Genomic DNA, 144179 nt, shown 5'->3' on the forward strand with positions numbered 1-144179 from the left:
AAATTCACATAGCCCCATAGGGGTAGTGAACGCAGTTTTTTCTTTGTCTGTTTTCTGACTCCTCCTGATGACTGCGAGTCCCAAGTGTTCTAACTATCAGCTTCTTAGATAATTGTATAACTTGTACTCACAAAACCAGACGTCCTCAGATAGTTTTAACTCCACTGGCAATGCAACTGTAGAAAGACCAGGAGAAACGATGCTGATTTCTTCCAAAATCTTGTATTAGTTTACAATGGACAGTAGGTTAAAAGGGGTAATTTGTACAGGGAAGTACACATGCGCCTTGAGCAATTGCTGCTGTAGGCTAAACTGAAGAAGAAGGGGGGAGGAACCTAATACAGAGCTCAACTACAGGAGGGACATAGGGACAATTTTCACACAGTCTAATTCTACCTAGCAACAACAGGGAATTTTGCTGATTAGAGGAAGACCAAAACAAAGAGAAATATGCATTACAGGTTGTTCCCATTCATGGGACAAAACAGTCTGCCTCAGCAACAGGAACCTGCCAGTACCCACTGGTTAAGTCCAGAGTGGAGAAGTACCTAGCTGATTTTAACACTGCTAAAGACTCCTCTATGTGCGTTAAGGGGTATGCATCTTTGTGAGTAATTTTGTTAAGTTGTCTGTAATCTACAAACATACGCATGGTACCATCTTTCTTTTTGACTAACACCAGGGGAGCTGCCCAAGGACTGTAGCTATCCCTGATTACCCCTGCTTGTTTCATTTCTCTTAGCATACCTTTTGTACACTGATAATGAGCTGGAGGTACGGGACGATACCTCTCTTTGATAGCTGGGTGTTATGAATGGGTCACCGAGGAGGAGAGCAGGCCCAGGCTAAGCCACAGAAAACCAGAGAGGTTGGTAACTAAGCGGATTGCAGACCCCTGATCCTATCCACACAACTAGAAGTACCAGTGGAGCGTACCTACGATGATCCTAGACGCCTCGGCACAGCCGGAGAGCTAACTAAGCCTAAAGCAAGAAAGGGGAAATCTAAACTGCCCCAGAGCAGACCCCAAAGGAATAGATAGCCCCCAAACATATATTGTCGGTGAGACAAGATGAAAACACAAACGCAGGCAGGAAAATAGACTGAGCAAATGATGGGGCCCAGACTGACTAGACAGGACAGGAAAGGGAAGACACAGTCTACAATCACGCAAAAAACCCTACCAAAAGTCCAACACGTCTGATGCACAAAAATACTGAAGTCGCACGACTTCGCCCCCTAATATATCAGCACACTGGTATATTCTGAAAGCAGAGCAAAACAAACCAATCTAACAGGGGACAAAACAAACTGGCGCAAGCAGTAACATATGGGCGGTGATTCAGCATAGCCCCAGCCGGAGCTGGCTGATCCGCACAAAACAGAGATAGACAAAACCAGATCAAATGCAAACAGAATAGCAAATGAACCACTTAGCTGAACATGCAGGGACAGAGCTGGAGATATCAGACCTCAGGAGGAACAGGAAGAAAATCACCAGAAGGGAGAGAGGAGTCGGCTGTCTTAAATCCCAATCTGAAACCCCAGATCTCCAATCGTCATCCTCATTATCAGGTGGCAAGCCTCTGTCAATCAGATCAGCTCCATTACCTCCAGTAACCACCAGAGGGAGCCTAGAAAGAGAACTCACAACCCCTCTGTCAATCAGACCAGCTCCACTACCTTCAGTAATAACCAGAGGGAGGCCAGAACGCGAATTCACAACAGGTGGGTGATCTCCAGTGGAGATGTTAAGTTGAAGCCCTTTTACCTGCCCAAAATCCGAGGAATGCTTACTGAAAACCATCTCGTATTCTTGTACCATTCGCTGCACTCCATTTTTCTGATGTACAGGAGTGGAGTCGGTGCCAACATGTATCTTTTGGAACCATTCCTCCATCTGAACAGAAGAGCTATTGCCATCCGTCGCTTCTGACGGATCCAAGGGTTCTACTGCCTGAATATCGTTGTTGCTGACTGTGAATAGTTTGGCTACGGTTGCATAACGGGGCAAGCGAGCTTCCTCCTCTCCACAGTTCAGAACACGTACCGGGACCCTGTCCCTTTTAACATCAACAATTCCCTTGGCCGTCAGCACAGTAGGTCTGCTATCTGAATAGACTGGTTCAAGGAGAGCTTGGTAGTCCCGTCCTCTAATGCCTATGGCTGCTCTGCACCAGATGAGAGTCTCACTCCTAGGGGGAAGCATAATGGAGTGGGGATCACTCACCCTTACACTACCAATCTCTCCACCAGTTAACACCACCTGCTGTTGCTGCACAAGGGCCTTGATATCTTTATTGAGGGCATGCTGTTCTTTGTACGGGGCTGACTCAGCTATGTCTTTCAAAATGGTGATGACTTCACTTAAACAATTTTCAATTACATTTGTGCCCAATGTTATGATAGGTTGACACTGCTCTTTCCACCTCTACCACCATGAGACCTTGAGCTTTAAGCTCCACCTTCCCCACTTTAATGGCAACCTCCTTGTACCCCACCTGTGTCAGAGGTTGACCATTACTTGCTTTTAATGACAAGTTACCATCAGGAAGTTGGGTGAAATCAGCATCAGACCAATATCTCTGGTACAGTGTGTGAGGCATTGTGGTTACCTGTGATCCAGTGTCCATGAGGGTGGTGAAGGGGATACCATAAGTGGATGTCCACCAACATACGTGTTTCTCCAGTTAGTTGGACCAGATTGTCTTACTCCTGGGGGTTGATCCTTGCCCCCAGGGGTGGCTCATTTAAAGGACATTCTCTTTCAATATGATCAACCTTATGGCACCGTGTGCAGATGGGTCTTCCAGAAGAGTCAAATCGGTCTGTTGCTCTACTGCCGGTGTGGGTCAGTCATCGCTGCTGTTGTGGCATCCTCTTTGGCTGTCGCCATGGGAGATCATCCAGGCTTGATGCTAATTGGATCCTCTCTGTGGGGGAACACGTCTGGAGAGTCTTAACAGTTTTACATAGAGCAGCCACATTTTAGTCAGTTCCTGTACTTGCAGTCGTAAATCTGCAGTAGAATCATCAACTGGAATCTGCATATGCTGTACTGCAGGCACCTAGGGTGAGGATACTGCCCCCTGGTGGTAAGTAACGGCTGGATGTTTAACTGGCTTAGTGCAGACATAGGTAGATTCTCTTAAGATACGGATGGATCTGTCCTTAAACTGAACAAAGTCCATGTCAGGGTTCTGCAATGACATCATGCGCAGTTGTGCCTTACTGGAATCAGACAAAAGACCCTCAATGAACTGCTCTTTCAGCATTTTGTTCTCATCTCTTACACTGTCTGGATCAATTTGCTTAATGGCCTGCAGTGCCTCCTGCAGGTTAAGGGCATAGTCTCTAACTGTGTCCTGTGATTTCTGTCTGCAACTGAAAAATCGCATCTTTATTTCTGAAGCAGTACGGGTGTCAAAAGTATCCCTTAATTTAGCAAAAATGCCTTTTACAGTATTTTTATCAGTCGCTGGCCAAGATTAAACTTCTTTCTGAGCAGCGCCACTGAGCTGACTTGTAAGCATACTGACTTTCTGCTCCCCTGACATAGAGTAAATTTCAAGCATGCTGCGCAGCTTCTCCTTGAAGTCACTTAAGGTGTGCAATTCGCCAGTGTACTGTGGCAGCCATGCCACACCCGGCATATAAGGCATGGTGAGAGTCAATATGGGAGCTGCAGCTGCTGCACCCTGAGCATCGCTGGGATTAGACATCTTCCCCTCCTAGTTAACCCTTGCAGGGGTGCGACTCACCACTTCAGTTGCTTCAGGTCGCTGCTCCTGTAGGAATTTAGGCACGCACGGGATCCTGTTTGTGACGCCAAGCTTTGTTTTGCCCGGAGCAGGGTATTCAGGTCGCCGGGCAGCATTAGATTCAAGAGGTCACGGGGGTGGCAGCCGTGCCCAGTGCCTGTGCTCCAGGGACAGTGAAATGGGGGTTGAAAAATATAGTAAAAATAAAAGAAATTTGAAAAAGAGTACGTGACGCCAGTTTGAGTGTTCGCCTGTAGGATAGCCGGTATTGCAGATGATCCCTGAGGGGTAGATGGTGATGGCAGTGAAGATGTTTAACCCCCTCCAATCAGGGCTGACCCCTAGAGATTGTGATGGCACAGAGTAATAAGGCAGGAGACAAGGAAAGTCACTTTATCATTTACTGTAGTTCAGATGCAGTTCAGAGGAGATATTACAACTCTCACCAGGTTTACAGTCTGATCTGCAAGATGGGAGTTATCCTTCTCTCTGCTGACACTCAGTGTAAAATTCCTGCTATTCTATCCTTTCAGGGACCAAGGCTTCCCGGAGTGTGAAACTTCCAGTATAGCCACTACTCACTGTGTTTTCTTCCCTTGGCAAATTGCAGCTTGGATCCTGTGTGAAGCCCCAGTTTCTTCTTGCACAATCCTTCACTGATCCTAGTTTGCTGTAGTCTTCCTGGGGGAAAACACTCTACTGCTGGTTGTATAAACCCACACAGTCTCTCAGCTTACCACCCTGCTCTAAAAGCATGGTTGGCCTAGGGGCTGATTCCCTGATTCTTCTTAGCTTTGCTCCTGGAGGGGGCACATGTTTTGGCTTCCAGGAGCGTTCTCCATTTTCTCTCCACCGTGAAAACAGTACATATTTAACCATTTTGTGGCGGCAAAGACACAGGGCGCCACACTTATTCAGCTATAGCCTGCTGCTGGGAACAAATTGAAGCGGGTTATCTGCTGAAGAGCAGACAAGAAGTATGGGCTCAGTGTATACAACAGACTGGAAGGTGTGACATTTCTCACCTGTGGAAATAAGTTTCTTCCTTTCAAAACCACATTTGGCCAAAAATATCTGACATTAGGGCACTGAAGTCAATTTATGAATATTGTTTTTTTGTGTGAACGGCATAGGTCCTCTAGTTATGGGAGACATATTTTAGGCAAACGTAACACATTTACTTACATCACTGGGCAGCTTGCACATCAGATCCAAATTAATATCGGACAAATGGATAACGATATACTGTATATGCCATATTTCCTATCCATTGAAAGCTAAAATTATGATTGGAAATGCGGCATTAATGTCTCTCGTCTGGAACCTCCAGGTGGGGAGATAGCCTGAAAATTGAGCATCCCATAATTTTTAGTGAACTTAGCCACATTCCATGATAAGCCCCCATTTGAGGTCATCAGGGGGAGGTATATGAGTGTGATTTTTATGTAATAAAAGCAGATTTTGAAATACTGTTGTTTTCAGTCCTGGAAGGCACAGTTCACTATAGTTTATTACCATTTTCCTAAAAGGAGAGCTTCCCTTTGTCAGTATCTGCTCTATTTCCATGACACATGTTTAGTTATTTTCTTTTGTTATCCCTTTTTATGTTATGTTATTGTATATACTGTATGTTTTTGTCCTGTTTTGTAACATCTTTTGTGAATTTTTATAAACACTGCCTACTTTCTGACTAAATACATAAAATGTAATAGATTCATTCATCTTGCTCTATAAACCACATCCCTGAAGCCATGCGCAACCTGTAACGGGTGTACAGGCCATTACAGGTGGCGCATGGGTTCAGGCGATCGCCGATAGCTGTTACTGCGCATGTGCCGGCGGCACCATCTTGGAGGAGGAAAAAAAACTTCTCTAGCAAGATGGTGCCGTCGGCGAATGTGCAGTAGCAACTATCGGATCACCTCTATATAGACCCATAGTTGCTACTGCGCCGGCGCAGCAGGCGCCATTTTCAAATGATTATTTTTAAAATATCAGTATAACCTCAACCAAAATAATTATATGCACATTACACATGTGATTATGCTGCAGTACAGGAGCTATGTGTGTATATATATATATATATATATATATATACACAGTATATATATACTGTATATGTATATATGAATTTCATTATGTTAACTAGGGATCAGTAACCTGTCAGCAGTCTTTGTTATGAATACCTAGTCAGAGCACCACTTGAAGACCCCCCCCCCACATGCCACCCCAGGGCACGGGCATATCATTAACACAAAACTGAGAATAAAGATTAAACAACAACCACAAGACGGATTTCATCTACCAAGGTATCATAGTAATCAGTATAATGGCTCCAACCTGACATTGTCTGTAGGTTACTGTGCACAATCCTGCTGACAGGTTCACTTTAACTGCAGAATCTGAAACTGGACACTATTAGGACTGGTGCTACTATATTGTCACTGATTTGATTAAATGTTTCATAGTTCAGTTTCAATTTGTACATCATTTCTAACATAATCCCTAATTTTACTAAACACAAATATTCTGGTTCTACAAAGCATTTTTAAAAGTTCTTCACATATAAAGCAGTTACATATTGTACATCATTTTTATCTGTTATGGACTCACAGAGTGGTAGATTTCCTAAGCTGCACGGCAGGGTAGACAACACAGACCAAAGGCAATGGCACCATGGGCAGGATGGTACATGGAACAGCAAGGAGTAGGTCAGCAGTGGATGGCAGGCAGACAAGTGGAGTAGGGAACACCAGAAGATGCAGAGCCAGGAGTGCTACACATAGGAACTGAAATATAATATACCAGAGAAACAGGAGTACACGGTGAAAACAAAAGAGATAAATAAATGTAAATATTTATTGTACATACAAAAATACATAAGAAGTATAGCAAAATAATCATAGTGCACCAAGGAACATGCAGGCAAACAAAGGGGCACCCATCTGACAATATAGTCCTAAATTTGTAAGCGCTCCGGTCAAGTGACCCAAAAAGATAAAGCATGTAGACCTATAAAGAAGAAAAGGTATGGCAATGCAGCTTACCAAGGTAAATAGATGTCAGAAAGAGGGCCCCACAGCCAGATGTCCACCCCCGACGCACGTTTCGCAGGCACTGATGCCGCTTTCTCAAGGGGATAGTGAGTGGTGAGGAATAGGACCTTAAAATAGCTCATGTGGTGTGTCACGTGGGGTAGAATGGCCAATGAGAGCGGTTTGTAATGGCGCGTGCGCGGTGTGCGCGTCAGGTCCTCTACATAGCCCGGGCGTCATGCCATCACAAGCACAGACGGGATAAAAATATCCCGGTGTGCATGGAGGCATAGAGACGCCCTGCATCCAGAGCACACAGGCGCACACCACCGCGGACGCGCACATCCGCTTTGGCTCACCCAAAAGGTCACAACGGGTCATGATAATAATGTGCAGCTGCAGCCATAAAGTGCCTAGTGCATATGTAATTTAATGCATCCCCCACAATAATAGTATTAGAATAACAATGATAGGAGGGGGGAGAGGAAAGCAAGAGATTTAAATCATAATATAGAAAAAACAGCTGCAAATAGGTCAAAGTAGATGATGATATAGCCCGCAAAAGAATTTACATGATAAGTGAGAACAAGTAAAAAGAACTGAGAACTGAAGAAGAATGTTCATTCAGGACTTGCAGCAGAGAAAAGTTTGTTATGCTTATAGGAGAGGAAGAATTAATCAGCAAACAAATGGATAGCTGCTGACAACAGTAGTGAACAGGCAAATGAGACAACACATTCTAAAGCTGAAGTGATACAGCACTCCATCCTGAGAAGGAAACCTTTGATTCCCTAGCACATCTATGTGCAATATTCCTCTTCATTACGCAAAGAATCAGTTTATCTGAGATGGGTCAATTGTGACAAAGGTTATGAATAGTGTGGACTGAAATCACTTATCACTTTAGCAATTTTTTGAGTGCCAAGTTTTGTTCATTACTTCTTAAGGGGTGGGATTCTACTTAGGCCCCTTTTTTTCTCTGGAATGTCGTGATTTTTTCTGTTAATACATTCTGATACAGCAGCACTATAGTGTCCATAGATAAGTTCATACTGTATGCTTACAGCAGATGATGGGATAGATGCATGTCTGAGACAGGAAGTAAATGTAAATTGTAGAGTGAAATAACAGCTTGAAGAAGAATGACAGCTGGGAGATCTGGAGAGACAAACTCCAAAGCGTTAAGCAATAGAGCACACAGCTAATAAGACACACGAGTGCCTGAACAGGCCTTAACAGAACAGGCCTTAAAAGATCTTGTGTGATGATGTCATTGGAGTTCGCTCAGCAACTTGTGAAATCCGTCATGGAGCACAAAACAGGCTGGCAGCCATAGGGAAAGAGAGCAGAGCCCAGCCATGGAGCCGAGACAGGTGCATAACATTGTCGTAGTACCTATATGTTACAGCAGGCATGGACATTTAATTTTAGTTTTGTTAACCAACCACATGAGAGACTTTGACTGTTGTGGGGGGGCTGAACCAAACAGTGGAGATAGGACTGCTCCAAGAAGGATATACCGTGACGTTGCGGAGTGGCTTCGTATACATTTTTTGCAAAAAACGTATCAACTAAATACCCTGTTTTTATTATCTTTTACTAGCACTTGCTGCTTATTGTTACATATATTTTACAACAGAGTATTCATGCACGTTTGTCATACGGTGTTTTTTCTGTGTCTCAGTCTTTGGGTGGTGTGAACATTGTCTTACTGACCTGTGCATTTTTGTGCATGTCCCATGTGTTTTTAATTTATTAATTTCTTGCTCATGCAAGCTTTGGGAGATCCCCGCCTCTCTCTTGTGGGACATGTACATAAAGAGCCATTTTGCCCAGCGTGCCCATACTGGGAAGCGCCTTTCTGAATCCTGCTCATGTAGGTATTGTTCACATGATCAGGTTTAAATACATTAAATAGGACTGCTCCGAGAAGGGTATACCGTGACGTGGTGGAGTGGCTTCGTATACATTTTTTGCAAAAAGCGTATCAACTAAATACCCTGTTTTTATTATCATCTTTTACTAACGTTTGCTGCTTACTGTTAGATATATTTTACAACAGAGTATTCATGCACATTTGTCATACCATATTCTTTCTGTGTGTCCACTTACGTAGATATGATGATTTGAAGCAGAAATGCAAACACTTAACGATTATACTATACTAGCTGAAGAGCCTGGCGCTGCCCGGGCACAATAACTAACTATGGTTAGTTATTACAAATTATAATGATTATATCTATATATTTAAAGCTGAGTGTATAGCCTCGCCCACTCTGCATTGCCACATTCACTATAATATCCCACATCATCCCATCAGCCAGAGCTACCGGACTACCACCACAAATATCCCACTCCAAAGGAAAAAAGAGGGGGTCTTCAGCACCAAAATTAGTGAAAAAAGATAAAACTCACATTTATTAGGAAGGTTTTAAAATCATATTAATAAGCCACCATGACAGGCAAGGCTACCTTATCCGTTTCAGACTGATATTACATGTCTCCTTGGTGACCTGTTCATAACAGAATCACCAGCCATACTGTAGACTCTAGGGTACTCTAAAGAAGGAAAGAATTGTTAAAAAAAAGTGTCAGAATTTTTTTTATATATTTTTTCCTCTTTTTCTCTGCAGCTGTAGGAGGATTTTTTTTTCTCTAATGGAGACTAAGCAATTGTCCGATCATGTTGAGTAGCTCGCTGCTGAAGTGCGGGGAATTTCTGCCTATCTCGCTCAATCATCTGCTCTAGAACCAAAGATCACTACTCCTGATGTGTTTTCTGGGGATCGGTCTAAATTTTTGAATTTCAAGAATAATTGTAAACTATTTTTTGCTTTGAAACCTAACTCATTGGGGAGCTCTGTGCAGCAGGTTAAAATTGTCATCTCCCTGCTGCGCGGCGATCCCCAGGATTGGGCTTTTTCTTGCACACCTGGAGATCCTATTCTGGCTAATGTGGATGCATTATTTCAAGCCCTGGGGTTGTTGTATGATGAACCTAATGCTATTGATCAAGCTGAGAAAACCTTATTGGCACTGAACCAAGGTCAGGATTCTGCAGTTATATTGTCAAAAATTCCGAAAGTGGGCGGTCCTTACTAAATGGAATCATGATGCCCTAGCAGCTCTCTTTCGGAAGGGTCTGGCAGAAACTGTAAAAGATGTTATGGTGGGATTTCCTGTCCCCTCTGGTCTTGACGACTCTATGTCATTGGACATTCAAATTGATCGACGTTTGCGTGAACATAAAACTGCACGAGTGGCGGTGCCACTTTTCGACGAACTTCTGAACCCATGCAATGTGATAGGGTTTTGTCTAGGGTGCAACGTCAAGAGTTTAGAACGCGTAATAAGTTGTGTTTTTTTGTGGGGACACCTCTCATACTGTTTCTGTGTGCCCTAAACGAGAAAAGCGTTTTGCTCACGCATTTGCGGTGGGCAGTGTACAGCCTAAGATCCTTTTGGCGGTTACCTTGATTTGCTCCTTGTCTACATTTTCCGCTAAGGCTTTTGTTGATTCAGGAGCAGCTTGGAATCTGATGGATTTTGACATTGCCAAACGTTGTGGTTTTCCCATGGTACCCCTGTGGACTCCTATCCCTGTGAGGGGTAATGATGCTACTCCTTTGGCAGAGAATAAACCCCAGTTTTGGAACCAGGTGATAATGTGGGTCACCCTGGACCACCAAGAGAATTGTAAATTTTTGGTGTTGCACAATTAGCATGATATTATTGTACAGAATTTTCCTTGGTTGCAAACCCATAATCCTGTTTTGGATTGGAAATCTGTGTCTGTGGTGAGTTGGGTTGTCAATGTGCTCTTAGTGACACTCCTGTTTTCTCCACCTCTCCCGAGTCTCATGATATTCCTGACTATTTGAATGGATTTTTCTAATATATTTAGTGAGATTAAGTCTGCGTCTTTGCCACCTCATAGGAGTTATGACTGTGCAATTGAGTTAATGCCCAGTTGTAAATTTCCCAAGGGTTGGCTTTTCAACTTATCGGTACCTGAACATGATGCTATGCGATTTTATATCAAGGATTCCTTGTAGAAGGGTCATATCAGACCATCCTCTTCACCTTTAGGTGCTGGGTTTTTTTGTGGCCAAGAAAGATGGCTCATTAAGGCCATGTATTGACTATCGTTCCCTTAACAAACTCACTGTTAAATATCAGTACCCGTTACCCCTGATTTCTGATTTATTTTCCAGAGTTAAAAGTGCTTGTTTTGGTTTACCAAACTTGACCTCAGGGGGCATATACTGTAATCTTATTCGCATCAAGCACGAGGATGAATAGAAGATGGTGTTTAATACTCCGGAGGGACATTTTGAGTACCTGGTGATGCCTTTTGGGCTCACTAATGCCCCTTCCATCTTCCAATCTTTTATGAACGGTATTTTCCGGGACTTTGGTATAAGTTTCTGACCATTTATCTGGATGATATTTTGATCTTTTCCAGTGATTGGAATTCTCATGTGGAACATGTCTGGACGGTGTTCTGGATTTTGAGGGAAAATACTCTGTATGTTAAGGGATCGAAATGTCTCTTTGGTGTACAGAGGATTTCATTTTTGGGATTCATTTTGTCCCCGTCTGCTGTTGAAATGGACCCAGCCAAGGTACAGGCCATATATGATTGGGTTCAGCCCACTTCTCTGAAGGCTCTCCAGAAGTTTTTAGGTTTTGCTAATTTCTACCGTAAATTTATAAGTAATTTTTCTGGTATTGTTAAACCACTGACGGATTTGACCAAAAAGGGCGCTGATGTGGTGAATTGGTCTCCAGAGGCAGTCTCGGCATTTCAGAAGCTTAAGCAGAGATTCACTTGTGCTCCGGTTCTATGGCAACTTGATGTTTCATTCCCATTTCAGGTGGCGATAGATGCTTCTGAGATTGGTGCAGGATCCTTTTTGTCCCAAAGAGATCCGGTAACCTCTAAGATGAATCCCTGTGCCTTCCTCTCTCGAAAATTTTCCCCATCTGAACGTAACTATGATGTGGGGAATTGGGAATTTTTGGCAATGAAGTGGGCATTTGAAGAGTGGAGACATTGGTTGGAGGGAGCTAGACATCAAGTTGTGGTCCTCACCGACCACAAGAATTTGATTTATCTTGAATCAGCCAAGCGCTTGAATCCTAGACAGGCTAGGTGGGCCTTGTTTTTCACGCGTTTTAATTTTGTGGTTTCCTTTCTTCCGGGCACTAAGAATGTTAAGGCGGACACCCATACTAGGAGTTTCTTTGTGGATTCTCTTGATGTGACCGAGCCTATTACCATTATAAATGAGTGTGTAGTTCTTTCCGCCATCTCACCCGATTTGAGACATGCCCTGGAGGAATTTCCGGAGGACAAACCCGAACGATGCCCTATGGGAAAATTGTATGTCCCTGACCAGTGGAGGAGAAGAGTAATGTCTGAAATTCATTGCTCCGCATTAGCTGGTCATCCCGGTATTTTTGGTACCAGAGATTTGGTGAGTCAGTCTTTTTGGTGGCCTGCCTTATCTCGTGATGTCAGGAATTTTGTGCAGTCTTGTGGGACTTGTTCTCGGTCCAAGTCCTGTTCTCGTCCTAGTGGTTTGTTGATGCCTCTGCTGGTGCCCAGGAGGCCATGGAGCCATATATCAATGGATTTTATTTCTGTCTCTCAGAGAATGACTGTTATCTGGGTGATCTAAGATGGTCCATCTTGTACCACTCCCAAAGTTGCCATATTCTTCTGAGTTGGTGCCCTTGTTTTTTCAACAGGTGGTTTGTTTGCACGGGATTCCTGAGAACATCGTGTCAGACAGAGGAGTCCCGATTTTGGAGAGCTTTTTGTTCCAAACTGGGAATTAAGTTATCTTTCTCCTCTGCATTTCATCCTCAGACCAATGGGTAGACTGAGAGAACAAACCAGACTTTGGAATCCTATTTGAGATGTTTCATATCTGCTGATCAAGATGACTGGGTCTCATTTTTGCCCTTGGCTGAATTTGCGCTAAACAATAGAGCTAGTTCTGCCACTTTGATATCTCCTTTTTTCTGTAACTTTGTGTCTCATCCTCGATTGTCTTTGGGGCAGGTGGAGGCTTCGGCCTTTCCAAGTGTGGATTCTGTGGTAGAGAGAATGCAGCAGATTTGGGACCAAGTAGTCGATAAGTTGTCCCACTCTCAGGAAAAGGCCCAACGGTTTTCCAACTGGCATAGGACCATTGGTCCCTGGTTTAAAGTGGGTGATATGGTTTGGTTGTCTTCAAAAAATACCCCTAATATCCCACATCATCCCGTCAGCCAGAGCCACCGGTGTTATGAACAGTTCACCGAGGAGGATGGCAGGAATAGGCTAGGCCACCAGGAAACCAGAAAGGTTGGTAACTTAGCGGAATGCAGACCCCTAATCCTAACAACACAACTAGCAGTAGCCGTGGAACATACCTATGATGCCCTAGATGCCTAGGCACAGTCGGAGAGCTAACTAAGCCTAAAACAAGAAAGGTGAAATCTAAACTGCCCCGGATTAGACCTCAAAGGAATAGATAGCCCCCAAACATATATTGTCGGTGAGACAAGATGAGACACAAACGCAGGCAGAAAATAGACTGAGCAAATAATGGGGCCCGAACTGAGTAGATAGGATAGGAAAGGAAAGACACTGTCTGCAATCACGCAAAAACCCAACACGACTGATGTACAAAAATACACTGAGGTCTCACGACCTCGCCCCCACTATATCAGCATTCTGGTATGAACTGGCAGCAAAGCAAAAGAGACTAATATAATAGGGGACTGAGCAAACTGACACAAGCTGTAACATATGGAGTGGGGTCCAGCACTGCCCCCAGCAGGGAGCACGCTGAACCACAAAGCAAAGCAGAAAGAGGCAAAACCAAATCAGAGGCAAAGGATTAGCAAATGAACAACTTAGCTGAAAAATGTGGGATCATGCAGGAGACAGCAGACCTCATGTTGCACAGGAAGAACTAATCACCAGTATCAATTGAGGGAAGCCTGCTCACTTAAATACTCCCAATCAGTAACCCCAGATCTCCAATCATCATCATCAGGTGGCAGACCTCTGTCAATCCAGCCAGCTCAACTACCCACAGTAACCACCATAGGGATCCCCGACTCAGAAGTAAGAGAACTCACAATAGTACCCCCCCTTGAGGAGGGGTCACCGAACCCTCATCCACGCCACCAGGCTGATAAGGATGGGCCCGGTGAAAAGCACGAACCAATCTCTCGGCATGAATGTCAGAAGCAGAGACCCAATAATTATCCTCCTGGCCATAACCTTTCCACTTGACCAAGTACTGGAGTCTCCGTCTAGTCAGATGAGAATCCAATATCTTCTCTACCTCATACTCCAAATTACCCTTAAACAATACAGGGTCAGGGGGCGCTGCCATGGGAACTACTTGCTCCACAAACCTTTTCAACAAAGATTTATGAAAAACGTTATGAATCTTAAACGTAACTGGAAGAGCCAAACGGAAAGAAATGCGGTTAAGGATTTCCAAAATCTTATAAGGTCCAATGAACCTTGGCTTGAATTTTGGAGACGCAACCTTCATAGGAATATTTTTTGAAGGCAATCAAACCATATCACCCACCTAAGAGAATTCACAACACTCCGGACTACTACCCCTAATATCCCACATCATCCCCTCAGCGAGAACCGCCGGACTACTCCCTCTAATATCCCACATCATCCCGTCAGCATGGGGTCAGAACCAGAGCACTGAGTGGAATGGCCCTAACATCCATACCAATGATCCATTTAAGAGAGACTGGGGTCAGAACCAGAGCGCTGAGTGGATTTGCGCTGACTTGCATACCAATGATCCTTTTAATAGAATCCTGGGGTCAGATTCAGAGCGCTGAGTGATTAGCCCTAACTTCAATACAGGAAATCCCTTTGAGAGAGCCTGGGGTCAGTACAAGAATGCTGTGTGGATTTGCGCTCACTTCCATACCGGGGATCCCTTTAAGAGAGGCCTGGGGTCAGAAACAAAGCGCTGGATGGATTTGCCCTGACTTTCATACCAATGATCCCTTTAATAGAAGCCTGGGGCAAGAATCATAGCGCTGAGGGATTTGCCCTAACTTCCATACCGGATATCCCTTTAAGAGAGGCCTGGGGCCAGAACCAGAGCGCATAGTGGAATTGACCTAACTTCCATACCAATGATCCCTTTAAGAGACCCTGGGGTCAGAACCACAGAGCGCTGAGGGATTTGCCCTAACTTCCATACTGGATATCCCTTTAAGAGAGGCCTGGGTTCAGAACCAGAGCGCTTAGTGGAATTGACCTAACTTCCATACCAATGATCCCTTTAAGAGACCCTGTGGTCAGAACCGCAGAGCTGAGTGGAATGGTCCTAACTAGAGTTGAGCGACTTTTGGTTTTTTAGGGTCGAGTTTCGTTTCGTGAAACCCGACTTTTCCAAAAGTCGGGTCGAGCAAGATCGTCCGATTACAGGGAAAAGTCGGGGTCGTCCCGAAACACGAAACCCAATGTAAGTCAATGGGGAATAAAAGTCGGCAGTGAGAGGAGGACAGGAAACACACCTACAGTGCCCATTTGAATGCCAAAAGCATCAATTCTTCTTACTTAAGCTTGTCAACCTTAATTAACTTCATAATACAAGTTACGCACTGAAAAATGGGGGTTATTTGGCTAAAGTTGTGGGGGGGGGAGGGCTGGCTGCAGGTTTTCATGTGCCCTGGGCGAAAGAGCGCCCCTTTAACACATACCACAACTCATCATGCTCCGATACGGCAGAGAAATAGCGGTATAGTACAATGAAAAATACCTCACTTTTTACATCTCATGACGAGGCCCATCTATTTCTCCATACAGAATCATTGGTCCCATATAATGTTTGAAACAGTATATGATGAGCTCCACATAATGCTACAGTATATGTTGGTCCCCATGGATGAAGCTCCACTGTCTTATGGGCCCAAATAATGCTCCAAACATAATGGGCCCCATTTCTAATGCTCTAGTGTATAATGGGCCCTGTAAATGCTGCTCCAGTGTCTGATGTCCACCTTTGGAATGTTCCAGTGTATGGTGGGCCCCATCTATCATTCTCCAGAGTATAGTGCTCCCCAAAAATTGCTGTCCCAACATTGAAAACAATCAAATAAGTCTCCTCGCTAGGGAATCCCTGTACTAGTCTAGACTCCTCATCGTCCCCATCTTCCATCTCACTGCACAGTATTTCAACTTTGCAAGTGCTGTGATCCTGGGCAAGCAGGGGGGGCCCACTCGTTGGCGACGGCACTGGCACAGGGCCCCTGATAGTACGGTGGTGTGTCTGATGGCGGGTGGGCCGAACCTGCACTTTCATCTGCAGCTTCCTCTTTGTCACCGTGTAAGATGGAACTGTATATGGGAAGGGTAACCTGAGTTTCATCAGGGTCAGATTCAGGCCGGGTAGCGTGCGAGGGGAATGTAGTGGTCTGGGTCAATGTACCAGCAGATTCATCGAGCAGTGGCTGGGCATCAGTGCACTTGTGTCACCCCCAGGAGTACGGTCGCCACAGTGGCATTACCTTCTTCCTAGGGAGTGTGATGTCATGCTTGGGAGCAACGAAGGATCTCTCTAGCAGGTTAACTGATTGGGCGGCGTTATTCCCACGAGTCATGACCCTCCAAACAGCGTTCATGAAGGCAAAGTGTTTGTTTTACGTGGGCAGTATGGTTGCAAAGCTGAACCTTAAAGGAATGTCCAGAAGGGCACCACCAGGAGTGGAGCCTATGGTTAAATTCGACTCCACCTGGGAAACCTCAACCATGCCAGCTACAGAACAGATGCACACATTGCAAGCTTAATTCCGTTAACGAACGAGACTCCGTCATGCCCCGCGGTCCGAGTCCGGCTTACTAGAGGGACACATGAGGCTCTGGCACATGAGATTGGCCAATAACTGGTGTGTCATGCCCTTACATGTCCATGGCTGCATGTGCGCTACACTGAAAAGGCCAGCGTTTGTCGCTTACAGGTGCAGATAACCCATCGAACAACGTTAGTGATGGGGATCACTGATTACAATTATTACCCGCGAACAATGATTTCCCAGTAAGTGCAGGTCAACCGCAATTCCAGAATTAGGCCTAACCGTCATTCCTGAAAAAATGAAAAACTTACGTGTGCAAACCACAGGTGCTGTAGCTTGCTTAACAGCTCGCCAGCCGTTCTCACGCCCAGTATGGATTACACGTGATTGCACAAAGGTGAGAAAGGGTACCGTATCCCCAGATAACATGTATGGATAGCGTACACATTCAAAATATATGTCTATACATCAGGAGGCAGGCTCAGACGGTGTCAGGCCCAGTATGGATTGCACGTTATTGCACAAAGGTTAGAAAGGGTACCGTATCCCCAGATAACATGTATGGATAGCGTACACATTCAAAATATATGTCTATACATCAGGAGGCAGGCTCAGATGGTGTCAGGCCCAGTATGGATTGCACGTGATTGCACAAAGGTTAGAAAGGGTACCGTATCCCCAGATAACATGTATGGATAGCGTACACATTCAAAATATATGTCTATACATCAGGAGGCAGGCTCAGACGGTGTTAGGCCCAGTATGGATTGCACGTGATTGCACAAAGGTTAGAAAGGGTACCGTATCCCTGGATAACATGTATGGATAGCGTACACATTCAAAATATATGTCTCAGGAGGCAGGCTCAGACGGTGTTAGGCCCAGTATGGATTGCACGTGATTGCACAAAGGTTAGAAAGGGTACCGTATCCCCAGATAACATGCATGGATAGCGTACACATTCAAAATATATGTCTATACATCAGGAGGCAGGCTCAGACGGTGTCAGGCCCAGTATGGATTGCACGTGATTGCACAAAGGTTAGAAAGGGTACCGTATCCCCGGATAACATGTATGGATAGCGTACACATTCAAAATATATGTCTATACATCAGGAGGCAGGCTCAGACAGTGTCAGGCACAGTATGGATTTGACGGCCCAGATTACACAGCGGAGGAGCAGGGAGGGGTAAAGATTGCAAATGCTGGGGCCCTGCCCAAGCAAGGGGGGCCCACTCGTGGGCGTCGGTACTGGCACTGGGCCCCTCAAAGTACAGCGGTGTGTCTGACGGCGGGTGTGCACCACCACCGTCAGAGACACTTGATTGCACTATGAGGGACCCTGTGCCAGTGCCCGCGCCCAAGAGTCGGCCTACCCACCTGTCCAGGGCAACGGCACTCGCACGGTGTCGTGCGCTAGGTGGTGACCCCGGCCATGGGGGGGGAGGCAGCACAGTTAGGGAGTTTTAGAAAGTGGCATATGTTGATGTTGGACATTCAGCTGATGCAAAAGGCGAAATAGGTGAAGTCCCAGGAAGAGGTGGACCAAAGCAAGCCATTTTTCTGTCACCCTATGTGTCATCAGGGGAAGGTGGGACAAAATCCTTGGAAACCCATGCATGGTTCATTTTAATGAAGGTAAGATCATCCACATTTTGGGTTGACAGACGGGTCCTTTTTTCTGTCAGGATTGATCCAGCTGCACTGAAGACTCTTTCCGATAGCACACTTGCAGCTGGGCAAGCGAGCTCCTGTAAGGCATATTGTGCCAATTCAGGCCAGGTGTCCAGTTTAGCGGCCCAATAGTCAAAGGGGAATGACCTGTGTGGGAGAACATCGATATGGGAGGAAAAGTAGTTTGTAACCATAGTTGACAACTGCTGTCTCCTGTCACTTTTCATCGATGCAGTATTACCACTTGCGTGAGCGGTATTTGAAAAATCAGTCCACAACATTGTCATGAAACCCCTGTCTCCAACGCCACTTCTGCTGTGTGCACCACGAACACCTCTGCCAAGCTGCCCCCGGCCCGCACGGCTCGTGTGAGAACCATCACCGCTGCTGTGTGCTGGGAATGCCTCAAGCAACCGATTTACCAGAGTTGCTTGTTTATTAGCCAATATTAGGTCAAGGTTCTCCTGTGGCATGATGTTTTGTAATTTGCCTTTATAGCGTGGATCCAGGATGCTGGCCAACCAGTAGTCGTCATCGTTCATCATTTTGGCAATGCGGGGGTCCCTTTTTGGGATCTGCAAGGCATAATCTGACATGTGGGCCAATGTTCCCGGTGTCAATGATGCACTGCGAGTGCTGGGTGGAGGAGCACTTTCTGGCAAATCCACATCCCTCCAGTCACGCACAAACCCTGTACCAGACCTTGCCACGCCAACATTTTCACTTGCCCCACGAGATGCATCCTCCTCCCCTAAGTAATCATCCCCATCATCATCATCCTCCTCCTCTTCTTCCTCCACCTCGTCCAGGAGAGGTCCCTGAGCAGACAATGGCTGAATGTCATCAAGGATTCCCTCCTCCTCTTCCTCCTCATCAACATTGGCTGCAGACGCCTGCTCCTTAAGGTGCGTCAAAGTTTGCATGAGCAGACGCATAAGTGGGATGCTCATGCTTAGGATGGCGTCGTCTGCGCTTACCAGCCTTGTGCATTCCTCAAAACACTGAAGGACTTTACAGAGGTCTTTCAGCTTCGACCACTGCACACCTGTCAACTCCATGTCTGCTCTCAAAGTGCCTGGCCGTGTATCCTCCCACAAATGCATTATGGCCTGCCTCTGCTCGCACAGCCGCTCCACCATGTGCAGGGTGGAGTTCCACCTTGTTGCAATGTCGATAATGAGGCGGTGGTTGGGAAGGTGGAGCAATCGCTGCAGCTTCTGCATACGAACGGAGTGTACAGGCGACCGGCGGATGTGCGCGCACAGTCTTCGCACCTTCTGGAGCAGGGCTGTTAACTCCGGATAATTTTTGAGGAAGCACTGCACCACCAGGTTCAAGGTGTGAGCCAAGCAAGGTATGTGGCTGAGTTTTGAAAGGGCTATGGCTGCCATAAAATTACGGCCGTTATCACTAACTACCTTGCCTGCCTCAAGATGTACACTGCCCAGCCATGACTCAGTTTGTCGCTTCAAGTACTCGGCCAGCACCTCGGCAGTGTGTCTGTTGCCCAAACACATCATCTGCAACACAGCCTGCTGACGCTTTCCACTAGCTGCTCGATAGGGGGACACATCGTGTGCAACAGTGGCAGCTGCAGATGGAATGCTCGAACGACTGCGCTCTGTGGACGAGCTTTCGCTTCTGGAGGAGGAGGAGGAGGGTCGAACGCCTACAGCCAACTGTTTCCTATACCGTGGGCTAGGCAGCACTGTCCCTCCACCGCTGTCCCCTGTGGACCCTGCATCCACCACATTAACCCAGTGCGCAGTGATGGACACTTAATGGCCCTGGCCATGCCGACTGGACCATGCATCAGTTGTGAGGTGCACCTTTCCGCTCACTGACTGCTTGAGTGCATGGACAATGCGGTCTTTCACATGATGGTGGAGGGCTGGGATGGCTTTGCGAGAGAAGAAGTGGCGACTGGGTAGGTCATAGCGTGGTACTGCATAGGCCATGAGTTCGCGGAAAGCTGTGCTTTCCACCAACCGAAAGGGCATCATCTCAAACGAGATTAGTTTGGCAATGTGGGCGTTCAAACCCAGTGTACGCGGATGAGAGACTGAGTACTTTCTTGACCTACTCATAGTGTCTGGGAGGGTGAGCTGGACTTGAGAGCTGCATATGGTGGAAGTAGTGGTGAACAGGGCGGACTGAGAGAGGGTTGATGATGGTGATGGAGTTGGTGTTCTTTCTGATGGCCTAGAATCAGTGTTTCGTTGATATAACAGTGGGATTCCCTGACTGCTGTGGCCTTGCAACGACACCTCAACATTTGCTGCTGTGCTAACCGGTGGGCTTACAGTGGGGGAAACAATGTAGCATTGCTGACTACCTTCGTTGTGATCAGTTGCACATGTGGCACTTGAGGTTTGGTGTTGTGTCCACGCTTGCAAGTGCATGCTGGTTAAATGTCTAAGCATGCAACTGGTATTCAAATTTTTCAGATTTTTCCCTCGGCTAAAGGTCTTTGCGCACTTCTTACAGATAACCTTGGCCTGATCATGAGGATTTTGTTCAAAAAAGTGCCACACTGCACTCTTCCTACTTTGGCAGACATTTTGCGGCCTAGCACGCTGTGATATTTTGACCCTCTGGACAAGCTGTCCAGCAACTCTTTTGATGTTTGGAACCTGTCTTTGGAGTGCTACGGGCCTGCCAGATAACAGCTGTTGCGATGTCGATGTCTGCTGTGGATGCTCCTCATCTGAGCTATTGGAAGCAGCACCCTCTTCCCCCAATGGATGCCAATCTGGGTCAACAACTGGGTCATCCATCACCTCCTCTTCTATGTCATGTGCACCTTCCTCTGTGTCACCGTGTATGGTGGTATAGTGTGCGGGAAGGGGCACCTGAGTCTCATCAGGGTCAGAATCTGGCTCTGTACACTGCGAGGACAATGTAGTGCTCTGAGTGAATGTACCAGCAGAATCATGCATCAGCGGCTGTGCATCAGTGCACTCCATGTCAGATTCATCTTGGCCTGGGTAATTCACCATTTGACTTGATAATCCAGGCATGGTATGTGAAAACAGCTCCATGGAGTAATCAGTAGTATGGCCTGCGTCATCCTTCAATCATGGTTAGGGTGAAGGACACAAGGAAAGGTGTGGTTCATGAACATGAGCCTCCAATGACGACTCAGTGCTTTTACTTTTTACAACTGAAGAAGAGGAGGCGATAGAGCTGGAGGCTGAGTCAGCAATGTAAGACAAAACTTTTTCCTGATGCTCTGGCTTTAAAAGTGGTTTGCCAACTCCTAGAAAACTAAGCGTTCGAGGCCTTATGTAGCCAGACGATGATGCAGGCTCAACACCTCCTGCATTCGGTCCTATTTTGCTCTTGCCAATATCATCAGATCCACCACCAACACCATCATTACCAGCTGCCAACCCCCGCCCAATTCCACGGCCTCTTCCACCAGCCTTCCTCATTTTTGGTAGAAATGTAGACAAAATCCAACAAACTATATAGTAATGTAAAACAAGGTACAAGGTGTCTATAGGACAGGGGAGATTTTGAATTTCTGCAGACACTTGTGGACACTGGACACTTTTGGATTGTGTGAGGCCCACTGATATCTGAGCGCTATGTCACAGGCTCGATGGCACAGCTGTGACCAAAGTGACTAGAGGATAAGGGAGATTTTGAATCTCTGCACACACTTTTGGACACTGGACACTTTTGGATTGTGTGAGGCCCAATGAATATCTGAGCGCTATGTGACAAGGTCGATGGCACAGCTGTGACCAAAGTGACTAGAGGATAAGGGAGATTTTGAATCTCTGCACACACTTTTGGACACTGGACACTTTTGGATTGTGTGAGGCCCAATGAATATCTGAGCGCTATGTGACAGGCTCGATGGCACAGCTGTGACCAAAGTGACTAGAGGATAAGGGAGATTTTGAATCTCTGCACACACTTTTGGACACTGGACACTTTTGGATTGTGTGAGGCCCAATGAATATCTGAGCGCTATGTCAGGCTCGATGGCACAGCTGTGACCAAAGTGACTAGAGGATAAGGGAGATTTTGAATCTCTGCACACACTTTTGGACACTGGACACTTTTGGATTGTGTGAGGCCCAATGAATATCTGAGCGCTATGTGACAGGCTCGATGGCACAGCTGTGACCAAAGTGACTAGAGGATAAGGGAGATTTTGAATCTCTGCACACACTTTTGGACACTGGACACTTTTGGATTGTGTGAGGCCCAATGAATATCTGAGCGCTATGTGACAGGCTCGATGGCACAGCTGTGACCAAAGTGACTAGAGGATAAGGGAGATTTTGAATCTATGCACACACTTTTGGACACTGGACACTTTTGGATTGTGTGAGGCCCACTGATATCTGAGCGCTATGTCACAGGCTCGATGGCACAGCTGTGACCAAAGTGACTAGAGGATAAGGGAGATTTTGAATCTCTGCACACACTTTTGGACACTGGACACTTTTGGATTGTGTGAGGCCCAATGAATATCTGAGCGCTATGTGACAGGCTCGATGGCACAGCTGTGACCAAAGTGACTAGAGGATAAGGGAGATTTTGAATCTCTGCACACACTTTTGGACACTGGACACTTTTGGTTTGTGTGAGGCCCAATGAATATCTGAGCGCTATGTGACAGGCTCGATGGCACAGCTGTGACCAAAGTGACTAGAGGATAAGGGAGATTTTGAATCTCTGCACACACTTTTGGACACTGGACACTTTTGGATTGTGTGAGGCCCACTGATATCTGAGCGCTATGTCACAGGCTCGATGGCACAGCTGTGACAAAAGTGACTAGAGGATAAGGGAGATTGGATTGCTTTTAAAAAAGCAGTTTGCGGAGCAGTGGGTAAACAGCAATGCAGGAATGTCAGAAAGCCTTAGAAGGCAGCCCAACAACCAACACCACTGATACACCACTATATAGCCTCCCCTTGCACTGCACACACAGTGACTGGTGTGTTGTGCAGGCCAAATCGCTAGCAGCAGAAGCAGTTTTTTTGTCTTCTTCCCTGCCTAACGCTCTCCCTACAGAATCAGCAACCTCTCCCTATATTGAGATCGGCAGAAGTAAGATGGCGGTCGGCGTGCACGCCCTTTTATACCCCCTGTGACGCCCACCAAAGCAAGCCAATCACTTGCATGCCCTTCTGAAAGATGGTGGTGACCCCTGCCTATGTCATCACGTTGCCCACAGTGTCCGTGGATCCTGATTGGCTGAAAAAGAGCGCAAAACAAACTTTTGAAACGCGACTTTGGCGCGTAAGTCGCCGACCTCGTGGCCGACCTCATCCTAGGGTCGGGTTTCGTTTCATGAAACCCGACTTTGCCAAAAGTCGGCGACTTTTGAATTTTTTCGACCCGTTTCACTCAACGCTAGTCCTAACTACCATACCGGATATCCCTTTAAGAGAGGACTGGGGTCAGAACCAGAGCACTTAGTGGAATTGCCCTAACTTCCATACCAATGATCCCTTTAAGAGACCCTGGGGTCAAAACCAAAGCGCTTTGGTGGATTTGCCCTAACTTCCTTACCGGAGATCCCTTTAAGAGGGAAGATGTGGCTACGGGATGAAAGATGTGTAATGGGTATATGGGCACAGGAGGGGGGGATTCATTTCTGTCATGTGATCTCTGCTCCTTTCTGGGGGGCAGACAGCTTATGTTTCCGGGGATGCTAGATTTCTCCCACCATGTCAGTGTCTGCTAAGGCTACTTTCACACTTCAGGTTTTCGGCGTCAGGCGCGATCCGGCGTCGTGCCGGAACGCCGGATCCGGCAAATGTTTAGTAAAACCGGATGTGACGGATCCGGTTTTCTGCCGGATCCGTCTTTTTCTTGACAGACAAAACCGGATCCGTCTCATCCGGTTCATCCGTTTTTCTATCCGTTTTTTGACGGATTACGCCGGATCCGGTTTTTAAAATTGACCCTTGTGGCCTTCCGAACGGGATTGGCTACTGGAAAACTATATATAGCATGTTCCTACATCCCTTCTTTGACAGGTTGTAGAGGAGAAAGTGCAGGTTGGAGAGAAGAGCAAGTTACTGGCGAAGATGGATGTTGTCATTGGAAATATTTTGAAGAATTTGGCGGATTTTATAGCGGAGGCGAATCGTTTGAGGGTGATTGTTCTGGAGAAGGAGAGAGCAAGACAGCAGCGCATCAGGCATCGTAGACGACGTTTGTGGATCCACCCCATCACAGCCAAGAGAATGACGCGTGGGGTCTATTCTACACTCTGCATGGACCTTCGACGAAACCCGGATAAATTTTTTGGATATGTTAGGATGAAAATGGAGAATTTTGATTACTTGGTGGAGCGCATTGCACACCTCATAAGAAAAGCGGACACCTATTGCCGCTTCTCTGTTTCACCCACAGAGCGTCTGATGGTGACTTTAAGGTAAGCCACATTTATTGGATGTGATCGCATCAGAGCACACTTTCACTGCAATCTTGTTGGTGGTAGTTTGTATCTCCAAGTGTTATAGCTCAGTTTTGGTATGTAATGCTGTGATTTAAAACTAATTTATTGTTTTTTAATTCCCCACAGATTTCTTGCAACTGGAGAATCCCTTTCGTCACTGCATTTCCAGTACAGACTCGGGATTTCCACCATATCTGGAATAGTGAAGTACACATGCCGTGCACTGTGGGACTCCTTAGCTGAAGAGTTTTTACCAGAGCCCACAACAGAGAGGTGGATTGAAATTGCTGACAAGTTTCAACAGATATGTCAGTTTCCCAACTGCTTGGGCGCTGTGGACGGGAAACATATCCGCATTGTAAAGCCAGCTGGATCGGGATCGGAATATTTCAATTACAAGAAATATTTTTCAATTGTCCTCATGGCCATCGCTGACGCGGAATACAAATTTATTGCGGTTGATATTGGGGCCTATGGCCGCTCCAATGACTCTCAAGTTTTCAAACTGTCTGCCATGGGGCGTAAACTGTATGGAAACACCTTCCAGTTCCCACCACCTAGACCGCTGCCGCAAACATCTGGTCCACCTATGCCATTTGTCTGTGTAGGGGATGAAGCCTTCCAGCTGTCAGAACACCTTTTGAAACCGTACTCTAGCAGAGGATTGACAAGACCAAAACGCATTTTTAATTACCGCCTCACAAGAGCAAGAAGAATGGTTGAATGTACCTTTGGTATTCTGACAGCCAAATGGCGGGTCCTATTGACTGCGATCAACCTCAAGACAGAAACTGTGGACGAGGTGATCAAAGCGTGCGTGGTACTCCACAATTTTGTTATCTGCAAGGAACCCATTTCCATTGAGGACACCTCTGAAGAAACCACCTTGCAAGATTACCATGACATTACCACTAGAAGTTCTGTGACGGTTTCAGTAATGAGGGACAATTTTGCACTATACTTTATGTCACCTCAAGGCAGAGTACACTGGCAGGATGACAGAGTGTGAAAGATTTGTGCCCAACAAAACTTGTGTACCTTCTGTACCAACAGTATATACCTTTGCCAACCAAAGTTGGCTATCTTGTCATGGTCTCTATTTTTAGCTTTAGGCCACAGGTGTGTACCTGGTTGTGTTTTATGCAAAGTATTTCACCTTTTAACAAAAGTTGTGTACATTGTTATGAAATCACCAACAATAAACACAACTTTTTAGGTGAAATACTTTGCTTCAAACACAACCAGGAACACAACTGTGGCAAAAAGCTAAAATTTACCCACAGTTATATACCTAGTTTTGAATACCATTTCACCTTTTAAATACCCTGTATTTAACCTTTTTCGCCGCAGAAAGAAATGACAGACAACCAGTGTAAAATAATTGGTGGGGAAGGAACAGTTAGAGGTGAAGGTGTGGAAAAAACTACAGAATGGGTGGACATGTGGGAAGCAGAAGAGGTGGTGGGTGGTGGAGTGGAGGGTTGGGCAGGGACTGTAGGAGCAGATGATGTTGATGGCAAGTTGTATGGGGAAGGAGTTTGGTACGGGGCAGGTTGCTGGAAGTGGGGAGATGTCTGGTACGGGGCAGGTTGCTGGAAGTGGGGAGATGTCTGGTACGGGGCAGGTTGCTGGAAGTGGGGAGATGTCTGGTACGGGGCAGGTTGCTGGAAGTGGGGAGATGTCTGGTACTGGGGAGGTTGCTGGTACTGGGGAGTTTGCAGGTACTGGGGAGGTTGCTGGTACTGGGGAGGTTGCTGGTACTGGGGAGGTTGCTGGTGCTGGGGAGGTTGCTGGTGCTGGGGAGGTGGATGGAGCTGGGGAGGTGGATGGTGCTGGGGAGGTGGATGGTATGTAATAGGAGGGGGAGGATGGAAAGTGGCTGGAGGGGATGTAGATGTAATAGGAGGGGGAGGATGGAAAGTGGCTGGAGGGGGTGTAGATGTAATAGGAGGGGGAGGATGGAAAGTGGCTGGAGGGGGTGCAGGTGGAGGAACTACTGTGGTGGGAGGAGGAGGTTGGGAGGTAACTTGCTGGAGAGCAGCGTGGCATGAATGCATTACATGCATCTGCTGGGCAGGAGAGAGCGTTTCCATGCGCTCCACAACAGACCTGAAAAAGGTGTGGTTTGGCGAAGATCTTGCTTCTGAATGCATGGTTTGCAGAAGTGTCTTCACCTCCAGAATGCTGGAGTTGATCTGCTGATAGTCTGCGGAGATTTGCTCTGACAAGACTTTTAGACAGCTCTGGAAAGATGCATTCAGATGCAAGAACTCTGGCGCATAAGTCTTTTCCTGACCCCTCTGCCGCTGCCGCCCAGTACCCGCAGGTGTACTAGAGGTGGCAGGGGCAGAAGGGTGGGGTAAAGGGAAAGCGATCTCCTCACCAGCAGCTTCATGTAATGTAGGCGGCCACGATGCTCCTGTGCTGGTGGATGGGACAGATGGGTCGAATGTGTGGGAAGGCTGGGAAGGTGCAGATGTACCGGGGCGGTCGAAGTGTCCCTCGGTGCCGGTCTCCTCAGGGATCGCCTCAGAAGGGTCCAATCGTGCAGGCTCCCGAGTGCTGCTCACCGTGTTGTGGAATAAAGAGAAAAAAAAACAATTAAAATAGTGACATGGTATGGCCCTGGCTGAAAAAAAAAAGTTACATCTAAACATTTTTTTGTCACATGTGGTGTGTAATATTTACCTTCTGGTGAGCATTGTCTCCCGGAGGAACGACAGGGCTCGTGCGTACTTGTACTTGCTCCTGCGTCCTCCAGATCCACTCGGGGCCCGCATCTCTTTATTGAACTCCTTCTTGAAACGATCCCTCACAGACCGCCACCGCTTCACAATTCTCTCCCCTGAAACGAGAAAGGACAAAGTGGTTAGTATACAACATCAGTGTTTCCCAAACTCCAGTCCTCATGGTCCCCAGGGGTCATGTTTTCAGGATTTCCAAAGTAAATAGAAATCCTGAACACATGATCCGTGGGGACCACAAGGACTGGAGTTCGGGAAACACTGGTTTAAATCAAGCAACCGGTACTGTATATACTTACGCTCTTTAATCTGGGCCCGAGCTTCGAGGTCCTCCCAGCGGTCCACAAGGAGCGAACAGATTTCCTCCCAGAGTCGTCGGGTAACGATCAGGTCAGCGTGGCGTCGGTCAGCCATATTCCAGAGCGGCTCCCTTTCTCTGACGAGATCGATGAGGCAGTCCACATCAATCCCTCCATCCTCACCGTCAGAGTCGGGAGCACGCTGTGAAGGCTGTTAAAGAAAAAGACAAAAATAACATAATTAGCCTCCACAAAAGAAATGAAATAAAAAGTGCAAAAAAAACAAAGCAAAAATATTTATACTTACACACTGGTGACCGCCGCGTTGCTGTCGCCGACGACCCTGGGAGGCACTGCGAGGACCTCTTGGCCAAGCACCAGATTGGGAAGACTAGAGAAGAAAACAAAAAATGTTATATCTTTGGATGTAGGCATTTGTTTGCTGTGTGTGGTCTGCAGAACATTGTTTTCTATGTGTTGTGTGTAGTGTGATGTTGTGTTTCTGCGTTTGATGCAAAAAACTTACCAATTGTGAGCCCACTCCAAGTGTCTGTCCACCCCTTCCTTCTTCTTCTGGGAGCTCCTCTTCATCTTGTGATTCCTGTTTTGAAATAAAAGGCAATGAATACACATATATTACAGAGATGATGGATTTTGGAAATAAAAACTTACCGTCAAACGCTGACGATGCGAGGGAGGGCTTCCAGAAGATGTGCTGTCTTCCTCATGGCCAGACTCCATGGCTGTGGGTGGTGTTTCTGCTGCTGCCATTGCTGCTGCTGCTGCTGCTGCATCTATTGGGCGGCTGTTGAATAAAGAGAAACAAAGGGCCAATGAATATCTTGATATTCCATAGCCCTAGTTTGGAGGAATGGGGGATTTGATAATTACCGTCTCTCATCTGCTGCTGGACTCCCCTCCCGTTGTTCAGCATGCTGCTCCATTTGGGGTGGTGCTGATGGTGCTGCTGCTGCAGATGTCTGCTGCCTTCTCCGGCTCCTGGTTCTTGGCTTGGGTGGCATGTTGGGTGTGGCTGAGGGTCCCATTGTCTTGCTTTTATATATGTCCTGTGGGCAGAGCTACTGAGCATGCTCAGACCAAAGAAACCGGATCCGGCGCATTGCGGCGCTCATAGGCTTTCATTGTATGAAAAAGCCGGACACGCCGGATCCGGCGTGTCCGGCTTTTTCGACGGATACAAAAAACGTTACAGTCACCGTTTTTTCCAGACGCCGGATCGCGTCACATTGCCGGATCCGGCGAAAATCGGATGAAACGCATGGCCATCCGGCTCGATCCGACTCTAATGCAAGTCAATGGGGGGGAAACCGGATCCGGCATTGCATTTCGACGGATCCGGTTTTAGTCAAAAGCGCCGGATCGCGCCTGAAGCAGAAAACCTGATGTGTGAAAGAGGCCTAAGGTGTTGTCGAGTGGGAAAACTGTTGCTCATAGCAACCAATCACAGCTCAGCTTCTTTTAAACAGCTCTGGTGAAATTAAAGATGCTTCATGATTGGTTGGTGATACACACACACACATACATACATTCACCTTTATATATAGAGATAAAATATGAGTGGTGTTGATATGGGAACTTTATCCCTATTACTATACCATTATGTCTTTTTTGCTATACAAGCTATAAGCAGGTCTATTTTATGTTTCCCTTTTTTGTGAGGCATCCATGTTTGTTCTACGTTATGAACATTTTTGATATACTTAATAAACTATAAAGTTATGTTTCCATGTGGTGTATTTGCTGCGTATTGCATGCTGCATACAACCGCAGTGTTCAATTCGCAGCATCCAGAGGTTACAGCATAGTGGATGGGATTTTATGAAATCCCATATCCACTATGCATACAAAGACGCAGGTGGCACACCCGCGTATACGCACATGCGGTGCGTCTTTATAGACCGCAGCATGTCTATTTATCTTGCGGAGATGCACAGTCTCCGCAAGATAAATATCACTGTTCTATGTATAGGATGGGGTGATTCCGGATGTGTTAAATGAACACATGCGGAATCGCCGTGCGTACAAAAGGTGGAAGCGCTTTGGGCGGATGATTTTTTAGTGTTTTTTTTGTATTTTTTTTAGTGTTCACTTCTCTTGCCCCAGGTTTTATACATACACATGAATCTGTGCTTTTTGGGTTTACTCAGATTTAGTGCTTAGCCAACACAATAATAAAGCATTTTAATGTTAAATATAAAATTAATTGTCAGGAGAGCTCCAGAATTATCGGACAACACCTCCAATGGATCTATTAGTTCCATTGCTTGGGTCCTGCTTCAACAGTTTCAGTTTTCAGTTGGAAAAAAATATGGACGATAAGGGCAGGGAGCCTGGAAAAATTATTCTCATTAAAATTTTCAAGATATATCATAACAAAACGAAACAGGCTTAGCAAATGGCACTTTTAAGCATTCAATGACAGCTTGGACTGCTGCATGCAATTAGGATAATATATAGCCAATAGAAGACTAAAGGTACATGGATGAGTGGATTAATGGTTTTAGGTGTAGAAGCAAGCGAAAGGTATGGATATCTTTAAGAACAAATCTAGTCACTGGACACATTCCAACTTGAGAATATTTTTTATAAAGAAATGAAATGTAATATCTGGATTGTGCAATCTCACTAAACTATCTTTTTCACTACTTGAACTACATTTCAATGTATTACTTACTGCCCTAATTTAGTAAGTGCTTCTATCTGCTTCCTGGCATTCTTTAATTTAGTGTTTAGACAGATATCAGTTGAATAGCAGAAAATATTCACTCTCAACTATGTGAACTGTAGATTAATATTTTAAATCAAAGACTAATAATATCTCCAGCTTGAAGTCCCATTAAAAATATAGCTTATAGTGAAATGCAGTACTGAATCTTGTTTTTTTTTAGTAGTGATGAGCGAGTGTGTTCGTCACTACTTATTACTTGCTCGAGCATCATTGTGCTTTGAGTGCTCGAGTGGGAGATCGAGTCTCCGCCCTGCATGTTTGACACTTTTTAGACAGCCAATAAACATGTGGGGATTGCCTGCCAGTCACTGTAATGTAGTAGCCATCTTGGTTATGATTGGTTGGCTGCATAGGGTCATCAGGTCTATATAAGGCTAGTTTCACATTAGCGTTTACGGCCGCAGCATCGGGCTGCGCACGGCCACCGCTAAGCCCCGCCCCCTGCTGCGCCTCCGCCGGTATCTCCGCCTACGGGCGCAAGACGCTGCATGCGTCCTGCGTCCCCTATTTTTATCACTGGGGATGCAGGCTGAGTGCAGTATGTGTTTGGTGTCCTTTTGACGGTGTGCCGACCAGCGCCAAACGCAACCTGTTGCAATTTGGTTGCGCTCGGCGCACCGTCAAAAGGACGCATGCGCCGCCAAATGCATACTGCGCACGGCCTGTGTTCCCAGTGATAAAGATAGGGGACGCATGCAGCGTCATGCACCCATAGGCGGAGCTACCGGCGGAGGCGCGGCAGGAGGCGGGGCTTAGCGGCGGCCGTGCGCAGCCCGACGCTGCGGTCGTAAACGCTAATGTGAAACTAGCCTTAGACTTTTGATTAGAGTTGAGCAAAACAGGTCGGCCAAATTCAGAAGTCGCCGACTTTGGCCAAAGTCGGGTTTCGCCGATCGAAACCCGACCATAGCGTGGGGTCAGCCATGAGGTTGCCGACTTGAGCACCAAAGTCGCGTTTCCCACAATGCTTCCAGTGCCTTTTCTCAGCCAATCATCAAGGACGCACACTGTGGGCAACGCGATTACATAGGCAGCAGCCCCCACCATCTTAGAGAAGGGCATTCAAGTGATTGGCTGGCTTTGTGTTGCTTCACAGTGGCTGTAAAAGGCCGTGACCGCCGACTGCCATCTTACTTCTGCCGATCGGCAGGAAAAAAAAAGTGCTTCTGCTGATAGCGATTTTCACTGTACAACATAACAGTTTGTGTGCAGTGACAGGGGAGGATATATTTGTGTGCAGCAGCTCTGTTGGTGATTAGGCTGCCTTATAAGGCTCCCTGATAGCTGCATTGTTGTTTGCACACTGCTGTGCAGAGTGCTTTTTTAAAAGCAAAAATACTTATATTCATTTTCTCTGCATAGTTACCAAGCGTTGATTTTTTCACACTTTTGTGTGCAGCAGCGCTGGTGGTTATTAGGCTGCCTTATAAGGCTACCTGATAGCTGCACTGCTGTATGCACACTGCTGTGCAGACTGCTTTTTTCAAAGCAAAAATACTTTTATTCCTTTTTTCTGCACAGTAGTTACTGAGCGTAAATTTTTGCACACACCGCATAAAGGTGTACGCTCCTCACACATTACCGTGTACCAGCTGGTATCACGGACAAATACATGCTATATGTGTGTGACTCCGTAAAAAAATACACAGAGATTAACATTTTTCCATACATACACCGTATAGAGGTGTCCGATTCTCAAACAGTATCGGATATCTGCTGTTCTTATTACGGTCACATCAACACAGAGTCAGCGTGTATGTGTGACACTCCGTAAATACATATAAGGACATGTCCATTTCTCCATACACCATATTGAGCTGTCCGATTCTCAAACAGTATTGGGATCTCATGTTCTTATTACGGTCACATCTACACAGAGTTAGCGTGTGAGTGTGACACTCTGTAAATACATATATGGACATTGCCATTTCTCCATACACTGTATTGAGCTGTCCAATTCTTAAACAGTATTGTATATCTGCTGTTCTTATTATGGTCACATCTACACAGAGTCAGCGTGTGTGTGAGACACTCCGTAAATACATATACGGACATTTCCATTTCTCCATACACCGTATTGAGCTGTCCGATTCTCAAACAGTATTGGTATCTCGTGTTCTTATTACGGTCACATCTACACAGAGTTAGCGTGTGAGTGTGACACTCTGTAAATACATATACGGACATTTCCATTTCTCAATACACCGTATTGAGCTGTCCGATTCTCAAACAGTATTGTTTATCTGCTGTTCTTATTACGGTCACATCTACACAGACTCAGCGTGTGTGTGTGACACTCCGTAAATACATATACGGACATTTCCATTTCTCCATACACCGTATTGAGCTGTCTGATTCTCAAACAGTATCGGATATTTGGTGTTCTTATTACAGTCACATCTACACAGAGTCAGCATGTGTGTGTGACACTCTGTAAATACATATACGGACCTTGCCATTTCTCAATACACCATATTGAGCTGTCCGATTCTCAAACAGTATTGTATATCTGCTGTTCTTATTACAGTCACATCTACACAGAGTCAGCAAGTGTGTGTGAGACTCCGTAAATACATATACAGACATTTCCATTTCTCCATACACCGTATTGAGCTGTCCGATTCTCAAACAGTATTGTATATCTGCTGTTCTTATTACGGTCACATCTATACAGAGTCAGCGTGTGTGTGTGACACTCGTAAATACATATACGGAGATTGACAGTTTCACCAACAACGTATACAGCTGTACACCACTGATACAGTACTGTATATCTGCTTGTTGGATTATGGTGAAATACATACTGGGTGAGCGTCTGTGACTCACAAAATATAAATGGAGATTTCACTTTTTACATACACCTTACACAGCTGTACGCTCTTCATACAGTACCATTTCTCTGCTGGTATTTTTGGTACATTTTCCCAAACATGAGGAAGTATTGTGGAAGAGGCCGTGGACGTGGGCAGGGGGGCGCAGCTGGTACTGATGGTGGTGGTGGTGCATCGGCTGGTTCTGGCAAAAGCACAATAGCAGCTAAGGCAGGCGGTGTTGAGCCTGCGTCATCGTCTGGCACAAGAAGGCCTTTAAGGTTCCCTTTCTGGCAGTAGGTAAACCGCTTTTAAAGCCGGAGCATCAGGAACAGGTTTTGGCTTACATTGCCGAAACAGCCTCCAGCTCTATTGCCTCCTCTTCTGAAGTTACAAAAACTGCAAGCACAGAGTCGTCAGTTCAGGCTTCTGGTCAGGAACAACACCTTTCCTTGTGTCCTTCACCCACACCAAAAGTGAAGGATGCCGCAGCACACACTTCAGATTACTCCATGGAGCGCTTTTCACATACCATTCCTGGGTTATCAAGTCAAATCCTGAATTCCCCAGTCCAAGATGAATCTGACATGGAGTGCACTGATGCACAGCCACTGCTAGATGATTCTGCTGGTACATTCACCCACAGCACTACACTGCCCTCGCAGTCTACTGAGCCCGAATCAGACCCTGATGAAACTCAGGTGCCCCTTCCCGCATACTATACCACCTTACACGGTGACGCAGAGGAAGGTACAGAGGAAGGTGCAGATGACATTGAAGACGAGGTCATGGATGACCCAGTTGTTGACCCGGATTGGCATCCATTGGGGGAAGAGGGTGCCAGTGACAATAGGTCAGAACAGGAGAAGGATCCGCAGCAGGCATCATCATCGCAGCAGCGGTTATCCGGCAGGCACGTAGCTGTCAAAAAACTCGGTAAGAAAACTAAAAGAGTTGCAGGACAGCTTGGCCAGATGGTCAAATTAGCACAGTATGCAAGCCCTGAAAATTTGTACCATAGTAGGAAGAGTGCAGTCTGGCATTTTTGGAACAAAATCCTACTGATGACGCAAAGGTTATCTGTAAGAAGTGCCGAAGGACCTTTAGCAGAGGGAAAAAAATCTAAGAAATTTGAATACCAGTTGCATGCTTAGACATTTAACCAACATGCACTTGCAAGCGTGGACTGACTACAAAAGCTCAGGTAGCACATGTGCACCTGCTCTGACTGAAGTTAGCCAGCAATGCTCCATCGCTTCCCCCACTGTAAGGCCACCACTAAGCACACCACCATCAAGAAATGTTGAGGTGTCGTCGCTAGGCCAAAGCAGTTGGAATCACAATATTTTCGCGAGGAAACAATGAATCTAGGCCAACACCCTCACCATCACCAACCCCTCCTCAGTCCATCAGGTCCAAAGCTAGTTCCCCCATATGCAGCTCTCAAGTCCAGCTCACCCTACCAGACACTCTCAGTAGGACAAGAAAGTACTCATCCTCTCATCCGCGTACACTGGCTTTGAATGCCTACATTGCCAAACTGATCTCATTAGAGATGATGCCCTTCCGTTTGGTTGAAAGTGAAGTTTTCCGAGAGCTCATGGCCTACGCTGTCCCATGCTATGACCTACCCAGTCGGCATTTCTTTTCTCGAAAAGCCATCCCTGCCCTCCACCAGCATGTGAAAGAATGCATTGTCCATGCACTAAAACAATCAGTGAGTGGAAAGGTGCACCTCACAACATATGCATGAGCCAGTAGGCATGGCCAGGGCCGTTACGTGTCCATCACTGTGCACTGGGTTAATGTGCTGGATGCAGACTCCACAGTGGACAGCGGCGGTGGAACAGTGCTGCCTAGCCCATGATATAGGAAACAGTTGGCTGTAGGCATTCGAGCCTCCTCCTCCTCCTACAGAAGCGAAAGCTCGTCGACAGAGCGCAGTCACACGAGCACTCCATCCACATCTGTCAGTTTTGCACATGAGGTGTCCCACTATCGAACAGTTAGTGGTAAGCAGCAGCCTGTTTTAAAAATGATGTCTTTGGGCCAGAGCAGACACACCGTGGAGATACTGGCCGACTACTTGCATCGACAAACTGAGTCATGGCTGGGCAGTCTACATCTTGAGCCAGGCAAGGTAGTCAGTGATAATGGGCGGAATTTTGTGGCAGCCATAGCCCTTGCAAAACTCACACACATACCTTGCCTGGCTCACACCTTGAACCTGGTGGTGCAGTGCTTCCTAAATAATTATCCGGAGTTAACAGCCCTGCTCCATAAGGTGCGAAGACTGTGCTCACACATCCGTCGCTCCCCCGTACACTCCAGTCGTATGCAGAAGCTGCAGCGATTGCTCCACCTCCCCATGCACTGCCTAATCATAGACGAACAGAGGCAGGCTGTAATGCATTTGTGGGAGGATACACGGGCAGGCAGTTTGAGGGCTGACATGGAGTTGTCGGTTGTGCAGTGGTCAAAGCTGAAAGACCTCTGTAAAGTTCTTCAGTGTTTTGAGGAATGCACGCGGCTGGTAAGCGCAGGCGACGCCATCATAAGCATGAGCATACCACTTATGCGTCTGCTCATGCAACTTTGACGCACATTAAGGATCAGGTGTCTACAGCTGAGGAGCAAAAGAAGGAGGAGGGAAGCCTTGATGACAGTCAGCCATTGTCTGGTTAGGGAATTCTCATGGACGAGGTGGAGGAAGAAGAGGAAGATGAGGAGGAGGATGAGGGGGATGATTATTTTGGGGAGGAGGATGCTTCTCAGGAGGCAAGAGAAAATGTGGGCGTGCCAAGGTCAGGTTCAGGGTTTGTGCGTGACTGGGGGATGTGGATTTGCCAGAAAGTGCTCCTCCACCCACCACTGGCGGTGCAGCATTGACGCCTGGAACATTGGCCCACATGTGTGATTATGCCTTGCGGATCCTAAAAAGGGACCCCCGCATTGCCAAAATGATGAGGGATGACGACTACTGGTTGGCCAGCATCCTCGATCCACGCTATAAAGGCAAATTGCACAACATCATGCCACAGGAGAACCTAGAGCTAATATTTGATAACAAACAAGCAACTCTGGTAAACCGTTTGTTTGAGGCATTCCCAGCACACAGCAGCGGGGCTGGTTCTCCCACGAGCCGTAGTGGGGAAAATGGAAGAGGTGTTTGTGGTGCACACAGCCGCACTGGCGTTGGAGACAGGGGTTTCCTGACCATGTTGTGGTCTGATTTCTCAAGTACCACGCACACGACAGCTAATACAGAATCGACTGAAAGTGACAGGAGACAGCAGTTGTCAACTATGGTTACAAACTACTTCTCCTCGCATATCAAGGTTCTCCGTCACAAGTCATTCCCCTTTGATTATTGGGCCTCTAAACTGGACACATGGCCTGAATTGGCACAATATGCCTCATATGAGCTCGCTTGCCCTGCTGGTAGTGTGCTATCTGAAAGAGTCTTCAGTGCTGCTGGATCAATCCTGACAGAAAAAAGGACCCGTCTGTCTACCCAAAATGTTGATGATGTAACCTTCATTAAAATGAACCATGCATGGGTTTCAAAGGATTTTGTCCCACCTTCCCCTGATAACACATAGGTTGCTAGAAAAAAGGCTTGCTTTTGTCCTCCTCTTCCTCGGACTTCTCCAATTCCTCCATTTGCAGCTGCTGAAAGTCCAGCCTACACATCAACATATGCCATTTTTTAAACCCCCCTAACTGGGCTGCCCCCCCAGGATCTGGCGCAGCCGGGCAAGTGCTGTTGCCCTGAACAGGTGTGTGGCCCCACCCTTGGGCGACGGCACTGGCACAGGGCCTCTCATAGTACAATAAAGTGTTTCTGATAGTGGGGGGGCCCACTCGCCGTCAGACACACTGGCACACTATGAGGGGCCCTGTGCCAGTACCGGTGCCCATGAGTGAGTCCCCCCTGCTTGCTCAGGGACACAGCACTTGCAATACTTACCTCTCCCTGCTCCACCGCTGTGTAGTCTGGCCAGTTAAATCCTTCACAGGGATGGCCACTACAAATTTGGTGTACTGATCAATGATGGTTAAGATGTAGCTATGTCCTGTCCTGCTGGCCTCTACCTTCAGATTACCAATGGCTACCATTTGTAATGGATGTCAACTCACAATCGGATGCAGTGGTGCTTTATGATCACCTTTCACAGTTTTCATAGTCACAGATGTGTGACATTCCTGCCACCATTTTTCAATGTCTCCTCTCATGGCAATCCAATAGAATCCCCTACGGCCTGTGGCTTCTGTGTTTTGCACTCCAAAGTGACCATACAGATCATGATAGGCAGTGAGGACCATGTCTACAGCTCTCCCTGGGATCACAATTTGATGGAGGCGAGTAGCGGTGATGGGATCGACACAACTGCGATACAGCAACCCTTCGCTAATTTACGTTTTTGCTGTATCCACAGTAAAAGTAATTGAAGGTCAGCATCGCCTCTGCGTATTCTCCTGGGAATTTTTCCTGTGATTAGTAATTCAAACATTTCTGAAATCACTCGACTTTCTGTCTGTACTTTTATCCATCAAGCTTCCTGTAGCGGAGAGCCTGGACTGGCTTACTGAGACTGAAATATATATTAAGATTTCAAAGTACCCCAGCACTGTATACTGGTGTACATTTCGAATACATATCCCTTTTTCTCATTTTTATATTCTGGTGTAATCCATACTGAGCCTATGAGAGTTTGTGTCTTACTCTGGCAAAATATAAGGAGATTTAAAATGACACCAACACTGTATGCAGCTGAACGCTTGTAAAACATTACCCTTTTTCAATTTTTTATAATCTTGTCTAATCCATACTGAGCCTGTGATTGTCTTTATCTGAATCCTGAAATATAGATGGAGATTTACAATTACCCCTAGACTGGAAACACCTGGGATCTGCTGATACAGTACCTTTTTCCAACATTTTGTATTACGGTTAAATCCGTACTGACTGATAGATCGACCAAGTAATAGAAGACAGAGATGCCCGTATGAAAGGTTCTGCAGCCCTGAGACCACCTTCCAAAGCCCGGCTGGACTCAAAGAAACCCGCTTCTTCCGCATCCATGGACAATTACCGAAAACGCTACCACTGTGAACAAGATAAAGAATCAGCAATGGAATTCCTAATACCTGCCACCTGAGAAGCCGTCACATGAGCATTAAGCGATAAACAAGTCAAAATTAAATGCCGCAGGACTCGAATCACTGGAGGAGAGGACACCGTCAAGCTGTTAATGGAACACACAACTCCCATGTTGTCACAATTAAAATGGATCCTTCTGTCCCGAAACTCCTCCTTCCATAGGTTCACAGCCACCAGTATAGGCAAAATATCCAACAAAGCAATATTCCTAACAAGGTCCAGCTGAAACTCACTCCTCAGGCCACGCAGCCGCGCATCATAGGCCCCTAAAATATGACCCAAAACACACTCCAGCACACGCATCTGTGAACAACTCATCATTTACAACTGCCTCCTCCATGAGCAAAAAACGTCCATTGTATTGCTCAAAAAAATAGTCCCACAATTCCAAATCAGCCTTATGTTCACTGTAAAGCCGAACAAAATGATGCGGAGCCCACACTCCCGCCGTAGCGCTCGCCAACCGCCGAAAAAAATACTCGACCCATTGTAATAATGCGACAAGCAAAAGTCAAATTCACAAGTAGTGACTGCACCTCTCTCAACGACAATTTCTTCAACCGTCTTTCCCGAGACACCTCATCCCGCAATGCCTTTACCTTATCCGCCGTCAAATGGAACTCACATTTTACCGAATCAATCACGATTCACAAAAACGATAGGCACATACAAGGCCCCTCTGTTTTACCGGGTGCAAGCGGTACAACAAAACGCTCCGCCACCCATTCCATCGCTCTAAGTAACCTCTCCCAACAACCAGAATTAGCCGGCCCGATGCACAAACAATCATCCAGGTAATGAATCAAGGAATCAAAAGCCGATACTTCATGGACAACCCATTAGAGAAAAGAACTGAATGCCTCAAAAAACGCGCAAGACACCGATCAACCCATTGTCAAACACCTATCAACCCAAAAAACACCACCCCAGTAACACACCAACAACTTAACACTATCCGGATGAACAGGGATCAACATAAACGCCGACTCAGTATCCGATTTAGGCAAAAATGCCCCCTTCCAACATTTCCGGACAAACTTTGCCGCCTCATCAAATGACGTATAAATCAAAGAGCACAGCTCCGGGTCAATTCCATCATTCACCCACCTACCACGAGGGAAAGACAGATGATGAATGAGCCTGAACTTATTCTGCTGTTTCTTAGGCACTACACCCAGGGGCGAGACTGCCAAATCCTCAAACGGAGGATCCCTAAACGGCACAGACATCCTTCCCAACTTACCCTCCTTCCACAACTGTTACGACACCACCTCAGCATATTGGTCAGCTGACCTCAGATTGTTAATCACCCGTGGTATCTCAAAAGGAAGGGCGTGAATTTTAAACCCGTCACTGAAAACGGACAACAGTTCCGACTTAACCCCATCCGTAAACTTACTTACATAAGGGACCATCGCGGCCAGTTTCACTGGCGTCTACCCCTTTGGAATTAGCACTCTCTGCTTCTCCTTTCTGCTTCCTAAAGCATCTGGAAGCACCATGCGAGGTTCCTTTGCAATGGGATCAAAGGTGCTTGAATTTGCAACAATCTAGCCCCAAATGTACTCTGGCCATCATTCAATTGGCAGCAGAGACCCTGCTTCTGGCTGACCGATTGCCCCGACTGACCCCCTTGTCCACTGCTTTGTGCATTTGATGAACCCCCCTCCCGGCACCCACAGGAAAAGAATGGCCGAACTTACTCGGCGTCATAACCTTCAACCACAGGCGTATGTCTTTCTTGTCCCACCGAATTGCCAGATGAACCGCCTTCCTATGCCTAAACTGTTTGTCGTAATGGAGCCAAGCCTGAACCCCCTACACCCTATAAGCCTCCCCAATCGAATCCAAACAAAAAAAAAGAACAATTCTCAGGCGCCTTCTCTCCAACCACGCTAGCCAAAATATCGAATGCCTGTAGCCAATTAGCTAATCTGTGTGGAATCAATCGCCATCTCCGTTTTTCCTCCTCTTTTTGGCTATCATCCTTCTTCCCTTTGTCCAAGTTCAACTTTTCCAAAGAAAGCAGTGAAAAAATCGCGACGTATTCGTCCTTCTATATCTTTTCCCGCACCTCCTTCTTACGATGAGCGCCCATGCGCCCTGTCATCTACATGGATCCGACATTCCCTTTCCTTCTCAGTCTGAACCGAAACAGACACAGGGTCAGCTCGGCCAACTGACACCCCGGTAACCGCCCCCGACAAACTGGTCACTCGCTCCTGCGAACCCACCCAAGCGGCTAAATGCTCCGGGGGCGCTCCAAATCCCTCCATCTGTGCCAACAAATCCCGCATGGAAGTCAACATCTCCCCCAGCCCCCCAATCCATGAAGAAACTTTGCCCACAACTCCCTGACCTAACGCCACCAGCCGGCCCCCCAACCCACTCCCGACTGAAGGGGACCTCACTAGAGATGAGGACAGACAAGACATGTAGCCATACTCACCGGGCTGCGATGACGCTGTGACTCCTCCAGCCGCCAATCCCGTATCCTGCTGTGCGTCGACTCCGGAACTTCCCCTCAGACCCTCTGTCCCCGGAGGTCCGCCACCTTGTGAAACAGGCTTTCTCGACGATGATGCCCTCCCGGGGAACTCCGTTCTGGGCTCTTTGCTTCTCTGGCCCCCGTTGAGGCAAGCGGGCTGCACAGCCACTGGGGCTTCCGTCTGCAGACACCCACCCCCTGCAACCCCCACCGACTGCCTGACGGACCATCCATGCTGATCCACCGCCGTTGTTCCGGTTAGAGTGCCCGAGGTACTGGGCATAGCTGACAGCCTCAGGTGACGGGGGCTGCTGCCCAACGACCCCCCCGCTGTGTAACTCCCACCGCCGCCCCTTGAAGAGGAGGCAGACCGCCCAGCTCCATGACGGCCTGCCGTGACATCATTGTTCATCGCCGACCTGGCGAGTGCAGGCCCTGCCTCCCGCTCTGCTCGGGGAGATGGACTTGCAACCGCCATTGGACCCAGCCCAGCTTGTGGATTCCTCCCAGCCCGGGGCCTGCTGCATGCTTACCAGCAGGCACCCGACCCGGAGGGTCCCTGGAAGGGGCTCCGTCACCGGCGCTGGGTCCTGGGATCTGCGTCGGTGGATAAACGATCTGTGGCCCTTGACCGCCACCTCGCACGGGAAGAGACACCAGCAGCCGACCCACTGCTTCCACCGATGATCCCCGCGACCTGCTCCTCGATCCACCCGGCAGGCTGCAACTCCGCTGCAGCGCGTAGCCTCTCCAATCCAGCTGATCTGGACTCCATGCCATCTGGGCATGGGACAGTCTCTGCGGCTCCGTAGCGGGAACTGAGGTAACCACCCCATAAGCCCACTTCAAATACTCCCCCTTATTTCCATACTCCACCCCCCAGGGACAGTTAACACCCTCCCTCCAACCCACTGTCATGTGGGCCTCCACTTACGCCGCTGGGGAGGGGGGGTTTAGCTCGCTCTGGCCCCTGTCTTTAGGGAGACACTTAGGCCTGTAAACAGAAGTTCTTATGTGCTTGTGCTGAACGCAATTGTTGGGTAAAGTTAGTGTGCAGTGACAGGAGAGGATTTTCTTGCGTGCAGCAGCACCGATTATTAGCCTGCCTTATAGCAGTATTGCTGTGCGTACACTGCTGTGCAGACTGCTTTTTACACAGCACTAATACTTTTATTCTTTTTTTCTGCACAGTGAACAAACGTTCATTATTTCCCACACCGTATAGAGCTGTACGCTGCTCACACAGTACCATGTCCTGGCTGGTATCACGGAGAAATAAATGCTGACTATTTGTATGTGACTCCGGAAAAATATTGGGCAATTTACATTTTCACTTATACTATATACACCTGGTATCTGCTGATACAGTACCTTTGTTCTAAATTTTTTACTACGGTATAATCCATAGTGAGTGAGCGTGTGTGGTTTAGTCCTTCAATATATACGTAGATAAAAACTTTACCCTATACTATATACACCTCCTATCTTGTGATACAGTACCTTTGATCGACATTTTGTATTACGGTCAAATCCGTACTGAGTGAGGGTCTGAGGGTGACTACAGAAATATATACGCAGATTTAAATTGTACCCTATAATATATATACACTTGCTATCTGCTTATTCTGTACCTTTTTTCAACATTTCGTGTTATGTTCAAATCCAGACTGAGTGAGCGTGTGAGGGTGACTCCGGAAATAGATCCCGAGATGTAAAATTTGTCTAACACTAGATACAGCTGTATGCTAATGATACAGTACCTTTTTTGCTATTTAGATTCTGGTGTAATCCATACTGAGCCTGTGAATGTCTGTCTGTAACTCCAGAAATATATTTGTAGATTTAAGATTACCCCAACACTGTATACAGCTGTATGCTTGTGATATCTTACCCATTTACTGCTTTTTATATTGTGGTCTAATCCATACTGAGCCAGTGAGAGTGTGTTTCTGACTCTGGATATATATACTGAGATTTACAATAACCCATACAGCTGTACGTTTCTGATCCATTACCCTATTACTGCTTTTTATATTGTGTAATCCATACTGACCCTGAGAGCGTCTGTGTCTGCCTCCTGAAATAAAGACGGAGATTTATAATGTTTAAACAATACTATATCTACCTTGTATCTGTTGATACAGTACCCTTTTTCTACTTTTTATATTCTTGGCTAATGCATACTGGGACTGAGAGTGTCTGTGTCTGCCTCCTGAAATGTCTACGGAGATTTAGAATGTTTACACTATACTATATATACCTTGTATCTGGGGATACTGTACCCTTTTTCTACTTTTTAGATTGTTGTTGAATCCATACTGGCCATGACAGCGTCTGTGTCTGCCTCCTGAAATATATACATAGATTTAGAATGTTGAAACTATACTATATCTGGTGTTAAAATGAAATGCCAAGCAGGGCCGGGGGTTACTCAGTACTGGGCCTTTCAGGCTCTTTAAGGGGGCACTATGTCATGGTGGTGATTAGGACCCAGTCCATGGCCCTGGGTATCCAATAAAGAAGATGACAGTTCAGATGAGGGGGAAATGGTATGATAATTAATTTGGAAAAGGGGGATCGTGACGCCACCCGTGGTTCTCGGCTAGGGTAGCTAACGCTGCAATTCAAATCCTCTGGGACGGTGTTAAAGCAGCCAAGATGATGAAGCTCTCCATGGGCAGAGCTGTATCCCAGGGCAGTTGAGATGGTGTTTGTCAGCCTTTGACGGTGATGGTGAGTGTAGCGTGTGTAGCAGGTGAGTTGTAAAAGACACCAAGGACACAGTTGGGTGCAGTTTCTGAACTTTTCCTCAAAAGTTTTGTGCACAAGATGACCCGCTTGGTACTGTGTCCTCCGAGGGAGGGGTCCAGCAAACTCCAAGGTAGATCAGGAACACCTGTTCAAGACTCATCCTTGTGTATCCTTTCTAGGCCATGTCTCTGCACTGATCTCTCCCTTCCTTCCTGCTGTGCACCTTCGCAAACAGTGTCCCAAGCCGGCAGCCACGGATCACACCAGGCGACGTGGGTCAGGCCCCGGGGTTCTTTATTCCAACGGCTGCCTTTTTGAGTATTGAATGCGGCTGCGACTGAGGCACTTAAAGTTACCTCAGCCTCCGTCTTTCTAGCTGAGCCCTGCATTTCTCCACTACCTTCAGGAGCCACCTTCCCCAACAAGGCCTGGTCCTTCCTTCTCTAGAAACAGGCTTCACAGGTGGCTTATTGCACTTCCTGTGCCCCAAGGACCCCTTCCTTCCAGTCTAGGAGCTTGGACAAGATATCTTCTCTGACCCTCAGCCCTCTGACAGCAATCCTGCTCTTACTCTGTCCTGTCACCGACTGACAACTCTCTAGAAAGATCCATTTACCTCAGACTAGCTCCAACCACCAACTGTCACCTTGCTCTCTCTGATTGGATGCCCACAATCACTCCACTACCTAAGCTCCTCCCACTGAACCTACCTTCCACACTAACCCCCAACACCCTTTCCTAGTCAGTCTGGGATGAGGCCATCCTCCCGCCGGGTACACCCAGAAAGCACTGACTAAGTAGTGTGTATGTTGAGTGCAGAGTTAGGAGTCCTGAGTGGTGATCCCTCCTTACCTGAGGGTGGGATACCACACCTTTGGATGAGGTGCAGTACCTCCGTGGTGACCATACCCTCAGGGGCACCATAGTACCCTTTCTAAACTTTCTATATTGTTGTCGGATCCATACTGGGCCTGAGGGTCTGTGTTTGCCTCATGAAATGTATAAGGAGATTCAGTATGTTTAAACTATACTATATATACCTTGTATCTTGTGATACTGTACCCTTTTGCAAATTTTTATATTATTGTCTAATCCATACTGAGCCTGTGACAATCTGTGTGACTCATGAAATATATACGGAGATTTACAATTATCCCTAGACTGTATAGAGCTGTCCGCTTCTGAAACAGTACCATATATCTGCTGGTATTTTGAGTCCATTTTCACAAAAATTATTAAGTATGGTGGAAGAGGTGGCGGACGTGGGTGTGGAGGGCCAGCTGGTACTGATGGTGTTGGTAGTGCATCTGCTGGTAGTGCCAAAAGCACAATAGCAGCTAAGGCAGGAGGTGTTGAGCCTGCGTCATCGTCTGGCACAAGAAGGCCTTTAAGGATCCCTTTTCTGGGAGTAGGTAAACCACTTTTAAAGCCAGAGCATCAGGAACTGATTTTGCCGTACATTGCCGAAACAGCCTCCAGCTCTATCGCCTCCTCTTCTGAAGTTTAAAAAATGCAAGCACTGAGTAGTTAGTGCAGGCTTCTAGTCAGGAACCACCCCTTTCCTTGTCTCCTTCACCCCCACCAAAAGTGAAGGATGCGGCAGCCCACACTTCAGATTACTCCATGGAGCACTATTCACATGCCATGCCTGTGTTATCAAGTGAAAACCTGAATTCCCCAGTCCAACATGAATCGGAGATGGAGTGCACTGATGCACAGCCACTGCTAGATGATTCTGCTGGTACATTCACCCACAGCACTATATTACCCTCGTACTCTACAGAGCCAGAATGTGACACTGATGAAACTCAGATGCCCCTTCCCGCATACTATACCACCTTACACGGTGACACAGAGGAAGGTGCAGATGAAAGTGCCGGTTCCCTGAGCAGGTGGGGGGCATACTCGTGGGCGACGGCAGTGACACAGGGCCCCTCATAGTATGCAAAAGTGTCTCTGCCGGTGGGAGGGCCCACTCGCCATCAGACATACCGTCGTACTATGAGGGGCCCTGTGCCAGTACCTTCGCCCACGAGTGGGCCCCCCATGCTTGCTCAGGGCCACAGCACCTGCAATACTTACCTCTCCCTGCTCCACTGCCATGACGTCTTCCGCCTTCCCTGACAGTGACATTCAGGTTAGAGAGCGCGATGGCATCACATCTGTATGCCCTCTACCGAAACAGTACAAGTGCAGAGAGCTTGAAAATGGCAATGCTGAGGAGTCCAGAGAAGAGCAGTGCCCAGCGAGGAGAGGCATTTAATTTTTTTAAATGTTGGGAGCATTTTTTGGGGAGCAAAATACACTGGAGAATGATATATGGGGCCCATCATACACAGGAGCATCATCCATTTGGCCCATCATATACTGGAGCATTCCAAATGGGGGACATCAGACACTGGAGCAGCATTTTCAGGGCATATTATACACTGGAGCATTAGAAATGGGGCCCATTATATATGGAGCATTATTTGGGCCCATAACACACTGGAGCATCGTCCATGGGGACCAACATATACTGTAGCATTATGTGGAGCTCATCATATACTGTATGGAACATTATATGGGACCAATTATTCTGTATGGAGATATATATGGGGCTCATTATTCTGTATGGCGCACTAAGTGGTGGCCATAATACTGTATGGAGTAATATACTGTCCGTTTTTTGACCTATTGTATAAATTAAAATAGATATCAGTCATGTCATTTAAGCAGTGAAGTATTTTTCATTGTACTATACCTATATTTCTGTGCCATATCGGAGCATTATGAATTGTGGTATGTGTTAAAAGGGCGCGCTGACACTCTTTGGCCCAGGGCACACGAAAACCTGGCGCCATCCCTACCCCCCGCCACAACTTCAGCCAAATAACCCCCACTCTTCAATGCATAATTATTATTATTACATAAAATTAAGGTTGACAAGCTTAAGTAATAAGAATTGATGTCATTGGCATTGAAATGGGCACTGTAGGTGTGTTTACTGTCCTCCACTCCCTGCCGACTTTGCTTCCCCATTGACTGGCATTGGGTTTCGTGTTTCAGTCAGACCCCGAGTTTTCCCTATAGTCGGCCGATTTCGTTCGACCAGACTTTTAAGAAGTTGGGTTTCATGAACCCGAGTTTCATGAAACCCGACTCGACCCGAAAAAAGGCAAAGTCGCTCATCTCTACTCGTGATGCTATGCTCATTAAATTGTTCCCCGGAAACAGGCAGAGCGCTCAGAGGTGCTGCTTAAAGAGGGACAGAATTGCAGATGTGTATTAGATAGGGATTCAACCACATTTATATTTGTGTTAAGAACAACAACAGTCCTTTTTAGGGCTAAATACAATCAATATTAATACTGCTGTTGGCAGCACTTAGGGAGAGATTGTGCTGTAAGGATAGTGTAGGACAAGATAGGGTGAATTACACGTCCTTTATGCTGCAGCCTGCAACTCATACCAAAACCCCTTTTCAGGGCTAATAATATTCTTTTTGCTCTTGCCAGACTTAGTCAGATCTCAATAGCATCACTATATTGCTCCTGTATTGTAACTAGTCCATCTGAGGTCTGCAAATTTTTCTGCAGTAGTAATACAGCAATTTTTTTTCAGCAATTAAATATTATTCGTCATTTACAGTGCTCCAGTTGTGCATCAAAACAAAACAAAAAAACTTGATTGCTTAGAAATAACATTGCTACATTAATACTGCAGCATTGAAGTCCATCTGAGGTGGGTCAATTTTCCTGAGATTGCAATTCTGTAATTTTTTTCAGTATTTAAATTTTATATGGCATTTATCGTGCTCCAGTTGTGCATAAATAAAAAAACTTGGTTAGGTCAGAAATAGCATCGCTATATTGATACTGCAGTATAAGAAGTCCATCTGAAGAGAGCAAATTTTCCTGCAACAGTAATACTGAAATTTTTTTTCAGCAATGAAATTTTGTACACCATTTATCGTGCTCCAGTTGTGCAATGAAACAAAAATTTAAAAAACTTTGTTGGTTAGAAAGAGCATCACTATATTCATTTCAGAAACAAGAGGGGATTATAGGGAGAAAAATGGGAAGCGCAAGCTTCTAAGTGTAATAGTTAATTATCAAAGGTATATACTCAGTGTGAATACACTCACCTATTTGATGTCTTGAGATACTGCATGTAGATCCCGTCCCTGGATCACTCCATTCCTCTTTCCATTCAGTTTGCTGCAAAGATCTGGGAACTAGTGAGAGCACTGGACAGTGCTTTCATAGGTAGTAACTAGAGTTGAGCGATACCGTCCGATACTTCAAAGTATCGGATCGGAATGGATCGGCCGATCTTAAAAAAAAGTATCGGTATCGCCGATTCCGATACCGGAAGTCCCATTCAAGTCTATGGGACTTCCGGTATCGGAATAAGAAAAATCCTGTTTTTCCCTTGTACAGCCCCTCTGGGGTCTGTACGGGCCTTTCGGGGGGCTGTGCCGGCCTGCCAGGGGGTCTGTGCAGGCTCCGGTGGTCTGTGCCGGCCTGCCGGGGGGCTGTGCCGGCCTGCCAGGGGGGCTGTGCAGGCTCCGGTGGGCTGTGCCGGCCTGCCGGGGGGCTGTGCTGGCCTGCCGGGGGGGCTGTGCAGGCTCCGGGGGGCTGTGCCGGCCTGCCGGGGGGCTGTGCAGGCTTCGGGGGTCTGTGCAGGCATCGTCCGATGGGACTACAAGTCCCATCGGGCGATGCCTGCTACCATGACAGTGATTGACACATTAGCCAATGATGGGACAGTAGTAGTCCCATCATCCGGCTAATGTGTTGAATGTAAAAAAAAAAAAAAATTACATGCTACATACATACAACATGCATACTACATACATGCTACATTCATACTACATACTACATACATGCTACATTCATACTACATATATACTACATGCAACATACATACTACATATATACTACATGCAACATACATACTACATATATACTACATGCATGCAACATGCATACTACATATATACTACATGCATGCAACATGCATACTACATATATACTACATGCATGCAACATGCATACTACATATATACTACATGCTACATACATACTACATATATGCTACATACATACTACATATACACTCACTGGCCACTTTATTAGGTACACCTGTCCAACTGTGTGTTAAGACTTAATTTCTAATCAGCCAATCACATGGCGGCAACTCAGTGCATTTAGGCATGTAGACATGGTCAAGACAATCTCCTGCAGTTCAAACCGAGCATCAGTATGGGGAAGAAAGGTGATTTGAGTGCCTTTGAACGTGGCATGATTGTTGGTGCCAGAAGGGCTGGTCTGAGTATTTCAGAAACTGCTGATCTACTGGGATTTTCACGCACAACCATCTCTAGGGTTTACAGAGAATGGTCCGAAAAAGAAAAAAAATCCAGTGAGCGGCAGTTCTGTGGCCGGAAATGCCTTGTTGATGCCAGAGGTCAGAGGAGAATGGGCAGACTGGTTCGAGCTGATAGAAAGGCAACAGTGACTCAAATTGCCACCCGTTACAACCAAGGTAGGCAGAAGAGCATCTCTGAACGCACAGTGCGTCGAACTTTGAGGCAGATGGGCTACAGCAGCAGAAGACCACACTGGGTACCACTCCTCTCAGCTGAGAACAGGAAACTGAGGCTACAATTTGCACAAGCTCATCGAAATTGGACAGTAGAAGATTGGAAAAACGTTGCCTGGTCTGATGAGTCTCGATTTCTGCTGCGACATTCGGATGGTAGGGTCAGAATTTGGCGTAAACAACATGAAAGCATGGATCCATCCAGCCTTGTATCAACGGTTCAGGCTGGTGGTGGTGGTGTCATGGTGTGGGGAATTTTTTCTTGGCACTCTTTGGGCCCCTTGGTACCAATTGAGCATCGTTGCAACGCCACAGCCTACCTGAGTATTGTTGCTGACCATGTCCATCCCTTTATGACCACAATGTACCCAACATCTGATGGCTACTTTCAGCAGGATAATGCGCCATGTCATAAAGCTCGAATCATCTCAGATTGGTTTCTTGAACATGACAATGAGTTCACTGTACTCAAATGGCCTCCTCAGTCACCAGATCTCAATCCAATAGAGCATCTTTGGGATGTGGTGGAACGGGAGATTCGCATCAGGGATGTGCAGCCGACAAATCTGCGCCAACTGTGTGATGCCATCATGTCAATATGGTCCAAAATCTCTGAGGAATGCTTCCAGCACCTTGTTGAATCTCTGCCACGAAGAATTGAGGCAGTTCTGAAGGCAAAAGGGGGTCCAACCCGTTACTAGCATGGTGTACCTAATAAAGTGGCCAGTGAGTGTATATACTACATACATACTACATACATACTACATACATACTACATATATACTACATGCATGCTACATACATACTACATGCTACATACATACTACATATATACTACATACATACTACATACATACTACATGCATGCTACATACATACTACATGCTACATACATACTACATATATACTACATGCATGCTACATACATACTACATGCTCTGAAGGCAAAAGGGGGTCCAACCCGTTACTAGCATGGTGTACCTAATAAAGTGGCCAGTGAGTGTATACTACATGCATGCTACATACATACTACATACATACTACATATATGCTACATACATACTACATATATACTACATGCATGCTACATACATACTGCATGCTACATACATACTACATGCTACATACATACTACATATATGCTACATACATACTACATATATACTACATGCATGCTACATACATACTGCATGCTACATACATACTACATGCTACATACATACCACATATATACTACATACATACTACATGCATGCTACATGCTACATACATACCACATACATACTACATACATACTACATACATACTACATGCTACATACATACTACATATATACTACATGCATGCTACATACATACTACATGCTACATACATACTACATATATACTACATGCATGCTACATACATACTGCATGCTACATACATACTACATACATACTACATGCTACATACATACCACATATATACTACATACATACTACATACAATACATTCATACAATACATACATAGACATACAGTACATATAACATAGAGTAACATACTTACCAATACTTGTCACATTGTTCCCCGAAGCCATTGGGAAATTCCCACGCAGCAATGGCATAAAGTGAGACTAGGGACTTTTTTTTTTTTTAAGTGGCGGAGGAATACAGTGCGGAAGGATACCTACCTTCCGTCATTGGATTCCTGCAGCCCGTAGAGAACGGCAGCAACAGCTGATGCTGCAGTTCTCTACCCAAGATCGTCGTGGGACACACTCGTGGACTGCTTCGGATCGTGGGTGAGTATTTTTGTGGTTTGTTATGTTAATATTTATTCCATAAAAGACAATGGCTTCGGGGAACAATGTGAAAAGTATTGGTAAGTATGTTACTCTATGTTATATGTACTGTATGTCTATGTATGTATTGTATGAATGTATTGTATGTAGTATGTATGTAGTATATATGTGGTATGTATGTAGCATGTAGTCTGTATGTAGTATGTATGTAGCATGCATGTAGCATGCAGTATGTATGTAGCATGCATGTAGTATATATGTAGTATGTATGTAGCATATATGTAGTATGTATGTAGCATGTAGTATGTATGTAGCATGCAGTATGTATGTAGCATGCATGTAGTATATATGTAGTATGTATGTAGCATATATGTAGTATATATGTAGTATGTATGTAGCATGTAGTATGTATGTAGCATGCATGTAGTATGTATGTAGTATGTATGTAGTATATATGTAGTATGTATGTAGCATGTAGTATGTATGTAGCATGCATGTAGTATATATGTAGTATGTATGTAGCATGTAGTATGTATGTAGCATGCATGTAGTATGTATGTAGTATGTATGTAGTATATATGTAGTATGTATGTAGCATGTAGTATGTATGTAGCATGCATGTAGTATATATGTAGTATGTATGTAGTATGTATGTAGTATGTATGTAGTATATACACTCACTGGCCACTTTATTAGGTACACCATGCTAGTAACGGGTTGGACCCCCTTTTGCCTTCAGAACTGCCTCAATTCTTCGTGGCAGAGATTCAACAAGGTGCTGGAAGCATTCCTCAGAGATTTTGGACCATATTGACATGATGGCATCACACAGTTGGCGCAGATTTGTCGGCTGCACATCCCTGATGCGAATCTCCCGTTCCACCACATCCCAAAGATGCTCTATTGGATTGAGATCTGGTGACTGAGGAGGCCATTTGAGTACAGTGAACTCATTGTCATGTTCAAGAAACCAATCTGAGATGATTCGAGCTTTATGACATGGCGCATTATCCTGCTGAAAGTAGCCATCAGATGTTGGGTACATTGTGGTCATAAAGGGATGGACATGGTCAGCAACAATACTCAGGTAGGCTGTGGCGTTGCAACGATGCTCAATTGGTACCAAGGGGCCCAAAGAGTGCCAAGAAAAAATTCCCCACACCATGACACCACCACCACCAGCCTGAACCGTTGATACAAGGCTGGATGGATCCATGCTTTCATGTTGTTTACGCCAAATTCTGACCCTACCATCCGAATGTCGCAGCAGAAATCGAGACTCATCAGACCAGGCAACGTTTTTCCAATCTTCTACTGTCCAATTTCGATGAGCTTGTGCAAATTGTAGCCTCAGTTTCCTGTTCTCAGCTGAGAGGAGTGGTACCCAGTGTGGTCTTCTGCTGCTGTAGCCCATCTGCCTCAAAGTTCGACGCACTGTGCGTTCAGAGATGCTCTTCTGCCTACCTTGGTTGTAACGGGTGGCAATTTGAGTCACTGTTGCCTTTCTATCAGCTCAAACCAGTCTGCCCATTCTCCTCTGACCTCTGGCATCAACAAGGCATTTCCGGCCACAGAACTGCCGCTCACTGGATTTTTTTTCTTTTTCGGACCATTCTCTGTAAACCCTAGAGATGGTTGTGCGTGAAAATCCCAGTAGATCAGCAGTTTCTGAAATACTCAGACCAGCCCTTCTGGCACCAACAATCATGCCACGTTCAAAGGCACTCAAATCACCTTTCTTCCCCATACTGATGCTCGGTTTGAACTGCAGGAGATTGTCTTGACCATGTCTACATGCCTAAATGCACTGAGTTGCCGCCATGTGATTGGCTGATTAGAAATTAAGTCTTAACACACAGTTGGACAGGTGTACCTAATAAAGTGGCCAGTGAGTGTATGTGTTATGTATGTAGTATGTATGTAGTATGTATGTAGTATATATGTGGTATGTATGTAGTATGTATGTAGTATGTATGTAGCATGTAGTATGCATGTAGCATGCATGTAGTATGTATGTAGTATTTTTTTTTTTTTTTTAACATTTAACACATTAGCCGGATGATGGGACTACTACTGTCCCATCATTGGCTAATGTGTCAATCACTGTCATGGTAGCAGGCATCGCCAGATGGGACTTGTAGTCCCATCGGACGATGCTTGCACAGACCCCCGGACATCAGCACAGCCCCCCGGCAGGCCGGCACAGACCCCCACAGGGTGCACAGACCACCGGCAGGCCGGCACAGCCCCCCGGCAGGCCGGTACAGACCCCCACAGGGTGCACAGACCACCGGCAGGCCGGTACAGACCCCGGGCAGTCCACACAGCCCCCCGGCAGGCCGGCACAGCCCCCCGGCAGGCCGGCAGAGACCCCCGGAAGGCCCGAAATGACGGCGCATCATGATGCGCACACACCGCGCATCATGATGACGTCAGGCTGTCAATCAACTTTGAACTTCCGATTCCGATGCCGACTTCCGATATTGAAAAAATATCGGAAGTCGGTATCGGAATTCCGATACAGCAAGTATCGGCCGATACCCGATACTTGCGGTATCGGAATGCTCAACACTAGTAGTAACACTTGGTGAATGTTTTTTCCAGCAATATGCGCTCCTGAATGATGATGATGGAACTTGATATTTAGATTCAAGGATGATTTTTATTTTTAATTCAAAATAGAATACAACCGGTTTCGACTGCTAAGTGTCATCCTCAGGTATAATGTCAAGAATATAAACGGATCTGTCTGAACACATTTTATAGCAGATCTCCCTGCATGTGGTTTTGGGTGGGGGCTGAAAGGTTTGTTTTTCAGACACACCCAGATACTCAGATATACAGGATTTTGCACTCTGAGGAATCAAACAAAACCCATATACCAAATAAATATTACACAAAAAGTTTCACACATAAATTTTTTTTCATATAAAAAAAACAATTAAAAAGTATATATATAAAAATATTCCAAACTTTTCACACAAATTTTTTTTTTTTTCCCTTTCTCTAAAAACACTATAAATAATATTATGTGTAAAATTTCTTTAAAATGTTATTAAACATACTGAAGTGTGATTTGATACAAAAATATAAAATCCTACAAACATATACATTATAGCAAAATTTAAAACTCTTCCTTAAAACTCTTCCTAATATAAGTATCATATGCCCTCTATAACATCATTTAATCCATCCGGATCTTCCGTCTGGGTACATTATACCAGGATGGATTAAATGATGTTATAGAGGGCATATGATACTTATATTAAAAAAAAAAATTTTTGTGTGAAAAGTTTGGAATATTTTTATATATATACTTTTTAATTGTTTTTTTATATGAAAAAATTTTTTGTGTGAAACTTTTTGTGTAAGGCTGGTTTCACATTTGCGTTTTTTAGCGCTGGAAAAAAACGCTAACCTGCGCATGCATTTTTCCCCTATATTTAACATGGGTGCGCATACCTGCGCGCTGCCATGCGCATGTATGCGATTTTCATGCGCTGCGTTTTTTTGGGGTATGCGTTGGTATTTTCCAGACGCAGCATGTTGCATTTTTTGGCCCTGCAAAAAAGCGCATGCGCACATATGCGCACGTTTTGCGCTAAAAATGGCCATTATAGCCTATGGGTGCGCATATGTGCGCATTGGCATGCTTATGTATGCGTTTTTTTGCACCAGCGTTTTTTTTTTTTAACCATGGAATTTAGGGGTTTGGGTTAGAGTTAGGGTTAGTTAAGGGGGTTTAGGGTTAGGGTTAGGGTCAGGGTCAGGGTCAGGGTTAGGGTCAGGATTAGGGTTAAGTATGGTTTGGTTAAGGGTTAGGGTCAGGGTTAGGGTTAGGGTTAGGATCAGGGTTAGGGTTAGGGTCAGGGTTAGGGTTAAGTATGGTTTTGTTAAGGGTTAGGGTCAGGGTTAGGGTCAGGATTAGGGTTAAGTATGGTTTGGTTAAGGGTTAGGGTCAGGGTTAGGGTTAGGGTTAGGGTTAGGGTCAGGGTTAGGGTTAGGGTCAGGGTTAGGGTTAAGTATGGTTTTGTTAAGGGTTAGGGTCAGGGTTAGGGTTACGGTTAGGGTCAGGGTCAGGGTTAGGGTTAGGGTTAGGGTTAGGGTTAGGGTCAGGGTTAGGGTTAGGGTCAGGGTTAGGGTTAGGGTTAGGGTTAGTTAGGGTTTAGGGTTTGGGTTAGGGTTAAGTATGATTTGGTTAAGGGTTAGGGTCAGGGTTAGGGTTAGGGTTAGGGTCAGGGTTAGGGTTAGGGTTAGGTTCAGGGTTAGGGTTAGTAAAGTCATGGTTTGGGTTAGTGTGAGGGGCCACCCTTATGTTGGAAAAAAACGCAAACGCACTAAAAACGCATACAAACGCATAAAAACGCTGCGTTTTTTTCATGCATGCTCATAAAAATGCTTGAAAAAAACGCAGCAGTTGTATGCTTTTGTATGCGTTTTTTCAATGCGTTTTTTTGCGGAAAAAACGCGCTGCAAAAAAAAGCAAGTGTGAAACTAGCCTAACATTTATTTGGTATATGGGTTTTGTTTGATTCCTCAGAGTGCAAAATCCTGTATATCTGAGTATCTGGGTGTGTCTGAAAAACAGACCTTTCAGCCCCCACCCAAAACCACATGCAGGGAGATCTGCTATAACATGTGTTCAGACAGATCCGTTTATATTCTTGACATTATACCTGAGGATGACTCTTAGCAGTCGAAACCGGTTGTATTCTATTTTGAATTAAAAATAAAAATCATCCTTGAATCTAAATATTAAGTTCCATCATCATCCTTCAGGAGCGCATATTGCTGGGAAAAACATTCACCAAGTATATTCATTTCAGTGTATGAAGTTCATCTGAAATGAGCAAATTTTGCACCAATAATAATACTGCAATTTTTTTCAGTAGTTACATTTTACACAGCATTTATTGTGCTCCATTTGTACATAAAAGCAAAGCAAAAAACTTGGTTGGTTACTGCAGCGTAAGAAGTCGCTTTCTGGCCTCCCTTTGGTTATTACTGTAGGTAGTGGAGCTGGTCAGATCGACAGAGAGGTTGCAAGTTCTCTTTCTGGGCTCCCTCTGGTGGTTACTGGAGGTAATGGAGCTGATCTGATTGACAGAGGCTTGCCACCTGGTAATGATGTTGATTGGAGATCTGGGGTTTCAGATTGGGTTTTAAGACAGCCGACTCCCTCTATCCCTGCTGGTGATTTGCTTCCTGTTCCTCCTGAGGTCTGATTTCTCCAGCTCTGTCCCTGCATGTTCAGCTAAGTGGTTTATTTGCTATTCTGTTTGCATTTGATCTGGTTTTGTCTATCTCTTCTTGGTGCGGGTCAGTCAGCTCCGGCTGGGGCTGTGCTGAATCACCGCCCATATGTTACTGCTTGTGCCAGTTTGTTTTATCCCCTGTTAGATTGGTCTCTTTTTGCTCTGCTTTCAGAATATATCAGAGTGCTGATATAGTGGGGGTGCGAAGTCGTGTGACTTCAATGTTTTTTGCATCAGACGTGTTGGACTTTTTGCAGGGTTTTTTGCGTGATTGCAGACAGTGTCTTTACTTTCCTGTCCTATCTAATCAGTATGGGCCCCATCATTTGCTCAGTCTATTTTTCTGCCTCCGTTTGTGTTTTCATCTTGTCTCACTGACAATATATGTTTGGGGGCTATCTATTCCTTTGGGGTCTGCTCTGGGGCAGTTTCGATGTCCCCTTTCTTGTTTTAGGCTTAGTTAGCTCTCAGGCTGTGCCGAGGCGACTAGGATCATCGTAGGTATGCTCCACGGCTACTGCTAGTTGTGTGGATAAGATCAGGAGTCTGTAATCCGCTTAGGTACCAACCTCTCTGGTTTTCTGTGGCTTAGCCTGGACCTGCTCTCCTCCTCGGTGACCCATTCATAACAGTGGGCCAATTTTCCTATAATAGTAATACTGCAACGTTTTCGCAACAGGGATATATCATACATAATTAAATATGGGCAAGGCGTTTGGTAAGGCACGGGGAAGTGGATGTGATGCTGATGGTGCAGAGGCAGAGGCCATGGGCAAGGTGAAGCTGTGCCTGCTATGGGAGCACATCAAACACACACATCATGTCGATCTAGCTTCCTGTCCCACTTTGCCGAGTTATTTGAGCAGCCGTGATCACAAGAAGGCAATGGTGGGAAAATGCCATTACTGTTCCAAGAGGTGGATGATGAAGAGACACAATTGCCAACAAGTGGTTTTGTTACATCAGCAAGTAAGGAGGAGGACCATCGTGTAGAAGTGGAAGACGACGTGGTGGACGATGAAGTCACTGACCAACCAGGGAAGGTGACATGCAGAGTGAGGACAGCAGGGTACAAGGGGAGGGATCCATAGCACCAAAACAGGCAGAAAAAGGCATTGGGGTAGCTAGAGACACAAGGTGGGCAACTGTTACCCAGAGCATCAACATGGGTGAAGTTGCCAAGCCAAGGGATAGGTGTTCCCGAGTCTGGCGATTTTTTAAAGACAGTCCAGTTAACCCAAAAAATGCCATTTGCAATATCTGCCATGCCAGCAGCAGTAGCAGCACAACTATCAGTATGACCACCAGTATCATGTTCAGACACATGCAAGCAAAGCACCTGACTACTTGGGCCACATGCCAGGGATGAGAAACAGGGTCTGCAGGTGAAACTCAGATGTTGCCAAAAAACTCAAAAAACTTCCAAACACATGACATCATCATATGGGCAGTTCAGAATTGTTTAATGGAGGGGTAATCTTAGTGTATGTAAACTTTTGCAGTAAGTAATAAAAATGCCTTAAAACATTCTCTCATTATTCTGGCATTTGGCAAATATTAATAATTATGGTAATCCCAATTGACCTAAAATGGGAAAGGTTTGTTCTGATTTCATGTCAGATATTGAGAAAAACATGCAAGAGTGTTTTTATATAGTGTATGTAAACTTCTGGTTTCAACTGTATATATACAGTATATGTAGCTTTGTCCTATAACAGGAGGGGATCCCAGACATATTTCTGCACAGAGCCCCAAGCTGCCAGTATCCACCCCTGGTGTACAGGTAATAATGGTGTAAAAAAAAAACCTCATGTAAAACACATGATAAATATGGTGTAAGTCATAATAGTACATTTTTAGGCGCATTTAACTTGATAAACCTCCCTCAAAATATATCACATTAGAACATATGATATGCTATAAAATTCTTATATGTGTGGATTACATCTTTAAAGCTCCATCTATTGGAAAAATGGAGGTCCTATGACGCCTGATTTTCAATAGTTATACGGTACATAACAACTCAACAGGCCTTTAGCTGCCATGACAACCCATTGGTCCCCTGGCGATCTCATCATGGTGGGTGTCTGTGAACAATTACGCTATTTACATGCCAGTGGCAGTGATTGACAGCAGCATTTGATTGGTTAAACTGAAGCTATTCTGGCTGGGCTGATCGCTGTTGTTACTGGCAGATGCTGTCTACGCAATACTACCGACATGTCCCAGCACAGCTCCTGACACTGCTCCATACACACACCTTGACCATGATATATGTACAACAGGGTGTGCAAAGTGGTTAATATTGCTGTATATATGAGGCCTTAAAGAGAAAATGTAAAAACTCTCACCAATAATCTTATCCACAGTTTCATTTTAATTGTCATTGCCTTGGGATGATAATCAGATGACTGCTGAGAAGTGATCATTACAATGCAGTATATCTGGTGAAATAGCTGTTGTTTAAGTGACGTGTCATTCAGTTTGTTTGTGAAGGTTGATATTTTGGATGACAAAGCCATAAATTAAAGGCACTCTGTCAGCACAGAGCGACTGTTCAAACTAAGTATTGCTGCTCAATGCACAAAAGTGTGGCCAAATATTTAAATACACTTTCCCACATGCTTGGTTTACCTCTATCTCCACCCTTCTTTGGCTCTATGAAGCTGTCAATCAAAGAAGAGCAAGGGGAAGGTAGAGATTAAAGGGGTATTCCCATCTCCAAGACCCTATCCCAATATGTAGTTGGTGTATTAATAATAATAACATTAGCAAATACCTACAATTAGAAATGTAGTATAGTTCTTCTGATTCGATGTTGCTTTCCCGATGTGCACGGCATTGCAGTAGCTTAGATATCCATGGTTAATTTATTGTTATATAAGCAATGCATACTAAATAAATGTATTACTATATAAGCAAAGCATACTACATAAATAAATAATTATCATTTATCTTGCATGGTAAAAAGTGATGAGCGAGTGTACTTGTTGCTCGGGTCTCCTCAAGCATGCTTGGGTGGTCTCCGAGTATTTGGAAGTGCTCGGAGATTTAGTTTTCTTCGCCTCAGCTACATGATTTGCGACTGCTAGACAGGCTGAATACATGTGCAGAATGCCTGTTTGTTAGGGAATTCCCACATGTATTCAGGCTGTCTACAAATAGCACAGACAAAAGCTAAATCTCCGAGCATGCCAAAATACTCGGAGGAGACCCAAGCAACAATGATACTCGCCCATCACTAATAAAATATAAAAAATATATCAAATATAGAATTTCCATTTCTCTTCATCAAAAAAAAGTTTAAAAAATCATATATTCAAACTACAGATAATACAGCTTGTAATGCAAAAACAAGCCCTCATGCAGCTCTGTATTAATCCCTTCACCGCAAATTTTTTGCTATAATTTACGTTTGTCTGTGGAAAAACTGGAAATTTGGCAAAAATGTAGCAATTTTCAAAATTTTAATTTTTATGCCATTCAATCAGAGAGTCATGTCACACAAACTAGTTAATAAATAATATTTTCCACATGTCTACTTTACATCAGCACATTTTTGGGAAACATAATTTTTTTGGTAACTATTTATAAGGGTTAAAAATTGACCACCGGATTTTCATTTTTACAAAAAATGTACAAAACTATTTTTTTTAAAAGGTAACTGGCACCTATTTTTTCGACTATCAGCTGCCAGCGCCCCCCCGATGTAACCTGAAAGATAAGAAAAATGAGTTATATTATACAAAAATCATTTGTTTCCAAACATGCACAGCCACCTCATTCCCTCTTCTGCTCCCACCTACTAACACTCTCTCTGCTCCTCCTCAATGCTGGTAATATCTCTCCAAATCCTGGTCTTCCTCCAATCCAAAACATATCACAAATTTCCACAACCTTTCTAACCCTACACCCATTCACCCAGTCACCGCTTCCCCAGTCCCATTAACAAGAGTTCTATGAAACGCTCGCCCTGGAGCAAACTTTGATATATACATGATCTTCTATCACTAGCAAACTTTTTTCCTCTACATCACTGAAACTTGGGTCACCCCATCTGACACAAAGTCTCAAGCTGTACTTTCTAATGGTGGATTTCTTCTTTCTGATATCCCTGCCCCAACAACAAGAATGGTGTAGTTGTTTTTTTCTTGTCATATAACTGCTCCTTTACCCAAATTCCACCACCACCATCCATTACAGTTTCTTCTTTGAGGTGCATTCTGTCCGCATCTGCTCCTCCCCAACCTCCAACTGGCTTTCATTTACCTTTCCCCCAGCACAAGCCTCCACCTTTTTCAACCACTTCACCACCTGGCTATTTAATTTCCTTTCCCCTGACATCGCTACTATCATGGGTGACTTCATCATCCCTATTGACATTTCCTACTCAGCTGTTTCAAAACTTCTAAAACTCGCTTCCTCCTTACTCAATGGTCCTCCACAGCCACTCATAAAGATACCCACACACTGGACCTGCCTCTGTTTCCTATCTAACATACAGTACCTTGCGAAAGTATTGGGCCTCCTGGAACTTTTCAATCTTTTCCCACATATCATGCTTCAACCATAAGTTACCAAATGTAAATTTTTGATGAAGAATCGACAACAAGTGGGACACAGTTGTAAAGTTGAACGAAATTTATTGGTTATTTTGAATTTCTGTTGAAATTCAAAAACTAAAAAGTGGGGCGTGCAATATTATTCAGCCCCTTTAACTTAATACTTTGTTGCGCCACCTTTTGCTGTGATTACAGCTGCAAGTCGCTTGGTGTATGTCTCTCTCAGTTTTGTACATCGAGAGACTGAAATTCTTGCCCATTCTTCCTTGGCAAACAGCTCAAGCTCAGTGAGGTTTGATGGAGATCGTTTGTGAACAGCAGTTTTCAGCTCTTTCCACAGATTCTCGATTGGATTCAGGTCTGGACTTTGACTTGGCCATTCTAACATCTGGATACGTTTATTCTGGAACCATTACATTGTAGATTTTGCTTTATGTTTGGGATCATTGTCTTGTTGGAAGACAAATCTCCGTCCCAGTTTCAGGTCTTTTGCAGACTCCAACAGGTTTTCTTCAAGAATTGTCCTGTATTTGCCTCCTTCATTTTCCCATCAATTTTAGCCATCTTCCCTGTCCCTGCTGAAGAAAAGCAGGCCCAAACCATGATGCTGCCACCACCATGTTTGACAGTGGGGATGGTGTGTTCAGGGTGATGACCTGTTTTGCCTTTACGCCAAACATATCATTTGGCATTGTTGCCAAAAAGTTCAATTTTGGTTTCATCTGACCAGAGCACCTTCTTCCACATGTTTGGTGTGTCTCCCAGGTGGCTTGTTGCAAACATTTTAGCAACACTTTTTATGGATATCTTTGAGAAATGGCTTTCTTCTTGCCACTCTTCCATAAAGGCCAGATTTGTGCAGTGTACGACTGATTGTTGTCCTATGAACAGACTGTCCTACCTCAGCTGTAGATCTCTGCAGTTCATCCAGAGTGATCATGAGCCTCTTGGCTATATCTCTGATCAGTCTTCTCCTTGTTTGAGATGAAAGTTTAGAGGGACGGCCGGGTCTTGGTAGATTTGCAGTGGTATGATACTCCTTCCATTTCAATGTGATCACTTTCACAGTGTTCCTTGGGATGTTTAAAGTTTTTGAAAGCATTTTGCATCCAAATCCAGCTTTAAACTTCTCCACAACAGTATCACGGACCTGCCTGTTGTGTTCCATGGTCTTCATGATGCTCTCTGTGCTTCAAGCAGAACACTGATACTATCACAGAGCAGGTGCATTTATATGGAGACTTGATTACAAACAGGTGGATTATACAGTCATATGTTAAAGTTTGGGCACCCCTATTAATGTTAACCTTTTTTCTTTATAACAATTTTGGTTTTTGCAACAGCTATTTCAGTTTCATATATCTAATAACTGATGGACTCAGTTATATTTCTGGATTCAAATGAGGTTTATAGTACTAACAGAAAATGTGCAATCTGCATTTTAACAAAATTTGACCGGTGGAAAAGAATGGGCACCTCAACATAAAAGTGACATTAATATTTCGTAGATCCTCCTTTTGCAAAAATAACAGCCTCTAGTCGCTTCCTGTAGCTATTAATGAGTTCCTGGATCCTGGATGAAGGTATTTGTGACCATTCCTGTTTACAAAACAATTCCAGTTCAGTTAAGTTTGCTGGTCGCCGAGCATGGACAACCCGCTTCAAATCATCCCACAGATGTTCAATGATATTCAGGTCTGGGGACTGGGATGGCCATTCCAGAACATTGAAATTGTTCCTCTGCATGAATGCCTGAGTAGATTTGGAGCGGTGTTTTGGATCATTGTCTTGCTGAAATATCCATCCCCTGCGTAACTTCAACTTCGTCACTGATTCTTGCACATTATTGTCAAGAATCTGCTGATACTGAGTTGAATCCAAGCGACCCTCAACTTTAACAAGATTCCCGGTGCCGGCATTGGCCACACAGCCCCAAAGCATGATGGAATCTCCACCAAATTTTACTGTGGGTAGCAATTGTTTTTCTTGGAATGCTGTGTTTTTTAGCCTCCATGCATAACGCCTTTTTGTATGACCAAACAACTCAATCTTTGTTTCATCAGTCCACAGGACCTTCTTCCAAAATGTAACTGGCTTGTCCAAATGTGCTTTTGCATACCTCAGGCGACTCTGTTTGTGGCGTGCTTGCAGAAACGGCTTCTTTCGCATCACTCTCCCATACAGCTTCTCCTTGTGCAAAGTGCGCTGTATTGTTGACCGATGCACATAGAATCATAGAATCATAGAATCGTAGAGTTGGAAGGGACCTCCTGGGCCATCTGGTCCAACCTCCTGCTCAAAGCAGGATTCGCTAATTCATCCCAGTCAGATGTCTGTCCAGCCTCTGTTTGAAGACTTCCATTGAAGGAGAACTCACCACTTCTCGTGGCAGCCTGTTCCACTCATTGATCACTCTAACTGTCAAAAAGTTTTTTCTAATATCTAATCTCTGTCTCCTCCCATTCAGTTTCATCCCATTGCTTCTAGTCTTTCCTTGTGCAAATGAGAATAAAGTTGATCCTTCTACAATGTGACAGCCCTTTAGATACTTGTAGACAGCTATTAAGTCTCCTCTAAGTCTTCTCTTTTGCAAACTAAACATTCCCAAATCCTGCAACCTTTCCTCATAAGACAGGGTTTGCAGACCGGTCACCATTCTGGTCGCTCTTTTCTGAACTTGCTCCAGTTTGTTGATGTCTTTTTTAAAATGTGGTGCCCAAAACTGGACACAATATTCCAGATGAGGTCTGACCAAAGAGGAGTAGAGGGAAATAATGACTTCACGTGATCTAGACTGTATGCTTCTGTTAATACATCCTAGAATTGCATTTGCCTTTTTTGCTGCTGCATCACACTGTTGACTCATATTCAGTCTGTGATCTATTAGTATACCCAAGTCTTTTTCACATGTGCTGTCACTTAGCCCTATTCCTCCCATTCTATATATGCTTTTTTCATTTTTATTGCCCAGATGTAGTACTTTGCATTTCTCCCTGTTACAGTGACACCATCTGCAGCAAGATGATGCTGCAGGTCTTTGGAGGTGGTCTGTGGATTGTCCTTGACTGTTCTCACCATTCTTCTTCTCTTCCTTTCTGATATTTTTCTTGGCCTGCCACTTCTGGGCTTAACAAGAACTGTACCTGTGTTCTTCCATTTCCTTACTATGTTCCTCACAGTGGAAACTGACAGGTTAAATCTCTGAGACAACTTTTTGTATCCTTCCCCTGAAAAGCTATGTCGAATAATCTTTGTTTTCAGATCATTTGAGAGTTGTTTTGAGGAGCCCATGATGCCATTCTTCATAGGAGAATCAAATAGGAGAACTACTTGCAAGTGGCCACCTTAAATACCTTTTCTCATGATTTGATACTCCTGGCTATGAAGTTCAAAGCTCAATGAGGTTACAAAACCAATTTAGTGCTTCAGGAAGTCAGTAAAAAGTAGTTAGGAGTGTTCAAATCAAGAAAATGATAAGGGTACCCATACTTTTGCACCGGTCAAATTTTCTTTAAATGCAGATTGCACATTTTCTGTTAGTACAATAAACCTCATTTGAATCCAGAAATATAACTGAGTCCATCAGTTATTAGATACTAGATTATGGCCCGATGCTATCGCATCTGGAGGATGCGATAGCATCACACCTCTTGCCATATTAACCCTCAACACACACACACTCCTCTCACCTTTCACCATCTCCACTCACTCTTTCACTCCACATACGACCCCTTCTCTCACTCAGTCTCTCATACTCACGCCGTCATCGCCGCTGCTCCACGATCCCCGACATCTTCTTCCGCCGGCGCCATCCTGGATCCGACGCCATCTTGAGTATTGTGAAATCCCGCGATAATCAAGATGGCGTCGCCGGAAGAACATGTCGCCGGCGTGGACGACGTCGGGATCCAAAATGGTGTCGGCGAAATCTCGCGAGTTTTCGCCGACGCCATTTTGGATCCCGATGTCGTCCTCGCCGGCGACATGTTCTTGCGGCGACGCCATCTTGAGTATCGCGGGATTTCACTGATCCAAAATAGCGTTGCCGCAGGAAGATGTCGCCGGCGTGGAGGACATCTGGATCCAGGATGGCGCCGGTGGAAGAAGATGTCGGGGATCGTGGATCAGCGGCGATGACGGCGTGACTATGAGAGACGGAGTGAGAGAAAGGGTCGTACAGTGGGGCAAAAAAGTATTTAGTCAGTCAGCAATAGTGCAAGTTCCACCACTTAAAAAGATGAGAGGCGTCTGTAATTTACATCATAGGTAGACCTCAACTATGGGAGACAAACTGAGAAAAAAAAATCCAGAAAATCACAGTCTGTTTTTTTTTCATTTTATTTGCATATTATGGTGGAAAATAAGTATTTGGTCAGAAACAAGCAATCAAGATTTCTGGCTCTCACAGACCTGTAACTTCTTCTTTAAGAGTCTCCTCTTTCCTCCACTCATTACCTGTAGTAATGGCACCTGTTTAAACTTGTTATCAGTATAAAAAGACACCTGTGCACACCCTCAAACAGTCTGACTCCAAACTCCACTATGGTGAAGACCAAAGAGCTGTCAAAGGACACCAGAAACAAAATTGTAGCCCTGCACCAGGCTGGGAAGACTGAATCTGCAATAGCCAACCAGCTTGGAGTGAAGAAATCAACTGTGGGAGCAATAATTAGAAAATGGAAGACATACAAGACCACTGATAATCTCCCTCGATCTGGTGCTCCACGCAAAATCCCACCCCGTGGGGTCAGAATGATCACAAGAACGGTGAGCAAAAATCCCAGAACCACGCGGGGGGACCTAGTGAATGAACTGCAGAGAGCTGGGACCAATGTAACAAGGCCTACCATAAGTAACACACTACGCCACCATGGACTCAGATCCTGCAGTGCCAGACGTGTCCCACTGCTTAAGCCTGTACATGTCCGGGCCCGTCTGAAGTTTGCTAGAGAGCATTTGGATGATCCAGAGGAGTTTTGGGAGAATGTCCTATGGTCTGATGAAACCAAACTGGAACTGTTTGGTAGAAACACAAATTGTCGTGTTTGGAGGAAAAAGAATACTGAGTTGCATCCATCAAACACCATACCTACTGTAAAGCATGGTGGTGGAAACATCATGCTTTGGGGCTGTTTCTCTGCAAAGGGGCCAGGACGACTGATCCGGGTACATGAAAGAATGAATGGGGCCATGTATCGTGAGATTTTGAGTGCAAACCTCCTTCCATCAGCAAGGGCATTGAAGATGAAATGTGGCTGGGTCTTTCAACATGACAATGATCCAAAGCACACCGAAAGGGCAACGAAGGAGTGGCTTCGTAAGAAGCATTTCAAGGTCCTGGAGTGGCCTAGCCAGTCTCCAGATCTCAACCCTATAGAAAACCTTTGGAGGGAGCTGAAAGTCCGTGTTGCCAAGCGAAAAGCCAAAAACATCACTGCTCTAGAGGAGATCTGCATGGAGGAATGGGCCAACATACCAACAACAGTGTGTGGCAACCTTGTGAAGACTTACAGAAAACGTTTGACCTCTGTCATTGCCAACAAAGGATATATCACAAAGTATTGAGATGAAATTTTGTTTCTGACCAAATACTTATTTTCCACCATAATATGCAAATAAAATGAAAAAAAAAACAGACAATGTGATTTTCTGGATTTTTTTTTTCTCAGTTTGTCTCCCATAGTTGAGGTCTACCTATGATGTAAATTACAGACGCCTCTCATCTTTTTAAGTGGTGGAACTTGCACTATTGCTGACTGACTAAATACTTTTTTGCCCCACTGTATGTGGAGTGAAAGAGTGAGTGGACGTGAGTGGAGATGGTGAGAGGAGTGTGTGTGTTGAGGAGGAGTGGTGTGTTGAGGGTTAACATGGTAAGAGGTGTGAGGTGACGTCACCGGTTACCACTGGACGGAAGTTGTTACAACCGGAAGCTGCTTAGGGCATTTATTATTATAGATATGAAACTGAAATAGCTGTTGCAAAAAACAAAATTGTTATAAAGAAAAAAGGTTAACATATGGCTGTATTTATCATCATTAGTCATTTAGGACAACATTAGATCATTCAGAGATCTACAATGAACTTCTGGAGTGAGTTTGCAGCACTGAAAGTAAAGGGACTGAATAATATTGCACGCCCCACTTTTCAGTTTTTGACTTTCCACAAAAATTTAAAATAACCAATAAATTTCGTTCAACTTCACAATTGTGTCCCACTTGCTGTTGATTCTTCACCAAAAACTTACATTTGGTATCTTTATGTTTGAAGCATGATATGTGGGAAAAGGTTGAAAAGTTCCTGGGGGCCGAATACTTTCACAAGGCACTGTATCTAACTCACCCCCCACTGACCACAATCTACTCAAATTCTCTTCTTTCTCCTTTCTAAGAAATCTCAAACGCCTTGATTTACACTCACTTCCTGAGTCCCTTTTCCCTGTGGCAGACATAGGTTCCTTATATGATGCAGGTGCAACTGGCACTTTATATAACACCAAAGTATTTAATCTTCCATGTCCTTCCTGTCTCACAACCCTAAACAGCTATTCAACACTTTCAATTCTCTCCTCTGACCCCCAGCACCTCCTCCCTCATGTCACTGTCACGGATTTACCAAGACAGAGAGGAGCCAGAAGACAGCAGCCTCTGATTTCTCCAACTCCTGCACTGATTAGAAATACTTCACCTTCATAATAAATGGTGTAAATTTGGATTTGGTGGATTTATCTGTGACTGTTGCTAGGTTTTGAGTGTGTGATAATTCCCTTTCTTCTCCTACTTTATTTAACCCCATCCTCCACTCCCCCGTGTTTACCTCTTTTATTTATATGTGTATATTTGCATAATTGGTATTTTCATTAACCCCTGTTCATATTACTTTGTTGTTCTGGTTGGTGTATTATGGTACTCAACTACTCCTCTCTTCTCTGGGTGGGAGAAGGGTACAGACTGAGGTCAGATTCAGGAACTAAGGCAAGGTATGTGGCCCTGGCATCTTCAGCATCAGAAGTAATCTGGGGAACAGAGCAAGCTAGGGTGCCCCTGGTCATGGGAGATCAGACAACAGAGTCATGACATTAGCTCTGACCGAAACTGTTTTTTGATCCAATATAATTTATGAATCCTATCACTGCTCTGACAGGGCAACTGCAGCAGCCAGCCTGGAAGCGGCAGATCTTCGCACTTCGCACGTCATTTTACAGTACCCTAACACTTCAGGTTTGAGGACCGTGACTCCAACACAACCCTTAGTGGAGGCCAAGATCGCTTTGCCTGACAGGTTCTTTGGGGTGTGTGACCAGTTTATTGATTTCATACTTCAGGTTACATCTCTGTTCCTCAGGAACCGAAGAGATATGGGTAAGGATAATAATCTCTCTCCTTTAGGGTGAAACCAAGCATGGGCATTCTCTAACCCATTTGATTTCCACAACGTCAGCTTCAGCATGGAGACTGACCGTCGAACGAGTATTGCCCCGAGTTTCGCATGTGGTCCTCTGAAACCAAGTGGAATGACCCCGCGCTCCATAGCCAGTTCGGTGAAGGGCTCTCAGTAAGGGTGAAGGATGCCTTAGCTCTGTATGAGACTCCAGTTTCACTTGAGGCGGCCATGTCTCTGGTTATCTGGGTGGATCGCCATCTGCGCCAGAGACATAAACACCCCAATGTGCGGGAGGTCCAGAGCCAAGGGAAACCCAGTTTAAGTCATCTGAGGAACCTATGCAGTTGGGTGGGGCAACTTATTCTGGAAAGCAGTCTGTTGTTCGGTGCAAAGGAGGAGTATGTTTTTACTCAGGTAGAAAGGGTAATTTCATGTGCACGAGTTGTTTCCCATCTCCCTGTAAACAGTTGCCAGAAAACTAAGAAGCCCAGGTTGCGGGAAGTTAGCAACCCAGGCGTACATATCTCCTTTGTGGGTAGGACACATTTTTCTCTGCCTGTTGAAGTCCATCTGGGAAAAAAATAAGGTGGTTGTTTCTGCTTTTCTGGAGAGTGGGGCGGGGTTTAATATTATCAACGCTAGGTTCTTCCAGTCCAGGGCCTCAAACCACATACACTGTCCAGACCTATACCCATAATCTCCATCGACTCTGCACCCTTGAGACAGGGGTATTTTACTCAAGTCATCCAAGGGTTACATCTACAGATAGGGACCATCCACTCAGAAGGTCTTGACTGTTATGTGCTTGGGCACCCGGCTTGCAAGTCTGTGCCTAAATACCTGTATGACTTTGGGGATGTGTTTGCAGAGCAGGGGTGCCAAGAACTTCCTCTCCATCACCCTTATTACTGCACCGTTAATCTTGGCCCATATATATATATCGTGGAAAGTTTGGAAAAAGGTCATATCAGACCATCCTCATCTCTTATTGCTGTGGAGTTGAGGAGATCCATTTTCTAGGATATGTTGTATCGTGCACCGGTTTTTGCATAGATCCGGAGAAAGTCCGGGCAGTATTGGATTGCGATTGTCCTGAGGATTTGAATGCATGATAAAGGTATTTAGACTTCGCCAACCACTACCATAAGTTCAAATCAAAAACTTTTCGGTAGTGGCCAAACCTCTGACGGATATGACCATGAAAGAGACACAATTTTCCAAGAGGTCCAGTCCGGCCAGGGAGGCATTCAATACTTTGAAAGAGTATTTTGCCTCTGAGTCGATTCTCATTCAGCCTCACATCACTCAGCCTTTTGTTGTAGAATTTGACGCATCTGAAGTGAGGGTGGGGGCTGTAATGTCACTGGGTACATCTCCTGGTAAATGGCGCCCATGTGTATACTTTTCTAAAAAAACTGTCATCTGCAGAGAGACATTTATGGCATAGGTAACAAGGAACTTGGTGTCATTTTTTGGAGGGGACAGTTCATCCGGTTATGGTAATCACGGATCATAAGAATCTTGTATATCTAAAGTCTGTGAAATGTTTAGCACCTCATCAGGGAAGATGGGCATTGTTCTTCACCAGCTTTAACTTTTTTGCTAAACATAGACCGGAGAACAAGAACATTAAGGTAGATACTTATCTCATTGTTTTCTTGAGGTTGGAGATCATTGTCAGCCAGTTCCTATGCTACAAAAAGGGGTGATTATTGCATCTATGTGCTCTGATCTTGAGAAAGAGGTTATTGAGGCTAAAGGGGATGCCCCTGCTGCCTGTCCATTAGGGAAACTGTTTGTACCTGTGAGTCTCCGTCTGACAGTTCTTAGTGAAAATCATGATTCGGTCTTGGCCGGACATCCCGATAATAAAGCCACCACAGATCTTCTTACTTGGCACTTTTGGTGGTCAGGGTGCATCAGGATGTCCGGGAGTATGTGGCCACCTGCACCTCTCACATTTGCCTTTCTGGGTCTATCCAACTATTGGCGATTCCCAGTAGACCTTGGACTCATTTAGTGGTTAATTTTATCATTGATCTACCCATGTCAGCAGTTAATACTGAAAGTTTGGTGGTGGTGGACAAATTCAGTAAAATGTCACATTTTATTGTGTTACCCACTTTACCTAACACCAATACCTTGGCGAAATTTTCATCAGCGAGATTGCAAAATTACATCGGATCCTTACCAGTATTGTTTCTGACCAGGGGGTACAGTTTATTTCAAAATTTTGTAGGGCGTTTTGCACTTATTTTGGGATCCACCTGTCATTTTCTTAAGCATTTCACCCACAGTCTAATGGGTGAACTGAATGGGTTAATCAGAATCTTGAGACTTACTTTAGGTATTTTGTGTTTGAGAATCAGGAGGATTGGGTTATCTACTTGCCTCTAGTTGAATTCACAGTAAAGAATAGTTGTCATGCATCTACTGGTAAGTCCTCTTTTTTCCTGGTATACAGGTTTCATCCTTCATCCTATACAGATTTCACAGGAGTAGCAATGTAGTTAAAAGGAGCAACATATAGCGTAGTCAGGAATAGCCAAGGAGTTGATACATGGAAGCAGCAGTATAACTGAAGAATGAAGGAGCAGGTGAAAGGAAGCTTGACTGGAGGCTGGGAACTCCATAATCTTGCAAGGAATGGAGTGCCATGCCAGGTTTAAATAGGGTGTTCAATCAGGGTGGAGCCAATAAGGAACAACACAGGTATAAGTATCTGAGTGAGCACAGAATTGTTCAGCGAGCCGAATAGCTCAGAGAGAAGTGCTGCTGCCTGGTGCACAAGAGCTGCTGGGGTCGAATTCTGTTAATGTGGGTACCAGTCTGGCACATTCTGATAAACCTGGTTTTGAAGTTCCATAGGTCCTTCGTGGAAAGTGGGGTACTGTCATGGATTTACCATGACAGAGAGGAGTCAGAAGACCGCAGCATCTGATTTCTCTTACTCCTGCACTGATTAGAAGCACTTCACCTTCATATTAAATGGTGTAAATTTCATTTAGCAATGCAGGAGTTAATCCGTTCAGTTGAGAGCTCCTAGAAACTTTCCTGCTTTAAGGCTCTCAGCTGTGTGCTGTTAGCCACTCCTATCTCCTATATAAACTGGGTACTGGCTAGCATTCAATGTCAGAGTAGCTTATGCTGCATGGCTGGATGTTGTTGGTGGTTATTATTGGAGAAGGCATTTGGTGGATTTATCTGTGAATGTTGCTAAGTTTTGAGTGTGTGATAATTCCTTTTCTTCTCTTACTTTGGTTTAACCACATGCTCTACTCCCCGGTATTCACTTCTGTTGTTCATGTGTGTATATTTGTATGATTGGTATTTTCCTTTATCTCTGTTCGTATTACCTTGCTAGTCTGGTTGGTGTGTTATGGTACACTACTATTCCCCTCTTCCCTGGGTGGGGGAAGGGTACAGACTGAGGGTGCATTCAGGAGCTAAGACATTTTCGTGGCCCAAGCATCTTCACCATCAGAAGTAATCTGGGTAACAGGGCGAGCTAGTGTTCCCCTAGCATTAGGAACAGGGAAGGAGCCCCTGGTCCTGGGACACACAACAACAGAGTTGTGTTACCTCACCCCTCATCTCAGCTGAAGACTTTGACTCTGACTCATTCTTCAAGCAGAGGATTGACAGCATCACTGAAAGATTTAGTCTACAGTCTTCTCAGCCCCTTCTCATAACTACTCAGCCCTCTTCCTCCAAAATTAGCTTCTCCACCATTACAGAAGATAAATGTAGAAGCAAAGTGTCAGTGGGTGCTTTCATCTGCTGGCCTGGCTGTTTTTAGAAAGATTGCAGGGAACAGGGCTCATACCATTGAACACCCACTCTCTCTTCCCATGGGTAGGGCACTACTCAAACAAAACAAGGTGAGGGTATTACAGTGTAGCAAAAATTTATTGAACCACCAACACACAATAGCATACAGAACAATCCCAGCAAATACCCAAGATGGTGCAAGATAGTGAGTCTCACCCTTCAGCTGAATCACCAGGACCAGAGCTTCCATGGCCAACTTCCCCCACCAGTGGCTCCCCACATTTGGCAGGCTCCCACAGAGAGGTGGTAACGACAAGTTTAGGAAGCTAAGCGAGAACATTGAGGTATATGGCCAGGTGACCTGATTGTCCCAACCTGGATTCTTTAAGATGTCTCTGGGCCTTCATTGATGGTCAATGAAGCAGTCCTGTGTTCTTACAGCTAGGGCTAAGCTAACATCCTGTAGAGTCTCTTGGAATAGAGGAAAAAGTCTCTTTATATAGTTCACAACTGGCTTTTAACCAGGGGTCAAGAGGAAGATGTGAATGAGGTTTACTCATATTGTTCAATTAAGTAATGTATTTGCATAGTTTTTCCTCCTCTGTTTTGAATGCCAACAAACTGACTGGCTTGGACAATGTGTAATCAACATATCTTCAAATATCATTGTTCAGTGACCATACATTACTGTTGTGAGCTCATTTTTGGGTTTGCCTCTGACTCCTGGTGAGGGTTATGGAGCTGGCTGTGCTGACAGAGGAGTAGTGAGTTCACTATCTGGACTCCCTCTGTTGGTGAAGGGAGGTAATGAAACTGATCTAAGTGGCATAGACCGGCCACCTGAGGAAGAGGACTGCGATTGGACATCAGGAGTTTCTGATTAGATTTAAGGCAGCCGACTCCCTAGTTTCTTGCTGGTGATTTTTCCTGACTGTGGCTTCTGGTTTCCAGTTTGGTTCTTGCCTACCTAAAGCTAAGTTTTCTCTGCTATTGTTCATATGAGTTTTGACTAGTTTACTTAGTTTTTGTGTTCAGCCAGACCTGGCTGGGATTGGGCTGAATCCCCATTTTGTCTCTGATCAGTTGATCTCTTTTGCTCTGCCTTCAGAATATACCTGAGTGCTGATATAGTGATTTGAAGTCTAGCGACTTCAGGGCCTTTTTCTATCAGACGTGTTGGACATTTTTTTTGGCAGGGTTTTTTGCGTGATTGCAGACAGCAGCTTTTCTTTCCTGTCCTTCCTAGTTAGTGAGGGCCCCATCGTTTGCTCAGCCTATCTTTCTATCTGTGTCTGTATTTTCATCTTGTTTCACCGACAATACATGTTGGGGGCTGTCTATTACTTTGGAGTCTGCTCTGGGGCAGATAAGATTTTCCCTTTCTTTCTTTAGGCTTATTTAGTTCTCCGGCCGTGACGAGGAGTCTAGGACCACCGTAGGCACGCTCCATGGCTTCTGCTAGTTGTTGTGGATAGGATCAGGGGTCTGCAATCCGCTAGTTACCAACCTCTCCGGTTTTCTGGGCTTAGCTTGCTTTTTGTTTTTTCCTCCTCGGTGACTCATTCATAACACATTACTGTTTTGCAAAGATAGCAGGCAATAAACTGTAGGAGATGATATTAGAGGTACAATAAATATTCATCCTACAAGAAGAGTCTTAAAACAACAGTTTGTGATTCTGGGCCTACTGAATTTACATCTGGCATAATTACTGTCCACATCACATCTGACCACCTGTGCACTTGACCCGATTCCATTCCAGCAGGAAGGAGAATCTGTGACCCAGTATATCAATGTGTTGCAGGATGTGAATGTGCATATCGTTAAGCGGGATGATGTGGGGGCCATAGAAGTGGGGCCCCTTGATGTGATACTCAGAGATCAGATTGTGTCGGGTCTCAGGGACGCGCCGCTCAAACAGGCTCTGCGAGAGCATCTGTATACTAGCCCACGTATGACTTTCTTAGAAATAGGGGTGGAGGCACGAGTGAGAGAGCAGGAAAAGGTGGTGGTGGCCCCGGCAGGGATGGTCCAGAGCAATGAGGTACCCACCCCCGCCTGCAGCTGAGACATAGTGGGCGCGGGAGATGCGGAGAGATATTCGGGAAATGAGGGATGTGTGTTCCAGTTTTAAAAGAGTCTCCGCTTCCGCCCAAGATACATCGATAGTGGCCTTCTCCTCAAGAGGTAGGAGTGATTCAGAGTCTCGCATGAACGCCGAACATTACCAGAGAGCGAGACAATCCAATGCAGAATGGAACCTGACTTGCTACAGGTGTGGAAACTCCAGACACTATGCCCGAGGCTGTGCAAGATGAGGTCGGCCCGAACCATGGCAGCCATTAAACTAGTGGGCTCTGTGGCTGGGGGACGCAGTCCGAAGACCGAAAGACTGAGGAGGAGAGACAAAAGTCCTGAAGGTATAATTTCCATGAGCCCTACTGTCTTGGCTGAAGTAAATGGGCGAACTGTTCACTGGATAATCGATACAGGGTTGCAAGTGACCACCATGCCGTAGGTTTATTTCAGAGGACATTTCCCAGAAGTGTTACGGCCAGAGTGCAGGTTGGTAATTAGATTGACGGCAGCTAACCAGTTGCCTGCCCATTCCAGTTGCAGAGGTGGTCTGGTTGGAGATCAGAATGCGCAGAAAGGATGTAGGCTGAAAAGGGGTTGTGTTGGTCATTGTGGATGTCGGCAGTGGGCCCGCAATGACCCTCAGAATGAATGTGCTGAAAGAGATTGGACAACTCTTGATCAGTGAGCCGCAAGAGATGTTTTTGGACCATTGGAGCCCGTGAACCCCTCCCCAGCAAAAGGTGTTCCAGCAATTGATTTGAGCTGCCCAGGCTCAGGAAATCTCAAGTTAAGGGAAAGTCTAGGGAAAGTTTATGGTTACTGCAGCTGCTAAACTCACCCTACCGCCTGGTCAGACGGTGTTCACGCTACCGGTACGAGCTTGTACACCTCTTGAGCTGGTGGAGGTAGAGATAGAGCTGACATCAGTGGACCAGTTACCGCCTGGACTCCTCATAGCCCGAATGCTAGCCACAGTTCATGGCGGTAATATTGTGGTGCATCAATTTAGGAGAAGACAGTCTTACCCTTTCACCTAAGTGTGAAGTGGGAATGCCAGAAAAATTAGTACAACCTGAGGCAGTTGTGCGAGATCCCTGGACCCTAGCAGTCACAATGGCATCAGAACACTCTTCCATCGGGAAGCATGAAGGAGGGTCGTCGGATCCTAGAACAGATGCGGGCTGAGTTGACGGGACCCTGACCTCAGCATTCACCTCAGCAGGTGCTAGAAGTGGAGATGACTTTGGTTGCACTCAGGCCATCACCCATGAGATCCCTATGGGATGTTCTACGCCAGTTTGGGAAAGATACCAACAGATACCTCCGCAGATGTATAAAGAAGTGAAAGAGATGCTAGCCCACATGTTGCAGAGTGGAGTGATACGGGAAAGTCAGAGTCTGTACGCGGCTCCCATTGTCCTAGTTCAAAAAAAGACAGAACCTTGTGTTTCTGCGTTGATTACAGATGACTGAATGGTTGCACGTTGTGAGACTCCTATCCATTGCCTAGGATTGAGGAATCCATATCTGCCTTGGGAAAGGCAAAGTACTTTTCGTCCCTTGATCAGGCCAGCGGTAGAGATGAGCGACTTTGCCTTTTTTAGGGTCGAGTCGGGTTTCATGAAATCCGACTTTCTCAAAAGTCGAGTCAAACGAAATTGGCCGACTATAGGGAAAAGTCGGGAAAAGTCGGGAAACATGAAACCCAATGCAAGTCAATGGGGAGAAAAGTCGGCAGTGAGTGGAGGACTGTAAACACACCTGGCATGAATTTTAACCCTAGAGGCAGCGAAATCTCTCTCTCTTCTCTCTCTCTCTTCCCTCTCTCCCTCTCCCTCTCCCTCTCTCTCTCTCTCTCCCACTCCCACTCCCACTCCAGCTACGCTCCCGCAACCTACGCTCTGCTTCTCTCATTGGCTGAAAAAAGTCACTTTCAAGCATTCGGCGAAACCTGACTTTGGTGCTTGGGTCGCCGACTGCATGGCCGACTTCACACTGTGGTCGGGTTTCGTTTCATGATACCTGACTTTGGCGAAAGTCAGCGACTTTTGAATCTGACCGACCTGTTTCGCTCAACTCTAACCAGCGGGTATTGACAGGTGCCCATGGCTGAATATGACTGACTGAAAACTACATTTATACTGCCCATGGGACTGTTTGAGTTTAGCCGGATGCCGTTTGGCTTGACCAATACTCCAGGGATGTTTCAGCCTCTGATGGAGAGATGAGTGGGAGACTTGAATTTTGAAGCAACGCTTATTTATCTTGATGACATCATCGTCTACACGGCCACTTTTGAAGAGCACCTTCAGCGACTGGAACAAGTGCTAAGTCGGCTGCAGAGCCATGTCCTGAAGGTAAAGCAGCAAAAATGTCATCTCTTTCGCATGCAGATTGAGTATCTGGGGCATGTTGTATCCGGTGAAGGAGTGAGACCTACGTGTGAGAAGATAGCGGCCGTACAAGAATGGCCCACCCCGACAATGGTGAAAGATGTTCGGGCTTCTTGGGGCTTACTGGGTACTACTGAAGATTCAAAAAACTTCACATGCCTTGCCGACCCATTACTAGAACTGCTAAAAGGAGTGCCGGCCGGCTCAAAGAATCTAACTATTCAGTTGGGAAGCAGTCAAGAGGAAGCCTTCAGAGCCTTGAAAATGGCCTTGACAGAAGCCACAATACTCACCTATGCAGATTTTTCACAGCCCTTCATTCTCCACACTGATGGATGCTTACATGGTCTGGGGGCAGTTCCATCACAAATGCAGGGAGGAAAGGAACGAATGATAGCCTGCGCGAATCAGTCTCTTCACGACTCGGGACGGCTCCTGTTGTGAATTCTCTCTCTTGCTTCCCTCTGGTGATTACTGAAGATAGTGGAGCTGGTCAGATTGAGAGTTCTCTTTCTGGGCTCCCTCTGGTGGTTACTGGAGGTAGTGGAGCTGATATGATTGACAGAGGCTTGCCACCTGATAATGAGGAAGACGATTGGAGATCTGGGGTTTCTGATTGGGATTTAAGACAGCTGACTCCCTCTATCCCTGCTGGTGACTTTCTTCCTGTGCCTCCTGAGGTCTGTTGTCTCCTGCTCTTTCCCTGCATGTTCAGCTAAGTGGTTCATTTGCTATTCTGTTTGCATTTTATCTGGTTTTGTTTATCTCTGCTTTGTGCAGGTCAGCTAGCTCTGGCTGGGGTTGTGCTGAATCACCGCCCATATGTTACTGCATGTGCCAGTTTGTTTTGTCCCCTTTTATATTGGTCTCTTTTTGCTTTGCTCTCAGAATATACCAGAGTGCTGATATAGTGGGGGCGAAGTTGTGCGACTTCAGTGTTTTTGTGTATCAGAAGTGATGGACTTTTTGCAGGGTTTTTTGCGTGATTGCAGACAGTGTCTTTCCTTTCCTGTCCTGTCTAGTCAGTGTGGGCCCCATCGTTTGCTCAGTCTATTTTTCTGCCTGCGTTTGTGTTTTCATCTTGTCTCATCGACAATATATGTTTGGGGGCTATCAATTCCTTTGGAGTCTGCTCTGGGGCAGTTTAGACTTCCCCTTTCTTGCTTTGGGCTTAGTTAGCTCTCCCGCTGTGCCGAGACATCTAGGATCATCGTAGGTACGCTCCACGGCTACTGCTAGTTGTGTAGACAGGATCAGAGGTCTGCATCCGCTTAGTTACCAACCTCTCTGGTTTTCTGTGGCTTAGCCTAGGCCTGCTATCCTCCTCAGTGACCCATTCATAACAGGAACTCAGACAATTATAGCTCCTTCAAGTTGGAACTTCTAGCGTTGGTGTTACTTGTCTGGGTCAGAAGTCTTGGTGCGGATGGATAATAATCCTCTGGCCTACCTGGAAAATGTGAAGTTGGGTGCCTTAGAACAACTATGGTTGGCCTCCAAGGAGAAGTGTTGGTACGAAATCGCCTACCGGGCTAGCGCTGAGAACACTCAAGCTGATGCTCTCTCGAGGGTGAGTCATGAGCGACCGGAACGTGACTGAGATGAAGAGCTGGAGGCGGAAAAGATTTCTGGCTTCTGGGACTTTGCCAAATCATTGGTGGTGATGCAGGGACAGATCGGAGAGGCATCTGGAGATCAGGTGCTGGGATGGCCCGGAGACGATTGGGTGCAGCTTCAGAAGATAGATAAGGAAATCGCCCCGCTGCGACAGTGGGTGGCCCTGAAGTGATTTCTCAGCCAGCGAGAGAGAGACTCTCTCTCCAGGAACTCGCTGATTCTGAGGCAGTGGTAGAGACTTCAGTTGGAAGTTGGATTGCAACACAGCTACTATGAGAATTGGGGGTCGCTTGTCAAGTAGTGCTCCCAGAAAAGTTGGTCTGCATAGTGGCTATGGAGGCCCACGAGAGAGGGGCTCACTTCGGTCCGGAGAAGATGTTTCAGTGGTTGCAGAAGCTGGTGTATCACCCACCATTGAGTGCTGCGGTGGAGGCGGCATACCAAAAATGTCAGAGCTGTGATCTAGCCAAACCCCCAGAACAGAGGACCTCGACACAAACCATGATGACTTCTGCCCCCTTGGAGGTATGATGGGGTTCACTCTGTATACCTTGTTGTTCGGGCAAAAGGGGCGAGAGATCACTGAGTTAGAGTTGGACCCTGAGGAGGACTACCTATGGATGAGGGTGTCTTCTTGGGTCTGAGAGCACCAACATCGACTGCAGACCCTCCACCGGCTGCTGCAGACAAAGTTTCAAGAACTCAAGCATCATGAGGCATCACCTATTTGAGGGACAGGTCTGAGACTAGGGGACCGGTTATTGGTCGGGAACAAGTGGCCCCGAGGAAAGTTGGAGAGCTAATGGGAGCGGACTCCGCATCGAGTGACACGAGTCGGTTCTGACGGGCCGGTGTATGAAGGCCAGCCTGAACGGGTAGAAGGAGCGCCTACCAGTGTAGTTCACCATAGCATGTTGCGGCCCTGCCTGTCCAAAGGGCCAGAAAAAGAATCGATGAAATCTGTCAAAGTGCCCACTTCGACGATTCTCGACTTGGACGAAGGATAGATGCTTGCCTCTCCCCAGACCTCAATGATTCACTGATTACCACTCCTGGGGAAGTGAGCACTGAGATGCCAATGCTTAAAGATCCAGGCACGGTGAACTCATCAGATCAAAGTAGCTCCCCACCTCACATCAGTCAACCTGGATTACGCCGATCCGAGTGAACAACGGCTGTAGGGCCCCCACGCTTTATGCACAAGATCAATTCATTTCGCAACGAATCATTCGAGAAGTGGATGAATGTGAATGTCTGGTGAAAGAGCTCTCACCCATGGAATGGCGAGTTAAAGGAGAGTGGGGGTGTAGGGGAGAAGACCGGACTGTGGGTGCTGACAGGGCACTGGGTCTGGAACTGCTGGGGCCGTGCCTCCTGTTGCAAGAAAGAAGTAAATTGAGAATGAAGGAGACCCATGACCTGCAGAGAGGGGGTGTGGTGAGCCAGGACAGGATAAGGGGTTTTGCGTGGGAAGGCAGAAGAGGTTCCCGCCAGAGAAGAGAGAGTGAGGACCTGCGTCACGCCGTGAGTAACAATAGACCACGCGGCAGTGATAAAGGTCTGGTACAGAAAGGACCCTGGAACGTCATCGGGCATGCAGTGGAGTGCACACCGAGCAGGAGATTGCTGTGAAGGACTCTTGGCTGCAGAGCAGGGTAAAGGACTAGGGGCTCAGCGGATCAGACCAGTGACTGCCCGCTGCCGCCAGAAGAGAGAAGACTGATTTGTTTGGCGGGGAAGCCAGAAGACCTCAGCACCGGTGTAAGGCATACAGGAGGCCAGTTTAATGCCCTGCACTACTTGCATATGTTCCTGGTAAAAGTGGTATATTTCATATGTCGTGTAATGTTGATATACTGTGTAATGCATTGTACTTATGTTGATGTGTTGTAAAGATATAGGGAAAGTGTAGGACTTAGACCAGTAGGGGGAGCACAGTAGAATAGGATAGGGATTAGCTAAAACAATAGGATTTGTCTGGTTAGGAAGGGCTAGGAAAAGAGTAGTTGGGGAGCTTCCTGAAGTTAGCCGCGGCTCCTGGATACCCGATGTTTACCTTAGAAACCAGTGTCCAGCGTCGCTGATCACTGGTCTCTCGCTGCCACACGCAGCGATGCGTGCTGGCCAGTGGGAGACCAGCGATCAAAAAATGGCTCAGGCCGATCGAGCATGATCAGCGATACCCGGCAGGGGGGCCGGTCGCTGATCCCCGTCACACACAGCGATCTCGCTGGTGAGATCGCTGTGGCATCACAAAATCAGCGATCTTGCTAGCGAGATCGCTGTGTGTGACGGGGCCTTTAAACCAGTAGGAGGAGCACAGTAGAATAGGATAGGGATTAGCTAGAACAATAGGATTTGTCTGGTTAGGAGGGGCTAGGAAAAGAGTAGTTGGAAGCTACCTGGAATTAGACAGTGTGAGCCAGGAGCAAGGACAGGGGGGAACGTTTAAGAAGAGGAGACCAGCGGTCCAGGGCCTAAGAGCTGACAGTCACACGATTGTGGATGAATATCAGGGCAGGATAAGAATGGTAGCAGCGAACTTCGTGGGAACAACCCTTAAAGCCCGAGGCCTATGGTCTAGTAAGGAATGGAAGATCCATTCTTCGACTTCACCTTCGGAGAGGAAAGTGGGCGGGGATCTCCTGAAGGAGGTTAGTCTTACCAGTCAGGGAGCAGCGCTACCAGCGGATCCGGTGGATATTCCTGGAGGAGTGAGGGACAGTGCAGGGAATGGAATGGTTATATTCTGCAAAGAATCTTGTGCTGTTTTTGTGACTAAACTGGAAAAGCTGAATAAAATAGTTTTGTTGAAGATGAACTTGGACTCTGGCTATCATTGTGTGGTGCTGAGAGAAAAGGAATCCTGGCAGTGTGGAATGGACCCGGACTTACAAGTGAGTGGACTACAATGTTTTAATGTGGCGAAGAGCGAGGGTGTGCCAGTACTGCCACCCTCAGCCACGACTACCTCCCTGGCCTCCATTGCACCGGCCTCAGCAGGCAGCCAGCATCAATTCCGAAAGAAATGACAAGCATCGGACTCACGCTAACGTTAAATAGACTTATATTTAAACTGCCACCTCAAGTTACTCTGTTCTGTTGAAATCCTGAGCATTAATCTGATTTATCCTCTTTTGCTCCCTGGAGACTTCTCCCTGTAACAATTAGTTCAAACATCTGTTTACCCCTGTTAACCCTTGCTCTGTGCCTCTGTGTCACTGCATCCAATTACCTGTGTTACATAGTTTTGAGTACCTTGGGAGGTGCAGTTTTTATAATGGTTTCACTTTTAGGTATTTTCTGTCATATAGGCCCCCCAAAGTCACTTTAAATGTGATGTGGTCAATGAAAAAATGGTTTTGTAAATTTTGTTGCACAAAATAGAAATAGCTGTTCGATTTTAACCCTTATAACATCCTAACAAAAAAATTTGTTTCCAAAATTGTGCTGATGTAAAGTAGACAATGTTATTAGAAACTTTATTTATAAACTATTTTGTGTGACATAACTCTCTGATTTAACCCTTTCGTGACATGCGCCGCACTACTGCTGCTTTGTTGGAAATGTATTCCCGAAAAGAGCAGTACTAGTATGGCGCACCACTCGCGTTGACTTACCCTGAGCGCCGCAGCAATTGGGTGCAGGTGTCAGTTGTATGTGACAGCTGAGAACCGCAGCAACACCTATGATCGGTGCTATCACTGATCGTGGACATTTAACCCCTCTGATGCCGCTGTTAGTAGTGACAATAACATAGAAAAGCATCGTACAGAGAGGGGGCTCCCTGCGCGCTTCCTTCAGGACAATGCCATGCGATCACGTTGTCCTAATGGTCTCCATGTAGACCCCCGACTCCAAGATGGCCGTGGGGTCCTTCGGGGTCCTGCATTTAAGGTGGCTTTTGAGCTCCTGCTGAGAGCAGGAGCTGACATGCCTCCTTCCCTGCCTATCAGATCATGATCTGATGCTCTGCAGTGCAGAGTATCAGATTAGCGATCTGATGTTATATAGCAATATATTACAAAGAGTAAAAAAATTTTTTTTTAAAAAAAATCCCTAAATAAAGAAAAAAAATATTTTTCCAATAAATACATTTATTTATGTAAATTAAAAAAACAATAAAAGTACACATATTTGGTATTGTCGCATCTATAACAACCTGCTCTATAAAACTGTCCCACTAGTTAACCCCTTCAGGGAACACCATAAAAAAATAAAAAATGAGGCAAAAAAAACAATGCTTTATCATCATACCACTGAACAAAAATAAAATGTGATCAAAAAGACGGATGTAAATAAAAATGGTACTGTTGAAAACGTCATCTTGTCTCACAAAAAACAAGATGACATACATCTCCTTCAGCTGAAAAATAAAAAAAAAGTTATAGCTCTCAGAATAAAGTGATGCAAAAATAATTATTTTTTTCTATAAATAGTTTTTATTGTATAAAAGGGACAAAACATAAAAAAAGACATAAATGATGTATAATAAAGCTGCCTTACCAATTTTACCAAATGCGGAATGGTATAAAAAAAAGCAATTCCTGAATTACTGATTTTTATTCATTCTGTCTTCCAAAAATCAGAATGGAAAGCAATCAAAAAATGTCATGTGCCCGAAGATGGTACCAATAAAAACATCAGCTCGTCCCACAAAAAACAAGGCCACATATGACCCTGCGGACCAAAATGTGGAAAAATTATAGCTCTCAAAATGCGGTGATGCAAAAACTAGTTTTCGTAATAAAAAGCGTCTTTTAGTGTGTGACAGCTGTCAAACATAAAAACCCAATAGAAATCTGGTATCGCTGTAATCGTACCGACCAGAAGAATGAAGTTGTCTCATCACTTATACCGCATGAGAAACTGTGTAAAAAAATAACTAAAACCAATTCATCACATGTCGCTGATATTTTCATTCTGCCTCCCAAAGATCGCAGCTAGGCTCGGGACACATTTATCCTACACGATGCGCTGAGTGCTTACACCGGAGTTTCCATGTAAATCTCTGAAACACGTGATTCAGACAGAACCCTCGGAGGAAAATTCACTATAATGAGGCAGATGGAAGCACTGTAGACACCATAGGACCTGTGATCCGGTGGTGTCTGCCTTTTTAGGATTGCATAAAAGTGTTGTCGGCCACAGTTTTGTGCACTTCTGAAAAGAAGGACACCATGGAACAGAGGCCAGATGGAATCCAGAGTAACTCTGCTGCCTCACTATAGTGAATTGATCTATTGGGGTTTCATCTGAATCACGTCACTCAGAGATTTAGATGGAAACCCCAAAGTAAGTGGTCAGCGTAGAGAGCTGGATAACTGTGATCCCAAACATTATGTAAAATGTTCCCAATAAAAGCTTCCACTCAATCCACAAAAAGAGCAAGTCCCCACTCAGATCTGTCATCTGTTAACAGAAATATAGGGGGCTTCCATGTTACTGGTAGCATAACATAAAGGCTCTGAAAAAGTGAAATGGCTCCTCACCCACCAAAATAAATTCAGCAAATTCTTCGCTCCCAAATCCAAAGGGCCCCCCTCTCTTCTGAGCCCCAGTGTGCCTAAACCACATTTAGCGCCCACGTTTGGCATTTCTGTAGTGGTGAGAGCCCACCTAATTTACAGGTGTGTGTCTCCAGAAGCATGGGCATAACGTACTGGCCACTACAACGGCAGTTTGCAATTTTCTGGAAAACAGCCATGGAGTTAAAATCGTCACTACATGGGTAGATAAATTCCCAAAGGGTTATAATTTCCAAAATGGGATCACTTGAGGGGGGATTCTGCTTTTCTAGCTCTTAGGGGCTCTTTAGATGGAATACACAAACTAATCTTGGAAAATCTGCCCTCCAGGAGGCAAATAGCGCTCTGTCCCTCCCGAGTCACTTTGTATGGTAAAGTAGTACTGTACAGCCACATATTGGGTATTTCTGCTTTCAGCATAAATTGTGGGATAAATTCGGGGTCTTTTTTACCCATTTCCCAGTGTGAAAATGTAAAACTTGCTAACATACAATCTTGGTGGTAAAAATGTAAATTATTTTTTCTTCACTGCCAATGGTATAAAAGTTTGTGACACACCTGTGGTGTCAATATAATCACTGCACCCCTAGATGAATTTATTGAGATGTTTAATTGGTAAAATGTGGTCACTTTTGGGGGGTTCTGCTGTTCTGGCACCTCAGGGGCTCTGTCAATGTAACATGGCACCCTCAAACAAATGCAGCAAAATCTGCACTGTAATATGGTGCTTCTTCCCTTCTGAGCTTTGCACTGTGCCTCAAAAGTAGTTTTCAACCACATATGGGGTATCAGTGAACTCAAGAGAAATTGCACAACAAACTTTCAGGTCCATTTTCTTCTTTTGCCCTTGTTAAAATACAAAATTTGTAGCTAATTAGCTAAAAAAGATTTTTGTGCGAAAAATGTGATTTTTTTTATTTTCACGGCTTAATGTTATAAACTTCTGTGAAGCACCTGGGGGTTCAAGGTGCTGAATTCACATCTAGGTAAGGTCCCAAAGAGGTCTAGTTTCCAAAATTTTGCCATTTGTGGGTTTCCAATGTTTAGGCACATCAGGGGCTCTTCAAACGCGACATGGCGTCCGCTAATTATTCCATCAAATTTTGCATTCCAAAAGTCAAATGGTGTTTCTTCCCTTCCAAGCCCTGCCGTGCGCCCAAACAGTAGTATTCTCCCACATATGAGGTATCGGCGTACTCAGCAGAAATTGCACAATAAAATGTATGGGGAAAGTTCTCCTGTTACCCTTATAAAAATGCAAAATATGGAGCTAAAAAAAAGATTTATTTGGGAAAAATGTGATTTTTCTATTTCCACGGCTATACGCTATAAAAGACTGTGAAGCACCTGTGGGTTTTAGGTGCTCAATACACATCTAGATAAGTTCCATAAGGGGTCTAGTTTCTAAAATGGTGTCACTTGTGGGGAGTTTTCACTGCTTAGGCACATCAGAGGGTCTTCAAACACAACATGGCATCCGCTAATTATTCCATCAGATTTTGCATTCCAAAAGTCAAATGGCGCTCCTTCCCTTCCAAGCCCTGCCGTGTGCACAAGCAGTAGATTTCCCCCAGATATGGGGTATCGGCATGGTTGGTCAGGAAAGATTGCACAATAAAATGTATGGTTCATTTTCTCCTGTTATCCTTGTGAAAGTAAAAAAAAAATAGGTCTAATGTAAAATTTTTGAGAAAGAAAAGTAAATGTTTGTTTTTTTCTTCCACATTCCAAAAATTCCTGTGAAGCACCTGAAGAGTTAATAAACTTCTTGAATGTGGTTTTGAGTACCTTGAGGGGTGCAGTTTTTAGAATGGGGTCATTTTGGGATATTTTCTGTCATATAAGCCCATCAAAGTCACTTCAAATGTGTTGTGGTCCTTATAAAAATGGTTTTGCAAATTTTGTTGTAAAAATGAGAACTCACTGGTCAACTTTTCACCTTTATAACTTCCTATTTTGGTTCAAAAATTGTGCTGATGTAAAGTAGACATGTGGGAAATGTTATTTATTAACTATTTTGTGCGATATGACTGGTTTAAAAGCATAAAAATTAAATTTTGAAAATTGTGAAATTTCAATTTTTGCTTTTTCACAATTAAACGCAAGTCATATCAAAGAAATTTTACCATTATCATAAAGTACAATATGTCACGAGAAAACAATATCATAATCACAAAGATCTGTTGAAGCGTTCCAGAGTTATGACCTCATAAAGTGACAGTGGTCATAATTGCGAAAATTGCCCTGATCATGATAGTTAAAACAGGCTTCGGGGCGAAGAGGTTAAGGGCATAAGAGTTGAAAGTTTGAAAATTACAAAATTTTCACATTTTTCGCCAAATTTCCAATATTTTCACACATAAACGCAAGTCATATCGATGAAATTTTACCACTGTCATGAATTAGATTATGTCATGAAAAAACACGCTCAGAATCAGTGGGATTCGTTGAAGCGTTCCAGAGTTATTACCACTTAGGCCGGGATCACACATGTGAGAAACACGGCCAAGTCTCGCAGGTTAATATACGGCACTGCCGCCGGCAGGAGCGGAGCATGCGGCTGCATGTATTGCTATGTGGCCACATGCTCGGATCCGAGTGTCGGCGGCAGTGCCGGGTATTAACATGCAAGACTCGGCCATGTTTCTCACATGTGTGATCCTGGCCTTAAAGTGACACTGGTCAGGATTCAAAAATTTGGCCTGGTCATACAGGTCAAAATTGGCTCCGTCACTGAGGGGTAAAGCAAAGTTTTATTTTCATCCTTTAACCCTCCCACCATAGTCCTAAATTTTCTCACATTCATTGGAAGCATATTTAGCTCTCAAGTGTACATTCTTACACAGTGTCATGAAGCAAGCCGCATTATCTTGATATATTATGCCATATTTCATTAAGTTTTGAAGTGTGTGTTTTGCATACTACATGAAATCTCTATAATTTAAATACTCTGACATATTATATGCAGCTTTTGGTGATTTCTGGTTCAAGGTTATCAAAAGGTCATTAACTTTACCAGTTGCTAAAATGTGGTGCCAATTTAAATATTTATATATGCAAATGAGCAAGTGCATTTTCTCTTTTTTTTAGCTCTCATTTTGCCATTCTGCATCTGTCTCATACGGCTGCTTCTGAAGTGCCTTCCTATAAAATTTAAATGTGAGCTCTCTTTGGAAGACATATACCACACTGACCATCTGCTGCATAGCCATAAAACTTTATTTTGTCTCATCACGAAGATTTCAGATAGCAGTGAACTATAGGATGCTTCAAATTTATATATTAAATATGAAATATGTTAAAATAGAATATATTTATATATTATGATTTTCTTTCTAGTAGAAATTTGAGCATACTAAACTGTGGTCATCACTTACTGGGGAGATGAACTGGACACGTTCTTTATGGATGTGTATTGCTCATTCTAGCATGTCTTTTAAACATGATTTTACTTATAGACTACAAATCAGTATATACAGTGCATTGCGAAAGTATTCGGCCCCTGGAACTTTTCAACCTTTTCCCACATATCATGCTTTAAACATAAAGATACCAAATGTTAATTTTTGGTGAAGAATCAACAACAAGTGGAACATAATTGTGAAGTTGAACAAAATTTATTGGTTATTTTAAATTTTGTGGAAATTCAAAAACTGAAAAGTGGGGCGTGCAATATTATTCAGCCCCTTTACCTTAATACGTTGTTGCGCCACCTTTTGCTGCGATTACAGCTGCAAGTCGCTTGGGGTATGTCTCTATCAGTTTTGTACATCGAGAGACTGAAATTCATGCCCATTCTTCCAGGGCAAAGCTCAGTGAGGTTTGATGGAGATCGTTTGTGTACAGCAGTTTTCAGCTCTTTCCACAGATTCTCGATTGGATTCAGGTCTGGACTTTGACTTGGCCATTCTAACACCTGGATACGTTTATTTGTGAACCATTCCATTGTAGATTTTGCTATATGTTTGGGATCATTGTCTTGTTGGAAGACAAATCTCCGTCCCAGTCTCAGGTCTTTTGCAGACTCCAACAGGTTTTCTTCAAGAATGGTCCTGTATTTGGCTCCATCCATCTTCCCATCAATTTTAACCATCTTCCCTGTCCCTGTTGAAGAAAAGCAGCCCCAAACCATGATGCTGCCCACCACCATGTTTGACAGTGGGGATAGCATGTTCAATGTGATGAGCTGTGTTGCGTTCACGGCAAACATATCATTTGGCATTGTTGCCAAAATGTTTGATTTTTGTTTCATCTGACCAGAGCACCTTCTTCCACATGTTTGGTGTGTCTCCCAGGTGAATATAATATACAGCAATTGGTGAAGTTTTAAAACATAACTTTTACTTTGTTCAATAAAAAATTTGAAAATTGTGTGTCACCAAAAAACATTTAAAATTGTCGATATAATAAGGGTACCTAATAATACAATAAAAATCAGGCCCCAAATCGACACATTTAAGGATATCAATTGTCACCTAAATATCATTGGACCACAAGGCAAACAATAGGGTACAGCGATTCTGGTTCATCATATATACACGCCATAACCCAAAATGCACATACATAGTAAATGCAAGTTATGAAAGCCCATAATACTGGCTATACATGTGTATTAAAAGATGAGAAAAAAATTAGAACAATCTCACCAAAGAATTGGAGGAAGGACGGGAGTCTTCAGGGATCATATAACAACGAACGTCCCTGGAACAGGAGGTTGGGAAGACAATACCCTGTCAATCCTTATGGGGCTAGCAATCATCTATTCCCCAAAACTCCCGCCCTAACAAGGGCAGTCCACATCTAACCCTATATTGCACATGCCCTGCACTTTCCCTAAACGGGTGTCCCAACGCGTTTCGTCTAAGCGAACTCCTCAGGGGACTAGCGTGTCTTAAAGTGCCATAGTGCTAAAGCTGGAGAGACAAATATAGCCTTCTACCCTCAATGCTGTCCACAGGTGGCTTGTTGCAAACTTTAAGGCTGTGTGCCCACGTAGCGATTTTTAAGCGTTTTTGCCGCGATTTTCGGCACGAAAACACTGCAAAAACGTTTAAAAATCGTGTACAGAACGCCCCCCATGCATTCCTATGGCATTCCGCACATGCTGTGCTAATGCTGCGCTTTTTTCCACGGCAGAATCGCATCGCGGAAAAAATCGCAGCATGCTCATTCTTTTGTGCGGAATCGCAAAGAATTGCCTCGATTCCGCACCCATAGGAGTGCATGAGAATCGCTTACTTCCCGCATGTGGCTATGCCCACCATGCGGGAAGTTAAGCATCTCATGTGCGGTTGGTACCCACGGTGTGGAGGAGAGGAGACTGTCCTCCAGGCCCTGGGTACCATACCCCTGTAAAAAAAAGAATAAAAAATAAAAAATCGGGGTATATTTACCTTCCGGCGTCCCGCGCTGCATTCCTGGCCTAAGCGTTCCCAGTAATGCCTTGCGGCAAGGCCCTGTAATGACGTAGTCTCGCGTGACTCTAGCGGTCTCGTGAGATCGCTATAACAACGCGAGACTACGTCATCACAGGTCTCGCAAGGCATTACTGGGAACGCTGAGGCCGGGAATGCAGCGCGAGACGCCGGAAAGTAAATATACCCCGATTTTTTTATTTTTTTTTAGCATTTTAACATCCTATCTTTTACTATTGATGCCGCATAGGCGGCCTCAATAGTAAAAACCTGCTCACACTCGTCAAACACTATGTTTGACGAGTGTGACCAACCTGTCAATCACTTTCCAAGCGATGCTTCAAATCGCTTGGAAAGTGCTTGAATATCGCACGCGAAAATCGCGGCAAAATCGCGATCATAATCGCCGTAAAATCGCAGTGAAATCGCGCGATTTCTGGGAAGGAGTCCGGTTTTTAGTGAGCGTTTTAAAACGCTACGTGGGCACATAGCCTAAATAACACTTTTTAGGGATATCTTTGAGAAATTGCTTTCTTCTTACCGCTCTTCCATAAAGGCCTGATTTGTGCAGTGTACGACTGATTGTTGTCCTATGTTTTCAGGATTTCCATAGTGTTACACATGTGAGAGAATTCCTGATGCCTTGATGATACTTCCATCACCTGTGAAATACTAAGGAAATGCTGAAAACATGACATGTTGGGGTCTGCGAGGACTGGAGTTTGGGAAACACTGATTTAGAGGGACAGCCGGGTCTTGGTAGATTTGCAGTGATATGATACTCCTTCCATTTCAATATGATCGCTTGCACAGTGCTCCTTGGGATGTTTAAAGTTTTGGAAATCATTTTGTATTCAAATCCGGCTTTAAACTTCTTCACAAAAGTATCATGGACCTGTCTGTTGTGTTACTTGGTCTTCATGATGCTCTCTGTGCTTCAAACAGAACCCTGGGACTATCACAGAGCAGGTGCATTTATACAGAGACTTGATTACACACAAGTGGATTATATTTCTCATCATTAGTCATTTAGGACAACATTGGATCATTCACAGATCCACAATGAACTTCTGGAGTGAGTTTGCTGCACTGAAAGTAAAGGGGCCGAATAATATTGCACGCCCCACTTTTCAGTATTTGCATTTCCACAAAAATTTAAAATAACCAATAAATTTCGTTCAACTTCACAATTGTGTCCCACTTGTTGTTGATTCTTCACCAAAAATTTACACTTGGTATCTTTATGTTTGAAGCATGATATGTGGGAAAAGGTTGAAAAGTTCCAGGGAGCCAAATACTTTTGCAATGCACTGTAGGTTAAATTATCTATACATATGCATCTGACATGCTGCATAGTTTCTAGCTGTCTAACAATGAGTAAACTGAAGGATCAGCTATATTTCTTTTCTTTATAGGTAAAAGAATAACGACTATCATTCTTTTGCAGAGAAGAGGATGATACCATCATGGTATTTATTCATGGGCGTATAAGTTCCTTACCAGTAGAGATGAGCAAACATGTTTGGAAAACGTTCACCAATCTGAAATTCAGCACGAATGTTGCACATTTCAGATTACCGAGCATTTTCATCAAAATCAGCACAATTCGGCCCAGCTCATCAAATGATCGTGTTTCCACTAATGCTTTTGTTAGAACATTGGCTCTGATTGTGGTGCTGTATGATGAATGGGGGGGACGTGTTTGATGAGGGAAGGGGTGGAGTGATGTCAGAGTGGCCGCAAATTGTGTTTTTTTTCTATCAACTTAATGTTTGGAGATCCCTTCAGCCAATTAGGACGCAGAAACCATCCACAATGAACACCATACACAAGAATCTCTGTCATTGGCTACCGTAGTCACATGTGTCTCTCCATATAAAAAGTGGACATGGTTTTGCACCATTTTTTTCAGCGTAACAGTGCAGGGAGGGTGCTCCTGCTGATGCAAGTAGTCAAATAGTTCAGATACATAGGATCCTGTGTGAAATCAACCTTCCAGCATTTAAATCATTTATGCTAATAGTGTAGGGCAGCCAGGAGTCCTCATTTCAGAATCTGAATCCTTTTTACTAAGAGTGTGGGCCATACACCAGGTCACATTTCAGAATTGAAATTGTTTGGCTAAAAGTGTATGCCAAACATCAGGCCAAATTTCAGAATATAAATCGTTTGTTGCAATATTGTGGGCCAGACACAAGGCCACATTTCAGAATCAAAATTGTTTGTGTTAACAGTGTGGGCTAGACACAAGGCCACATTTAAAAATAAAAATCTCTTGCACTAATAGTGATTGGCATACGCCAGGCCACATTTCAGAATCTATATCGTCAGTGCTAATAGCATGGTCAGCCAGGTGTCCACATTTCACAATCTAAATCCTTTTTGCTAATAGTGTGGGCCAGACACCAGGCCACATTTCAGAATTTATATCGTCAGTGCTAATAGCATGGTCCAGCCAGGTGTCCACATTTCACAATCTAAATCCTTTCTGCTAATAGTGTGGGCCAGACACCAGGCCACATTTCAGAATCTAATTTTTTTCTGCTAATAGTGTGGGCCAGACACCAGGCCACATTTCAGAATCTACAGCCTTTCAGTTAACAGTGTGGGATATACACCAGGCCACATTTCAGAATCTAAATTGTCTGTGCTAATAGTGTGGTCCAGCCAGGAGTGCACATATCAGAATTTTAATCTTTTCTGCTAATAGTGTGGGCCATACACCAGGCCACATTTCAGAATCTAAATTGTTTGTGCTAATAGTGTGGGCCAGAAACCAGGCCACATTTTAGAATATAAATATTTCTGCTAATAGTGTTTTCCATATACCAGGCCTCTAGTGATGAGTGAACATACTCGCTACTACTCGTTACTCGCCCGAGTATCACGGTACTCGGCGAGCACCAAGCATTTCCATGATCACTTGGCGGGAACTCAGTCTCCGCCCAGCTTTTTTGGCGGACTTTACAGAACCAATCAAGATGATTGTCTGTCAGGCAATGAAACGCAGAAGCCATCTTTGTTGTAGTCGTTCAGTGATTGGCTGGCTGCACAGCATTATCAGGGGTATAAGAGACCGGACGCCACCCTGCTCGGCCCATTCAGCTCCGTATCGAGATATTGTAGGGAGAGCTGCTGCCGATATAGGGTCAGAATTGGGGATTTACTAGTTAGTGTGGGGTCTACCATCCTAAACTACTCAAATCCAGCTAAACCAACAGTACTTCTCAGGACTAATGCAGGAGTATATAGGTTCCAGTGTTAGGTAGGCAGGGTAGTGTACGTCGCTCCATACACATCAGTGCAAGGCATGCAGGCACTGTATGTGTGTATATAGATCATTGCATACATCAATAGGGTCCATTCCCTTCCTGTGTTCAGGTGCTGCTGCTACCTGTAGGATATATTGGCCGTATATAGCTAGCCCCAGGTGTAATTGGAATACAGGCCACACATTTTTTTGGTGTGGTATCTCCGTGCCACCTCATATTTGTGTGTGCTCCAAGTTTGGCCAGTTTCCGGCGTTTTTCTTTTTTTGTCCTGGGTGAAACTGTACTTATATACAGCACTATTTAGCCAAAAAAGAAACAAAAAACACATTTATCATAGTGGTATCTCCATGCCAGCTCATATCTGTGCGTGCTCAAAGTTTGGCCAGTTTACGGCGGTTTTATTTTTCTTGTCCTGGCTGTCATTGTACTTAAATACAGCAGTATTTAGCCCCCCAAAAAGTACAGCCCACACATTTGTCGTAGTGGTATCTCCGTGCAAGCTCATATGTGTGTGCTCAAAGTTTGGCCAGTTTACGGCATTTTTCTTTTTTGTCCTGGGTGAAACTTTACTTATTTACAGCACTATTTAGCAAAAAAAAAAACACTTTTGTCATAGTGGTATCTCCATGCCAGCTCATATATGTGCATGCTCAAAGTTTTGCCAGTTTACGGCAATTTCTTTTTTTGTCCTGGGTGAAACTGTGCTTATGTTCAGCACTATTTAGCCAAAAAAAAAGGAATCCAAAAAACACATTTGTCATAGTGGTATCTCCGTGTAGCTCATATCTGTGCATGCTCAAAGTTTGGCCAGTTCACGGCAGTTTTCTTTTTTTATCCTGGCTGTCACTCTACTTAAATACAGTTTTATTTAGTAAAAAAAAACAAACAGCCCACACATTTGTCCTAGTGGTATCTCCATGCCAGCTAATATCTGTGTGTGCTCAAAGTTTTGCCAGTTTACAGAGGTTTTATTTTTCTTGTCCTGGCTGTCATTGTACTTAAATACAGCAGTATTTAGCCCCCCGAAAAATACAGCCCACACATTTGTCATAGTGGTATCTCCGTGCAAGCTCATATGTGTGCGTGCTCAAAATTTGGCCAGTTTACGGCATTTTTCTTTTTTGTCCTGGGTGAAACTTTATTTATTTACAGCACTATTTAGCCAAAAAAAAAACACATTTGTCGTAGTGGTATCTCCATGCCAGCTCATGTCTGTGTGTGCTCCAAGTTTTGCCAGTTTATGGCGGTTTTATTTTTTTGTCCTGGCTGTCACTGTACTTACATACAGCTATATTTAGCAAAAAATAAAAAAAAAGATCACACATTTTTCTGTGTGTGCTCAATGTTTGGCCAGCTTACGGCGTTTTTCTTTTTTTGTCCTGGGTGAAACTGTACTTATATACAGCAGTAGAGTTGAGCGAAACGGGTCGAAAAAATTCAAAAGTCGCCGACTTTTAGCAAAGTCGGGTTTCATGAAACGAAACCCGACCCTAGGATGAGGTCGGCCACGAGGTCGGCGACTTACGCGCCAAAGTCGTGTTTCAAAAGTTTGTTTTGCGCTCTTTTTCAGCCAATCAGGATCCACGGACACTGTGGGCAACGTGATGACATAGGCAGGGGTCACCACCATCTTTCAGAAGGGCATGCAAGTGATTGGCTTGCTTTGGTGGGCGTCACAGGGGGTATAAAAGGGCGTGCACGCCGACCGCCATCTTACTTCTGCCGATCTCAGTATAGGGAGAGGTTGCTGATTCTGTAGGGAGAGCGTTAGGCAGGGAAGAAGACAAAAAAACTGCTTCTACTGCTAGCGATTTGGCCTGCACAACACACCAGTCACTGTGTGTGCAGTGCAAGGGGAGGCTATATAGTGGTGTATCAGTGGTGTTGGTTGTTGGGCTCCCTTCTAAGGCTTCCTGACATTCCTGCATTGCTGTTTACCCACTGCTCCGCAAACTGCTTTTTTAAAAGCAATCCAATCTCCCTTATCCTCTAGTCACTTTTGTCACAGCTGTGCCATCGAGCCTGTGACATAGCGCTCAGATATCAGTGGGCCTCACACAATCCAAAAGTGTCCAGTGTCCAAAAGAGTGTGCAGAGATTCAAAATCTCCCTTATCCTCCAGTCACTTTGGTCACAGCTGTGCCATCGAGCCTGTCACATAGCGCTCAGATATTCATTGGGCCTCACACAATCCAAAAGTGTCCAGTGTCCAAAAGTGTGTGCAGAGATTCAAAATCTCCCTTATCCTCTAGTCACTTTGGTCACAGCTGTGCCATCGAGCCTGTCACATAGCGCTCAGATATTCATTGGGCCTCACACAATCCAAAAGTGTCCAGTGTCCAAAAGTGTGTGCAGAGATTCAAAATCTCCCTTATCCTCTAGACACTTTGGTCACAGCTGTGCCATCGAGCCTGTCACATAGCGCTCAGATATTCATTGGGCCTCACACAATCCAAAAGTGTCCAGTGTCCAAAAGTGTGTGCAGAGATTCAAAATCTCCCTTATCCTCTAGTCACTTTGGTCACAGTTGTGCCATCGAGCCTGTCACATAGCGCTCTGATATTCATTGGGCCTCACACAATCCAAAAGTGTCCAGTGTCCAAAAATGTTTTCTATAGATTCAAAATCTCCCTTATCCTCTAGTCACTTTGGTCACAGCTGTGCCATCGAGCCTGTCACATAGCGCTCAGATATTCATTGGGCCTCACACAATCCAAAAGTGTCCAGTGTCCAAAAGTGTGTGCAGAGATTCAAAATCTCCCTTATCCTCTAGTCACTTTGGTCACAGCTGTGCCATCGAGCCTGTCACATAGCGCTCAGATATTCATTGGGCCTCACACAATCCAAAAGTGTCCAGTGTCCAAAAGTGTGTGCAGAGATTCAAAATCTCCCTTATCCTCTAGTCACTTTGGTCACAGCTGTGCCATCGAGCCTGTCACATAGCGCTCAGATATCAGTGGGCCTCACACAATCCAAAAGTGTCCAGTGTCCAAAAGTGTGTGCAGAGATTCAAAATCTCCCTTATCCTCTAGTCACTTTGGTCACAGCTGTGCCATCGAGCCTGTCACATAGCGCTCAGATATTCATTGGGCCTCACACAATCCAAAAGTGTCCAGTGTCCAAAAGTGTGTGCAGAGATTCAAAATCTCCCTTATCCTCTAGTCACTTTGGTCACAGCTGTGCCATCGAGCCTGTCACATAGCGCTCAGATATTCATTGGGCCTCACACAATCCAAAAGTGTCCAGTGTCCAAAAGTGTGTGCAGAGATTCAAAATCTCCCTTATCCTCTAGTCACTTTGGTCACAGCTGTGCCATAGAGCCTGTAACATAGCGCTCAGATATCAGTGGGCCTCACACAATCCAAAAGTGTCCAGTGTCCAAAAGTGTGTGCAGAGATTCAAAATCTCCCTTATCCTCTAGTCACTTTGGTCACAGCTGTGCCATCGAGCCTGTCACATAGCGCTCAGATATTCATTGGGCCTCACACAATCCAAAAGTGTCCAGTGTCCAAAAGTGTGTGCAGAGATTCAAAATCTCCCTTATCCTCTAGTCACTTTGGTCACAGCTGTGCCATCGAGCCTGTCACATAGCGCTCAGATATTCATTGGGCCTCACACAATCCAAAAGTGTCCAGTGTCCAAAAGTGTGTGCAGAGATTCAAAATCTCCCTTATCCTCTAGTCACTTTGGTCACAGCTGTGCCATCGAGCCTGTGACATAGCGCTCAGATATCAGTGGGCCTCACACAATCCAAAAGTGTCCAGTGTCCAAAAGTGTGTGCAGAGATTCAAAATCTCCCTTATCCTCTAGTCACTTTGGTCACAGCTGTGCCATCGAGCCTGTCACATAGCGCTCAGATATTCATTGGGCCTCACACAATCCAAAAGTGTCCAGTGTCCAAAAGTGTGTGCAGAGATTCAAAATCTCCCTTATCCTCTAGTCACTTTGGTCACAGCTGTGCCATAGAGCCTGTGACATAGCGCTCAGATATCAGTGGGCCTCACACAATCCAAAAGTGTCCAGTGTCCAAAAGTGTGTGCAGAGATTCAAAATCTCCCTTATCCTCTAGTCACTTTGGTCACAGCTGTGCCATCGAGCCTGTCACATAGCGCTCAGATATTCATTGGGCCTCACACAATCCAAAAGTGTCCAGTGTCCAAAAGTGTGTGCAGAGATTCAAAATCTCCCTTATCCTCTAGTCACTTTGGTCACAGCTGTGCCATCGAGCCTGTGACATAGCGCTCAGATATCAGTGGGCCTCACACAATCCAAAAGTGTCCAGTGTCCAAAAGTGTGTGCAGAGATTCAAAATCTCCCTTATCCTCTAGTCACTTTGGTCACAGCTTTGCCATCGAGCCTGTCACATAGCGCTCAGATATCAGTGGGCCTCACACAATCCAAAAGTGTCCAGTGTCCAAAAGTGTGTGCAGAGATTCAAAATCTCCCTTATCCTCTAGTCACTTTGGTCACAGCTGTGCCATCGAGCCTGTCACATAGCGCTCAGATATTCATTGGGCCTCACACAATCCAAAAGTGTCCAGTGTCCAAAAGTGTGTGCAGAGATTCAAAATCTCCCTTATCCTCTAGTCACTTTGGTCACAGCTGTGCCATCGAGCCTGTGACATAGCGCTCAGATATCAGTGGGCCTCACACAATCCAAAAGTGTCCAGTGTCCAAAAGTGTGTGCAGAGATTCAAAATCTCCCTTATCCTCTAGTCACTTTGGTCACAGCTGTGCCATCGAGCCTGTCACATAGCGCTCAGATATTCATTGGGCCTCACACAATCCAAAAGTGTCCAGTGTCCACAAGTGTCTGCAGAAATTCAAAATCTCCCCTGTCCTATAGACACCTTGTACCTTGTTTTACATTACTATATAGTTTGTTGGATTTTGTCTACATTTCTACCAAAAATGAGGAAGGCTGGTGGAAGAGGCCGTGGAATTGGGCGGGGGTTGGCAGCTGGTAATGATGATGTTGGTGGTGGATCTGATGGTAGTGGCAAGAGCAAAATAGGACCGAATGCAGGAGGTGTTGAGCCTGCGTCATCGTCTGGCTACATATGGCCTCGAACGCTTAGTTTTCTAGGAGTTGGCAAACCGCTTTTAAAGCCAGAGCATCAGGAAAAAGTTTTGTCTTACGTTGCTGACTCAGCCTCCAGCTCTATCGCCTCCTCTTCTTCAGTTGTAAAAAGTAAAAGCACTGAGTCGTCATTGGAGGCTCATGTTCATGAACCACACCTTTCCTTGTGTCCTTCATCCCAACCAAGATTGAAGGATGACGCAGGCCATACTACTGATTACTCCATGGAGCTGTTTTCACATACCATGCCTGGATTATCAAGTCAAATCGTGAATTACCCAGGCCAAGATGAATCTGACATGGAGTGCACTGATGCACAGCCGCTGATGGATGATTCTGCTGGTACATTCACTCAGAGCACTACATTGTCCTCGCAGTGTACAGAGCCAGATTCTGACCCTGATGAGGCCCCTTCCCGCACACTATACCACCATACACGGTGACACAGAGGAAGGTGCACATGACATAGAAGAGGAGGTGATGGATGACCCAGTTGTTGACCCAGATTGGCATCCATTGGGGGAAGAGGGTCCAGAGGGGACAGCGGTGGTGGGACAGTGCTGCCTAGCCCACGGTATAGGAAACAGTTGGCTGTAGGCGTTCGACCCTCCTCCTCCTCCTCCAGAAGCGAAAGCTCGTCCACAGAGCGCAGTCGTACGAGCACTCCATCTGCAGCTGCCACTGTTGCACACGATGTGTCCCCCTATCGAGCAGCTAGTGGAAAGCGTCAGCAGGCTGTGTTGCAGATGATGTGTTTGGGCAACAGACACACCGCCGAGGTGCTGGCCGAGTACTTGAAGCGACAAACTGAGTCATGGCTGGGCAGTGTACATCTTGAGGCAGGCAAGGTAGTTAGTGATAATGGCCGTAATTTTGTGGCAGCCATAGCCCTTTCAAAACTCAGCCACATACCTTGCTTGGCTCACACCTTGAACCTGGTGGTGCAGTGCTTCCTCAAAAATTATCCGGAGTTAACAGCCCTGCTCCAGAAGGTGCGAACACTGTGCGCGCACATCCACCGGTCGCCTGTACACTCCGTTCGTATGCAGAAGCTGCAGCGATTGCTCCACCTTCCCAACAACCGCCTCATTATCGACATTGCAACAAGGTGGAACTCCACCCTGCACATGGTGGAGTGGCTGTGCGAGCAGAGGCAGGCCATAATGCATTTGTGGGAGGATACACGGCCAGGCACTTTGAGAGCAGACATGGAGTTGACAGGTGTGCAGTGGTCGAAGCTGAAAGACCTCTGTAAAGTCCTTCAGTGTTTTGAGGAATGCACACGGCTGGTAAGCGCAGACGACGCCATCCTAAGCATGAGCATCCCACTTATGCGTCTGCTCATGCAAACTTTGATGCACCTTAAGGAGCAGGCGTCTGCAGCCAATGTTGATGAGGAGGAAGAGGAGGAGGGAATCCTTGATGACATTCAGCCATTGTCTGCTCAGGGACCTCTCCTGGACGAGGTGGAGGAAGAAGAGGAGGAGGAGGATGATGATGGGGATGATTACTTAGGGGAGGAGGATGCATCTCGTGGGGCAAGTGAAAATGTTGGTGTGGCAAGGTCTGGTACAGGGTTTGTGCGTGACTGGAGGGATGTGGATTTGCCAGAAAGTGCTCCTCCACCCAGCACTCGCAGTGCATCATTGACACCGGGAACATTGGCCCACATGTCAGATTATGCCTTGCAGATCCTAAAAAGGGACCCCCGCATTGCCAAAATGATGAACGATGACGACTACTGGTTGGCCAGCATCCTGGATCCACGCTATAAAGGCAAATTACAAAACATCATGCCACAGGAGAACCTTGACCTAATATTGGCTAATAAACAAGCAACTCTGGTAAATCGGTTGCTTGAGGCATTCCCAGCACACAGCAGCCGTGATGGTTCTCACACGAGCCGTACGGGCCGGGGGCAGCTTGGCAGAGGTGTTCGTGGTGCACACAGCAGAAGTGGCATTGGAGACAGGGGTTTCATGACAATGTTGTGGACTGATTTTTCAAATACCGCTCACACAACTGGTAATACTGCATCGATGGAAAGTGACAGGAGACAGCAGTTGTCAACTATGGTTACAAACTACTTTTCCTCCCATATCGATGTTCTCCTGCACAGGTCATTCCCCTTTTACTATTGGGCCGCTAAACTGGACACCTGGCCTGAATTGGCCCAATATGCCTTACAGGAGCTCGCTTGCCCAGCTGCAAGTGTGCTATCGGAAAGAGTCTTCAGTGCAGCTGGATCAATCCTGACAGAAAAAAGGACCCGTCTGTCAACCCAAAATGTGGATGATCTAACCTTCATTAAAATGAACCATGCATGGGTTTCCAAGGATTTTGTCCCACCTTGCCTTGATGACACATAGGTTGCCAGAAAAATGGCTTGCTTTGGTCCTCCTCCTATTTCTCGAACTTGACCTATTTCGCCTTTTGCAGCAGCTGAATGTCCCACATCAACATATGCCACTTTGTAAACCGCCCTAACTGGGCTGCCCCCCCCCATGGCCGGGGTCACCACCTAGCGCACGAAACCGTGCGAGTGCCGTTGCCCTGGACAGGTGGGTAGGCTGACTCTTGGGCGCGGGCACTGGCACAGGGTCCCTCATGGTGCAATCAAGTGTCTCTGATGGTGGTGGTGCACACCGGCCGTCAGACACACCGCCGTACTATGAGGGGCCCAGTGCCAGTACTGATGCCCACGAGTGTGCCCCCCTTGCTTGGGCAGGGCCCCAGCATTTGCAATGTTTACCTCTCCCTGCTGCTCCGCTGTGCAGTCTGGGCTGTCAAATCCTTCACTGGCAGTGCCACTACAAATTGATTGAACTGAAAGATGATGGTTAAGATGTAGCAATGCCCTGTCCTGCTGGCCGGGCTCTAGCTAGAGATGATCAATGGCTTCCATTTCTTATGGACGTCGACTCACAATGACATGCAGTGGTGGTTTATCATCAGCTTTCACAGTTTTCCTACTCACAAACGTGTGACATTCCGGCGCACATTTTAAAATGTGCCCTCTCATGCCAATCAAATAGAATCGCCTACGGCCAGTAGCTTCTGTCTTTTGCACTCCAAAGTTACGTGACAGATCATGATAGCCAGTGAGCACCATGTTTACATCGCTCCCTGTGATAAAAATTTGATTGAGATGAGTAACAGTGATGGAATTACGTGCGGGCTTACGCGTGCAACAGATTAAGTGCAACAGGATAAAGTGTTTTGCAGTTAGACAATGCATTGAAGCTGATGTTCCTCTCTTCTCTTCTTCACACGGGTATTTCATTCCATCATCCATGTATGCTGTCTGACAAGTGTGAACTGCATCATATAGTGCCAGATATTTTTATGGTATTTCATTCCATCACTCCTGTGGTGGGTCTTTATTTTTTATCCATTTGGTTTCTGCTTTGAAGTGTAGAAATGTGTTTTTTTTTTTTTCCCTTTCTCAGTTTGATGGCCTTGTCCACCGTTAGTTATTTACCCTGCATAGTAATGCCTGCTCTGGCCTTGTGCTAATTGGTTAATTACTGATTGTGGCCTTTTGGTGGCTGAAGCTAGCAGACATTTCATTTCATATATATTTAGCTCTGGCTGGGATAGCACGCGTGCGGGCTTACGCGTGCAACAGATTAAGTGCAACAGGATAAAGTGTTTTGCAGTTAGACAATGCAGTTGGACAGGGCAGGAGACAGGTAAGGTGCATAAGTTTTTCATGCACGCATGCTTCTTGGTCAGTCGTACTACGTATGCATTGATCATATTAACCTGCTGCTTATTTGTCTTCACTTCTGCTTTTTAACAACTCGCCTGCCCTTTTACACATTCTGTGCACTCTCTGCATATCCACCCCCCCTTTTCCCCTCTCCCATGTTTAACTCTGAGGCTCTATTGACATTTCTTACCCACACCAAACCATCCAAAACCTCCATGCAGCACTCAAAACGTTCATACAAATCATCCCACCACCTGCTTTTTCTGTTTTTTCTCCTTTTAATAGTTGCAGGTGACATCTCCCCCAACCCTGGGCCTCCCTCCACCAGCATACGTTACTCTCCTCCAGCTGCATATAGAAACCCTGCTAATCTTATTAACATTCAGTGCATGCCTTCTCCTCTCACTTTCCAATGTGCTCTCTGGAATGCACGGTCTGTGTGTAACAAACTGACTTACATTCACGATCTTTTTCTCTCTAATTCCCTTAACCTTCTGGCTATTACAGAAACCTGGATCCAGCATTCAGACACCACCGCTGCTGCCGCTCTCTCGTTTGGTGGGCTGAAATTTTCACATACCCCCAGACCTGAGAACAGACAGGGTGGAGGTGTTGGTTTGCTCCTTTCATCACAATGTGCTTTCCAGGTCATCCCCCCGGTTCCATCACTTACATTTCCTTCCTTTGAAGTCCTCGCCGTCAGACTCTTTAAGCCCTTCTCCTTACGAGTGGCGGTCGTTTATCGCCCTCCAGGCTCCTCCCGCCAGTTTCTAGACCACTTCACCACCTGGCTTACTCACTTTCTGTCCTGAGACATCCCCACCCTCATCATGGGAGACTTTAACATCCCCATCAATGATCCGCTCTCCCAGTCTGCCTCTCATCTTCTTTCTCTAACTTCTTCATTCGGCCTCTCACAGTTTACTAATTCTCCTACACATGAGGACGGGAATACTCTGGACCTGGTTTTCTCCCGTCCCGGCTCGCTGCACGACTTTACTAATTCACCTCTCCCGCTCTCGGACCACAACCTTCTTTCCTTCTCTGTCAAGAATTGTCTCCTCACCCGGGACACCCCCACTTACCACACTTATCGGAATACACGTACCATTAATACCCAACAGCTTAGGGACAATCTCCACACATCTTTAGCCCCCATCTCCACCCTCTCCTGTCCAGACATAGCATTGTCACACTTCAATAATACACTGAAGAATGCCCTAGATGAAGCAGCACCTTCTATACGCAGAAAGACCCGACACAGACAAAGGCAGCCCTGGCACACAACGCAAACACGCTCTCTTCAGCGCTGCTCGAGGTGTGCAGAGCGGCAGTGGAGAAAATCTCTCTTAGCAGAAGACTTCATCCACTATAAGTTCATGCTCAAAACCTATAACTCTGCCCTTCATCTGGCCAAACAATCCTACTTCACCACCCTCATCACCTCACTATCCAACAACCCAAGACGACTTTTTGAAACCTTAAACTCCCTCCTGAAACCTAAAGTACAGGCCCCCATCACCAACCTCAGCGGTGAGGATCTGGCCACTTATTTCCTAGAAAAAATCAACCACATCCATCAGGATATCTCAGCCCTATCTCCTCAGTGCCTGGATCCCCTTCCCTGCCGCACCTCAAGCTCACTAGACATCTTTGAGCCTGTTTCAGAAGAAGAAGTTTCCAAGCTCCTCGCTTCTGCTCGGCCTACAACCTGCAACAGTGACCCTATTCCTTCACAGCTCCTGCAGTCTCTCTCACCAGTGGTCACCACTCACCTGACTAAAATATTTAACCTCTCTCTTTCTTCAGGTATATTTCCCTCCTCATTTAAACATGCCATCATAACCCCTTTACTTAAAAAGCCATCCCTGGACCAGAACTGCACTGCTAACTACAGACCTGTCTCTAACCTTCCCTTCATCTCTAAACTCCTGGAACGCTTGGTCCACTCCCGTCTAATCCGCTATCTCTCAGATAACTCTCTTCTCGACCCCTTACAATCTGGTTTCCGCTCTTTACACTCTACTGAAACTGCCCTCACTAAAGTCTCTAATGATTTAATAACAGCTAAATCGAAAGGTCATTGCTCCCTGCTGATTCTCCTGGATCTCTCTGCCGCATTTGACACTGTGGATCACCAGCTCCTCCTCACTATGCTCCGCTCTATAGGCCTCAAGGACACAGCCCTCTCCTGGTTCTCCTCCTACCTCTCTGACGGCTCCTTCACTGTATCTTTTTCCGGCTCCTCTTCCTCTTCTCGTCCCCTTACTATCGGGGTCCCGCAGGGCTCAGTCCTAGGCCCCCTCCTCTTCTCTTTATACACTGCCCCTATTGGACAAACAATCAGCAGATTTGGGTTCCAGTATCATCTCTATGCTGATGACACCCAATTATACACTTCTTCCCCTGACATCACCCCTACCCTAATTCAAAATACCAAGGATTGTCTGTCTGCTGTCTCTAGCATCATGTCCTCCCTCTATCTGAAACTAAATCTCTCTAAAACTGAACTTCTTGTGTTTCTCCCCTCTACTAACCTCACTCTACCTAACATCGAAATAACCCTGGAGGGTTCAACCATAACTCCCAAGCAGCATGCCCGCTGTCTTGGGGTCATATTCGACACTGAACTTTCCTTTACTCCGTACATCCGATCACTCAGTCGCTCTTGTCACCTGCATCTTAAAAACATCTCCAGAATCCGACCTTTTCTCACCTTTGAAACTGCTAAGACTCTTACTGTCGCTCTTATTCATTCTCGTCTGGACTACTGCAACTCTCTTCTGATCGGTCTCCCTCTTACCAAACTTTCTCCTCTCCAATCCATCTTGAATGCGGCAGCCAGGGTCATATTTCTGTCCAGCCGCTTCACCGATGCCTCCATCTTATGCCAGTCATTACACTGGCTACCTATTCGCTACAGGGTCCAGTATAAACTCATCTCTCTCACCCACAAAGCTCTCCACTGTTCTGCACCGCCTTATATCTCCTCTCTCATCTCTGTCTATCGCCCTACACGTGCCCTCCGTTCTACAAATGACCTAAGACTAACATCCCCCGTAATCCGAACCTCACACCTCCGTCTCCAAGACTTCTCTCGTGCTGCTCCAGCTCTCTGGAATGCACTTCCCCAGACGATCAGACTGATACCTAGCCCTGACCTATTCAAGCGCGCTTTGAAAACCCATCTCTTCAAAGAAGCCTATCACATCAACTACTCAGCAAGCTAACTTTGCCCTGTTCCCTCCTTCCAAATATTATTCTGAATCTGCACCCTACTATTCATCTGTCTCCACACCCTTCATGCATATAACTGCACTTGATACTTGTCTATTGCACTTAAACACACGGGCTGATGACCGGATCATGCAGCTTTATATGAAAATCCCTATTATAATTGCCAGACCTGAATTAACAAGCATTTCTCACCTACTGTGTCCCCCCATTTCCTTGTAGATTGTAAGCTTGCGAGCAGGGACCTCACTCCTAATGTCATTGTTTGAATTGTCTTAACTTGTATTGAATTTATTGTCTGTACATGTCCCCGCTTAATTGTAAAGTGCTGCGGAATATGTTGGCGCTATATAAATAAAAATTATTATTATTATTATGGAATCAACGGAAGTGCGATACTGCAAGACTTTATTCACAAAAAAATGTTTTCACTGTCTCAACACACAAATTAATTGAGGGTCAGCATCACCTATGAGAATTGTGACGGAAGTTTTTCCCGTGAATAGTAATTCCTAGATTTCTGCAATCACTAGCCTTTATGTCAGTAATTGTATGCATCTCATTTCCTATTGCGGAGAGGCTGGACTGTATTACTGAGACAGAAATATATATGAAGATTTAAAAATACCACCAAAAGTATATAGTTGTGTACTCCTCAAATGCATTTCCTTTTTTCCACTTTTTAGATTGCTGTGTAATTCATACTGAGAACACAGAGATTTTACATGTTTAAACTATGCTATATATACCTGCTATCCAGTGATAAAGTACCCTTTCTCAACTTTGTACAATCTGGTCAAATCCATACTGGGCCTGAGAACATTTGAGTCTGCCTCCTGATCTATAGACATATATTTTTAATGTGTAAACTAGGCTACATATATACGTGTTATCCGGTGAAACTGTACCCTTTATCATCTTTCTACAATGTTGTTGAATCCATACTGGGCCTGAGAACGGCTGCCGAGCTGTTAAGCAAGCTACAGCACCTGTGGTTTGGACACGTAATTTTTTCAGGAATGACGGTTAGGCCTAACTCCGGAATTGCGGTTGACCTGAAATTACTGGGAAATCATCGTTCGCGGGGAATAATCTGAATCCCAGATCCCCATCACTAACGGAGTTCAGCAGGTTATCTGCACCTGTAAGCGACAAAAGCTGGTCCTTTCAGTGTAGTGTGCATGCAGCCCTGGACATGTACGGGAATGCTAGACCTGTTATTGCTCGATCTCACGTGCCAGAGCCTCGCTTATCCCTCTAGTAAGCTTACCGCGTACTGCGGGGGCATGCCGGAGTCTTGGTTGTTAATGGAATAAAGCTGAGAAATCGCTAGCACAACTACAAACACACATACCACACCACACACAGAATCGACAAAGCTTTCAAAGTGTGCATCTTTTCTTTAGGTGGCATGGTTGTGGTTTCCAATTAAGCCACAGGCTCCACTCCTGGTGGTGCCCTTTTGGACATTCCTTTAAGGTTCAGCTTTGCAATCATACTGCCCCCGGAAACCAAAAACTTTGCCTTCATGGACGCTGTTTGGAGGTTCGTGGGAATAACGCCGCCCGATCAGCAGTCGGCATATGGGTCGCCCTCCCAGGGCTGTGGGGTACTCGGTACCGGGCCGGTGTCAGTGGGATGTGTCACAGCAGCGGTGACCCGGACGGTGGCCCTGGGCGCCCATGTAAATGGCGTGGTATAATGGTTAAGAGTTTATATAGATAGTATGACGCCACCTGTGGTGTTCGGCAACATAGATGTTAGGCCGACGCTGCATGCAGATCCTCTGGGACTGATGGTGTTGTGCAGCAAAGATGGTGAAGCTCCCCACAGGTGGAGCTGGAGTCCCAGGGAAGTGTAGATGTAGTCATGGGGGAAAGGCACAGGCGGTGTAGGTGCTGGTACCCAGATGTAGTGGTGCTGGAATAACTGTAGGACACCAGGGCGTGCAGTTCCAAAGCTTTACTCACAGTCTGCAGGTTACACAGATGCCTGCCTCCGTGCTGTGTCCTCCGGGTCAGGACCTCAGCCAACCTCCGGGACCAAAATGGAAAGCTCCCTTCCAACACTCCGCCAACATGTACCTTCCTGAACGTCTCCTTTCTAGCGCTTGTGGGGGAAGCACTCACAGGACCGTGGTTCACTGAAGCGCCTCCTGTCTAACAGATGTTCCTCAGACTTTACTTGTATGGCAGACAGCTGTAGCCTTTTCCTTCTGGCTCCCACACGTCGATGCTGGGGCCTCCGAGCCTTAGTTGGGTACAGAGCATTTATAGCTGCTACTTCCCCCGGTTTCTGCTGCAGGAACGTCAGTGTCCCTACAAACTCGGAGACCGGAATCGGGACCATGCGCTCCAGCTATGAGTGAGCCTTAACTCTGCTCATCCTCCCGCTCCCCTTCTCACGTCCACACACTTCCCCTTCCCTGCACAGAGTGCCCTAACTTACCTCCTCCCGACCACAGAGAGCAGCTCCTCAGCAGTCAGGTTCAGAGGTCTCCCTGCTAGCCTGGAGTGGGAAATGTGTTGTGTGTTGGTTTCACTGCTAGAGAGATCCTTCGTTGCTCCCAAGCTTGACAACACACTCCCTAGGAGGAAGGTAATGCCACAGTGGTGACCGTACTCTTGGGGACGCCACAAGTGTACTGAGGCCCAGCCACTGCTGGATGATGCTGCTGGTACATTGACCCAGACCACTACATTCCCCTCGCACTCTACACTGCCAGAATCTGACCCAGAGGAAACTCAGGTTCCCCTTCCCACATACTATACCACCTTACACGGTGACAAAGAGGAAGGTGCAGATGAAAGTGCAGGTTCCTTGAGCAGGTGGGGGGGCATACTCATGGGTGATGGCACTGGCACAGGGCACCGCATAGTACGCAAAAGTGTCTCTGCCGGTGGGAGGGCCTAAACAGCCAAGTGCAGTGAGATGGAAGATGGGGACAACAAGGAGTTCAGAGTAGAGCAGGGATTCCCTAGCAAGGAGACTTATGTAATTGTTTTCAATGTTGGGACAGCAATTTTTGGGGAGCACTATACTCTGGTGAATGATATATGGGGCCCACCATACACTGGAGCATTCCAAAGGTGGACATCAGACACTGGAGCAGCATTTACAGGGCCCATTATACACTAGAGCAGTAGAAATGGGGCCCATTAAATATGGAGCATTATTTGGGCCCATAAGACAGTGGAGCTTCATCCATTGGGACCAACATATACTATAGCATTATGTGGAGCTCATCATATACGATTTGAAACATTATATGGGATCAATGATTCGATATGGAGAAATATATGGGCCTCATTACTCTGTATAGCGCACTAAGCGCTGGCCATATTACTGTATGGAGTTATATACTGTCCGTTTTTGGAGGTATTGGAGAATTTAAAATGGATATCAGTCATGAGATGTAAGAAGTGAAGCATTTTTCATTGTACTATACTGCTATTTCTCTGCCGTATTGGAGCATCATGAGTTGTGGTATGTGTTAAAGGGGCGCTCTTTGGCCCTGGGCCCACGAAAACCTGGAGCCAGCCCTACCCCCCCACAACTGTAGCCAAATAACCCCCATTTTTCAGTGCGTAACTAGTATTATGAAGTAAATTAAGGTTGACAAGCTTAAGTAATAAGAATTGATGCTTTTGGCATTCAAATGGGCACTGTAGGTGTGCTTCCTGTCCTCTTCTTACTGCCGACTCGTGTGAGTGGTACTTGAGAAATCAGTCCACAACATTGCCATGAAACCCCTGTCTCCAACGCCACTTCGGCTGTGTGCACCATGAACACCTGTTCCATTTTGGCCACTACGGCTCGTGGGAGAACCAGCACCGCTGCTGTATGCTGGGAATGCTTCAAACAAATGGTTTACCAGAGTTGCTTGTTTGTTAGCCAATATTAGCTCTAGGTTCTCCTGTTGCATGGTGTTCTGTAATTTGCCTTTATAGCGTGGATCGAGGATGCTGGCCAACCAGTAGTCGTCATCCTTCATCATTTTGGCAATGCGGGTTTCCCTTTTTAAGATCCGCAAGGCATAATGACACATGTGGGCCAATGTTCCAGGTGTCAAAGATGCACTGCCAGTGGTGGGTGGAGGAGCACTTTCTGGCAAATCCACATCCCTCCAGTCATGCACAAACCCTGTACCTGACCTTGGCACGCCAACAATTTCTCTTGCCCCCTGAGAAGCATCCTCCTCTCCATAATAATCATTGCCCTCATCCTCCTCCACTTCTTCATCTTCTTCCTCCACTTCGTCCAGGTCAGTTGCCCTCGCTGACAATGGCTGACTGTCATCAAGGCTTCCCTCCTCCTCTTCCTCTGCTGCAGACGCCTGATCCTTAATGTGCTTTAAAGTTTGCATGAGCAGACGCACAAGTGGGATGCTCATGCTTATGATGGCGTCGTTTGCGCTTACTAGCCGTGTGCATTCCTCAAAACACTGAAGGACTTTGCAGAGGTCTTTCAGCTTTGACCACTGTACACCCGACAACTCCATGTCTGCCCTCAAACTGCCTGCCCGTGTATCCTCCCACAAATGCATTACAGCCTGCCTCTGTTTGCACAGCCTCTCAACCAAGTGCATGTCATGGTCACGTGTGTCTGGACGTAGCGAGTACCGCAAGGCAAACCCATATGACACACGTGATCCTGGATACGCCGCCTCCAGTTGGGCGAATTTAAATAATAAAACGTGCAGCTGGATACGCCGCCTCCAACTCGCGAATTTAGATATTACACGTTATACATAAAGTAGTCTGGAAATCCCGCCTCCAGTAAGGCGAATTTAAATAATAAAGGGGAACCTGGGTAACATTAACAATGGTGGGCCCTGCAGTAGAGAATAGAGAAGTGGAGACCTCCTGAACTCCCCTGAGCCAGTGCCCCTGCACTCCTAACGTTCCCTATGCCAGTTCCGCACCGGGCGACGCACAGGAACCTAAAAACCCTAGCTCGCCCTGAACCTAAACCCTCACTAGGGAATTGGTCGGTGCGGAAACTGATCCCACCACTACACTAAACACACATGAGGGAAAATGACAATACAGGGGAAACACCACTTAGCTTTGCTCTGTTGCGTATGCTCCTAGCAACAGAGCCCACCACCTGTGTGCATCTTCTCCTCCACCCGGATCCATCACCATAACTGAATCCCTCACCATAGTGCAGCCTTGGAGCAGAGTCCACCACCAGTTGCAGAAGTCCAGTAACAGAGTCCCAAAGATGAGTTCAGCTCCTGCCCAAAAAGTCAAGCATGCTTGAGTCCAGCTCTCAGCAACCAATTCCCGCATGCTGAGTGCAACTGTCTCCATAGTCGTCACTCCACCAAGCCATGCAAGCACTTCCTGCCAACACCATAACCTTTGACTCCACCACGCCATGCCAGCCCTTCTTGCAGACCACCTAGCTGCCACTCGTCCCCTCTGGCTGGGCTGCGCAGGACTCATGTTCAGCTCCTTCATCACCCAGGCTTCCTAGTGAATGACTAACACACAATATCACCAACAGTGATTAAACATACCTGGCTCCCTTTTATAGAGCCCCACACCTGATTTATAATTACATGCACTAAACCAAAGAAACTAAAGTGCACTACCACTCACCACCACCGGGGCAACTTAGAATGAACGACACCACGTGTAATAATTCTAATGGCCTCCGGGGGCAATCACATCACTTTGGCACCTAGCCAAAGGAAAAAAAGTTCACTTATCCATTTTAACTGTCAGATCCACGCTGGATCATGACAGTGCATGGTGGAGTTCCACCTTGTTGCAACGTCTATGATTAGGCGGTGCTTGGAGAGGTGGAGCGATCGCTGCAGCTTCTGCATGTGACTGGAGTGTACGGGCGAGCGACGCTTGTGCGAGCACAGTCTTCGCACCTTATGGAGCAGGGCTGTTAACTCCGGATAATTATTTAGGAAGCACTGCACCACCAGGTTCAAGGTGTGAGCCAGGCAAGGTATGTGTCTGAGTTTTGCAAGGGCTATGGCTGCCACAAAATTCTGGCCGTTATCACTGACTACCTTGCCTGGCTCAAGATGTAGACTGCCGAGTCATGACTCAGTTTGTCGCTGCAAGAAGTTGGCCAGTACCTCTGCGGTGTGTCTGTTGTTGCCCAAAGACATCATCTTTAAAACAGCCTAATGCTGCTTACCACTAGCTGTTCAATAGTGGGACACCTCGTGTGCAACACTGGCAGCTGCGGATGGAGTGCTCGTGCGACTGCGCTCTGTCGATGAGTTTTCACTTCTGGAGGAGGAGCAGGAGGGTCGAACGCCTGCAGCCAACTGTTTCCTATACCGTGGGCTAGGCAGCACTGTTCCACTGCCGCTGTCCCCTGTGGAGCATGCATCCACCACATTAACCCAGTGCGCAGTGATGGACACGTAACGGCCCTAGTCATGCCTACTGGCCCATGCATCTGCTGTGAGATGCACCTTTCCACTCACTGATTGTTTGAGTGCATGGACAATGCAGGTGGAGGGCAGGGATGGCTTTTTGAGAAAAGAAGTGACGACTGGGTAGGTCATAGAGTGGGACAGCATAGGCCATGAGCTCTCGGAATGCTTCGCTTTCAACCAAATGGAAGGGCATCATCTCTAATGAGATCAGTTTGGCAATGTAGACGTTCAAAGCCAGTGTACGCGGATGGGAGGATGAGTATTTTCTTGTCCTACTCAGAGTGTCTGGTAGGGTGAGCTGGACTTGAGAGCTGCATAGGGGGGAACTAGCGGTGGACCTGACAGACTGAGAGGGGGTTGGTTATGGTGATGGTGGTGGTGGTAATGGCCTAGATTCAGTCTTTCATTGCAAAAACATTGTGATTCCCTGACTGCTTTGGCCTTGCGATGACACCTCAACATTTCTTGCTGGTGGTGTGCTTACCTGTGGGCTTACAGTGGGGGAAGTGATGGAGCGTTGCTGGCTACCTTCAGTCTGAGCAGGTGCACATGTGCTACCTGAGGTTTTGTAGTCCGTCCACACTTGCAAGTGCATGGTGGTTAAATGTCTAAGCATGCAACTGGTATTCAAATTTCGGAGATTTTTCCCTCAGCTAAAGGTCCTTTCGCACTTCTTACAGATAACCTTTGCCTTACCAATAGGATTTTGGACAAAAAAGTGCCACACTGCACTCATCCTACTATGGTATAAATTTTCACGGCTTGGACGCTGTGCTAATTTGACCATCTGGCCAAGCTGTCCTGCAACTCTTTTTTTTTTACCACGTTTTTGGACAGCTACTGGCCTGCCAGATGTCAATGCCTGCTGCGGATCCTTCTCCTCTTCTGAGCTATTGCCAGCGGCACCCTCTTCCCCCAACTGATGCCAATCCGGGTCAACAACTGGGTCATCCATCACCTCCTCTTCAATTTCATCTGCACCTTCCTTTGTGTCACCGTGTAAGGTGGTATAGTATGCGGGATGGGGCACCTGAGTTTCATCAGGGTCTGATTCTGGCTCAGTAGACTGCGAGGGAAATGTAGTGCTTTGGGTCAATGTACCAGCAGAATCATCAAGCAGTGGCTGTGCATCAGTGCACTCTATGTCAGATTCATCTTGGCCTGGGGAATTCAGGATTTGACTTGATAACCCAGGCATGGTATGTGAAAAGAGCTCCATGGAGTAATCTGAAGTGTGGCCTCCCACTTTCTTCACTTTTGGTGTGGGTGAAGGACACAAGGAAAGGTGTTGTTCCTGACCAGAAGCCTGCACTGACAAATCAGTGCTTGCAGTTTTTGAAACTTCAGAAGAGGAGGCAATAGAGCTGGAGGCTGTATCGGCAATGTAAGCCAAAACCTGCTCCTGATGCTCCGGCTTTAAAAGCGGTTTACCTACTCCCAGAAAAGGGAACCTTACAGCCCTTCTTGTGCCAGACAATGCCGCAGGCTCAACACTTCCTGCCTTAGCTGCTATTGTGCTTTTGGCGTAACCAGCAGATGCACCACCACCACCATCAGTACCAGCTGCCCCCCCGACCACGTCCGCAGCCTCTTCCACCATACTTCCTCATGTTTGGGGAAATTGTACGAAAAATACCAGCAGATATATGGTACTGTATGAGGAGCGTAGAGCTGTATAAGGTGTAGGGAAAAATTTAAATCTCCGTATATATTTCCTTATTCACAGACACTCTCTCATTATGTATTTGACCGTAATCCAACCAGCAGATATACGGTACTGTATCAGAAGTGTACAGCTGTATACGTTTTTGGGAAAATGTCAATCTCCGTAATCCAACCAGCAGAAATACGGTACTCTATCAGAAGCGGACAGCTCTATACGGTGTATGTATGGAAAAATGAAAATCTACGTCTATTTTTTTCTGTAGTCACACACAGATGCTGTCTCAGTATGGATTTTACCATAATCTAAACAGCAGATATACAGTACTGTATCAGAAGCGGACAGCTCTATACGGTGTATGTATGGAAAAATGAAAATCTACATCTATTTTTTTACAGAGTCACACACAGTATGTATTTGTCCGTGATACCAGCCGGTACACGGTAGTGTGTGGGGAGCGTACAGCTCTATATGGTGTATGTATGGAAAAATGAAAATCTACGTATATTTTTTTCTGTATTCACATGGGTTGCCCTCCAAGGGCTGTGGGGTACTCGGTACCGGGCCGGTCTCTCACAGGGGAATGTCACAGCAGCGGTGACCCGGTCCGTGGCCCTGGGCGCCCATGTAAAAGGGGTTGAGTGATGAAATCAAGTTTATGAGTGATTCGTGACGCCACCTGTGGTGTTCGGCAAGGGAGGTGTTAAGCCGTCGCTGCAGACAGATCCTCTGGGACAGATGGTGGGGTGCAGCAGTGATGTTATAGCCCTCCACAGGCAGGGCTGTAGTCCCAGGGCAGAGTAGATGAAGAGGATAGGTGTTGAGGAAGAGGGTGCAGTGTCTGGCACAGAGATGTAGCAGTACTGAAGAAGTTGCAGGAAGAAGGCAAGGACACAGCAGAGTGTAGTTTCTTTACCTTTACTTTGTAAGTGCAGTCCAGGGTCCAGATTACAGATGGCACAGGAGATGATTAGCCTGGAAGAAACTTAAGAATCTCTCTATCAGATGGGTTGTGTAGTCTCCTCTCTAGCGCTTACTTGAGGTACATGCAGTACTGTGTTACACTGACGTTCCTCCTTCTTCTTTCCTTTTGGATCTACCTCGTATGGCAGACAGCTGTAGCCTTCTATCTCCTTTGGCTCACATGTCGCTGTGGTGCCTCCGAGTCTTAGATGGGAATAAAGCATTTACAACTTCCTATTCCTCTGGTTTCTGTTGCAGGACCGTCAGTATCCATACAACCTTGGAGACCAGGTTCCAGATCATGCGCTCCAGCTGGGAATGAGCCTAAACTCTCTGCTCAATCTCCCAGCTCCTCTCTCCAAGTCCACACACTTCGCCCTCCTTACAGAACTAACTAATTTCCCCTCCTGGCCCCCAGAGAGAAGCTCTTCCCCTAGTTTTGGTTCAGAGCTCACTTTGCTGGCCTGGAGTGGGAACAGTGTTGTGTGTATTGATTATCTGTCAGAGAGACCCTTCATTGCTTCCAGGCATGACATCACACTTCCTAGGAGGAAGGTAATTCCATTGTGGCAACCATACTCCTGGGGGCGCCACATTCCCCCTTAGTGCAATTCAGCACTCCCGGACTGAAGGAGAACATGTAAACATATAAACAATTAAACAATTATAAATGTACAAGATTTAAGAAAAATGAAAAATACAAAAACCACAGCTCCAAAAATAGTCCTGTGACGATAAGTCCATGCATCAATGTCCATGGTCCAGTCCTGGGCAATGGGTAAACTATATACAAGGGGTTCTTACAGAGTCTCTGTAGGCACAAAACTTGAAATGTTACATCATTACATGTACAGGTTAACATTTACATTATTTGCATAACTTATTTAAATGCGAAACCTGAGGGGTGGTATGCCTTGGGTACTACGGATAGACCTGCGTAACACTGGTGTGGGTAAGCTGGGTAGTAGCCATCTACAGACTCTTAGACTCACCATGGGTATGACAGATTCACCACTGGCAGGGCGAGGATTCTCTGGCTCCACTGCTGGTGTGGCATCTGCTGCCTGAACGTCCTGATTTTCAGAGTTCTCTTGAGTAACTTCTGCTTGCACTACCAGTTGGGGAAAGGTCAAAACTGGCACCACTATGGCATTATTTACTCTAGTCCAACTTGCAGGGAATTCTCCGAGTACAGTGCTGACCTTTTCTTCCTTCTCTATGGGTTGGATATTTTTTTTTGCTCTTCCATTCTTTCCTTTAGCTGGTCAGGGCACAGTTTCAGATGATCCCTCGATACTGCTGATGAGGTTTCTCCTCCATCCTTACTGATAAGGCACACTTTGGTGTTGTCAAAGTTTGATGGTAAGACGGTGTAGGGATCAGCTTCCCATTGGTCATCCAATTTATGCATCCTCCTTTTCCTCTTTAGGACTTGTTCTCCTAGTGACAAGGGAACTGCAGGTGCATGTTGATTGTAGGTCTTTTCCTGTTTTTGTCTTGCCTGAGCTAGACTCTTTTCCACACACTCTTGTACTCTGCGGTACTGTTGCTGCCGTTCTGTATCCCAGTCAGCATCTGGTTACCTCACGTGTAAGGACTCCCATATCCAAATTAATAGGCAACTTGCCCGGCCTCGCTCTCATTATGTAGGCTGAAGTGCAGTTGGTGGAATTCACAGGAATGTGATTGTAGAGGTCTACCAGATCTGACAACTTTTCTGGTCACAGATTCCTCTCTTCCAAAGGCAAGGTCTTCAGTAGGTCGATCACCACCTGATTCATCTTTTCACACATGCCATTGGTCTGTGGATGGTACGGTGTTGTCCTGATCTTCTTGCAACCGTACAAGTTACAGAATTCCTGGAATACTTCTGCCTCAAAGGCTGGACCTTGTTCTGCAAGCACTCGCTCAGGATGTCCGTGTGGTCGACAAAAGTGCTGTTGGAATGCTCTGGCTGCTGTCCTGGCTGTTTGATCGTTGACAGGCACAACTACCAGGAATCTTGAGTAGTGGTCAACGAGAGCATAAATGTAGCCTGAACGGCTTGGAACCAGCTTCACATGGTCCAGGGCTACCAACTCGAGTGGTTGTTTGGTTATTATTGGCTGCAAAGGAGCTCGCTGGCTGTTGCGGTCCTTTCTGCGCAGGTTGCATTGTCCACACTCCCTGCACCAATTTTCAATGGCCTTCCTCATTCCAGCCCAGTAGAATCTCTCCCAGAGCAAGGTCTCCAACTTCTTCCATCCGAAGTGTCCAGCTCCATTGTGATAGGCTTCTAAGACCATTAATGCCTCCCTCTTTGCGACTACCACTTGCCAGACCAACTCATAAGTGCGGGCATTGATACTCCTCCGACACAGCTTTCCTTCATAAATGAACAGCCTGCCTCTTTCCTTCCACAACTGCTGGGTTTCTTCAGGAGCATCCGACTCTGGGCGTGAGTCAGCTTGTGACAGTAACTCATTTACCAGGCGGACTGCGGGGTCGCTATCCTGCGTTTCTGCCCAGTCATGATGAGGCAATGGATTTAGGGTGGCCTCTTTCATGATAGACCGTCTGTTTCTCACTCCTTGGGCACATTGGGCCGCAATTGGCCAGTGGAAGGCAGGTAACTCTATTTCTTCGAGTGCATCAGGGTCTTCTCCTGCAGCTGGCAGATTAGGCATTCTGGACAGTGCATCAGCATTGGCATTCTTGTGCCCTGCTCGGTACTTGATGGTAAATTCATAGTTAGACAGCCGGGCCATCCATCGCTGCTCCCGTGCACCTAGTTTTGCAGTTTCCAAGTGAGTCAACGGGTTGTTATCCATGAAGATGGTAAACTTGACTGAAGCTAGGTAATGCGTGAATCGTTCAGTCAGAGCCCAGACTATGGCGAGGAACTCCAGCTTGAAGGAACTGTAGTTGTCAGGGTTCCTTTCAGTGGGATGAAGCTGCCTGCTGGCGTAGGAGATCACTCTTTACTTGCCATTCTGTACCTGTGACAGTACTGCTCCCAGTCCCACGTTGCTGGCATCAGTATACAACACAAAGGGCTGGTCATAATCTGGGTAGGCCAGAACTTCATCTCCTGTGAGAGCCATCTTCAGTCGAGTGAAGGACCTCTCCAGTTCCTCATTCCATTCGAATGTAGGACTCTGCTTTCTGGTTTTCTTGGGCTCGCCCACCACAAGATTTTGCATGGGGGTGGCTATCTCAGTGAAGCCCTTGATGAACCTTCGGTAGTAGCCTACCAACCCGAGGAATTGACGTACCTCATGGAGGTTGCTGGGCTTCTGCCAGTCCCGGATGACAGAGACTTTGTCACGATCTGGTGCCACACCTTCTGCACTCACTACATGACCGAGGTACTGTACCTTGGGCTTCAGGAGGTGGCATTTGGAAGGCTTCACCTTCAGGCCACAATTGGACAAGGCTTCAAACACCTCAGCCAGGTGCTTCAGATGGTCTTCGTAAGTTTTGGAGAAAACAATGACATCATCCAGGTACAACAAGACTGTCTCGAAGTTCTTGTGTCCCAGACAGCACTCCATCAGCCGTTGGAATGTCCCTGGAGCGATGCAGAGCCCGAATGGCATGTAGTTGAACTCGCAGAGACCCATTGGTGTAATAAATGCTGTTTTCTCCTTGTCTGCCTCTGCCACGGGAACCTGCCAATACCCACTAGTGAAATCCAAGGTGGAAAAATAGTTATCAGTTTTAAGTGCGGCTAATGACTCCTCAATTCTGGGTAATGGGTAGGCATCCTTATGTGTAATGCGGTTAATTTTTCGGTAATCAACACACATTCTCAAGGTACCATCTTTCTTTTTCACAAAAACTATTGGGGCTGCCCAGGGGCTACAACTGTCTCTGATCACCCCACCCTCCTTCATTTCCCGCAACATACTTTTGGCACATTGATATTGTGTTGGGGGTATAGGCCGGTACCTTTCTTTGATGGGTGGATGATCTCCAGTGGGGATATGGTGTTGAACCCCTTTTGCCTTCCCAAAGTCTAGGGGGTGTTTACTGAATACCCGTTCATACTCCTGGGTCACTCTGTAAACCCCATTCTTTTGGTATGAAGGGATGGAGTCAGTTCCCACCTGCAGTTGCTGACACCACTCCTCCAGCTGCTTTACAGAGCCATTGTCCTCCACCTGAGGACTTGGTCGAATGAGACCAAGGGCTCTGCTGCCTGTATGGTGTTGTTACTGACAGTAAGCAGCTTAGCAACTGTCCCATACCGAGGTATTATGGCCTCCTCTTCCCCACAATTCAAGAGGCGTACAGGTACTCTCCCTTTGCGAACATCAACTACCCCTCTGGCTGTCAGGACAGTGGGCTGGCTGTCAGAGTACTCTGGTTCTACCACTGCCTGGTAATCTATTCCTCTGAGGCCTATGGCTGCCCGACACCAAATCAACATTTCACATCTGGGGGTATTGCAATGGGGAAAGAATCACTCACTCTGATGCTGCCACTTTCTCCACCAGAGAGATCTACCTGCTGTCTTTGCATCAGGGCCTTGATCTCCTTCTGTAGGACTCGTTGTTCACTGGAACCAGCAGTCTCAGCCACCTGTTGCAACAAGACAATAACCTCGGAAAGACAGTTTTCAATCACATTGGTACCTAGAGTCATCATTGGGTTACATTCTCGTCGATCAATATCTACAACTATCAGAGCTTGAGACTCTAACTCTACTCTCCCCACTTTAATAGTAATTTCTTTGCATCCTACTTGCGGCAAAGACTGACCATTACTGGCAACTACTGTAAGTTTATCACTTGGGCCATGGGTAAGTTCAGAGTCAGCCCAATACCGCTTGTAAAGGATATACGGCATAGTTGTCACCTGAGAGCCAGTGTCCAGCAAAGCGTTCATGGGGATGCCGTCAATCACCACTGGGAGGATCAGTCATCCTCCAACATACTTGGCTCGCCAGTTCTTTGGGCCTTGTGGTCCTACTCCTGGGGCTTGGCCCTCTGCCCCAGGGGTTGCATGTTTAAATGACAGAATCTTGCGATGTGGCATGCCTTGTGGCAGTGACGACAGATGGGACGTCCGTCCTGGTCATAGCGATCGTTGTTTCTCCCTTGGAGTAGCAGGATCCTCTTCCGTAGCCACGGGACATCCTCTGGACTGGAAGCCAGCTGGATCTTCTCCCTGGAGGACACCTGCAGGGACTGCACAGTTTTAGTAAGTGCAACCATACCTCTGGTCAACTCCTGGACCTGAAGACGCAGCTCTTCAGATGGATCTTTATCCAGAGTCTGTGCATCAGCCTCCACAGGGCTGATAGGGAAAGATGCCGCCTCCTGATGGTGTGTGATCGCTGGGCGCCTAGGGGGTGCTGGACGGCTAGCAGTTGGTTCATGCAGCATCCGAATAGCCCGGTCTTTGAAGTCTGCGAAGTCCAGATCAGGGTTCTGTAGGGCTATGATGCGCAGCTGTGCTCTGTGGGTGCTGTATAAGAGTCCTTCAATAAACTGCTCCTTTAACAGTCTGTCTCCATGTTTCACACTGTCTGGATCAATCTGCTTGATGGCTCACAGCGCCTCTTGCAGGTTAAGAGCATAGTCCCGTATACTGTCCTGCGCTCTCTGCTTACCCCCAAAGAATCTCATCTTGATCTCAGCTGCAGGACGGATGTCAAAGCTGCTTCTTAGCTTGGCCAGAATCTTTGTAACAGTCTCTTTATCAGTGTCCTGCCAGGCTTTTTCTTCCCTCTGTGCTGCACCTGTTAGCTGCCCAATAAGGATGTTCACTTTCTGGCTTTCAGACAGAGGATACACCTCAAACAAACTGCACAGTCTCTCTTTGAATTCACTCAGGGTATGTGACTCCCCTGAATACTGTGGTAGCCAGGCTGCTCCCGGTATGTAGGGCATAGACAGCGGCATTATGGGGACTGCTGCGGTGGGCGCTGCTTCTTGCGGTACCGTGGAGGCAGCGCTGGCTGCTGGATTCAGCAGCGCTATGGGAGCCGCAGCTGCGCCGGGCCCTGCATCTTGTGGCACTGGGGGGTCGGCGGGGGTGTCCAACACCGTGTCTGCGCGTGCCTCGGACATTCTCTTCCCCCCCTAGTTAACGTTGGGCCAGGCCCTGGGTTGTGCTGGCTTACCGGTTGGATGATCGGGGAACGCCGGGGCTGCAGGCCTCTGCTCCTCCCACTTCTCACGCGCTGGCCTCTTCCTGCGTGGCACTTCACTGCTTCACGCTCCTTGGCTGGCTCTGCCCACGACGGCCCCCCTCTTTGGTTTCCCGCCCGCGCCAAGCAGCGGGATAATGGAGGCAATGGTACAAACAGTCTAATGCACACAACACAGTCTCTGGCACACAGGACCCGGGGACACCAGACTCCGTAAATCCTGTTCGTGACGCCAAAATGGGTCGCCCACCCAGGGCTGTGGGGTACTCGGTACCGGGCCAGTCTCTCACAGGGGAATGTCACAGCAGCGGTGACCCGGTCCGTGGCCCTGGGCGCCCATGTAAAAGGGGTTGAGTGATGAAATAAAGTGATTCATGACGCCACCTGTGGTGTTCGGCAAGGGAGGTGTTAAGCCGACGCTGCAGACAGATCCTCTGGGACAGATGGTGGGGTGCAGCGGTGATGTTATAGCCCTCCACAGGCAGGGCTGTAGTCCCAGGGCAGAGTAGATGAAGAGGATAGGTGTTGAGGAAGAGTGTGCAGTGTCTGGCACAGAGATGTAGCAGTGCTGAAGAAGTTGCAGGAAGAAGGCAAGGACACAGCAGAGTGTAGTTTCTTTACCTTTACATTGTAAGTGCAGTCCAGGGTCCAGATTACAGATGGCACAGGAGATGATTAGCCTGGAAGCAACTTAGGAATCTCTCTATCAGATTGGTTGTGTAGTCTCCTCTCTAGCGCTTACTTGAGGTACATGCAGCACTGTGTTACTGACATTCCTCCTTCTTCTTTCCTTTTGGATCTACCTCGTATGACAGACAGCTGTAGCCTTCTATCTCCTTTGGCTCACACGTCGCTGTGGTGCCTCCGAGTCTTAGATGGGAATAGAGCATTTACAGCTTCCTATTCCTCTGGTTTCTGTTGCAGGACCGTCAGTATCCATACAACCTTGGAGACCAGGCTCCAGATCATGCGCTCCAGCTGGGAATGAGCCTCAACTTTCTGCTCAATCTCTCAGCTCCTCTCTCCACGTCCACACACTTCACCCTCCTCACAGAACTAACTAATTTCCCCTCCTGGCCCCCAGAGAGAAGCTCTTCCCCTAGTTTTGGTTCAGAGCTCCCTCTGCTGGCCTGGAGTGGGAACAGTGTTGTGTGTATTGATTATCTGTCAGAGAGACCCTTCATTGCTTCCAGGCATGACATCACACTTCCTAGGAGGAAGGTAATGCCATTGTGGCAACCATACTCCTGGGGGCGCCACACACATACAGACGCTGTCTCAGTATGGATTTTACCATAATCTAAACAGTAGATATACGGTACTGTATCAGAAGTGGACAGCTCTATACGGTGTATGTATGGAAAATTTTAAATCTCCATCTATTTTTTTCCGGAGTCACACACACACGCTATCTCTGTATAGATCTGACTGTAATCCAAACGGCAGATATACGATACTGTTAGAGAAGTGGACAGCTCTATACGGTGTATGGAAAAATGGAAATATCCGTATATGTATTTCCGGAGTCTCACACACACACTGTCTCTGTATAGATTTGACCGTAATCCAAACAGCAAATATACAAAACTGTTTGAGAAGCGGACAGCTCTATACGGTGTATGTATGGAAAAATGTCAATCTCCGTCTATTGTTTTACGGAGTCACACACAGATAACATGTATTTGTCCGTGATACCACGGTAGTGTGTGAGGAGCGTACACCTCTATACGGTGTGTGAAAAAATGAATGCTCAGAAACTGTGCAGAAAAAAATCATAAAAGTAGGAGTGCTTTGAAAAAAGCAGTCTGCACAGCAGAGTGCACACAGCAATGCAGCTATCAGGTAGCCTAATAAGGTAGCCAAATAATCACCAGCGCTGCTGCAGACAAAAAAATCCTCCGCTGTCACTGCACACTAACTGTACAGTGAAAATCGCTATCGGCAGAAGCACAGATCTTTTTTTCTTTCCTGCCTAACACTCTCCCTATTGAGAAACAGCAGCAGCAACCTCTATCTATGCTAACATCGGCAGAAGTAAAATGGCGGTCGGCGGTCAGGGCTTTTATAGCCACTGTGACGCCACACAAAGCAAGCCAATCACTTCAATGCCCTTCTCTATGATGATGGTGGCCGCTGCCCATGTCATCGTGTTGCCCACAGTGTGCTTCCTTGATCATTGGCTGAGAAAAGGCGCTGGAAGCATTATGGGAAACGCGACTTTGGCGCTCTGGTCGGCGACCGCATGGCCGACCTCACGCTATGGTCGGGTTTCAATCGGCGAAACCCGACTTTAGCGAAAGTGGGCGACTTTTGAATTTGAGCCACCCGTTTCGCTCAACTCTAGTTCTTATATATGTAACAAAAAAAGTTAAACCTTGCTGGTTGAAGGACTCTAAGTGCCATATACTGCAAGAGAGGGCTGCTGAGTGGAGAGAGGGCTGCATTTTAGTACACGGCAGCAGATAAGTACATAGTTAAGCACAATATCATAGTTTAACACAAGAGTATAGTTGGGTGTTTTTCTGCTTTTATCTGCACGCTTTATCCCCATTTAATATGTGCTCCATGGAAAATGCCGCCCAGTGTGCATTTTGTGAGATGTAGGCATACTTTGAACAGCCGTTTGAGGGTGACTATAACTTCATTCAATGTCAGCGAGTTACATGTTTGGAAGCCCAGGTATTGGATATAAATGTGCAGCTTGTAACATTCAGAAGCATTGCAAACCTGGAGAGAAATTTAGAGCTCAATGAGCTGCGCTGGCTGGGGCCAGTGATATAGAGGAGGGTGTAGGTGGGGAAGATCAGGACAGAGAAGTACATAGCTGGGTAAATGTTACAAGAAGGGATAGGGGGGAAATTGTTAGGGAGCTCAGTTCTGATCTGCCACAACCTAGTAAATATGCCTGTTTGGCTGACATTAGGAATTCCAGCCCAGGACTGGGATCACTACAGCAGGACGTTGCTCCTTCATTTAGGAAGAAAGGACACAGGAGAATAGCAAAGGCCAACAGATGTTGGTGGTAGGGGATTCTATAATAAGCAGAACAGACAGGGTTATCTGCCTCAGAGACCCTGAATGCCGAACAGTGTGTTGTTTGCCACGAGCTCGGGTTTGGCATATTGCATATCGGATAGACAGATTGCTGGGAGGGAATAGGAAAAACCCAGTGGTCATGGTACACATCGGTGCCAATGACAAAGTTAGAAGAAGGTGGAAGGTCCTTGGAAACGATTACAGGGAACTACTAGTAGAGAAGCTGAAGGCCAGGACCTCCAAGGTGGTGTTTTCAGAAATACTGCAGGTGCCATGAGCATCACTAAAAAGACAGCAGGAGCTTATGGAGATAGATAAGTGTCTTAGAAATTGGTGCAGGAAGGAAGGGTTTGGGTTCATGGAGAAATGGGCTGACTTCTCTGTCGGCTACAAGCTCTATGATAGGGACAGGCTGCACCTCAATGGGAAGGATGCAGCTGTGCTTGGGGAAAATTAAGCAGATGGATAGAGGAGCTTTTAAACTAGAATCTCGGATGAGGGAGGGTAGATGTGCTAAAAAGGGGATAGAGTAGATAAAGAGAGTGAGACAATTGGGGTCATTGAGTATTTAGAGGGGGCTGGGACATGCAAGGAATATAGGAAAGTGAGGATGAGTAATACATGTGCTAATAGTTTTAAATGTCTACTGGCAAATGCAGGAAGTTTTGCAAACAAAATGTATGAACTGGAGACACAGAATACGATGTGGTGGGCATTACGGAGACCTGGCTAGATGAATGCCATGACTTTATGGCAAACATAGAGGGTAAAGCCCCCGTCACACATAGCGATCTTGCTAGCGAGATCGCTGCTGAGTCACAAGTTTTGTGACGCAACAGCGATCTCACCAGCGAGATCGCTGTGTGTGGCACTTACCAGCGACCGGCCCCCCTGCCGGGTATCGTTGATCATCCTGGAACAGACAGGACATTTTTTTGATCGCTGGTCTCCTGCTGGCCAGCACGCATCGCTGCGTGTGACAGGCGGGAGACCAGCGATCAGCTGGTAATCGCAGGGTTTCTAAGCACTGAGCGGCGCTTAGAAACCCGATGTGTACCTTAGTTACCAGCGCGCTGATGCAGGGAGCTGGTAACCAAGGTACACATCGGGTTTCTAAGTGACGCACGTCCCTTAGAAACCTGATGTGTACCTTAGTTACCAGCTCCCTGCATCAGCGCGCTGCTAACTAAAGTACACAGCGACGCCGCGCGCTCGGCGTCGCTGGTGCTGATCGCTGGTGAAGCTGTCTGTTTGACAGCTCACCAGCGATCATGTAGGGACTCACCAGCGATCCTGACAAGTTGATATCGTTGTCGGGATCACTGGTGAGTCACTATGTGTGACGGGGCCCTTACACTACATTTAGAAAGGACAGGAAAGAGAGAAAAGTTGAAGGGGTGTGTATTTTTATTAAATCTAACTTAAGACCAGTGCTCAATGATGACATTGGGGGGAGCTGTGACAATGTAGAGTCAGTGTAGGGAAATGGACCAGGCTAGGGCGGCTTCTTGTGTGACCAGGCTGGAACTACCTGGGATGTCACCATTGTTGCTGGACTTTCTGACCGCAGCAGACCTTTGCACCTGACTATAGAGGGCCAGGTGGACAAGAAAGGGGCTGAGCGTGCGAAAACAGGACTTCTGGTGGGAAAACAGGGTACGTGCAAGAAGAAGGTTGACTCCGTCTCCGCTCTTCCACGTCAACCAGGAGGCCTCTTTGGTGGCTTGTCCTTCCCTGCGCGCCCAACCTGTGCATGGACAGAGCTCAACCCGAGAGCCCTGACACGCTTCTCAGTACTGACCTTGTGTTACACGCTGATTCTGGAGACTCTGCTGTGGCCTCCACCTTGAGACTTTGCGTGACACTTGCTGCGCCATCTACAACCGTTTGTTCAGCATCGTGTTCCAGGATTGGGAGACCATGTCTGGAAAGGCCAGGATACGCCGCTTCGGTAAAGAGACAGTGCTTCAATTTCATCTGGGACCACTTCAGAGACGTTTCGCACCACCTATGCTGCCATCGTGGGATCTTTCAACCTCTTCTGTCTGGGAGCCACAGTTAATTTGCTTTCACTGTCGATTGTTAACGTTGCACCCCCCTACCATTTTACGCCCTCCTATATTTGTATACTTTCATACCTTCCTACTCCCTGCGTGGAGTAGTAACTGTTAAGAGCTCTTTGCATAAAGAACCCATTAACTCTTGCTCTGTCTCCTGCTCGTCACTGCATCTCGCATTCCTGCTAGTACCTTACATTTGGCATAGTCAGCAGGATGCGACTACCTCGCAATGCTGAGGAATCACAAAGAGAAAAGTTGATGATGATTTGAGTGTGGCTGCTGTGCCCTTGGAAAATGGCAAAGAAGATGTGTTTGATGTGCCAGTGATTGCTGAGTTTAGAAAAATTAAAGATGAAGAATTTGTGGATGCTTTTGAAGTATCGGATGTGACTAATAAACTGGACTTGACTTATACCGTGAAAGAGACTGTCATTGTGATGGCAAAGATGGCAGCCGCAAACATGGTGGGAAATGGCACCAAAGAAGATAACAACATGGACCTCTTCCTTCGTGGGTGTTTCAGTACAGTAAAGGTGCCAAAATCCACCTGGCGATATCCTCTAGTCCTCCCCTGGTGGGTGCGGTTGAAGAAAAGAAAGCCTCGCCCTCCCCTAAAGAATTCCAGCAAATGGGTGGAGTTGTCAGAGGCGTCTCCACCTGGGAATGGGTGGGGCCCAGAAGAAAGGCCTGTGAGCAGCGGCACATGACAATATGTACCAGAGGAGGTTGGCGTTCTGGAGGAGGGTGAGCCGGGACGTCTTCTTCAGGAGCCCAGAATATCAGTGGGAGTTGGAGCTTCCTCCTGCGGAGTTGAGGTTGCGATGTCCTCGATCTCTGGAGCACGGATCTCATCGACAGGAACTGCAACGCTGGGAGATGAGATCTTCCCATTGGAAGCCGCACCCGGGATGCCGGGAGTCAGAGACCGAGGGACCAGAAACTGCGACCTCCCCGGAGGAGCCCACGTCGAAAGTGGGAGCTGAGCTTGCACTACATCTTTGGGAGCCAGACCGCGTATCTGCAGCCACGGAGAAGTGCAGCAGTCACGGGACGGGTGAGTACAATATACTGTATCGGGAGGTGGTGAGTACACCTCAGCCTTTGCCCCTGGAACATGGGCTTGTTCCTCAGTCTTGTGTTCTGGAAAGCGGGCCCCTTGTTCTGTCATCTGGCCCCCAGATTGAGGAGACAGGACCCATAGCCAGCAATAGTGCAATGTGGGGCGTCTCTTTTTCTGTATAGGCAGCAAAGAGCCCATTTCTTGCTAAAATCAGTCTCATGCTGCCTCTGCTGCATTGTCACAGCCCATGGATTCTGCAGCAGCAGAGTCCTCTTCAGCCCATAACTGGGCATGGAGCCATGATGAAAAGGAGGCACTGAAAGCGTGCCGTTGCTTTGCCATTACCTTGTTGCTTGAAGTTGTGCATGCTGCACCTTAAAGGAAAAAAATGGGAAACTGTTCTGCTTCCCTGCAGGCAATGGAGCCAAGAGGTGGGAGTAATAAGGACGGATGGATTAAGTGAATGATCACTTCATTTTTTTATTACTTTTCTTTTTGTTGTGCCTGTTGCTCCCCTTCTGCTGGAAAGCAGGAGCTACCTCTCAACTGTGGACTGTAACTGGATGGAGAAGAGGCTTGGTCTCAGCAGAGAGGGACCATGCTGTCTTCAAGGGAAGGAGAGTCCATTCCCTAGGACTACCCACTAATGGATTATGCTGCAAAAATATGTTTTTTTATATACATATATATATTAATGCACGAAATAGGACTATATCTAGTGGACTTCACCTAGTGGACTGTAAGCCAGGATCATGCTCTAATTGCATGGACTGCAGTGCTTTATTTTATGGACTCGGCTCGTGTTGAGCCAAAAATGTTTTAGTTTTACTTCCTATTGCCTCCCTGGAAGGTTTAAGCGGTACTTTGGTCAGGGACGACCAAATTCTAGGGAGAGGGAGAATGTAAGGGGATTGAAGAATGTTACTGCTTTCACTTTCCTTCTCAGGTGGTCCTGGTACCGTATGTTTTAGTGTAATATAAAGTTGATGTATGTTTGATTATATATTGTGGTATTGCTACATGAGTAAATGTATTACCTCCTATAAGTAGTGCTACTGCTACACGATTACGTGTATAACTATTCCCTGTAAAATGCATATATCATATTATGTTCCTTACTGTATAATGTATATTCATATAAATTATAGGGAGAGTGTAGTGCTCGCTTTTGGGCTCTAGATGGGGGGGCATTCTAGTGGGTACAGTTGTAACTTAGGAATTAGTATAAGAGACGGTTAAACATAGGAGGGGCTGCTGTGTAATAAGCCAGAGTGTTAGGTCAAGCGGAACGCACCAAATAATAAAGAAGGTATAAGGTGCGTTCGCAGCCCGGGGTCCACCGTGCAGAGATGTTACTTGCTGCTTGGTAATGGCAGTTACTAATTAGCGGTAACAAACACACGCGGATTAACCTCACCCGGTGTGAAGGAGGCAAACCCTGTTACTTCACAGGGCCGCGATACTGCAGGTTGAACGCTAGTGTATTGGTCATAGAACTCTGCCCCAAGGACACGAGGTCAGAGTCCCTCTAGACCCACTAGCGCTCGGCGCCGCAACTGCAGTGCCAGGCAAAGACTTCACTTAAGGATAAATGCTCAGAGAAGACGCCACTAACCACCCTAAGCTTAGGGTCAAGAAAGTGCGCAATTTACGCTTGGTGCCGCTCTGATGGGCGCTGCAGTAGGCGCTGTAGTATCGTACCTAGTGCTGGATGGCACAGTCTGGCGCTAGTTACTCAATCACCCAATACAACGCTAGGGAGGGGATCTTAATGAGTCATTCACCAGAATCAAGCATACATCCACACATACATGATTATAATGTTATATTGGCGCATGGCCGAGTGGCCATGCAAACTTTTTATAGTTGCAGGCTTCCGGGACCTTCCCTGTAAGTCCAATCAGAGCAGCAACAGGACCTGAGCATGTGACCTCCGACTTCCAATGAGAGGTCGTCCCACGGGCATGCTCAATGGCCCAAAAGAGGGACTTTGTCCCAGGAGCTTCTCGCTGCTGGCTAGTGCAGGTTGCTATAGCTGAACCAGGGATGTCAGCAGCAACCAACCCCACAGCACTAGCTTGAGCAAGACACCGGGATTGACGTCTCTGCTGAGCAGGACTCTCTGTGGTCCGGACTGAATGAGAGACCGCAGAAGGCAAGGCTCAGGATTCCTCCTGTGCAGGGGAAGAAACCCGACACCTAACATTACCCCACTCCTAGGGCCCCCTCCCCCCTGAACCTCGCCATGCTCAAAGGCTGCAACCTATGTTCTCTGTTGTGAGTTCACTTTCTGGCCTACCTCTGGTTACTAGTGAAGGTAGTGGAGCAAGTTATATTGACAGAGGGGTCGTGAGTAGAGTTGAGCGATACCAGCCGATACTTGAAAATATCAGATCGGAATGGATCGGCCGATCTTAAAAAAAGTATCGGTATCGCCGATTCCGATACCGGGAACCAATGCAAGTCAATGGGGCCAAAATATCGGAATTAAAAAAAACCCTTTCTTTCCTTGTAGGTTAATTCTACATGAAAAAAAACAACTAAGAATAATGTAGAATGTATTGTGGGAGGTGGAGGAGACATTAAAGCCATAGAGGTTTAGCCCAATCAAATGGAATAGCAGGAATTAAACTTTTTTTTTTAAGACGTTAGGAGTTACAAAGATATTGACTATGTTAGCCTCATTTATATTTTGCCAGACATGTATGTCTTCTTCTTCTTCTTTCTTCTTTCTTCTTCTTTCTTATTCTTCTTCCTTTTTTTACCTTCTTCTTCTTCTTCTTATTCCTTTTTTTATATTCTTCTTCTTCTTCTTCCTTTTTTTACATTCTTCTACTTCCTTTTTTTACATTCTTCTTCTTATTCCTTTTTTTACATTCTTCTTCTTCTTCCTTTTTTTAAATTCTTCTACTTCCTTTTTTTACATTCTTCTTCTTCTTCCTTTTCTTACATTCTTCATATTCTTCTTATTCAACAATTATTATTCTACATATTCAACTTCTTCATCTTCTTCCTATTCTTCTTCATCATATTCTTGTTTGTGTCAGGCATTCCTGTAGTTGTTATCTAGAAAAGTTAGAAGTTTACACCTTCCGTTCTGCCTGTCACAAAAGATTTACAACAGAATTTGTCCGCGTTCAGTTTGGCCTGCAGCAGCAGGCCTTTTCCAGGGACACCACGAGGAGGAATGGACTCACCGCCATACACTGCTTAGTCTTCTTCTGCTTATAAATAAGATAATTTCATTTGCTCAGAGTATTAGTCTTATGCTTAATGTTCTTCTGCTTTGTTTTTTTATGCTTCTTTGTCTTCTCTCTCTTGTTGTTCTGCATTTTGGTGGTTGTCTTCCTGTTCTTTGTCCTCTTGAACCAGCTGACGGTACTGGCACCCGGAGGGGCAGCAGAAGGAACAAGAGCCAATGGCACTACCGAGGACCAGCTGACGGTGCTGGAACCCGGTTACTAAGCAGGAGGTACCTGTGCTACAAAGCACTACCAAGGACCAGCAGACGTTGCCGGAACTCGGATACCGAGATGGAAGCACCTCGGCCAAAGGCTCTGACGAGAACCAGCTGACGGTGCTGGAACCCGGAGGGGTAGCATAAGCTGCAAGAGCAAATGGAAATAGCGAGGACCAGCTGACAGTGCTGGCACCCGGAGGGGCAGCAGAAGGAATAAGAGTGAATGGCACTACCGAGGACCAGCTGACGGTGCTGGAACCCGGTTACTAAGCAGGAGGTACCTGTGCTACAAAGCACTACCAAGGACCAGCAGACGTTGCCAGAACTCGGATACCGAGATGGAGGCACCTAGGCCAAAGGCTCTGACGAGAACCAGCTGACGGTGCTGGAACCCGGAGGGGTAGCATAAGCTGCAAGAGCAAATGGAAATAGCGAGGACCAGCTGACAGTGCTGGCACCCGGAGGGGCAGCAGAAGGAATAAGAGCCAATGGCACAACCGAGGACCAGCTGACGGTGCTGGAACCCGGTTACTAAGCAGGAGGTACCTGTGCTACAAAGCACTACCAAGGACCAGCAGACGTTGCCGGAACTCGGATACCGAGATGGAGGCACCTAGGCCAAAGGCTCTGACGAGAACCAGCTGACGGTGCTGGAACCCGGAGGGGTAGCATAAGCTGCAAGAGCAAATGGAAATAGCGAGGACCAGCTGACAGTGCTGGCACCCGGAGGGGCAGCAGAAGGAATAAGAGCCAATGGCACAACCGAGGACCAGCTGATGGTGCTGGAACCCGGTTACTAAGCAGGAGGTACCTGTGCTACAAAGCACTACCAAGGACCAGCAGACGTTGCCGGAACTCGGATACCGAGATGGAGGCACCTAGGCCAAAGGCTCTGACGAGAACCAGCTGATGGTGCTGGAACCCGGAGGGGTAGCAGAAGTTACCCCTGAAAAGCAAAGTTGGCATGCCGCAAGCTGGCCGCAGTTACCGAATCACACAGTCCTACAGGGGGTGCTTGTCCTACTGGCACTACGGAACAAGCCTTTCTTACCAGAACCCGCAGTCCACAAAGGAAGCACCTAAACTGCTGGCACCCTAGCCTCGGCTAACCCAACCGCAACACGACATGGCAACTTGGGGTGGCAAACTGACATTGACACTTCCCGGAAACAGCAGGCAGGGCTGGAACCAAGCTGGGCAGGAGGGAGTACCCTTGCCAAAGTCAGTTATGAGCAGCAACTGGCGATGTTGGAGCCCAGGACAAGCACTTAGCAGGCTGAGGCCTGATGTGCTGTCAATTGGGAGGCAGCAGGACAGATTGCCATCAAAACAGCAGGGGAACAGCTGACGTTACTGAACCCCACAAACACAGGAGCTAGTGTTTTACTCTGTGAAGACGGCACTTCCGAGCAACAACTGGCTGTGTTGAAGCCCAGGGACAAGCACGGAGCAGGCTGAGGCTGCATTGAAGAAATTTTAAGATCGGTTGTAGACTTCCACTAATTTTAACCAAGCTCCACTTAGGCCTGTGGCTTCACTGATTTTCGTATTTCCCCTGTCCTCCAACCCCGCCAGTTACAGCTCCGAAGTGGCGTCTGCACAATCCACACTTGTTCCTGTGTTACAGGTGTTCAGTCCGGTCAGTTAATCCCCTGATGTGTGTCCGGCAATGTCGCCTGCTCTGTCCACATTATGGGAATGTGGACAGAGCAGGCGACATTGCCGGACACACATCAGGGGATTAACTGACCGGACTGAACACCTGTAACACAGGAACAAGTGTGGATTGTGCAGACGCCACTTCGGAGCTGTAACTGGCAGGGTTGGAGGACGGGGAAATACGAGAGACAGTGGAGCCACAGGCCTAATTGGAGCACGATTAAAAATCAGTAGTGGTACGACTGTTTAGGCAGCAGGAGACTTTGCCATCCACACAGCAGGGGATCAGCTGACGTTACTGAACCCCACTGAGACACGGGAGCAAGTGTCTCTTTCCGTGTGGACGGCACTTCCGAGCTACAACTGGCTGTGTTGAAGCCCAGGAAATAGGAGGGTGTAGGCAGAGGCCTACTGTATTTGGAATGAGGTGACAGCAGGAGAGACTGCCATCCACACAGCAGGGGATCAGCTGACGTTACTGAACCCCACTGAGACACGGGAGCAAGTATCTCTTTCCGTGTGGACGGCACTTCCGTGCTACAACTGGCTGTGTTGAAGCCCAGGAAATAGGAGGGTGTAGGCAGAGGCCTACTGTATTTGGAATGTGGTGACAGCAGGAGAGACTGCCATCCACACAGCAGGGGATCAGCTGACGTTACTGAACCCCACTGAGACACGGGAGCAAGTGTCTCTTTCCGTGTGGACGGCACTTCCGAGCTACAACTGGCTGTGTTGAAGCCCAGGAAATAGGAGGGTGTAGGCAGAGGCCTACTGTATTTGGAATGAGGTGACAGCAGGAGAGACTGCCATCTCCACAGCAGGGGAACAGCTGGCAGTGCTGAAACCCACTAACACTTGAACGAATGTGTTTGGCTCTGTGGAGATGACACTTCTGAACACCAACTGACGCTGTTGGAGCCCAGGATTAGGCGTGGAGCAGGCTGGGGCCTACTGGATTTTGGCAGGTGTAGGCAGCAGGAGACTTGCCATCTCCACAGCAGGGGAACAGCTGGCAGTGCTGAAACCCACTAACACTCGAACGAATGTGTTTGGCTCTGTGGAGACGACACTTCTGAACACCAACTGACGCTGTTGGAGCCCAGGATTAGGCGTGGAGCAGGCTGGGGCCTACTGGATTTTGGCAGGTGTAGGCAGCAGGAGACTTGCCATCTCCACAGCAGGGGAACAGCTGGCAGTGCTGAAACCCACTAACACTCGAACGAATGTGTTTGGCTCTGTGGAGACGACACTTCTGAACACCAACTGACGCTGTTGGAGCCCAGGATTAGGCGTGGAGCAGGCTGGGGCCTACTGGATTTTGGCAGGTGTAGGCAGCAGGAGACTTGCCATCTCCACAGCAGGGGAACAGCTGGCAGTGCTAAAACCCACTAACACTCGAACGAATGTGTTTGGCTCTGTGGAGACGACACTTCTGAACACCAACTGACGCTGTTGGAGCCCAGGATTAGGCGTGGAGCAGGCTGGGGCCTACTGGATTTTGGCAGGTGTAGGCAGCAGGAGACTTGCCATCTCCACAGCAGGGGAACAGCTGGCAGTGCTGAAACCCACTAACACTCGAACGAATGTGTTTGGCTCTGTGGAGACGACACTTCTGAACACCAACTGACGCTGTTGGAGCCCAGGATTAGGCGAGGAGCAGGCTGGGGCCTGTTGCTTTTGGCAGGTGAAGGCAGCAGGAGACTTGCCATCTCCACAGCAGGGGAACAGCTGGCAGTGCTGAAACCCACTAACACTTGAACGAATGTGTTTGGCTCTGTGGAGATGACACTTCTGAACACCAACTGACGCTGTTGGAGCCCAGGATTAGGCGAGGAGCAGGCTGGGGCCTGTTGCTTTTGGCAGGTGAAGGCAGCAGGAGACTTGCCATCTCCACAGCAGGGGAACAGCTGGCAGTGCTGAAACCCACTAACACTCGAACGAATGTGTTTGGCTCTGTGGAGACGACACTTCTGAACACCAACTGACGCTGTTGGAGCCCAGGATTAGGCGAGGAGCAGGCTGGGGCCTGTTGCTTTTGGCAGGTGAAGGCAGCAGGAGACTTGCCATCTCCACAGCAGGGGAACAGCTGGCAGTGCTGAAACCCACTAACACTCGAACGAATGTGTTTGGCTCTGTGGAGACGACACTTCTGAACACCAACTGACGCTGTTGGAGCCCAGGATTAGGCGAGGAGCAGGCTGGGGCCTGTTGCTTTTGGCAGGTGAAGGCAGCAGGAGACTTGCCATCTCCACAGCAGGGGAACAGCTGGCAGTGCTGAACCCCACTAACACTCGAACGAATGTGTTTGACTCTGTGGAGACGACACTTCTGAACACCAACTGACGCTGTTGGAGCCCAGGATTAGGCGAGGAGCAGGCTGGGGCCTGTTGCTTTTGGCAGCTGAAGGCAGCAGGAGACTTTCCATCTCCACAGCAGGGGAACAGTTGGCAGTGCTGAACCCCACTAACACTTGAACGAATGTGTTTGGCTCTGTGGAGACGACACTTCTGAACACCAACTGACACTGTTGGAGCCCAGGATTACGCATGCCGCATGCAGAGGCCAATGGGCAGCGGTTTTTATGGAGGTTGTTGACTACTACTGATTCTAACCATGCTCCACTTAGGCCTCTGGCTCCACTGTCTCTACTATTTACCCTGGCCTCCAACCCCGCCAGCTACATCTCTGAAGTGGCGTCAGCACAATCTACACTTGTTCCTGTGTTACTGGTGCTCAGTCCCGTCAGTTGATCCCCTGATGTTTGTCCGGCAAGTTCGCCAGCTCTGTCCTCATTCCCACTACTGGTTATGGGAATGTGGACAGAGCAGGAGACCTTGCCGGACACACATCAGGGGATAAACTGATGGGACTGAGCCACAGGAACACAGGAACAAGTGTAGATTGTGCTGACGCCACTTCAGAGATGTAGATGGCGGGGTTGGAGGTCAGGGGAAATAGTAGAGACAGTGGAGCCAGAGACCTAAGTTGGGCACGGTTAAAAATCAGTAGTGGTTTGAATGTTGATGGAGCTGGTGACTTTGCCGTCCACACAGCAGGGGATCAGCTGGCGTTACTGAACCCCACTAACACAGGAGCTAGTGTGTTTCTCTGTGCAGACGACACATCTGAGCGACAACTGGCTGTGTTGAAGCACAGGGATTATAGTTCAGGTGGTAGAAAAATGAACACACCAGCAGACCTGGATACAGTTGCCAACCACTAATTTAGTCTGTAAGAGGAATGGCAAAGTCTTTGGAGATCCAGGCCTTGTTCATTTTCAGAAAAGTCAGCCGGTCAACATTATCGGAAGATAGTCGCGTGCGACGGTCTGTTAGTACACCACCTGCGGCACTAAAGACACGTTCCGATAATACACTGGCAGCAGGGCAAGCCAGCACCTCCAATGCATACTGGCTAAGCTCTGGCCATGTATCTAGCTTAGAGACCCAAAACTTGAAGGGGGAAGAGCCATCTGGGAGTACAGCGACAGGGCAAGACATGTAGTCTGACACCATCTGACGGAAGCGTTGCCTCCTGCTGACTCGAGGCGTCGCTGATGGTGTAGACAATTGTGGTGGACACACAAAACTTTGCCACATTTGGGCCATAGTGGTCTTGCCTTGTGCTGCGGCGCTGCCTCTGCTCCCTCTTTGTGCAGAGTTTCCTCCACTGCCTCGACGCACAGAGCTGCTTTGTAAAGCACTAGCAACAATGCTGTCGGGTGGAATGGAAAACATTATGGACTGCACCAGTGACTCTTCGTACTCCCGCAGTTTACGCTCCAGGTTCAACGTTGGTATGAGCCTTTGTACGCTGTCCCGGTAGCGAGGATCTAGGAGGGTGTACACCCAATAATCAGCCGAGACGAGAATGTGGGCGATGCGGCGATCGTTTCTCAGGCACTGCAGCATGAAATCAACCATGTGCTGCAGACTCCCAACTGCCAAAGAATCGCTGTCCCCTGTTTGAGGCGTGACCTCGGCCTGCTCTGCATCACCCCACCCTCGCTGTACATACTGAGTAGAGGTTTGTGTACCTCCCTCCTCTGAAGAGATGTCTTCCTCCTCCATCGACTCCTCCTCATCCTCCTCACAAAGTGTCCCCTGCCTAGGCCTTTGTGAGGAAACACGTAGCGCAGACTGTCCAGAAGCAGATGGCATTTGGGACTCCTCATCCTCCACCTCTTCCGAAACCTCATCCCTTAGTGCTTGCAGTGTTTGTTGAAGTAGGCAGATAAGGGGGACAGTCATGCTGACTAGTGCATCATCTGCACTCGCCATCTGCGTGGATTCATCGAAGGCACGCAAAACGAGGCAGATGTCCTTCATAGAGGCCCACTCAATGGTGCTGAAGTGTGAACGGCGCACAGTGCGACTTGTTTGCGCCTGATGCAGCTGGTACTCCATAACTGCTGCCTGCTGCTCACACAACCGCTCCAACATATGTAACGTTGAATTCCACCGGGTGGGTATGTCACATATGATGCGATGTTCCGGAAGGCCAAATCGTCGCTGCAGAGCAGCGAGGCGCGATCTTGCCGTGCTGGAACGTCGCAAGTGAGCGCACTCTATGCGGACCTTGTGCAACAGTGCATCAAGATCCGGATAGTCCCTCAGAAAGCTCTGCACGACCAAGTTAAGCACATGTGCCAGACATGGGATGTGTGTGAGGTTGCCTAGGCCAAGAGCTGCCACCAGATTTCGGCCATTGTCACACACTACCAAGCCCGGCTGGAGATTCGCTGGCCCAAACCACACATCGCTCTCCAGCTTGATAGCATTCCAGAGCTCCTGCGCTGTGTGGCTTCGATTCCCCAAAGAAATTAATTTGAGTACAGCCTGTTGACGTTTGGCCACGGCTGTGCTCATATCGGTCGTAACAGGCTCCTGCTCTGCTGTTTCTGAGGAACTTGAGTAGGAGGAGGAGTCTATGTGTACAGACTGGAGTCCTGCAATCCGTGGCGTTGGAAGAACACGTACAGCGCCACTCTCCAGATCTGTACCCGGCTCCACAACAATGACCCAGTGGGCAGTGAGGGAAAGGTATCGTCCCTGTCCATGGTTACTGGTCCACGCATCGGTGGTCAGGTGGACCTTGCTATTAACGGCGTTTAGTAGCGCATGTTTTATTTTGCCCTCAACATGTTTCTGCAGGGCAGAGACGGCTCGCCTGCTGAAATAAAAGTGGCTTGGCACTTTGTATTGGGGGACTGCCAATGCCATTAAGTCCCGGAAGGTGTCAGTGTCCACCAGCCTGAATGACAGCATTTCAACTGCCAGAAGTTTGGCAATGCCAGCATTCAGAGACTGTGCTCGGGGATGATTTGCCGAGTAAGGGCGCCTTTTATCCCATGCCTGTGCTACCGATGGCTGTGATGGATGGGAACGTGCTGCTATGGGTGGAATCTGACAGGGTCTCCGGACAACAGTGGCAGAGGTTCTTCCTTGGCGATCCTGTGAGGAAGCCGAACCAGCAGTGTGTGAGCTGGAGGAAGAGGCCCCAACACGAACTGAAGAGGTGGTAGGTGGTGCTGTACGTTGGCCTACGTCTTCAGGGTGTCTCTGCAACTCCAACTCGTGCTTGGTGCGCACATGTTTCCACATATTTGTGGTATTGAGGTTGCTGACATTTCTCCCTCTTTTGACTATCTGATGACACAGCTTGCATTTGACAAAGCAAATGTCATCTGCAACTGTGTCAAAAAAGGACCACGCACTGCAACTCTTGGGAGCGCCCGGTTTGCCTTTGGAATGAGGAATGCTCCTAACGGGTGCCGAAGTGGAGGGTACAGGCAACCAAGTCTTCCCCCTCCCTCTGCCTCCTGTTTTGGCCGGTAGGGGAATCTCTTCCTCCGAGCTGCTCCCACCACCTTCCTGTTCCTCACGCCATGATGGGTCAAGGACCTCATCATCTTCCCTCCCCTCTTCAAACAGCTGCTTCTCCGGGGTTGTCTCGCCAGCACCGTACGCACCAGAAAGTGGCAACTGAGTCTCGTCATCATCTGATGCATACTGAGGTGTGCTGACCATAGGCACTGGCCCACTCGCCTCTTCAGATTCAGAGGGACAAAGAAGTTGCGCATCACTGCATACTCCCTCTTCTTCACATTCAGGAATGCTGCTTGGCTGGCCCCCTCTTTCCAAGCCAACAGATTCCGAGAACAGAAGTAGAGACTGTGATGGCTCCTGTCCATGTCTCTCTGACTGCCTGGGCACTTTGGCAGGTGGTGAAGAGACAGATGGTTGCTCTTCGGTGCTCTGATCCTGAGAGGATGCGGAAGTAATTGAAGTCGATGCGTTAGCTGCCATCCATCCGACAACGGCTTCAATTTGTTCCTCCCGCAGCAGGCCCAGGTACGTTGAGGTCCTACAAAGCTGCGCATAAAGGACTGTTGCCTGCTAAAACTGGGGGATGCTGATCCACTTGTGCCCGCAGCAGGCCCAGAATCCCCACGTCCTCTACCTGCAGAATCCCCACGTCCTCTCCCTGCAGAATCCCCACGTCCTCTCCCTGCTGAAACTCCACGCCCACGCCCATGCCCACGCGCCTTACTCCCTGCCTTCTTCATCTTGCCAGACTGCTTAAGATAGGCAGAAAAGTACAAAGGGGGGCCTTAGTGTGCTTATTCCTGAACAGCTGGTTACAGGTACAAGAAACACTAATTTTATGAAGTGTGTGTGTGTGGACTACACTTTAATAGGAGCTGATGTGGCCTACACAAGTTCCAAATGTAGTGTTTGGTGAACTTTTTTTGTGGTTTCTTTGTTGGAAACAAACTCAAAGTATGTGAACAAAGAATTGGAACTGATAGTATCACCAACTTTTTGGAGCTATTACAATGCAGGCAGGTAACCTACAATGCAAAAGATGAGGCTCCAAAAAAATTGGGTAATACTAATCTGGCTGCGCCGGCAGGGCACAAGACAGAAAAAAAGGCTCCTCTATCTACTCCTATATAGTGTTTGCAACCAACCAATGTTGATGGATATGGATGGATGCACACTAATAGGAGAAGAAAATATGAGCTGCACTCAAAGTCAAATATGTGTGAGGCAGTGACGCACGTTGAGCGTCCTACAACCAGACGTAGCTGCAGGACACTCTACTCAGCGTGAGCTGCACTCACACACAGTCAGAGACCTCTCAGACAGCCGTCAACAGTGCAGCTAAGTGGGCACTGGCACTGACAGGCTGCAGAAAGGCTCCGCTGTGTACTCCTATATAGTGTTTGCAACCACCGTAGATGGAGACGGATGGATGCACACTAATAGAAGAAAAAATGAGCTGCACTCAAATAAAAATATGTGTGAGGCACTGACGCACGCTGAGCGTCCTACAGCCAGACGTAGCTGCAGGACACACTACTCAGCGTGAGCTGCACTCACACAGTCAGAGACCTCTCAGACAGCCGTGAACAGTGCAGCAAAGTGGACACTAGCACTGAAAGGCTGCAGAAAGGCTCCGCTGTCTACTACTAGTGTTTGCAACCAACGTATATGGATACGGATGGAAGCACACTAGATTGAAATTATGTAAAAAATGCAGCTCAAAAAATAAAAGATGTATGAGGCAGCAGTGATCACACTGGGTGGCCTACAGCCTGACGTGGCTGCAGGACCCACTCCACAGCGTGAGCTGCACTCACACAGCCCTTGCAGACAGCTGTGAACACTGCTGCTAGGGCAAAGAAGGCTACAGTGGTGGTTTATGTAGCCTGGGTAAAGCACTAGATGTTTCGTGGAATCGCTATTTCTAACTGTCCCTCACAGTCTTCTACAGCAGCCTGTCCCTAACTGAATTCACAGCAGAGTGACCAGAAATGGCGGCTGCGGTGGCTTTTATAGTGCATCATGACATCATTTCCGCAGCCAATCACAGCCATGCCAATAGTTAACATGCCTACATGCCTAACAGGATGTGCCCACACTTCGGAGGATTCCCATTGGCTTAATCAAAGCAAGCAGGCTCATAGCATGATGGGAACTTCCGATTCCGATTCCGGAATCCGATATGACAAAAGTATCGGAAGTCAGTATCGGAATTCCGATACCGCTAATATCGGCCGATACCCGATACTTGCGGTATCGGAATGCTCAACACTAGTCGTGAGTTCTCTTTCCGGGCTCCCTCTGGTGGTTGTAGGAGGTAATGGAGCTGATCTAATTAACGGAGGCCTGCCACCTGATAATGAGGAGGACGATTGGACATCTGGAGTTTTTGACTGGATTTAAGACAGCCGACTCCCTCTATCCCTGCTGGTGATTTTTTCCTGCCTCCTGAGGTCTTAGTTTCCAGCTCAGACCCTGCATACTCAACCTAAGTGTTCTTTTGCTATTGTTCACATTTGATTTGGTTTTGTCTATTCAATTTTGTGTGGTCAGCCAGTCTCGGCTGGGGCTGTGCTGAATGTCCATCCTTATGTTATTGCTTGTGCCAGTTTGTTTTTGTCCCTTACTAAATTGGCCTTTTTTTTGCTCTGCTCTCAGAATATGCCAGAGTGCTGATATAGTGGGCGAAGTCTAGTGACTTCAGTATTTTTCTATCAGACGTGTTGGGCATTTTTTGCAGGGTTTTTTGCGTGATTGCAGTGTCTTTCCTTTCCTGTCCTGTCTAGTTAGTGTGGGCCCCATTGTTTGCTCAGCCTATTTTCCTACCTGCGTTTGTGTTTTCACCTTGTCTCACCGACAATATATGTTTGGGGGCTGTCTATTCCTTTGAGGTCTGCTCTGGGGCAGTTTAGATTTCCCCTTTCTTGCTTTAGGCTTATTTAGTTCTCCGGCTGTGTCGAGGCGTCTAGAATCATCGTAGGTACGCTCCACGGCTACTGCTAGTTGTGTGGATAGGATCAGGGGTCTGCAATACGCTTAGTTACCAACCACTCTGGTTTTCTGTGACTTAGCTTGGTCTTGCTTTCCTCCTCGGTGACCCAATCATAACAGTTCTCCATAGGTTCCCAGGTTCTATCCTCTGGTCCATGACCCTTCCAGTCCACCACATATTTTTTGCCTCATACCACCTTCCAGCCCACAATGGCATTCACCTCGTACTCATCCGAGGACAAGCCTGATGTCCCGGAAGATGACTCGGAAAGCCAGGACATGTGGACGGGCTTAAGGAGGAACACATGGAAGGTGTCGGTGATACCTAGGCGTGGAGGAAGGGCCAAGCGGTAGACCACAGGGTTGACCTGCTCGAGGACCTTGAAGGGACCTATGTAGCGAGGCACGAACTTAGTGGATTCAACCCACAGCCTGATGTTATGGGCGGAGAGCCACACTAAGTCGCCGGGGGCAAAGGTCGGAGTGGGACGCCGGTGTGTGTCAGCGGAAGACCTCATTCTCTACTTGAATGGCCTGGATGGCATCCTGAGTGCAATCCCAAATATCATGTGCATCCACCGCCCAGTCTGCCACCCTGGAGTCTGTAGATGACACTGGTATGGGCACGGGGACGTGCGGATGCTGGCCGTAATTAAGAAGGAATTGAGTCTGGCCACAGCATTGTTCAAAGCAAACTCCGCCCACGGTAGCAAGGATGCCCAGTCATCCTGCCGAGGCAAAATGTCGTAGGTATTTGACCAGGGTCTGGTTCGCCCTCTCTACCAACCCGTTCGTCTCGGGATGATAGGCCGAGGAGAGGTTTAGCTCAATGCAGAGCAAGCAACAAAACTCTCTCTAAAACAGAGGCGCAAACTGGGGACCCCTTTCACTGACAATCTTGTCAGGCATACCATGGAGGCGGAAGACATGCTTGATGAACAGCGCAGCCAAGGCCCGTGCAGAAGGTAACCATGCAAGAGGCACCAGGTGTACTATCTTGGAGAAATGGTCAGTGACAACCCAAATGACTGTGCTGCCACAAGACTTGGGCAGACCCACCACGAAGTTCATGCCAACCATCTCCCAGGGCCTGTCTGCCACTGGCAGGGGGTAAAGTAACCCAGCCGGCTGTTGCCGATGAGACTTATTCTGGGCGCAGGAGATGCACACGCGAATATAGTCTCCAACGTCCCTTGCCATATGCGGCCACCAGTATGTCCTCGCCAGGAGCTCAGATGTCCTCCTTGTCCCAAAATGTCCACCCACCCTGGAGGAGTGAGCCCAAGAGAGGACCTCCGCTGGGTGACTCGAGAGTGGCTGGAGGAACCGACTCGAGGGTGGCCGGAGCCATGATCTTCAGGCTCTCGGATGGGACAATCAGCCGAGGCTCCTCCTTCTCCTCTAATGACACCAAGGAGTGAGAGAGAGCTTTGGCCCGGACTTTCTTCTCACCAGAGAGGAAATGAAGGGTGAAATGGAACCGGGAGAAGAAGAGAGACCACCTGGCCTGGCAAGAGTTGAGCCGCTGGGCTGTCTGCAAATACACCAAGTTTTTGTGGTTGGTAAACACTTGGAAGGGAAACCAAGCCCCCTCCAAGAGGTGCCTCCACTCTGAGAAGGCCAACTTCATTGCTAGCAACTCCCTGTCCCCAATGGAATAGTTCCTCTCTGCCGATGAAAAGGTCTTTGAAAAGAAGAAAGGCTGCTTCCGACCTTGAGCGTCCTTCTGGAAGAGGATCGCTCCGGCACCGACGGAAGAGGCATCCACCTCCAAGATTAAGGATTTCACCACATCGGGACGATGTAGGATGGGAGTGCTAGCAAAATGAGATTTGATGGAGGGGAAGGCCTTGGAGACCTGTACCGACCACAACTTGGGATTTGCTCCCTTCTTAGTGAGGGCAACCAAGGGAGCTACCAAGGTGGAGAAGTGGGGAATGAACTGGCGATAGTAATTAACGAACCCCAGAAAGCGCTGCACCGCTTTGAGAGAGTGGGGTTCCTGCCAGTCCATTACCGCCTGCCGTTTGGCAGGATCCATAGCCAAACCCTGGGCAGAGATGATATAGTCCAGGAAAGGCAAGGACTCCTGCTCGAACAGGCACTTCTCCAACTTGGTGCAGAGGGAGTTTGCCCGTAAGCGAACCTCTCTCCAGTGGGAGTCCAAATCTAGAGAGTAGATGAGAATATCCTCTAGATACACAACGACCAAGGTGGAGAGCATATCCCGAAATATATCATTTATAAAGTCTTGGAAGATGTCAGGAGCATTACAGAGCCCAAAGGGCATGACCAGATACTCATAATGGCCATCCCAGGTGTTGAATGCCGTCTTAAATTTGTCCCCCTCACGAATGCGAATCAGGTTATAGGCCCCCTGCAAATCTAGATTGGAAAAAAATCCTCGCTCCTCTTAGCCTATCAAACATTTCCGATATCAGGGGCAGAGGGTACTTTGTTGTGAATTCCCTTGCTCGGATCTCTGAGCCGAAGCTCCCTCTGCTCCCTCTGGTGGTTACTGAGAGTAGTGGAGCTGGCCAGGTTGATGGAAGTTCCCCACCTGACGATGATAATAGGGAACCTGGGATTACTGGCTGGGAGCATATCTTTTTGCTTTGCTGCCAGTTTATACCAGAGTGCTGATCTAGTGGTGGTGAGGTCGTGTGGCCTCAGGTTTTTTGTATATCAGAAGTGTTGGACTTTTTTAGGGTTTGTGCATGATTGCAGACAGTATCTTTTCTATCCTGTCCTGTCTAGACAGCTTGGGCCCCACCGTTTGCTCAGTCTGTTCTCTGCCTGTGTTTGTGTCTCATCTTGTCTCACCAACAATATATGTTTGGGGCTGTCTATTCCTTTGGGGTTCTGCTCTGGGGCAGTTTAGATTTCACCTCTCTGTCTTTAGGCTTAGTTAGTTCTTCGGCTGTGATGAAGCGTCTAGGGCATCGTGGGAACGCTCCACGGCTACTGCTAGTTGTGTTGACAGGATCAGGGGCCTGCAATCCGCTTAGTTACAAACCTTTCCGGTCTTCTGGTGGCTTAGCCTGTTCCTGCCATCCTCCTCGGTGACCCATTCATAACAGAATCATCAGTGCAACCGCAGACTCTAGGGTACTCAAAAGAAGGAAAGAATTTGTAAAAAAAAATAAAAGGTATATATTTTTTCCTTTTTCTCTGGGGCCATAGGAGGATTTTTTGCTTAATGGAGACTAAGCAATTGTCCGATCGTGTTGAGCAGCTCGCTGCTGAAGTGCAGGGAATTTCTGCCTATCTCGCTCAATCATCTGCTGTAGATCGGTCAAAATTTTTGAATTTCAAGAATAACTGTAAACTATTTCTTGCTTTGAAGCCTAATTCATCAGGGAGCTTGTTGCAGCAGGTTAAAATTGTCATCTCCCTGCTGCGCGGCGATCCCCAGGATTGGGCTTTTTCTCTGACACCTCGAGATCCTATTCTGGCTAATGTAGATGCATTTTTTCAGGCCCTGGGGTTGTTGTATGATGAACCTAATGCTATTGAGAAAACCTTATTGGCATTGAACCAGGGTCAGGATGCTGCGGTCCTAACTAAATGGAATGATGATGCCCTAGCAGCTCTCTTTCGGAAAGGTCTGGCAAAAACTGTAAAAGATGTTATGGTGGGATTTCCTGTCCCCTCTGGTCTTAACGACTCCATTTCATTAGCCATTCAAATTGATCGACATTTACGTGAACGTAAAAGTACGCTAGAGGCGGTGCTGCCTTTTGAACAAACTTCTGAACCCATGCAATGTGATAGGGTTTTGTCTAGGGCGCAACGTCAAGAGTTCAGAAGGCGTACTAAGTTATGCTTCTTTTGTGGGGATGCCTCTCATGTTATTTCTGCTGCCCTAAATGAGAAAAACGTTTTTCTCACGCATTTGTGGTGGGCAGTGTACAGCCTAAGTTCCTGTTGGCAGTTACCTTGATCTACTCCTTGTCTACATTTTCTGCTAAGGCCTTTGTTGATTCAAGAGCAGCTTTGAATCTGATGTATCTTGATTTTGCCAAGTGTTGTGGTTTCCCCATGGTGCCCCTGAGAACCCCTATTCCCTTGAGGGGGATTGATGCTACCCTTTGGCAGAGAATAAACCCCAGTTTTGGACCTAGGTAATAATGCGGGTCGCCCCGGACCATCAAGAAAATTGTAAATGGTGTTGCACAATGATACTATTGTACTGGTTTTCCTTGGTTGCAAACCCATAATCCTATTTTGGTTTGGAAATCTCTGTCTGTGGTGAGTTGGGGTTGTCAATGTGTTCTTAGTGACACTCCTGTTTTCTCCTCCTCTCCCCAGTCTCAAGACATTCCTGACTATTTGGCTGATTTTTCTGATGTATTTAGTGAGAGTAAGTCTGCGTCTTTGCCTCCTCATAGGAGTTATGACTGCGCAATTGAGTTAATGCCCGGTTGTAAATTTCCCAAAGGTCAGCTTTTCAACTTATCTGTACCTGAACATGATGCTATGCGATCTTATATCAAGGTTATA

This window comes from Dendrobates tinctorius, unplaced genomic scaffold, assembly GCF_039654945.1.
Source record: "Dendrobates tinctorius isolate UK_male_01 unplaced genomic scaffold, ASM3965494v1 ptg000011l, whole genome shotgun sequence".
NCBI lineage: Eukaryota > Metazoa > Chordata > Amphibia > Anura > Dendrobatidae > Dendrobates > Dendrobates tinctorius.